General features: G+C 35.6%; 2 protein-coding genes across 2 annotated transcripts; one reads left to right on the top strand and one right to left on the bottom strand.

The window, feature by feature from the left end:
* Positions 1 to 5,497: 5,497 nt before the first annotated feature.
* Positions 5,498 to 65,087, bottom strand: LOC106881638 (kelch-like protein 18). The gene is made up of 7 exons (XM_014932102.3): positions 64,994 to 65,087; positions 40,539 to 40,982; positions 39,937 to 40,445; positions 38,438 to 38,666; positions 14,988 to 15,128; positions 10,711 to 10,903; positions 5,498 to 6,755 (listed from the first exon to the last, which is right to left on the bottom strand). Exons 2-7 carry the CDS (start codon positions 40,936 to 40,938, stop codon positions 6,533 to 6,535), a joined length of 1,695 nt encoding a protein of 564 aa, XP_014787588.1. The 5' UTR covers positions 40,939 to 40,982; positions 64,994 to 65,087; the 3' UTR covers positions 5,498 to 6,532.
* Positions 65,088 to 91,954: 26,867 nt separating this feature from the next.
* LOC106881639 (protein ABHD13) lies at positions 91,955 to 115,807 on the top strand. The gene is made up of 7 exons (XM_014932103.3): positions 91,955 to 92,891; positions 102,690 to 102,921; positions 105,103 to 105,203; positions 106,990 to 107,243; positions 108,840 to 108,944; positions 112,927 to 113,037; positions 115,508 to 115,807. The coding sequence occupies exons 1-7, from the start codon at positions 92,567 to 92,569 to the stop codon at positions 115,571 to 115,573; spliced, it is 1,194 nt and encodes a 397-aa protein (XP_014787589.1). The 5' UTR covers positions 91,955 to 92,566; the 3' UTR covers positions 115,574 to 115,807.
* Positions 115,808 to 117,500: the final 1,693 nt, after the last annotated feature.

Here is a 117,500-nt window from a genome sequence, read left to right as displayed (position 1 = left end):
TTTTTCAACTTGCAAGAAATAACAGACAAACTTTCCTCAAATCACACACCGTCATCTTGAAACTGGAAGCATACATTAAATAAAATAGTCCTATGGACACTACTGGAAATAAAATGCAAAAAAGTCAGCTCATTCAGGCCTCACCTAGCACAAAACAACAACATTAGCATCACTGACATATTTAACAGGATGTCTACCATTGCATGTGTTACAAATCCAAGTCATAAAACACCAGCCAATCTGTCATATAGTGCCTGTGTTACCTACTGTACATCTAAGGCAATGTTGATTGTGTCATTTCATCATTTAATGTCTTTGTTCCACACTGGCACAGCTTAGACAGTTTGATAAGATCAGATGAGCTGGAGGACTGTGCTGAGCTCCAATGTCTGCTTTAGTAGGGTTTCTATAGCTAGATGTCCTTAGAATACACTGGATGCTTTTTTTGTGACACTGGCACTAGTGAGATCAAGAAACTTGCAAGACAAGGCTCCTCAGCTGAGTGGGAGAGCAGGTGGCTTTGTGTCAGGTATTCAGAGGCGAAAGCATGAGAGAGAACAGGAACAGGTATCTTGCTGTGGAGTAGATACATGGCTAGAACAGCTGAAAAGGGAGAAAGGATGATGGAGATGAGGTGTCAGGGCATACTCTTAATGTACAAGAAAGTAAATATAAGATCAATAAGGACAAAAAAAGAAAATGAAGATAGCTGGAGAGTAGGTTTGCGAGGTAGAAGATAGTTAGAGATGGGGACAGAGATGAGTGTAGTGAATGGTGAACACAGGTGGAGAAATGGTCAATGATTAATCTCATTTGTGGGGGGGGGGGGGGCAGGTAATAAGTGGCAATACATAGGGGTGGGTGAGGGCAGTGGAAAGCAACAGTATAATGAGAAATAGGGAAATGATGTGAAGTGGTGGGGAGAGAGAGAGAGAAGGATACAGTGGCAGAGGTTAGAGGTACATAGGGGTCAATATAGTAAGTGACAAACAAGTGGTTGGGATTGGAGATAAATATAAAGGGCATTTAATGGAAAATAAAGTGATAAGAGATGATATCAGGAATACAGGGTGGGTAACAAGTATAATGGTTCCAAGGAGAAAGAGAACTGGTTGCACAAAAGATGGGAATGAAATATATGCAGTTCTACTCTCATGTAAATAGTGCCACTGCTGGAATGGAGAGATGGGTGTGATGGAGATGGGTTGTGAAGAAAGCTTGACAAGTACACATTGGCTGTAGGGCCATAAACATTTATGATATGCATTTAGGACCTCATTTTTGCTGAGGTGGACAGATCTTTCACATTTCCAATGACAACATATAAACTATAGTCAGCAAGATGGCATTTTATCAATTTATCCTGTAGCAACTTTCACAACAGATGAAATGAAAGATATTAAATATTAGAATTAAGACAACTGAAAAGAACATAACTTATTTGACACTTAAAACATGGAAGTCTGAAAGTAGTGATTGTGGACCTCATAGAAGCAGCTCAGAATTATCTTTTGACAGTATGGTAAAAAAGAAACATCTTAACAATCAGTTGTTTCAAATGGTGTATGTGCAAACATACCAAAGAAAAACTAATGCAAATATTGTTGTCCTTGCTAAAGACTCAATATTTTAACTAGTATAATGGAACTGCATTCTATCTCCAATGAAACGTTTATAAGATTTATTGGTTGTATATTCTTTGAATGATATTAATACTTGCTTATTCATGATCCAAGAATGCTGGCAGAAGGTAAAAAAAAGGGTCGTTGTACTGTGTGTATGTGTATGTTTCAAAGATATGTACATAGCTTAATACTACTTCCCTCTGATTAAAACTGATTATGATCAATCTTTAATCTTCCCATTTTGGACTCTAGAGTTCCAAGAGTATCACATACGAAAAATTTTTATAATTAATCATTTTTTTATAAACTCATTTTTAGATAATAGCCACATAGGGCATTTTAGGGCAAAGTAATGTCGAATTACTCTGTGGAAAAAACCAGAGACAGATGTTCACACAATTTCTACAGTAGTTTGAAGAAGATTGTTTGATATTTTGAATGCAATATATGTCTTGGGGTCAAATATGAGAGAGCAAATACAGTCATTTTTTATATATCCATTTTCAAAACATTTTTGTTTTACCTTTGTAATATACAACATTGACCCTTGGAGTAGCCATACATAGAACAATAATTTACTAATGTTTATTTTTGTTCATGCATACACGCATATATTGTCCTCACTTACTTTAAGCCTCTTTCTTTGAAACATAATACTGAAATCAGAAATATTAAGGGAAACACACAGTGACCAGTACTTTACCTGTTCAATAATTTCAAGCTTGACATTTAAGAAACTATAGCAAAATATTACATAGAAAATACATGATAACTTCCAACAAGAAAAAGCATCCTGAGTGTACCATTCTAACTGCTAACTACATCAGAAAATCAATTTTCTGAGCAGTGTACTAAAGGGATCTGCACTCTTGCCCATTCTTTTAATTTATACCTACATGACTTATACTGCATCTCCACACACTGACAGCCTCATATGCAGATAGCATTACTTTCACATCCTCTTACTATTCCACAGACATTGCTGCACAACTATTTCAACACTATTTAAATCAAGAAACTCAGTGCTACAACAACAGACTTAAAGTAGCATCGACTACATCCATTGTCTTGTTTCTTACCAGCAGCACCAGAGGAGAAATACAACCAACCATCATACTCAAGAACAGAAACATACCACACACACAGAAAACAGAACTACTAGGAGTTACAGACATCCCTTCACTACATTCACAACACATAGAAGACATAACAAAGAAAGCAAAACAATGTACAAACATAGGGCAATCACAAGTATCACATTTAGTCAACACCAATGGAGTATACATAATATAAATAATACAATTATCCATCATGAACAAAGCTAGTTTTGCCTGGGCCTCAGTCTTTTTACAATAAACTACAAACAATACTAAACAGCACACTTCACACCATAACAGGTTTTATACACACACACATAAATAATGGCAACATCTATGGTCTCACTGACCCTAAACTATGCCAGGATGCTCATCAACAATACATACAGAGGAGTTTGCTTTCAATGTAACTACTACTAGAATTTATGGTGTGCAGATATAAACTGACTAGTGAAGACAATATGTCTATATTATCATATTTCTCTCTATCAAATTTATCACAACATGCGATAGTATGTTGTATAGTCTTCAGTTAGATAGAGACATGGTATAACTAGACTTGTGGGTTGCATTTTGTCATTCAATTGATTACCTGCACAGCACAGGACTGCTCAATCAAGGATAGCCAGGGACAACAACAACTAGAGATAATTTCAATAATTATGTTTGTTTTAAAGAGTAAAGAACAGGTAAACTCTTAATGTGAAGCATCTATGGTTGAGCTCTTACTCAGACCCAATCCTTTCACTCATATTAACACCCTGAAAATAATGAATATCAAATTTAATTATAGTTTTAGTTCTAAAAATTTGTATTTGTGTAAGCAGAAGCAAGGTAGCTAAGTGGATAAAATATTGGACTTTATCTGCTCAAAGAATCTGGGTTCAAATTTCCTACAGGTTTTTGGTTGTTTCTTAGCAAAACACATTCGTTGCTGTTTCATTACATTTACCTTTTATCTTCTTTCAGTCATTAGACTGTGGCCATGTTGGACAATACTTTGAAGAATTTTAGTCAAATGAATTGACCCCAGTACTTATTTTTTTAAGCCTAATACTTTTGGTTGCTTTTGCCAAGCTGCTGCATTATGGGTACATATTCACACCAATACCAGTTGTCCAGCAGTGTTTGGGGACAAACACAGACAAAGAAACACACACACACATATATATATATATATATATATATATATACATAACAGTTTGTTGGGAATATCACCAAATACTTGGAAATATAACCTCCAGTAGACTGGTATCTTTTGCACAGAGAGAAAAAGATTTATCTTTCATTCATTAGCATTTTGAAGCATACATTAATGCTACAAAACTGTAAATAAGTTTTATGTCTCCTATACATATCCTTCTATAGACCATCATCATTTTAATGTTTAATTTTCCATGCTTGCATAGGTCAGATGGGACTATATTGGGATAGAGGTTTATATGGCCAAATACTCTTCTTGCTGCCAACCCTCACTTGCTTTCAAGCAAGATAATAATACTCCAATCAATCGAACAATGAACAACCTGGACACGGGCACACAGAGAATTCAAAACAAATAACACCATTTGAATGAGTCTTTTGTTTCCAAAGATCATGCAATATGTCAAGAAGCCCCAATTTGCTTTTGCAGTGAACTGCAAACAAACAGCAAGTGAACCCTGAGGCTTTTGTTTACAATCAGTGAAGACACACATTGAAATATATGGAACTGAAATAATCACAAAAAAACAAATTATTGATATTCTAAGACCTTCATTTTGATTGTTTCAATGATTTTATTAAAATCATATATTTTTACAAAATTATTTCATCAGACATAGTTTCCAAAATATTTTGAAAATGTTTTCTGAGGAAATGGTTTTGTATAATTTTCAAAAAATAACCAAAACGATCATAATAAAGGGCATGAAATATCGATAATTTATTTTCTGTGATTATTTCAATTTACTGAGGCTCTTCTACATTATAGCCAAATTCCAAATATAAATGAGCTGATTTACTGTTCTTGAGAAGACTCATCAAGTCAAGTGAAACCATAGTTGTGATCAGTGCCAGTGACACATAAAAGCACCAGTGCTGGTGGCACAAAGAGCACCCACTATCCCTTGGAGTGGTTGGTGTTAGGAAGGGCATCCAGCTGTAGAAACCAAGCTAAAGTCAGACTGGATCCTGGTGCAGCTCACCGGCTTGCCAGTTCCAATGAAACTGTCTAATCCATGCCAGCATGGAAAGCAGACATTAAATGATGATATGATGATGCAGCTTTATATACTGTTAAATGTGCAATAGTGGAGTATGGGAACTTAATGTGATTTGAATATTGAGCCCAAATCCTTATGGTAATGTGTTGTATATTAAAGCACATCATCAAGCATGTATGCATGCATGGCATACATACATATGTATCACTCACAAGGTATTAGTCAACTTTCAACTATAGTACAGGACACTAGAGAACAACCACCACACACTAAGACTAAACCTTCAATAGTAGTATAGATCATGGTTCTGTGACCCTCCTGTCATATTACCCTAAAATTAACAGTGAAACATAACCCAATCACTTCCATTTACTTATTCTATATGAATTACTATAAATGATGTATTTTCAGCTTCTGAACATCACTAATATTCAGAAATTAGAAGAGATCTGAAAATGGAATCATGTTATGTAAAGAGTTTGTAATGGAGGGGAAAAATGAAATACAGGAAAATGAAAACAAATTTTTAAAATTCAATTGAATAATTGATGTCATAGGGCGGAACATATTAGCTTTACATGTTGTAACAAGTTATGCTAGAAAACATAATTTAATGTGGCACATGATAATGAATGAGGTACATAGATATGATGTCATGGGCTGGAATACTCTACATTATTAAAATAACATGCAATGCAGTAAATGACATAAAATGCTGCATGAGACAATGTGACATATGTAATATGGTGTATGAGATATTCAAATGATTTTGATGATAGAAGATAGTAAATGATGCTGATGTAATGTGATACATGATATAAGTTATCAAAAGTAGTGATATATATTTTGCTGTTGTGTGATGCATAAAATGAGAAGTGGTACAGAGTATGATAAGATACATGATAAAATGGGATGTATTGAATAAATTTGGCATGTGAAGTAATGTTGCATGTAACATGGCAGTGAATATGAAGTCTTTTGAAACAGAGTTCTCTTTTTTTCTTTTGGGGCTTTATTAAGAATACTATAGAAAAAGCTAACATGAAGAGTTTACAGCATGAAAGAGCTTTTCCAGTCTAATACAGTTTTCAGAAGGGAATTACTAGTTATAAAAATAAAAGAACATACAGATGTATTGATATAAACATAATACAAAGAATTAATATTTTTAGCAACAAGCTGACAAAAGCAGGCACAAAATTAGCATGAATTAAACCTTTAAAAAATTTATGAATAAAAAAACAATTCAAGAAGAGACAAATTTTGCTTTGAAAGACTGCTGGTGGGTGAATTTTTAAACACAGCAACTATATCATTGAAAATAATATGAAATGTTATACCAAAGTTCAGGAATAAATGGAATTTCCTTTTCTTTGCATGATATGTTGAAGTGCTAAGATTGTTCCATTTCAAAAAGAAAAAGAATTTCATGTTTTGTGGGTTTTTTTTTTAAAATTTCACTAATGAAAAGGCTTTTATTTATACAACTGCAGACCTACATTCTGCTCCAAGTCACTTTTGTCCATGATTCAACCAACAGAAAATTTTAATTTATACAACTGACCATTGTCATATGTCCAAATGTGGTTGAAATGGATCTTTTTATTTATACAACAGCAGCACTGCACCCAGCACGAGGAATAATCATGCTGCTAATATATGTCCATTGATCTGTGTCAGGATCATACATCTCAGCAGTTCGTAGGCGACAAGATCCATCAAAACCTCCTAATACATATATTCGTCCATCAAATACTGTGACCCCAGGCCAAGCTCTTGACGTATTCATTGATGCAATGTTGTTCCACTGTCGAGTAACAGTATTGTACCTTCAAAAATAAAATAACAAATAAATAAAACTGTGAAGGATATTTTAATTGAATTTTAAAATATGGGAAACAGAATACAGGCATATTGGGAAACTTAACGATTCTGAAAATCTATTCTGCAGTCATATAAATATTAGTTATTTTGCATAGATTAAAAATCCTTTCTTCTCATAGTTTCTTGCAGTAGAGTTTATGATATACGAAAGATAGCGGCTAATCTTATAACTACATTATAATGTGTTACTTGATGTTACTGACAGATGAGTTGCTATCAAAATACTGTTTCATGATAAATAAATTAAAAATTACAGACCATTTTTTTACAACTAACTCTACTTACTTTCTTGGGACCTCCTAGCAAAATCGCTCATCTACAGTCTAAATCCTTTTCTTTCTCTTGGAAGTTCCTTGTTAGACTGCTCTGTTGCAATGTGTGAGGTACAACGTTGTTGTTGTTGTTGGCACTCCGTTGCTTATGACGTTGAGGGTTCCAGTTGGTCCGATCAACGGAACAGCCTACTCGTGAAATTAATGTGCAAGTGGCTGAGCACTCCACAGACACGTGTATGCTTAACGTAGTTCTTGAGGATATTCAATGTGACACAGTGTGACAAGGCTGGCCCTTTGAATTACAGGCACACCAGAAACAGGAAGTAAGAGCGAGAGAAAGTTGTGGTGAAAGAGTACAGCAGGGTTTACCACCATGCTCTGCCGGAGCCTCGTGGAGCTTTATGTGCTTTCGCTCAATAAACACTCAACGCCAGGTCTGGGGATCGAAACCGCGATCTTATGACCGCGAGTCCACTGCCCTAACCACTGGGCCATTGTGCCTCCATGTGAGGTACAACACTCAAGTAAAAAATGAGCAGAAATGGTAAAAGCTGATCTCAAAAGGCTGCACCTCACAAAAGATGACAAAGGACTGACTGCAATAAGCAGACGGATGCCATATGCTGGAGGAAACCAGCCAAACTACGCAAGCATTGAAAAAATGTAAAATGACAATGATGATGATGAACCAGAAAACAATTTAAATATAATGCCAGTGGCATTGATAGGATATCAGTTGTGGGTTTTTCATGAACAGAAAGCAGATGGAAATTATACTTCATGTAAATATATAAGATATACTGATTTTCAACCCACCAGTCAGTCTGACAGTCTGTCTCTGTACATATAACCTCTATAGTAGACATAATAATTCTACTTATCATTGCGTTAGTAAGGTTTTCACATGATTAGAGAAAGAGAGGGAGGGAGAAACAGAGGAAGAGAGAAGTGTCCATGACGAGAGGTAGAAGGAATATAATTGTAATGCTTTCACGTGATTAGTTGAAGAGAAAGAGAGGAGAGAGAAAAAGAGAATAAGGCAAAGAGTGAGACAGAAAGAGGGAGAAAGAAAAAGAAAGAGAGAAAAAGAGGGAGAGAGAAGCGTCCATGATGTAAGGTAGAGGGAACATAATAATTTTAGCAGAGGGGTTATGTTTTGATGGTGAGGTTAATGCTTATAGGAAAAATGAAAAAATAAGAGTAAATATTTATTTTTTGAGTCTGTGTATTAAGTCTATAAAATTGTACATAACGTATATAAAGTGTATATATAGAGTGCGTTAAGTAATCATTATATTCCAATTTCTTTCACTTTTCAATGAGTAGCAGATGGGCGGCTATCTTTCCATACAGACACAACACAGATTACGCTTTCAGGTATTTTGGACAAAGTTTTCAGAAATAAATAACCCAATAAGTTTACCATTAATTTTGTAAAAATTTTCACGGGTCCTGCTAGTATAATATAAACAGGGCTAATTTAGCTATTTTCTGTAGATTGAAAAAATGATGAACAACCTCAATTGATTTTCAAATCTTATTGGATTCTCATCAGAGGCATTTACATCAATTTGACTGATCCCGGCTATTAATTTGCATACTGTAAATGTTTGTGGTTCTGATTTGTCTATATTAATAGAATATTAAAAGGCAGAAAATACTGATCTATACTATAAATTGCAGTGTTCTTGATTGCTTGATTGATTGATTGAGTGTCAGCAGATTCACTCGAGAACGGTGCAGTGGAATCGCGTGAAATTCAGCACAGAGCGGCAGCATGGTCTGCTCATGTTCAGGAGATTTTTATTGCCCTCCAACTCCCATGGTTACCGAGATAATCGATTATTACTTTTTAAGATAGGTATACCCCATTCAAAGTGGAGAGGGGCGATTTTGTTGCCTTTCCCATGCTCGAAATTTTACGAAAAACCAGCACAATAAAGATTATTTTTTTCCAAGTAATGTGGTTGGGTTTGTTTTTCGAAAATTTTAATCAGAGGCACAGAAAAAAAATTTCAATTTTTTGTGCATTAAAAAGCCAAAGCTGTTAGACGCTGGCGTACAGCGATCGATATATATGCAGTGAATGTTTTCTCCATTTGCGTGCAATAAGGCTTAGGGCAAGCGAGTGTACCATCGAAATAACTTGAAAAGAATGCATGTGGGAATGCCGTTATAATGAATGCTCATTTAAATGTATTTTGCATGGAGTTGATGTACTTTTTAACAGGAGAGGAGTGCCTGCAGGCTGGTTCTTCTCAAGTTTATGCATTTTCAGGTTCAATGTGTTTCAAATAAGTACTGACAATTGAAGGTGATTGCAAAGACAAAGAACTACCTGTTTTTTTTTAAACAATTTTAACAGTGAGAACATTGGACAAAATATGTTATTGACATTAATAGTTTGTACCTCAGCTAATTACTGTTGAGAACTGCATAATCCATGTGTCATGTTAGAGATCTAAAAGGCATTTTCGAATTTCATTATTTTCTTTAATCCAGGCAACGCTGGATATTTCTGCTAGTTATCTATATATTAATAGACTAAGACTGAGTGCATTATGCTGTCACATGGTCAGTTGAAGGGAGAGGTGACAAGCAAAAGAAAAAGAGAGAGAGAAAAGTGTTGAGTGATATAGGGAGAAAGTAAGAGTTATGCTAAGATCAAATCTGTGATGCTGTCACATGGTTAGCTCAAGGGAGAAGTGTAAAGGGAGAGAGAAAGAGAGAAGAGTGTTAGTGCTGAGAGGCAAAAGAAAGGTATTACTATTATGTTGTGTGTTTAGTTAGTTGAAGAAAGAAGTAGAAAAAGAGAAATATAAACATGTTAAGTGCAGGGGCATTTGGTATAGATGAGGTGAGAGGCAAAGAGAATGAGTGAGTGAGTGAATGAATGTTGATTAAAAGGAACAGATGAGTGGAAAGTAGTTACATGATTTCAATGTTGTGTAATTGAATATTGTGACAGACAATAAAAATAAAAGTTTATTTGTTCTTACAAATTTTAATGTTCAACTGTTTGTGTACCTTCAATCTGGCAATGTATCAATGTGGATAGATAGACTCATTGACAGATAGAAAATAGAAAAACAAGATATATCAACACATAGCTAAATCATGGTGAAATAACATTAGCAGATAGCTGCGGATGTTACTTTTACCTTTTTATGTGTAGCAGCCCAAAGGCTGAGGCCATGTTGGGGCATCACGATTATTTAAGTCTTTTTATTAATCATCTGGTTTAAATGGTAATCCTTATAGTTAGAGTAGACAAATACTTACATCGACAGAAATGTAAGTAGAATATGACAGACAGATTGACTGACTGATTGATTGATTGCCGCTTCAATACCAACTGTGTGGATTTTTACATCTTCTGAAGAATCAAATGTTTCAGAAAAATATACAATTTCATCATACAATTTTTTAAATAACTGTAGAATGTCCATGGGTGCAGCTAATAGTAATTAATAGCATAACAGAAAATACCCACCAAAATAGATTTTCTTCATTAAGCTTCCAATGTAACTTCAAGTAAAAATCCTACATCTCACTTTTTGGAGATAGATATATAGAAAATTCTTTAAGCTTAAACTTTGTTAAAAAACCTGTAAAAATTCCATACCTTTCAACAATATCAAAATAACGATCTGTATGCCGACAGCGTCCCCCAAAAGCATAAATATAATGGTCTATTGCCATGAGCACTAGTCCTGAACGTGGTTTCTCCATTTCTGCAACTAATGTCCACTCTTCAGTTTCAGGATCAAAACATTCAACACTTGCCCTATCCATGTGCAAAGATTTGTCATAACCTCCTGTAAACAGAAAACAAGAAATCTCAATGGCAGTATTAGTAAAAAATTCATCTTTTAACCCTTTACCATTCAGATTATTCTGTCAAATATAATGCATATTTATTTACTGGCGCAAAATTCAGAGAGCTCCTACTTCTGCTGGCAACAAAGGGCCTCTCTCACAGAATGAAAGGCAGATTGTTTGATGTCTGTGTGCGAACAGCTATGCTGCATGGCAGTGAAACATGGGATGTGACAGCTGAAGACATGTGTAGGCTTGTAAGAAATGAAGCCGGTACGCTCCTCTGGATATGCAATGTCAGTGTGCATGTACAACAGAGTGTAAGCATCTTGAGAGAAAAGTAGGGCATAAGAGGCATCAGATGTGTGCCAAAGAGACAATTGTGCTGGTACAGTCATGTGATGCGTATGGGCGAGGACAACTGTGTAAAGAAGTGCCAATCTCTAACTGTGGAAGGAACTTGTGGTAGATGTAGATCCAGGAAGACATGGAATGAGGTGGTGAAGCATGATCTTCAAACTTTGAGCCTCACAGAAGTAATGACTAGTGACTGAAATCTTTGGCGGTGTGCTGTGTTTGAGAGGAGCTGTCAAGCCAAGTGCACCGGTGATGGTGGCATGTAAAGAACACCTTTCAAGCGTTGGGCCTCACGGAGGCAAAGTGGTTGAGTTCCTTTCAAGTGTTGGGTCTCACAGATTGCTTTCACTCTCTACCAGACAGTGGGATGCATGGTTGCTTTTACATACAAAGACCCTCCCTGGTGAAGAATGAACCCCACCCCATAGGCTAGTTATTGGTGACTTTAGACTCGGGGCCAGAAGGATGCCAAAAAGCAGACCAATCTGGAAAAGAAGGACTTGCAAGCTTAAGAACCCTTCACATGGTCAGAAGTTTAGGGATATCCTTACTGAGAAATTTGATAATAGGGAGGAGGAGCTACAGTCCTGTGACATAGAAGGCAGCTGGGGATTCCTGCGACACAGCTTGCTGAGTGTCACAGACCAAATCTGTGGATGGTACAAAGTCCCTTCCAGACCTAGGGTAACATGGTAGTGGAACAATACTGTAGACAGGGTCATAAGAGCAAAGAAACAGGCCGGGAAGAGTGGGAGTAGTAGGAGACTATATCAGATAGACAAAAGGGAAGCTAGGAGACAGGTATATATAGCCAAATGAGTAGCAGAAAAGAAGAAGTTTGCCTATGTTCAGCAACATGAGGACCAAAGAACTGAAGAATTTCGGATTGCAAGACAGTGCATGAGAGAAAACTGTGATGTCATAGGAGAGAAATGTGTCCGCATGGATGATGATGCTCTTGTGTTTAATGATTCTGCAAAGAAAGAGGCTTGGAGATGCCATTATGAAAGACTGCTGAATGTGGAGAATGAATGAGAGGAGGAGAGTCTGGCAAAGGTTGACCCAATTGAGGGACCAGCTATTCCAATTGACTGTCAATTGCTTTATCTACCAGGGTACTGGTAGATAAAGCAAGACAGGGAAAGTACCTGGCCCATCAGGAATCACAGCTGAGATGCTTAAAATATCGGGCAGTGTGGGTTATGGTCTTGTCACCCACATGGCTCCCGTGCTGGTGGCATGTAAAAAACATCATTCAAACGTGGTTGATGCCAGGTCCGCCTGACTGGCTCCCATGCCGGTGGCACGCAAAACGTACCATCTGAATGTGATTGACGCCAGGACCGCCTGACTGGCTCCCATGCTGGTGGTACATAGGTACATAAAAAGCAGTATCTGAATGTGGCTGATGCCAGTACCGCATCACTGGCTCTTGTGCCAGTGGCACGTAAAAAGCACTATCCAAACATGATTGATGCCAGGTCTGCCTAAACTGGCTCCTGTGCTGGTAGCACATAAAAAGCACCCACTACACTCTCGGAGTGGTTGGCATTAGGAAGGGCATCCAGCTGTTGAAACATTGCCAGATCAAATTGGAGCCTAGTGCAGCTGCTGGCTCTCCAGACCTCAGTCAAACCATCCAGCCCATGCCAGCATGGAAAATGGACATGCAACAATGATGATGATAATGATGATGGATACGTAACTGCTAGTGGGGGGGAGGGCAGGGTAGATAAAGTTTTGCTTTTATTATTAAGCCACTGCGTAGTTTTGGGAAAATGCAAAAGGAGACAAGCACAATGTGATAATATATACTTATAAATTATTATCATCATTGTAGTGGCTGAGTTCCTCTTGAGCGTTGGGCCTGATGGAGGCAAAGTGGCTGAGTTCCTTTTGTGTGTTGGGCCTCATGGAGGCAATAACCAAAACCTTTGGTATTATGTTGTGCTTGAGAAGTAGACCCATCAAGCCAAGTAAAATCGCAGTTGTGACAGATACTGGTACCTTTTGATCAGAACAACATTGAGATGGATTGTTTTAATATCTACTTTCCTTCGCTTGCATCGGTCAGAGGGAATTTGTTGAGGCAGACTTTCTATGGCCAGATACCCTCCCTACTGTCAACCCACATGTTTCCAAGTAAGATAATATTTCACTATTGCCAGATATGTTTTTCATTTGATGTGATTTATGCCTGCTGGAAAAATATATTTTATTCTAGGACAATAACTCTTTAAATCAAAGACGCGAACTCTTGAATTCCTGCAAACACGCAACTAAATTTAAAATGTTGGCTAACAATATACCATATGGATAGTATATATTTTTTGATTCTTGGACTAGTTTTTAATCACACTGTTAGATTTGTTTCTTATAATACATGATTTATCTTGCATCACAAAGATATTGTATATATTTCTTTGATTTAAGGTTTTCCTTGATTTTTATAAGAATTTATATTGAATTTATCTTGTTTATTTTGTTCATTGCATGCTTAAGACCGTTAATTGAAAGGACCAATGAAACAAATCCATTTTTAAAGGGTATCCTTTAACTAGTTTTGATCATATCATTATTTTTGTTTTATTTTAACAAAACTGTCCGACGAACGGGAACATGAAACTCTTAGTTACAGCTTTAGTTATATTTCTGCTGCTTTTAAATAAAGTATATATATATATATATATATATATATATAAAGTCACAAGGTATGAGAGGTGAATATATTTATTTAATAACTTGTCATTCTTAGGATTACAGCCATTTCACAGACTTCTTCATGTAGTAATAATTTCATCATCATCATCATCATTTAACGTCCACTTTCCATGCTGGCATGTATTGGACGGTTCAACTGAGGACTGGCATGCTAGGAGGCTGCACCAGGCTTCAATTTGATCTGGCAAGGTTTCTACAGCTGGATACCCTTATTAACACCAACCACTCTGAGAGTAGTGGGTGCTTTTTATGTGCCACCAGCATGGGGGCCAGTTAGGCGGCGCTGGCATTGACCATGCTTGGATGGTGCTTTTTATGTGTCACTTGGCACTGGCATGAGTCATGCTCGAATGGTGCTTTTACATGCTACTGGCATGTGTGCCAGTCAGGCAGCACTGGCATCGGACATGACAATGATTTCAATTGACTCAACAGGTCTTCTCAAGCATGTTTGCATTAATATGCAAGCTTGACATTATACAATACAATTGTATATTCACAAATCAATGCAAATAAAGAAAAGCTAGCCCATCCGATCATCGTGGTTACATCAAAAATTCAATTCTAATTGTGTGTGTGTGTGTGTGTGTGTTTATATATATATATATATATATATATATATATATATATATATATATACACACACACAGACACTTACACATACAACTGATACATCATAAGGACTCTTCTGTTAATTTATAGAGGTGTGTTGCGATTGAGATGTATGAAAAGCAAAAGAAATCCAATAAACACAATTAAACTGATAGTGATTGCCCTGTCTTCTGCTGACAATAAAAGTAAACGTTATCTTTCAGTCCAGTTGTATTTTCTGTTATCACTGTGATAGCTGGTGACCAAAAAATATTGAATAGCAAAATATGTCTTGTTAAACGTGAGTCTTAAAAATTTTAAGCTTGTACCAGCTGTAATGTTTTAGTCACCAGGACTTCTTTCTACTACCATATAATACTAAAATAAACTGAATAATTAAAAAATGAAGCTCACCAGCAACAAATATCTTTCCATCACATTCAGTTACTCCAGCACCTGCCCGTCTACGTTTTAAGCTTGGTGCAAATGTCCACTGATCTTTTCGAGGATTATATTTCTCTACTATGTTGTAACTACATGATCGGTCTTCTCCACCTAGCAAAAATAAAAGTATATAAAAAATAAATTAACAGTAAAAAAAAAAATCAAATGAAATATTACAACAATCAATAAAAGTATTTAATTCAGATGCACTTTTTATATCTAATTGAAGAATTGAAATTTAATAATAATTCTTTTCATATTTTAGAAATGTATAGACATTGTTTGAAAGCGTAAATATGCATTCTATAGAAATGACTACTGCTTTTTGACATGATTTTTGGTATGCTACTTTAAACAAGCTTAAAATAATTATATTTTTGAGAAAAAAAATATAACTTTTAGACTTTTCAAAGATAAGCTATCCTTTATGAAAGCTAACCAAAGAATGTAACATTTAAAGAAATATCTAAAATTATCAATGGGGATAAATTTATTACATCTACATTTTGAATTGATGATAGTCAAGAATAGAAGACATGGCAGCACTGTATAAGTATTAGATATACAAATGAAAGAAAAATAAGCATGCCATTATGCTCAGATGTAGAATACTTGAATTAAATTAATTAAAGAGAATAACTGTTCAAATGAAAACATAATAATCTCATAAATGCTGAGAATAAGAATGAGGAATTTTAGGCACAAGTTGAATAAGTTAGAATGATTTAGATTCAAAACAAAAAATAAGCAAGAGAATATGTAAAACACAAAAATCTTGTATAAAGTTGCATTAGGAAAGGAGTTTTTACTGAACATGAAAAAACACAAGATATTTGAAATTAAATAAGGTATTCTAATAGAAGTTTCAAATGATGATTATATGCATTAAAAAGTGACAGGTTGGCAAGGGTGTAATTAGGGTGGGGCAGGTAAAGCAATATCCTAGGTGCCAAATTTTGGAGGGCACCATTTTATAAATTAAATACTAATTTTTAATTAAACTACAATCTTTTGGAAATGTACTGATAGCATACTTCTATATATTTTATAAAATATACACATTCATTTTCTAAAACTAGTACTGAAATAGCAACTTTAGAAAAAAGGGCTAACACCAATGCCACAAATGACAAAACCAGCATAAATTTTGTTCTATACTATCACAAGCACTTCATAAAGTTACAAATTTCTTTTAGTGAACCATACTACAAATAAATCTAAATAGGAAATGTTTTTGATATGTATATATCATCATAAGGCAGCGAGCTGGCAGAATCATTAGAATGCTAAGCAAAATGTTCAGTGGCATTTCATCTGTGTTCACATTCTGAGTTCAAATTCTGCTGAGGGAGACTTTGCCTTTCACCTTTTCAGGGCCGATAAAATAAATACCAGTTGAACACTGGGGTCAACATAATTGACTTACCCTCCACCCTCAAAATTAATGACTTTGTGTCAAAACTTGAAATCCATATTTATATCATCATTATCATCGTTAATGTCCATTTTCCATGTTGGCAACAGTTGGACAATATAATAAACTCAAATTATATAAACTAATTAAATAACCAGGTAATACACATTCAAGCAGCCAACTTGAACAAGGAAACAATATCAAATAAGGAAAGTAAAACACATTCCTATCCACTTTTCCATGTTCACATGGCAAATGACCAGATATGTTTTCACTGAAGATTGGAAACCAAAGGCACTGCTTGTATGATGGAACTGTCTCTTTACAACTTTCACACAATGTAATAAGGAAACACAAATGCACACACAGATATATATACATGACAGGCTTCTTTCAGTTTCCATCTACCAAATCCACTGACAAGGCTTTGGTCAGACCAGAAATGTTGTAGAAGAGACTTACTATGCAGTGGTACTGAACCCAAACCTGAAGCCATGTGGTTGGGGAGTAAACTCCTTAATCACACAGCTATGCCTGTAGTTATATATATATATAGTTATATATATATATATATATATAGTTATATATATATATATATATATAGTTATATATATATATATATAGTTATATATATATATATATATATATATAGTTATATATATATATATATATATATATAGTTATATATATATATATATATATATAGTTATATATATATATATATATATATATATATATATATATATATATATATATATATATATATATATATAGTTATATATATATATATATATAGTTATATATATATATATATATATAGTTATATATATATATATATATATATAGTTATATATATATATATATATATAGTTATATATATATATATATATATATATATATATATATGTATACACACACATATATATTAAGTATACACACACATATATATTAAGTATACACACATACACACACACACACGCTCATTATCATCATCATCATTTGATAGGCCAATTGTTGAGTGGATAAAGTATGATATAGAGGCAGGAATAGGTATCTTGCTGTAGAGGAGATACATGGCAAGCCCAGTTGGAAAGAGAGAGAGGATAATGGTAATGAGGTGTCAGGGTGTATCCTCGAGGTACAATTATATGAGAGAATAGGGAGAGAGAATTGGGAAGGGTGGGTAATTGGTGAGTGTGAAAGGGGAGTGGCAGATAGTTAGAGAAGAGGACAGAGGGTATTACTGTGAATAGTCAATGATGAACATCAGTTTGGGAGAGAAGGTGAAAGAAATGGAAGTGTATCAGGGAGGTGATAAGTAGCAGTACAAAAGATGGTGGGGTACAGAGCAACATTATAATAAAACTATAAATAGATGAGAAATAGGGAGATTTGAAGTGTGGGTAGTGTGAAAAGGGGAGGCACCGAAACAATTAAGGTCAGAATTATGTGGGGATAAACATAGTGACAAATCATGATGGAGGGAAGGGGGATTCAATGGTAGATATGAGAGGATATTCAGAAGAGAGTAGTAAGAATGTGGAATGGGTGACAACAGAAAGTGATTCTAAGGATACAGTGATAGTACAAAAGGGGCATGAAAAAGTGCAGTAGTTAGAAGAGCAATGGAGGGATGGGTGTATTGTGGGTGGGCTGAACAGGGACAGACTGGGTGCAAGGGCAAAAACATAAATGATATGCTTTTAGGACCTCATTTTTTTGCTGAGAAGAACAGATCTTCTAAAGTGATTTCTAGAGAACAGTGAATCACCAATCATCTTGGACCTTTGTCATCTCCTCTGGGAGGCTCACCATCCTGAGGTTGGTCTTCACTAGAGTTATCACACAGCTGATATTACATCGATACTGTCATTAGTGAATACTAAAGATTAAAAACAAAAAACATTAATTTATTGATATTTCTTAAATGTAGGGCTTCTGCATACTAGTGAGTTTACAAGAAAAATGTAATTATTATAATAAGAATAAATTTATTGGACCTTACAAAACCTTTCAATAGAGGAAATAAATGTATTCTTTTATTCTTTTATTTGTTTCAGTCATTTGACTGTGGCCATGCTGGAGCACTGCCTTTAGTCAAGCAAATCGGCCCCAAGACTTATTTTTTGTAAGCCAAGTACTTATTCTAGTGGTCTCTTTTGCTGAACTGCTAAGTCACAGGGACATAAACACACCAGCATCAGTTGTCAAGCGATGTTGAGAGGACAAACACAGACACATAAACATATACACACACATACATATATACGACAGGCTTCTTCCAGTTTCCGTCTACCAAATTCACTCACAAGGCTTTTGTTGGCCTAAGGCTATAGTAGAAGACCCTTGCCCAAGGTGCCACACTGTGGGACTGAACCCGGAACCATGTGGTTGGTAAGCAAACTACTTACCACACAGTCACTCTTTGCATGAGAATTGTGTAGCTTCCAGGTTAGAGAGAGTAAATGAAGCACAAATTCAACTTTTGAGCAGGAAACTGATGCCCAGAAGTTGATAACTCATAAATATATGTGAAAACATCTACATGAAATCAACTTACCTGCATTCAACTTAAGTGAAAGTGAAATGACAACAGGTGCAAGTAACATTCATAGTATACTACAACAATCATTATATCCTATCAGCAAATTTCATCCAAATCCAAGCTCTAGTTATATTTTTATGACTTTTTTTATACTGGATTGGCTGCATTTCATCAAAGTCACCAGTTTTTAATTGGGAGATTTATATCGAGGACGTTTAAGAGTTAAATAATTCAAGTAGTATTTTCAATAAAAATATTAATATTACATCCTGGCTTTCTCTACTGAAAGTTGGACAATAAATGTAATTTTGATCATGCTATTCTGAATATGCTGAGACAGTTGACTGGGAAAACTGTTTGTGTATAGAATGGGCATCTCTAAAATTTAGATGTGAAAATAAAGAAAAAAGTATATATTATACAAGTATAGTAATGATGTGATGTTTGTATGCTTTGTAGTAGGTCTTAAAGGATTATGGGAGTACTGTTACAACTTACTTCATACCAGATTTAAAAATTAAGATCTGGTAGATTTTATAATTAATTTTGTGTGTGTACATATATACATACACACGCACACACATCTGTAACACTGTTATTGTTATATATATTTATATATATATATATATATATATATATATATATACACACATATATATATATATTTTGCGCGGGTGGCACATGAAATGCACCATTTTGAGCGTGGATGTTGCCAGTACCGCCTGACTGGCCTTTGTGCGGGTGACACGTAAAAGCACCCACTACACTCTCTGAGTGGTTGGCGTTAGGAAGGGCATCCAGCTGTAGAAACTCTGCCAAATCAGATTGGAGCCTGGTGTAGCCATCTGGTTTCACCAGTCCTCAGTCAAATCGTCCAACCCATGCTAGCATGGAAAGCGGACGTTAAACGACGACGATGACGATATATACATATATATACATACATACATACATAATATATATATACACATATACATACATATATATACATACACACACACATGCACACACACACTATATATATATATATATATATATATATATACATACACACACACACACATACACATACACATATACATACATATACACATACACACCTATATATATATTTATTTAAAGGACACAAATTATTCGAGTGAGTTCGTTGCCAGTGCCCCTGAACTGGCTCTTGTGTGGAACCGTCGTAGGATTTTCGAGCGAGACCGTTGCCAGTGCCAGTACCGCCTGACTGGCCTTCGTGCGGGTGACACGTAAAAGCACCCACTACACTCTCTGAGTGGTTGGCGTTAGGAATGGCATCCAGTTGTAGAAACTCTGCCAAATCAGATTGGAGCCTGGTGTAGCCATCTGGTTTCACCAGTCCTCAGTCAAATCGTCCAACCCATGCTAGCATGGAAAGCGGACGTTAAACGACGACAACGACGACATACATATATATATATATATATACATATATATATATATATATATATACATATATTTTGTAAGTCCTGTATGAATGTGACTGGTAGAATGGTTATTAACCATACTGCTTAGAAGTTGAATCTATGCATTGATTTTTAATTTGAATTTCGTTATTAATAAGAATTTCAGTTATTCTCTCTCTCTCTTTTATTTTTTGGACAATTCTATACAAAATTGTAGTCCAGTCAACAGATGATTTTTATCAGTTTTATGTACAAATTGCAATATTACTCTCAGTTTTATGTACAAGTTGCTATGAGTTGGTGCTGCTGAGAGACACTCTAGACATTCTACACCACATCCAGAAAAGAGCCACTTTTAAGTCAGTCACAGACATAATCCAGTCTCTGGCCCACAAACATTCCATCTCCTTTCTCAACCTTTTCTATCATTATTATACTGACCTCTGCTCTTTAGAGCTTACTAGGTACATGCTTCACTCTACTCAGGTAACCAGACTTACTGCCCTCTCCTCCTCTCATCACTATTATACTGTTCAACACTCCAGAGCCTACATTAACAACTACACCCAGTCCTTCCATTAAATCCCATTTTATTAATATCTTTAGGTGTTGTCTTACAGTTTAAGAGAAAAAGAAATGGTATCAATCTCATAGGTCAAGGAGGAATTGCAAGGGCCATGGACACTGCTAATCCCTTCAGACCCAGCAAGGTAAAAAGAAAAAAAGAGAATATATTAATGTATACATACATATACATATTTTCACACACACATACAAAAACAAATATATACAGTAACAAAAACTACCTACAACCTTTAGGGAGCCTCCTGGGCATTTGAGAAAATCTAGTTACTGTGTGTCCCGAGTGTTTATTGTTTCTGTGCATCTTTCACAAACAACTTTCTGTTAACCTACCTGTGATTCCATTGCACCTCTTATGTGACCATAGCTTGCACTGAGTGCATCAGATGGAATTCTTTCCAACACTTTTCCTACATATTGAGCAGGGCCATTTATTTACTTGATGGAAAAATAGTCTTAACTGCTTTCTTGCTAACAACTTTGGTCTTCACTAGGTTAAATTTAAGGCCCACTTTTTTAATTCTGTTGTAGATTTTGTTAGAAGAGTGAGGTTATCAACATATAAAAGCATCCATGCAAGCCAGTCTTAAATTCCTCTGTTGTAGCCTCGAGGACTACGATGAATAAGAGGGAATCAAGAACTGAGCCCTGGTGAACTCCTATTTGTACACTTAATTCATCACTGTACTCATAGCTGACTTTTCTCTATTGACAGCACCCTTTTACATGGCTTGTTTGACAAACCATTTCTCTACTCCTAACTTTGTTAGAGGCCACCAGATAACAGAATGAGTGACTCTATTGAAGGTGTTCCCCAGGTTGATGTATGTCAAGTACAATGATATATTTTTTGCTAGATACTTCTCTTACAACTGCCTCATTAGGAAGATGGCATCTGTAGTACTTCTCCTTGGCACAAAATCAAACTGCATCTCATCTATTCTAACCAATTAGACTATAACTCTCTCTGTAACTTTCATGGCTTGATCCAGCAGTTTGATACATTTGTAATTGTTTCTTAAGTATCACCTTTACTCATGTAGCAGCTAACTATAATGCTGCTACACCAGTTATTGGATATGTAACACATGATTGACTATAAGAGTGACTAGGGCATATCCTACTCCAGATATTTTAAGCATTTCAGTAGGGGTTCTTGATAACACATGCATGTATACACACACATGCACATTTATACACACACACACACAGAAATCCTAACTATTTCATGAAAATTCTAATCATCCAAAATCTATAACAGGTAATCTTGTAAAGAATATCTCTTATAATTTCCATTCTATCCTCTAACATAGAAATATTTAATAATCACTCTGAATATTATAATGAGGCTCCGTTGAAAAGTGGTTTTGAGGATAAGATCCAATTTATTACAACACTCGATTAACACAACTTTAAATTTAGCATACATTCAATGCAAAACATTAATAACCCCATGACACCTTAATTCAACCTTCCAAATGTCAGAAAAATTTATTAAAACAAACAAAATGAATCTAAAGTATGCAACTAAAAACAGAGTTAAAAACTTTATTAAAATAAAATGTATAAAAAATTTAATAATAACGTTGAATCAAAAAGCTACAACACACTTAACACAACTATCAAAAATTCTAAGAAGATAGGATAAAAATAACATATTTCGTTAGGACCAAGATACCTGGTACCTTGCTGTACTGAAGAAGACCCGTCTTACACTGCACAAGTGTTAAGACTGCATCCCCTGGTGAAGAGGATTGTGTTAGTACAACATAAAAGCACTCATGCTGGTGGCACATTAAAAGCACCCATCACACACTGTAAAGTGGTTGGCATTAGGAAGGGCGCCCAGCTAGAGAAACCAAGCCAAATCAGACTGGAATCTGGTGCAGCTTCCCAGTTCTGGTCAAACCGTCCAACTCATGCCAGCATGGAAAACAGACAGATGATGTTGATGAATACTCACACAGCATACTTTCAAATAGACCCATGAAACAACTATAATATACCTCCCATAAAAAGTACTCTCATACAAGGTATAAAATAGAAATATTAAAATGTGGAAGAGGAATTCAAATTATTTTAATGGATTTTACACAAAAAAGTTACAACAAATATACCTAAAGTTTTCTTTATCATATTAAGTGCAAAAGTGTTGAGAAAAAAGTTGGGTATATGAGGAATCAAATACAACATGCAAGAAGACTACTTTGGTTTGGTCATGTGAAACATATGAATAAAAACCGCTGTATAAAGAAGTGCCAATCATTGAGAGTGAATGGTACCTGAGAAAGAGGGAGACCCAGGAAGATATGGGATGAAATAGTGAGGACCACTCTCAGGATATTGTCATCTCACAGAGGAGATGACAATGGACTGAGATGTCTGACGATATGAGGTTCTTGAGAAGACATGCCCACTTCAGCGAAATTGAGTTCTAGAAGCACTGAGTTCCACCCACATGTAATAAAAAAACTTTTTCCACACCCTACCTCAACAAACAGAACTACATCTCTCCTCTTCCTTGAACTTCCTCTTAATGTACTATGTTTATCTCATGCTCCCCAATCCTGCCCTCACTGCCTTGCTCACTGTATCATTACTATCTTGTTGTCCCCCACCTACTCTATATGCTGAGGTTTTACCAGTCACTGCAACCCCACCCCGACACTCTTTGCATTCCTATGAAATCACTACTCCTTACTCATGCACCTTGACAATACCTTACCATTTATATTCTGACCCAGTATCTTGAGGGCATGCCCTTCCACTTTGCTGCCACTTATCTCCCCTCGTCTCTTCTCTAACATCCCATTTATATTCTGATCCTTGTGAACATGCCTTGGTGCATCGCCACCATCTCTCTCCTAATCTCTTTCTTTTGCGCTCTCCTTTGAACTGGTTAACCATGTATCTCCTCTACAGCAACACACCTTTTACTGGCCTCAATTTTGATCACTCCTTCTTTCTTTCTCTCTCTCTGACCAGGTAACCATGTATCTCCTCTACAACAAGATACCTGTTTCTGTCTCTCTGTCACATTCTAGCCTTTCATCATCTGTCACAAGATCACCTCCAATGCCACACCCCCTCTCAAAGGATCTTTGTCTTGTAAGTTACTTGGTGACCCTGCCAGTGCTGGTGCCATATAAAAAGCATCCAGTCCACACTATTAAGTGGTTGGCATTTGGAAGGGCATCTAACTAAAAAGCCATGCTAAAACTGACCTCACCTGTGCTGGTGCCATGTAAAAAGCACTCAGTACACTCTGCGGAGTGGTTGGTGTTAGGAAGGGAATCCAACTGTAAAAACCATGCCAAAACAGACAGCGAAGCATGGTGCAGTCTTCTGTCTAGCCAGCTCCTGTCAAATTGCCCAACCCATGCCAGCATGGAAAGCGGATGTTAAATGATGATGATGATGATGATGATAATGATCAAGTAGGAACGTTTCTCCAAAACACAAGTATCAATTTATTTTTAGTAAGTACACTGTTAAATTCTCTTACTATACCACACCATAATCTTGTGGAGATTACAGAATAGTACAGTAAATAGTCTTTCAGTTTACTATATGTAACTATAGTTAGCAAGATATAATTCTATAGAAACTTTTCAAATAGCATTTATATAAAATTATCTTTATCCTCACTACATAAAAAATCATACTTATACCTGTGAATTTCTTTATTGTTATTGTATCATATTATTATTGTATTATTATTGCTTGGAAACAGGCTTCTGAAAATATATTACATAGAAAAATGCGAGCAAGAGAAATAATATTCTTGAGATAGTAAACCTGGAAAATTACAGGACAAGTTATGACACTTGGAAAAGTTCAGGACAACTTATTACATTTGGTAAAGTACAAAACAAGAAATTTTTTACTTAAAATATTGCAGCTAAGAATAAAATTTCAAATAAAACATTTAGATTTAGAAAATATTAGCTTTTATTAAAACTAAAATTTTATTACAAGTTATTATTTCTATTTGTTATAACTTGTTACTTTTATTAAAAATAAAAAATAAGTCAAAATATTTTTTGCAATATTTTTTTAATCATTAATTAGAAATTTGAAAATAGATTATAAAAAATAATAGTAGTACATAATTAGTTAGTACAATAAATAGAATAATACAAAAATTAGTTAGAATAGGTGCAGGAGTGGCTGTGTGGTAAGTAGCTTATTTACCAACCGTCATGGTTCCGGGTTCAGTCCCACTGTGTGACACCTTGGGCAAGTGTCTTCTACTATAGCCTCGGGTCGACCAAAGCCTTGTGAGTAGATTTGGTAGATGGAAACTGAAAGAAGCCCGTCATATATATATATATATATATATATATATATATATATATATGTATGTGTATATATGTTTGTGTGTCTGTGTTTGTCCCCGCAACATCACTTGACAACTGATGCTGGTGTGTTTACATCCCTGTAACTTAGCGGTTTTGCAAAAGAGACCGATAGAATTTGTACTAGACTTACAAAGACTAAGTCCTGGGGTCGATTTGCTCGACTAAAGTCGGTGCTCCAGCATAGCCACAGTCAAATGACTGAAACAAGTAAAAGAATTACAGTAAAATCTATCTATAGCAACAAATTTACAGTAAAATTTGCTCGAGTTATTGCCAAGTCCCCACATTTTTAATCTTGACCCAATGCCTATTTTTTACATAATGAATTTGCCTACCATATATACTGTTCCACTTTGCATAGAACTTCAGTTATATTGGCACTTCTGGCTCTCATTTCTTAAGTATTCTAGTGTGTCAATATTCTAACAAAATGATGGTACTTTTTTTCATTATAATGTTACTTTGTAAATTAAAATCAAATAATTTTTAATATTCAAGTTTTATCCTTAGCTGCAATATTTTAAGTAAAAATTTTCTTGTTCTGTACTTTACCAGATGTAATAAGTTGTTCCAAACTTTTTCAAGTGTAATAAATTGTCCAGTGATTTTCCACGTTTATAATCTTAAGAATATTATTTCTCTTGCTCACATTTTTCCAGGCTATGCTATTATACTAATTAATGTGTCAAATGTGTCAATTAGCAGTGTCGTTGATAATTTTTTCCTTACCTCAATGATACCGGTGACATATATTAGAAGTCCCCTTCATAAAAAAGTATAGAACTATATTATCACCCTCAAATTTGAGAAACAAACACTCATAATTTTTTCTTTAAAAACTTCAATGCATGAGATTGATACCATGAAATTCCTTGAATTGAGCTCTATCATTTAAACTTCATTAAAATATAGTTTGTTTTTAAAATAAAAAAGTCAATTATACTTAAATCCAATTTTTGCCTTATATTTTTTTCATGATATTTTACCTCACAACTTTTTTGATACAAATTTTCGTTGCATGAGAACAAAACTATGAAATTTTTCATGCCTTCTTCTATCATTGAAATTAAGATAAATATATTTTGCTTTTAAAATAAAAAAAAAGTTATTTAGATCTAAACTTGATTGGTGGCGTTACTTACTCTCCTATAACGTTGCTACAAATTTTGATGTAAACTTTTTTCTACCAGATCAAATCTCAATTTTTTAATGCCAAAATGTAACTAGGGACCAGTCCTCTTCAAAAATGTTAACAGCTTTCAATTTGGTTAAGAACTGAATTAGCAACAAGCTCTGAAAAATGCTGTGTGTGAGTAAATTGTGGCCTTAAGAATATTATTCAACTACTACCATAGTTGAATAAGATATATATATATATATATATATATATATATATATATATATATATATATATATATATATATGCATACATATATATACCAGTTGCAGACTATGCTGACAGAGATGGACACTTAGGGCTTAGCAACAGGTCTTAAAATGAACTGCATGAAAACAAAGTATATGCAGTTGGAAGACATAGTACAAGGTAGGAAGTAATGAAATTGATGAGGTAAAGGAGTAGGTCAACTAAGGGCAAATAGTTAATATGCGCTGAGATACGGATGCTGAAATCTTAAAGAGAATAAGGGTAGGATGGAAGGTATTTAACTTGGGAAAGGATGTGTTCAAAACAAAGTGAAACAATATAATACATTGCAGACTTTTCAATAGCACTGTCCTACATGTGCTCTTATACGCAAGTGAAACGTGGGCTACCACAAAGAGGATAGAACATTGACTAGGTATGACACAAAGGGTCTTGGAAAGATCCATTCTAGGAATATGATTGTGAGAGCATATTTGAAATGAGATAATTCAAGAATGGAACACAGTGAACGATGAAGTTACAGAATACCAAAAGCAGAACTTCTACCAGGCTAGACATGTTGCAAAGTTTACAGACAACAGGTGGACCTGTGCAGTTGCCGAGTGGTATCCAAGAGATCAGAAAAGGGCTACTTAGAAGGCCTTCACACAGATAAGAAGAGAATTTAGTTAAGTAATTTAGGTCAAGATTGAAAAGAATGGTGCAATCAAGACAGAATTGGAAGCACATTGTCACCAGTGGTGTATAACAGCATCTGATAATCTGGTTAATACTGTGAGAGGGCATCCTGACGTTAGGAAAGGCATCCAGCTGTAGAAACTCTGCCAGATCAGATTGGAGCCTGGTGCAGCCATCTGGTTAGCCAGTCCTCAGTCAAATCGTCCAATCCATGCTAGCATGGAAGGCAGACGTTAAACAATGATGATGATGATGATATATATGTGTATATATATATATATATATATATATATCATCATCATCGTTTAACGTCCGCTTTCCATGCTAGCATGGGTTGGACGATTTGACTGAGGACTGGTGAAACCGGATGGCAACACCAGGCTCCAGTCTGATTTGGCAGAGTTTCTACAGCTGGATGCCCTTCCTAACGCCAACCACTCAGAGAGTATATATATATATATATATACACAGACAGATACACACATTTTTCTATAAACAAAACCAATATATGAGTATAAATACATATCAATTTGAAATACATGAATTAATGACGAAATCATTTAATTTTATTTCATCCTTTCATTACTATATTTCTCACCAAAGTACACCTCTTTTGTGTTTCAATTAAATTCTATTATGAATTTAGACTGGGTTCATAAAACAACTCTTTTTTATTTATCAATATATCAATGTGATTTTTGGAACAATTTAGCAAAAGGTTCTTAACCAAATCTGTTACATATTTAAAATTGTTTTTTTTTTACAATACAGGTAAATTCAACAAAATATAAAATTATTAAGCATAGAAAATGAGTTATTAGCTAATATTCAATGAGTATAAAACAAAATTTTAATACAGAGCAATTGTGCAAATTATTGGATTATCTATCAGTCCAAATTAATGCACATATGACAGGTGTACTATAAAGGTAAAACAGAATGACAGTGATGTACTATAAAGGAAAAATAGAACAAAATACTAGACTTTGTCTTTGAAAAAAACTAGGAAATGAAATGCATGCTATGAACTAAATGAAATAAACTTACACATATACATAAATACACAGAAACACATATGATGATTCACAATCCAAATTAATCAAACTCTGTTGTGCATCTTACAGGTAAATAAAAATAAAAATGAGATAAATTTTTCTAAAAATATTCATAAATTAAATTTTTACACACACACACACAATATTCTAAAATTGCTTGGATTTCTAACTTTCTTCTAAGTACGTGGAAAACCTCAAACTATTCAACTCTTTGAAATGATTCGTTTTCGCAGTAATCACTCCAAAAGAAAAAAAAATGTTTAATAATCTAACAGGGATCTTTCTGATTTGACGGGCAACACTTTTCATTAATGTTTTATGTAGTGTTTTTGGTACCGAAACACTTTCAAACTTCGTATACTTGTATATTTTGTGTTATAGAACAGATAAAAATTTTTGTATTCGAAGTTATTTCATGTAAAAAATTGTCGTATTTCGGTAATTTCAACCAATCACTGACGTCTATTGAGGTGAAAACAATTATTGCCATGGGATCTTTTCCCTTGAATAAAATTAGTGCAGTTGTTTGTCAACAACAACTATCCGTTATCAACAACAACTATCAGCGGTATATATTTCGTTTGTCACTGTTATTTATGACATCGTTCATGCATTTGTACTGGTTTTAGCTCTAGGGTTAGGGTTTGGGTTTTAGAGTTAGGGTTAGTTTTAGGATTACGGTTAGGGTTATGATTATTTTTGCCATAACCTCACTCATAACCTTAACCCTAACCCTAACTCTAAAACCCGAACCCTAACCCTAAAACCCTTACTAGGGAATAATGATATAATTAAACAGGGAATAACACTCTTAACACCGGCAAAAATTATTGTTTATAAAAAGAGCAGTAACTGTATTCAGCTGATTGGTTGAAATTACAGAAATATGACAACTTTAACATGAAATAACTTGCAATATATAAATTTTTGTTAAGAAAGCTAAGAGAAAAAGATGTTTATATGACACAGTCTACCAGTATCCCAAGTTTGAAAGTGTTTCGTTAAGAAAACAAGTGTTGCCCATCAAATCAGAAAGATCCTCTAACAGTTTTGTTTCCTTAGAAAGACTGTGGCTAAGTCTAATATCTTCCTAAAAATAACTAAGAAAAACAGTTTTTAAATCCTTACTTATAATCAGGTACAAATTCATTTTTTCTCATCACTATTGGAACTGTTGTCAGAATCATTTAACTTTAGGAAAAGTAATATCCAATTCATAATTACATACATGGTCTTTATGTTTGCCATATATTTTCTTACAATTTTCTATGTCTCCTTTCACTGCATGGCAACATGAAACTGGTATCCATCTTTCATCCATAGTGAAACATCAAAAAATCTAAAAATTCACAATGTACAGTATAAGTCAACTGTTTACATAGTGAAACTACATATCTTCACAAATGTACTGAGATTTGCACTGAAATTCTCATTAAAATATGAATAGGTCTTTTGGCTGGTTTAGTAATATTAACAAACATTTTTTTCAGGCAGTTAAGGGCAGGTTAGTAACAAAAGGGTTAAACCAGAGTTGATAGCTATCTCAGAAGTAGCAGTTACATTTTCTTCACCACTCACTGCATTACCCTCCTTTCTATCTCCTACTCTCCCTTTGCAGTATCACAAATCCACTTGCACACAATATGTCCCTAACATCCCATCCCACTATTCACCATCTTGTTCCTTTGTCATTCCCTCTGTGAGGTTCAGTAATCTTCCACAGGTACCCACCCTACCCACCTCATCCATTTGGATTTACCCTGTCCAATCTCCATTTTACCACAAATGTGTGTGTGAATATATATCCACGTATATATGTGGGTGTATATATGTATATACATGTAAATATATATGTATACATATTTATAGGTACATGCACATGTGTGTGAATATGTTTATTTATGTATGTACGTGTATATGTGTATGTATTTCTGTGTGTAGGTACATGTATGTGTCTTTGTGTGTATATGTAGATACATTTATGTATATCTGTGTGTATGTGTATATGTCTTCCTGTGTGTATTTGTAGGTACATGTATATATACCTTTATATGTGTGTGTGTGTGTGTGAGCGTGTGTTTGGATATATATATGTTTATTTGTAAAGGTGTATGAACATGTGTATGTATATATGCATCGATGCATATATTTATGTGTGTATGTATCTTTGTATGTATTCATGTACATATAGATGTTTTTGTATAGATGTACTAACATAACAATACAATCGTGTGGGTGTCTCTCTATATCTGTGCATCTATGGATTTTACATAAATATGTGTGTGTGGATGAAAGTATACATGCATGTATATATATGTGTGGGTGTGGGTGTGCATGTCTGTGCATATGCGAGTGTGTCTGTGGGTGTGTGTTGTGTGTGTATCTCTGTCCCCCTGGTTATATATACATGTGTGTGTGTATCTATGCGTACATTTATGTATGTATGTTGTCTTTTATTCTTAGTACTTGCACTTCTCTCCCAGTGCCAATTCACTCTAACGTCATAAATTTTAGGTCCCCCCACAGCATACATCTTTAACATCCTAACCCTTTGACTCTGAAAAGAATCTAGTTATCTCTTTAATAAATCTTTCACTTTAAGTTGTCACAATCTAATGTCCTTCAGAGGAATCTTGGTAACATTGGCCCTGCCAGTACTGGCTTTTTCTTCTTTCCCTTCTTCTTCTACTTCCCTTCTTTCTACATCTTCAGTTTCTTCTCTTTTGCCTTCCTCTGTTTGTTTACCACCACCCCCTTCCCTTTCTCCCTCCTATTCTTATACATATCCACCCTCTAGATTCCCCCATCTCCACATAATTTCTTCCCCAACCCATCCTGCATACACACTTTTTAATTTTTCCCTTTTTAGTTCCTCTGGATACTTTCAGAACAACAAGGTCTGATAGACGCACAATGTAATAGCATGACTTTGATACAAGTCTGAAGATGTGCCTCTCCAATGCCTAAAACCCACATATATTATGTAAATTTTTCTTTTAGAAGTTTCGCGTTAGCTGCCGTGGAGATGCTACAGAAACATGTGTAACTTATGAAAGAAAGATGTGCTAAAGAATTTTCTTTGTCTTTTTCATTGGTATATACATACATACATATATATATATATATATATATATATATATATATATATATATATATATATATATATATATATACACACCTCTTCCTGTTTATTTCTGTGATTCCTTTCTGTCGAAGAGCATAGGCTCAAAACGTAAAAGACTTTCTCACTTCCTGAGTGTTAAACTAATACATCTGTTTGTTGTTTACACACCTGTCTTCGTCTTTTATAAATTCTCATTATATATATACATACATACACACACACACATATATATATATACACATATACACACACATATATATGCACACTTGCACACACACACACACACACACACACATATATATATATGGATCTAGTTTTTTTTCATTTGCAAAATATGCATTTTTTAAAAGACAGTAACAAATATGAAAATTGGCTATAATAATGTAGCCTTCCAATCTCATTGCTTCGAAGGTATGATGTGGAGAAAAAAAAATTGGAGAAAAAAGTTACAGAGGTTTAAAAATTTTTTAAACTGCATATTTTTAGCCAATAGCAAGACAGAAATTTTTTGTGTTTAGTAGAGTGGTGTCAACTTTCAAGTTGTACCCTGTGAAATTTAGAGTTTAGCATCTGACCTGTTCATTGTAGGTTTCTAAATAAACAGAAACACCTAATAAAATCATGTATCATCTTATTGTTTCTTTTATCTCTTCATTGATCTATGGTTTTATTATTTTTTTTAATTTGTTATATTAATATATTTGTCTGCATGTGTTTACTTTATGCATGTTTCAGTATTATGTATACCTGTCATGTATTTGTGTACATCATTAATATATAAGTGCATGTGGACATATGTATTCATATATAAGTTTATATGTACATTATGCATTTATGTGTGTGTGTGAAGGGGCGTCTATCTCCAAACCTCTGAAGTTGAGTAATGTTTTCATGCTTGGATTTGTAAACTACAATAAGAATAACACTGGTCAACAAAGAATTTGTCTCAAAGAAAACAATGCCTGTATCATACATTTTTGCATGCAGAATTCAGAAATAATGTCAAATTATCTGTAAAACCCAGTTTCTCTGTTCCACAATATCCCTCTCAGTTCTTGTTACATGGGCTAAATTTCAGTTAAGCTGTTGAAATTTGAGGCTAACGGTTTAAGAAATACTCCTAATTAAAATTTTTATGACCAGGATTAACCGAGAGAAATCATAAAGCCAGTTATCTGAGTCAAAGAGTTCCAAAAATATATGAAATAAAAAATATGTAAAAATACTAACACACAGAAAAAAGCACAGAAAAATATGTAATATACACAGAAAAATTAAAACAAAACACGCAGGTGAAAAGAATCTTGTGGTGTGAAGAATTAAGTGTGAAAAATCAACAGACAACAGTGAACCACAACACAGTGTTTGGTTGTCATGGTAACAAGCTGCTAATGCCACGCTGTGTGTTGATTGGCTAAGATTACCCAAATTTCCCAACTTTAATGCCAAATAACATCAGATTCTTAAATTTATGGGATAAAGTAATTGGTTAATTGTAGTCAAAATTCAGAGTTGCATCGATACACCAAAATTGAAAGCAATCTGAACAAAATTAAGGTGGGGCTTATTTTGCAAATGAGAATGACTAGATCTCATACATATATATGTGTGTGTGTGCCATTGACAGGGTCCCCCGATCCCTCATCTGGTGGTCAATGAGGAAACAAGGGATAGATGAATGGTTAGTGAGAGCTGTGCGAGCCATGTACAGAGACGCTGTCAGTAAGGTGAGGGTTGGCAACGAGTACAGTGAAGAATTCCGGGTAGAGGTAGGGGTCCACCAAGGTTCAGTCCTCAGCTCCCTCCTATTTATCATAGTCCTCCAGGCGATAACAGAGGAATTCAAGACAGGATGCCCCTGGGAGCTCCTCTATGCTGATGACCTTGCACTAATTGCTGAGTCACTATCAGAACTAGAGAAGTTTCAGGTGTGGAAGCAAGGACTAGAATTGAAGGGCCTTAGAGTCAACCTAGCTAAAACCAAAGTCCTAATAAGTAGAAAGGTAGACAAAACACAAACCCCTTCAGGAAGATAGCCCTGCTTGATTTGTAGAAAAGGCGTAGGTAGAAACTCTATAAGATGCACCCAGTGCAAGCTATGGACACATAAAAGGTGCAGCAATATCAAAGGAAGGTTAACTAGGAAGTTAGTTTTTGTATGGAGCAGATGTTCAGGAGCAATAAACACTGTAAATGTGCAGAAAACAACTTCTGCCACATTCCAGGGAGAAAAACTACAAGTAGTTGATAGCTTCCGCTATCTAGGTGACCAAGTTAGTAGTGGGGGAGGGTACGCTGAAAGTGTAGCTGCTAGAATAAGAATAGTCTGGGCAAAGTTCAGAGAGCTCTTACCTCTGCTGGTGACAAAGGGCCTCTCGCTCAGAGTAAAAGGCAGACTGTATGACACATGTGTATGAATAGCCATGCTACATGGCAGTGAAACATGGGCCGTGACTGCTGAGGACATGCGTAGGCTCGCAAGGAATGAAGCCAGTATGCTCCGTTGGATGTGTAATATCAGTGTGCATACTAGACAGAGTGTAAGTACCTTGAGAGAAAAGTTGAACCTAAGAAGCATCAGTTGTGGTGTGCAAGAGAGACGATTGCGCTGGTATGGTCATGTGGTGAGAATAGATGAGGGTAGCTGTGTGAAAAAGTGCCACACCCTAGTAGTTGAGGGAACCTGTGGAACAGGTAGGCCCAGGAAGACCTGGGATAAGGTGGTGAGGCACGACCTTCGAACATTAGGCCTCACTGAGGCGATGACTACTGACCAAGACCTTTGGAAATATGCTGTGCGTGAGAAGACCTGGCAAGCCAAGTGAGACCTAAATCCAAGACCTCTGCCAGCCCACTTATGCATACCTTCCTTCATTGGACACTAAACTCCGCTTGCAAAGACCTGTTGAGGCAAGTGAAATCGAAATCGAACTAAATTCGATGACCCATGCCAACATTGTCTCCTTCATTGGACATGAAACTCAGCTTGCGAAGACCTGTTGGGGCAAGCGAAATCAAAATCGTGATGGCACCTGTGCCCAGCATCGCCTTCCTGGCACTTGTGCCGGTGACACATGTAAAGACATTCGAGCGAGATCGTTGCCAGTACCGTTGGACTGGCTCCTGTGCAGGTGGCACATAAAATACACCGTTTTGAGCGTGGGCGTTGCCAGTACCGCCTGACTGGCCTTCGTGCCGGTGGCACATAAAAGCACCCACTACACTCTCGGAGTGGTTGGCATTAGGAAGGGCATCCAGCTGTAGAAACTCTGCCAAATCAGATTGGAGCCTGGTGTAGCCATCTGGTTCACCAGTCCTCAGTCAAATCGTCCCACCCATGCTAGCATGGAAAGCGGGCGTTAAACGATGATGATGATGATGATACATACATACATACATATGTACACACACATACATACATAGATATATATATAGTTATATATAGTCATATTTAGTGACAATTATGGTTTCCCTTTTTGGTAAACATTGGAAATCATTGTCTATATATATATATATATATACACACACACACACACACACACATATATAGAAAGAGAGAGTATAAAAGGGTCTTTAACCTACATGGATTTACACAGGATTCCACCTAAGGAGTTACAGACTTACTTCTACATGATTGGAAAACTGAATTGTGAACTTTTATGCTTCTTTTTTCTACTCTTTCTTCATTTCCTTATTCCTTTTCTCCTGTCCTCTGTGTCATTTCATTAATCTATACCCTTCTCATTTTCCCTATTTGTCTCCGATGATGGAATATCCCATACTCTGGGATATCCCAGAAACAGCTGTAAGACTTTGAATTTTTCCAGTAATAATAACGTATACGACTTGAGATGTTTGTCTTGCCTTAATGTTTGTTGTCCTCATTAACAATTATATATCTATTTATTTATATATATATATACTAGCAGAGATACTCAGCATTGCTCAGGATTAAAATGGCATAGTTTGTATATATATATTACAGTTAAGTTGAAATAAGTGATACGAGAAAGTACAGCATTGACGACAAAACATTTGTGGAGTAAATTTTAAAGCTTTGCAGGAATGACAATTTGAGTTTAGCACACCAATTTGGAAAGAATTATAATTTTTATAAGAATGAGATGGATCATATCTGAAAGCAGCTCCAGGTGTTGTGAAGAGCAAATTTGTATGTGGTCTGTTTGTGAGAGCTATTCTATTGGGCCTCTGTGTAATCTAGTATGCTAAACATTGTTTTAATGATTCAGCATTAAATGCTGCAGCATGCCTTTACTGATCTTGGGAAAGTCTCATCTCCCATCTCTCTTGAGACTCCATCCAACGTGCTGCAGCATGCCCTTGCTGATCATGGGAAAGTCTCATCACTCTTCTCTCTTGAGACGCCATCTGATGTGCTGCAGCATGCCTTCACTGATTTTGAGAAAGTCTCATGTCCTTTATCTCTTGAGACTCTCGCCTTCAGTTTTCTGCAATCCTCCTTGCTTAATAGGTGCTTTTGGAGAGATTACGTTTTTTTCTTTGGTGGCATATTTCTTTTTCAATATTGTAATCAAAAAATTATGAACATAGAAAAAAATATACATTAATCTCTATTTTTGTAAGCAGTTGTAGTTATGTAGTATGTCTGTATTTTATATTATTTTTTTTGCAGTGTAAATTAACCAAATATAAGCAAATAGTAAATACCTTGCAACTGCTGTGCTAATTATGAACTGGTAATTCAAAGGTAGATAGATTAGATTAGTCCTTCACCATGAGTTAGTAACCATTATCTCGGCCTATGCCCCTCAGCCCGGGCTACCTGATGGACAGAAAGACTGATTTTATGACACCCTCTTGCAGACTACCTCGTCGACGAATGACAGGGACCTTCTCTTTGTGGCTGGTGACTTCAATGGTCATGTTGGACAACATTCAGGGGGCTTCCATGGCGTACATGGAGGCTATGGTCTTGGTTCCCGCAATGAGGAGGGAACCAGGCTGCTGGAGTTCTGTGATGCAAATGACCTTATGGTTTGCAATACTAACTTCAGGAAACCTGCCAGTCACCTAGTCACCTACCGTTCTGGCAGACACACTAGTCAAATTGACTACATCCTCGCCAGGAAAAAGGAAAGATGGCTGCTTATAAATGCCAAAACCTTCCCAGGCGAAGAATGTACCCCCACAACATAGACTAGTAGTTAGTGACTTCAGGATCAGGGCTAAGTGGTTGTCCAGAAGATGATGACCAGCATGTAGGAGAAGAGTCTGGAAGCTTAAAGATCCTGCGAATGGATAGAGATTTAGAGACATATTACTCAAAACCTTTGACAAAATAGAAGGGGATATAGCTTCACACTATGTAGAAGACAACTGGAGGTTTCTACGGGACGACCTGCTGAGGGCCACTGACCAGATCTGTGGGTGGTGCAAAGTCCCCTCTTGACCCAAAATAATGTGATGGTGGAACGATGTTGTTGACAGGGTTATTAGACAATGTAATGAACATTTTAAAAAATAAGCCTACCTTCAGGATGAAATATGAAGGCAGTTAATACATACCCCAATATCAATTGATTTCATGCTGTTGCTGTGCATGAGAAATAGGCCTATTTTTTAGAGTGCTCATTACATTGTTTGTGTGTGTATTTATCATAGAATTGGGCTTTTTTTTAATCTTTTGCTTTGATTTTTAGCAAGCAATATCTTTACCCTTCTTCAAATATATATATATATATAATAAAAATATTAGGGATAAAAATCCAAAATTACAGATAAAAACTCAATTAAAATCAATTTATTAAAAATTAAAATTAAGTTTCACAGTATGTGACAGTGGATTTTCATCGATGAGTTCATGAACCTTGGTTCTTTTCCCTAAAACTATATATATATATATATATATATCTATATATATATATATATATACATACACACACACACACATTGTCTATGCCTGGCTAGGTCAGACAAAACTTGTAGAGGAAACTTTTCTAGAGATCATTGCTCTAACTGTCACTAATTCTGTTTCTGATCCCAAAGTAAGATGTTAGTAATTCCACTGGTTCTCATATGTTTGCTAAACAACAGAACATTGGTTCACTGGTGAAAATAAACACAATGCTTTCATTCAGACAGTGCTAATGATAATATGCAGGATTGACATTCATGTACACAAGTTCACACACACAACTGGCTTCCTTGTAGTTTGTCTACCAATTCCACTCACAAAGTATTGGTCAGTTCAAGGCTATATGCTTGTGAAGCAAACTTTGTAACTACACTGCCATACCTGTGTCTACACATACACATACACACATTTAATGGAAGGCATTTCTGAAGTTGTAAAACTGAACTCATTCATGTCTCTTTTAAGAAAACATTGGATTTTTTTTTTACATATTTGTTAAATAAAATTGCTAATTAAATTATTAAATGTGGAGATTTAATATTAGAGGATAGACACTTCTGGTGGAGTCTGTCTAAGAAAAAGAAGGTATTTTTTGAGGGTGGTACCATTTGATGAGGCGCAATAGATTACATCAAGATCTAATTTATAGGGTCTCAATTTATATTGCCATTGTAAATATATATATAGATACAAGCCTTCCACTGATTTAATTTACAACAATTTTTCTTAAATATGTAAAGTGCATATATATATATATATATATATATATATATATATATATATATATATATATATATATACATATATATAAGATTACTAAAATGAGTGAGACTGTTTGAAATATATACTCGCAAATATTTGACAGTATTTTTTGGAAAAATATGATTGGTGATAAATGCTTAATATGTTAAAAATATTGAACATTTAAACTTTTCCCATGAAGCTTACCTATAGCATAGAGAAATCCACCAACTGACGCCACAGCAATAAATGACCGAGCAATTTTGAGTTCAGGTTTTAGTTCCCATTGTTTAAGAACTGGATCATAGCACTCAACACAACGCAAATATAATGTGTCATCAGGAGTATCTGCCAAAGCACACTCTCCACCAACAGCATAAAGCAAACCATTATAGCTGGTTGCACTAACTGCTGTCCGTGCAATATTCATGCTAGGCTGAAATATAGATGTAAAATATTAGACATATAATCATTTTAACCAGAAACTGCACCATCTTCCCAGATTTAGTCATCAGAATGAACCCTTAAAAAGTTTTCCAAATACTTCAGGAAAGCATGTTTTAACCTTTTAGCATTTAAACAGGCCATATCTTGCCAAAATTTCTACCTATTTTATGTTCAGATTGGCCAGGTCCAGCCTTTCACACCTACTCTACAATATCATTCTAAAAATAAATAAATTCAAAACAATGTGAATAAATAAGCATTACATTTGACAGAGTAATCTGAATACTAAAGAGTTAAACATATTTTCTCCTTTTACATCAACCCTTCAGCTCATTTGTAAGCAATGAATCAATAATTAGACATACAGACCAATGATTATTGAGTTTCAACACAAACAAGTTACACACAGTAAACTGTTTTGCTATCTCAAACCCTTAATATACAGCATCACATATGATGGTATATCTCAGATAGGTTTCTTTAATGTATTACAATCAAAATAGGATTAGATTAGGCATCTTCATTTCTTTTTACTATTAAGGCATTTTTGTTCACAAAACATAGAACCAAAAGTAATTTCTAGATTTACCAGAATTATTAGCATGGCATCAGTTCAAAGTTGGAAAGTGAGATTATACTAGATAATTAACACGTAGTTTGGGCATTTACAATTTCAAGTTTAAACTTTGTCCTGTTCAGTGTAAAACTTTCATTTCTCAAATTTGTAAAATCATACTGGTCAAACTGAGGCCCTAGCTAATATGTTAAAGGTGAATATTTAAATTACCTTTTATCCTAATCTTGGCTAAAATTTACATATACTGCCTTTTAATGCAATTGAACTTTTAAAGAGGGGGATGGGCAAGGAATATGTGGAAATAAGTCATGAGGATAGTTCAAAGAACACAGAATGCCATGCAATAAAGACATATAGAGAGACATTAAAAAGAAGTGCACTTGACTTTTAGAAATTAATATTAGACAAAAGAAAGGTTATGAATTGTTATGGGAATGTGTTGGACGAAATACCTTATAATATTTAGTTTTCTTAACTTACTTTATGGATTAAAAGTTCCAAAGATGACATCATTCAAATGTCATTAAAAATAATACAAAAATCCAAGATTAAATTAGTCATAGCTTGAATATTTAATTGAATTTTTCTGTTTTAAAGTAAAATATTTTATTGGCTAGCAATATTAGGGTTTATTGTTTATAGACATAACTGATAAATGTATATTGGTACAAAGAAAACTTACCACTGTTGACCACTGGTCTAATAAGAAGTCATATCGTTCAACACTTTTCAACTGTGAGTCAATACTGTTGCGTCCTCCTATTACATAAATACTAGGTGGCTGGGCACGAGGAGTGATCAGTTCAAGTGCTTTACTGTTTTGTTTCATCATCAGTGCCTTGTTGACTCGAACTTGGCACTTCCGGCAATTTCGAACCCAATCAGACTGACTTACAATATTTTGCAAGTATTCCATATCCAGCAGAACAAGTTTGATAGCTTGTAGAAAGCGACATGCAACATGTGAACGATGAATTAGATCACACTGCAGCCAGTGACATGCGGCTTCAAACACTTGATGTTCACTTGTTACTTGCAGTTTATCACTGTTGAGCAAATCTAATAACCGTTCTTCAGATAATTGCAAGTATTCCTCAGTACGAATGACATCTAGAAAATTCTGGTAAATGTAGTGACGTGCTGTAGCTTCAAGTTCAATACAGGTGTACATGTCAGCAAAATAGTGGATACCTGTAGATTAAAAATACTCATTTAAAAGTTATTTATGAAAGAGAATTATGAGTATGTATAGAATATTAAAGAATATGGCAAAAGAAATATTACCTAAGCAATTGGAAGCTGTCAGTTGCGATTGTAAGAAATGAGCACACAGATTTCTCAGGGAATGCAAACCAAGGAGACTGGATCCTTGCAGCAAACTCTGAACATTGTCAACTGTGATTTCAATAGAACCACGGTACATGAACTCCAATAAATATGCCATGGTATTTTGGTCTGTACCATGGATTTCTACCCAGTTTTTGTCAGATTCTAACATGCCATTTGTAAACATGGCACGTAAATATGGACTACATCCTGCCAAAACGATCTTGTGTGCATGAAACTGGTGTCCTTCTACAGAGATAATGACATCACAGAGCTGCTGCTGCCGCCATAAATCATACATAACATGAAATGCAACTTTACTATGACTTTCCACATTGAAGGTGCGCGACTCAATCATGCCAGGCAGATGGTCTGGATGCTACACGTCAAACAACAGGATTTCTGCAAATGACAAAAAAATACATATTTTTCATTAAAAAAATTTAGTCATATTTTTACAATCATTCAGTAAGTCATTTTTAATAGTAACATTTAATGATAGTTTTATAGGTGCAGGGCATGGCTGTGTGGTAAGAAGCTTGTTTCCCAACCACATAGTTTTGAGTTTAGTCCTACTGTGTGGAAGCTTGAGTAAATGTCTTCTATTATAGCCTCAGGCCAACCAAAGCCTTACAAGTGGATTTGGTAAACAGAAACTAAAAGAATTCTCTAGTATGTCTGGATGTGTGTGTGTGTTACTATCTATCCCCTTAACATCATATGATGTTTGTAAGCAAGTGTGACATCATGTAAATGGTGTCCCTTTCCAATCTTGCATGAAAACATACCTGGTCATAGAGAAATATTACCTTACTTGAAAATAAGAGAGGTTTGTGACAAGAAGGGCATCCAGCTGTAGAAAATCTGCCCAAACAAATTCCATCCAACCCAGGCATAAATCGAAAAGTGGACGTTAAAACAATGATGATGATAATGATTTTCCCTTCTATTAAGGAAGATAAAATGTGGGTATTTCAATAACCAATGGATTATAGATTCCTTATACAAAACACCCAATCAAGAAGTTCAAGCTATCTATTTTATGTATCATGTTATGCTGATTAGTTGATGCTGCTATGTGCAGTTTTTTGTGGGTGGAACAGTAGTTGGCACTCCATCGCTTACAACGTCGAGGGTTCCAGTTGATCCGACCAGTGGAACAGCCTGCTCGTGAAATTAACGTGCAAGTGGCTGAGCACTCCACATACACGTGTACCCTTAACGTAGTTCTCGGGGATATTCAGTGTGGCACAGTGTGACAAGGCTGTCCCTTTGAATTACAGGGACAACAGAAACAGGAAGTAAGAGTGAGAGAAAGTTGTGGTGAAAGAGTACAGCAGGGTTCACCACCTGCCGGAGCCTCATGGAGCTTTAGGTGTTTTCGCTCAATAAACACTCACAACGCCCGGTCTGGGGATCGAAACCACAAGTCCACTGCCCTAACCACTGGGCCATTGCGCCTCCACAGGGTGGAACAGTACATCTTGTGTAAATGTAGTAATTACTCTATTGTGATCATATAACATTAGCTTTTGTTCACATTTAGCTAGTTTCTTTAAAAATGACAATTCTTTGTATCAGAATGTCTTCAATTGCATTTTTTTTAAAAACTATACATCAAATCATCTCAAAAGTAATGTCTCTTTATGAAGCTATATTTTTCAGTTTTGTATTACTTTGTTTCAACATTTCATTTAACACTACAAACAGAGAATGCCTCATTCTAAAGATAGTCACCATGCCAGATGTCTACATTGGTTATTACTTGAACAACCCCAAAATTCTGATACAAGAACTTCATTCAGCTTGAACCATTCTCCTTGTTGTGAACACCTTGTTACTTTTTATGAGGAACAACATACAGCAGCACTCAAGAGAAATGACAATGTAACAGATGAAGATATAACAAAAGAGCTTAATTTCATTATCATTATCAACCATCAATTGCTATTTTCAAAAACTTGGAATGGTGTCTAAGTTCAATGATTGGATTCTTCACAAACTGAGAGATCACAAAGTTTATGTGTCAGTTCTGCATTGTTCTTCATTTATGAGTTCATTCACCATTTTTGGATCACCTTGTTACCACTTTGAAATCCTTTAACTGTACCAAACAAACATAACTAAAGCTTACTATGAACAACTTGATCAATCGGATGAAAAATTGAAGAAGAGGTGCTCTTTACTCAATATAAAGTGAGTTATTCATGATAATATGTGCCCCATACTCTAAGAATCACCTGTTCCAATATTAAAGAGTTTGGCTGAGAAAAGCTTGCATATACCCTGTATTCTCCTGACCTCACAGCTTTAGGCTGTTACTCATTTCAAAGCTTGGAATATTTCATTGGAAGCAAATGCTTTGATTCATTGGACACACTAAAATTTCAAATAACATTATTTTGAAAAAGTTTGGCAAAACATTGTTGGTTCAAATGTAAAATATGTGATTAAATTAACAATTTACATGATCTTTTAAATTTTATAACAAAAACAATGTATGTTCCAATTTATTTAGTCATTTACTCTACAAGTCACTTTGTAAGCAGTTACATTATAAAACAGCTGGAATGCTCATTATAGAAACTAACAAAGAAACTATTTACGTTTAGTGTATACACACACACACATTTCTTTCTGTGTTCCTTTCTGTGGAAGAGCATTAAACTAATACATCTGTTTGTTGTCTACACTACCTGTCTTCGTCTTTTGTTTTTTTGTGAATTCTCCCCCTATATATACATATATTCTTTTATTGATTTCAGTCATTGGTCTGTTGCCATATTGAGATACTGTCATCAATGATTTTATCAGTCATATCAATTCAGTCCCAGTAAATATTTTATCAATTCCATTTATCAAATTGCTTAATTCATCATCATTTAACATCTGTTTTCCATGCTGGCATGGGTTGGACAGTTTGACTGAAAACTAGTAAACCGGAAGGCTGCACCAGGTTCCAATCCAATTTGGCAAGGTCTCTACAGCTTCTTAATGCCAACCACTCCTAGAGTGTAGTGGGTGTTTTTTACGTGCCACTCAGTACATGCTGTAAAGGAGATGGCATTAGAAAGGGCATCCAGTTATATAAATAATAACAAAGCAGACATTGGAGCATGATAGTCCTCAAACCCATTGAATCTTGTGAAAGCACACAACCCATGCCAACATGGAAGATGGACATTCATCAATAATTATGACAATATATATATATATATATTTGAGTGCATATGTATGTGTATGTATATATGTATGCATGCATACATACATAAGTTGATTAATTCCTGTTCCCTTGTCATTGCTTTAATTTCTTTTTATGTGCTGTACATGCTTAATGCTTTTTTCTGAAGCATTTGTATATTGAGTTCTGACAGCATGTTATTAGTATCACTGTCCCTAAGTGAAATCTTTATATATACATGTATACACAAGGTCTGATCAAAAAGTATCAAGAGTGTTGCTATGGTCATGGCACTCGACTGAACTTTGTTGCACATACACACTAAGTTATAACATTCTTGCTCACTTTCGTTGTTTATAGAAGTCCTTGGAAGTAAAGTGTGTAGAGTGAGAGAGTCTTGAAAAGAAGATTGGGTTTCAGCTGCACAGGATCTCCTTGATTGTGTCAAGACAAAAACTTTTTGAAAACAGTCATAACAGGTGACAAATCATGGGCCTATAGCTATAATCCCAAAAAGATTTCAAGTAAATCCAAGAGAATGTGACAAGGCAGCTGCTCATTATCCCAAAAACAGGAGTTCCAGGATAAAGAATTGAGTGGGCAAGTGAATTTGCAAGAGAGTGAAAGGAGATAGATGGCGAAGAGTGGAATGCAGAGAGTTAATACAGATGGAAGGTGGGGGTAAGGTTAAGAAGATGAGTTGCAAGGAAAGGACTTGTCAGGGACAAATTGTGTGCAGGCAAATTTGTGAGAGTGCGAAAGGAGGGTAGGAGATAGAAGGGAGGAGTGTTAAGGAAGATGGGTTATGGAGGAGGGAGTCATAAATATGAACAATTTGCCTTTAGGGCCTCATTTTTACTTAGATGGATCTTCTTAAGCACAAGCAAATTGCCCATTATCTTGGTTATCATCATGTCGTCTCTGAGACTCAACATCTGAAGGTCAATTTTCATCTTGGGTCTACCTCCTCTTGCAGCTATTCTCATCCACATGCATCACATGATCATACCAGTGCAGTCTTCTCTCTTGCACACTATATCTGATGCCTCTTATGCCCAAATTTCTCTCAACACATTTGCACTTTAGGGGTGTAACCAGCCCACTTATGTGTACCTTTCCTTCACTGGACACTAAACTCTGCTTGCTAAGACCTGTTGAGACAAGTGAAATCGAAATCAAATTCGATGACTGGCATCCATGCTAGTGGAGCGCTAAGAGCACCATCCGAGCGTGATCATTGCCAGAGCAGCTGACTGGCTTCTGTGCCAGTGGCACGTAAAAAGTACCATTTGAACGTGATCGTTACCAGCGTCATCTTATTGGCACTTGTGCCGGTGGAACATGAAAAAATATTCAAACGAGGTCATTGCCAGTGCTGCTGGACTGGCTCCTGTGCAGGTGGCACATAAAAAACACCATTTGAGCGTGGCTATTGCCAGTACCACCTGACTGGCTCTCGTGCCAGTGGCACGTATAAACACCCACTACACTCTCGGAGTGGTTGGCGTTAGGAAGGGCATCCAGCTGTAGAAACTCTGCCAGATCAGATTGGAGCTTGGTGCAGCCATCTGGTTTGCCAGTCCTCAGTCAAATCGTCCAACCTATGCCAGCATGGAAAGCCAACATTAAATGATGATGATGATGCACACTAACATTGCATATACAGCAGAGCATATACAAACCTTCACATGTCCTCTACAGTCACAGCCCATGTCTCGCTACCATGCAGCACTGCTGTTCCTACACAAGAATCATACTATCTACCTTTCAATGAGAGAGAAGCCCTTTGTTAGAGTAAGGTTAGGAAGTTAAGTTGTAAGTGAACTTTCCTCAGCTAATTCCGATTCTAGTCTCAACTACATCTAAGGGTCTCCTAGGTATCTGAGGGAATCTATTTCCTAGTGTTCTTAGTATCTATTGTTCCTGCCCATCTTCCACACACACAAAGACTATTTTCTTTGTTAACCTTCCTGTGATTTCACTGCATCTCTTATGTGCCCATAGTTTGCACTGCACAGCAGGCTAAAAAGACGTTTTCGTGAACTTTTTGTAAACAATTTTGCTTTCTTAGGAAAAGTAGACATGCAAAGAGCATGGGTAAAAGTTTTCAGGATTAAAGTTGTGTCAGAAATCCTTTTTTTTTACCTCTAAATTGGTCTACGTTGAAGACTTGAGTAGATATTTTGATATTCTGATACCTGAATGAAGGTCACAATTTAGCAATTAAGGGGAAATTGAACTGCCAAATATAACCATGATTTCACACTGATGAAACATGTTGTTCAGCAGTTTAGTCCAAAAGCACACACAGCTTCGTAATAGGTGTATGTCTATTTTTTTGTAATGTAATAGCATAAACTGGCCCATACAGGAAAACAGAAAATGACAAATTCTGGTGTCTATATCAATCTTTGTGAGAGAAAAATGCATTTCTTTAGTAATTTTGAAAGAAGAATGTTGCAATGATACCATTAAACAGCAAATAGAATGTTGAAATGGAATGCTTACTGTAATTTTTGCAGAACAGGGCTTTTGAAATAAACTGAGTTTATATTTTGTTTGTACAGATTCAGGTGGTGATGGTTATTCACTTAATATTGGTAAAATGGCTCAATTTGTTATAATTCCAGGGCAAAACCTGAGTTGGTTTCCCATGAATAATACACCCACATGTACAGAATATAAGAAATTAATCTACATCTCAATTATTAAACTAATATAATTATAGATATAATCTTAAATGAGCATATCATTTTTTAATCATAACTTGGTTGAAAATATAGCTATGATAGTGTTTAAGGGCTCATTGGAGGTGTCATTGTAGTGCATTGTGATGTCAATGTACAGCAGTGTTGTACATACTAAATACAATTTAAAAACTGAAAGAATGAAAGAAACTGATCTGAAGAAATTCAACTGTTTTGACACTCATTTAGCTAGTATTTTGAGCACTCTTAATACCACAGACCACATCAGTGTTAAACATTGATGTGCACTGGGTAGACCAAATGAAATTTCTACTTACACCATTTATACACATCAAACATGGCCATTTCCCTGAAGAGATATAAACAGAAACTGAGAACTGAGCCTTGGTGAATGGACAGTTCTCACCAGCCATTCATCTACCTCTAGCTTCTGCAGTGATCATTAGATGAAGGAGTAAAGGACACAGTCAAAGGTTTTTTTCCATGTTGACAAATGCCAAGTACAGCAGTTTATTTTTGGTTAAATGTTTCTCCAAAGAAGATAGCATTAATAATGTTTCTCCCTGGCACAAAATCCAAATTGCATCTAGGTTAACTCCCTTCTAAATTAGTTATGCAATATCCCTTCCTGTAACTTCCATGATCTGGTCCAGCAATTTGATACCTCTGTAATTACTTCTGTATGATACCTTCCTGGACAACCTGATTAATTATACAGTGATTAGGCTGTATCCCACTCCACCAGATAGTATCTCAGTGTAATTCCTAATGAACCAAAGGCTTTCCCTGTTTTCATATTCTTAATTCCTTTATCCATCATACTGCTGTCAACATAGATAGCTGGTCCCACTGTTGGATCTACATTAGGAAGACTCTCCTTCTCCTATGCATTCTTCACATTTAGAAGCCTTTCATAGTGACACTTCTATACCTCTTTCTTTGCAGAATCACTAAATGTAAGTGTACCATCATCTATCCTTACACACTTTAGTCCTACAACATCATAATTTTCTCTGACACACTGTCTTGCAATCTAGAATACCTCATGCCACTGAACATTGGCAAACCTCTTCCATTCTGCCTCTCCCTAGCTAAATATACTTATTACCTAGTTTTTCTTTTCTTCTAGCTAACTGGTATAATTCTCTACTACTGCCACACTTCCAGTCCTGTTTCTTTGCGTTTATGGCTCCGTCTATTTTACTGTTCCAACACCATGTCACCTTTGGTCTGGTTGGAACTTTGCACTAGCTACAGATTAGGTCTGTAGCCTTCAGTAGACTGTCTATTTGCAACTTCCAGTTATCCTTTATGTTATATCTCCTCCTCCTTGTCTAATGCTTCAATTAAGATGTCTCTAAAGCTCTAGCTCTTCAATGGACCCTTAAGTTTCCATATCTTCCTTTTCCAGACTGGTTTGCTTCTCTAAGCCCTTCTCATCCATTGTCTAAAACTGCTAACAACTAACCTATGTTAGGGAGTACATTCTTTACTGAAGAAGGTCTTTGTATTTCTGAGCATCCATCTTTCTGGTGAGAACATAGTCAATTTGGCTTGTATAGCTGACAGGTTGATAGCTGATCATGTGACTGGCTGGTTTCCTGAGATAAGACTTGAATTACAAAACTCCAATAGCCTTTTTTCTTCCTCATTTCAGAAACCCATAGCCTCCATGAACATTATAGAAGCCACCAGGACGCTACTCAATATGCATGTTGAAGTCACCAGCCACAAAGATAAAGCCACTATCATTTTTCACTGAAGTAGTTTGCAAAAGGACATCATAAAATCAATCCTTTTATTCATTCCAGCAGCCCTCGTTGAGGGGCATAGGCAGAGATAACTGAGAATGTGTCTGTCTGACTGTATGTGTGAATCCCTAAAACTCAAGTACTACCCAACTGATTTCATTCAAATTTTACACATGCATTACATAGAGTCCATGGAGTGTCATGGGCAAAAGATTTTTTAACTTCTTGCCTAATGCAGGCCCAGAGAAATCTTTTACACTGGTTTGGTATTACATGTCAAAAGTGAATATTGTTTCATTTTTAATTCTAATGTGATAACACTAAGTCAAAGGCATATAAAAATACATATTTACCTTTCGATTACCAGTTAACAATTATCGCAGTGGTTGCAAGGTATTTACAGTTATTAACCCTTAAATTAACATCTAATACATGTGGTTCATCATCATCATCATCATCATCATCGTTTAACGTCCGCTTTCCATGCTAGCATGGGTTGGACGATTTGACTGAGGACTGGTGAAACCGGATGGCAACACCAGGCTCCAATCTAATTTGGCAGAGTTTCTACAGCTGGATGCCCTTCCTAACGCCAACCACTCAGAGAGTGTAGTGGGTGCTTTTACGTGTCACCTGCACGAAAACGGCCACGCTCGAAATGGTATCTTTTATGTGCCACCCGCACAAGCCAGTCCAGGGGCACTGGCAACGATCTCGCTCGAAAATCCTACGGGAGCCAGTCAGGCGGTACTGGCAACGGCCACGCTCAAAATGGTGCATCTCATGTGCCACCCGCACAAGAACCAGTCCAGGGGCACTGGCAACGATCTTACTTGGCTTGCCGGGTCTTCTCACGCACAGCACATTTCCAAAGGTCTCGGTCAGTAGTCATCGCCTCGGTGAGGCCCAATGTACGAAGGTCTTGCCTCACCACCTCAGCCCAGGTCTTCCTGGGACTACCTCTTCCACGGGTTCCCTCAACTGTTAGGGTGTGGCACTTTTTCACGCAGCTATCCTCATCCATTCTCACCACATGTCCATACCAGCGCAATCGTCTCTCTTGCACACCACAACTGATGCTTCTAATGTTCAGCTTTTCTCTCAAGATACTTACACTCTGACGGGTATTCACATTGACATTACACATCCAACGGAGCATACTGGCTTCATTCCTTGCGAGCTTACATATGTCCTCAGCAGTTACAGCCCATGTTTCACTGCCATGTAGCATGGCTGTTCGTGCGCATGCGTCATACTGTCTGCCTTTTACTCTGAGTGAGAGTCCCTTTGTCGCCAGCAGGGGTAAGAGCTCTCTAAACTTTGCCCAGGCTATTCTTATTCTAGCAGCTACACTTTCAGCGCACCCACCCCCACTACTAACTTGGTCGCCCAGATAGCGGAAGCTATCGACTACCTCTAGTTTTTCACCCTGGAATGAGATAGAAGTTGTTTCCTGTTTGTTTACAGTCTTTATTGCACCTGAACATCTGCCACAAACAAAAACTAACTTGCTAGTTAACCTGCCTTTGATGTTGCTGCACCTCTTATGTGTCCATAGCTTGCACCGGGTACATCTTATAGAGTTACTACCTACTCCTTTTCTACATACTGAGCAGGGCCATCTACCTGAAGGGGTTTGTGTTTTATCTACCTTCCTACTTATTAGGATTAAGACATTTATCTATAATAATTATTGTACATGTGCTTCTATTTGGTTAATCTATATATATCAAACAGCTCCACCAAATCAAATCAAATTTTACAAGGTAATAGTATCACACCCCATGAGTGTCAACATGTTAATTCTTATAAAACTGAGAATGCGTGTCTGTATGTGTGAATCCCTAAAACTTGAGAACTACTCAACCGATTTCATTCAAATTTTACACATGCATTACTTAGGGTCCATGGAGTGTCGTGGGCCCAAAAAATGTTCAACTTCTTGCTTCATGTGGGTCCAGAGCAATCTTTTAGACTGACTCGGTATTACATGTCAAAAGATAATATTGTTTCATTTCTATTCTTTTACTTTTAATTCATGTCAGTATACAAGTGTTGACTGACATAATGAACAGCTGGAGGTGAAACTCTTGACAAAAAAACAATGAGAAGGCAGACCCAAGGTATATAAAAATACAAATTTATCATTTAATTACCAGCTAATAATTATCGCAGCAGTTGCAAGGTATTAAACAGTTACTATTAACCCTTAAATTAACATTTAATACATACATCGCTTATATATTTATTAACCCATTACCTCCCATAATTCTATTAACTGGAATTTTTTTACGAAACTTTGATATCTAGCATAAAACAGCCTTAGAGACACGTTGAGACACGCTGGAATGATCAAAATAACATTTTAAATAGAAATAAGCGAGGTATTGGGTGAAAAATTAGCAAACCTCATTTGAATATCAGATAAATACTGTTGTTGTTGGCACTCCGTCGCTTACGACGAGGGTTCCAGTTGATCCGATCAACGGAACAGCCTGCTCGTGAAATTAATGTGCAAGTGGCTGAGTACTCCACAGACACGTGTACCCTTAACGTAGTTCTCGAGGATATTCAGTGTGACACAGTGTGACAAGGTTGTCCCTTTGAATTACAGGCACAACAGAAACAGGGAGTAAGAGTACAGCAGGGTTTTCCACCATACTCTGCCGGAGCCTCGTGGAGCTTTAGGTGTTTTCGCTCAATAAACACTCACGACGCTCAGTCTGGGAATCGAAACCGCGATCCTATGACCGCGAGTCCGCTGCCCTAACCACTGGGCCATTGCACACCTGACTACTGACCGAGACCTTTGGAAATGTGCTGTGCGTGAGAAGACCCGGCAAGCCAAGTGAGATCGTTGCCAGTGCCCCTGGACTGGCTCTTGTGTGGGTGGCACATAAGATGTACCATCCTGAGCGTGACCGTTGCCAGTATCGCCTGACTGACCTTGTAGGGTTTTCGAGTGAGATCGTTGCCAGTGCCCCTGGACTGGCTCTTGTGCGGGTGGCACATAAAAGACACCATTTCGAGCGTGGCCGTTTTCGTGCGGGTAACACGTAAAAGCACCCACTACACTCTCTGAGTGGTTGGCGTTAGGAAGGGCATCCAGCTGTAGAAACTCTGCCAAATTAGATTGGAGCCTGGTGTAGCCATCCGGTTGCACCAGTCCTCAATCAAATCGTCCAACCCATGCTAGCATGGAAAGCGGACGTTAAACGATGATGATGATGATATATCAATGTACATACATATATAAGCAACATACCTAGTTGTGTGTACACACACATATATACATTTATCTACATGGGTGTGTGTATATATACATACACACACACACATACAAACATATATGTATGTATATATACGCATATATTTCGTTTTTATATTTGGTTTCCAAGATCCTTTATGTGAATTCATGTGTTGAAGCATGTTTTATTGTGTCTGGGGAGAGTCATTCTGATTTAATGCCTTATTAATTAACACACTCACAGGTTTGATTTCCACTCATTTACTTAGTTACTTTTTCTAAAATTTTTGTTGCTTCTTACAACCTCTTTAATAGTCATTAACTCTGTCCATTATCGGAGCTATGTTCTTTTTGTTTGTTTGTTTGTGCACGTGTGTGCATGTGTATACACATGTATTCATGTTTGTGTTTGTATGTGTGTGTGTGTGTGTATGTATTTGTCTCCTTGTGTGTGCATGTACATGCGTCTGTTATGTATGGATGTGTATCTCTATATGTGTCCTTGTGTGTGTATATGGTCATATTTCAGTTTTTTGTGTATGCATGTGTGTATATGTGTGCTTGTCTATCCGTATTACCCATGTACCTATCTATCTACTTATGTATCTGTTTACTTACATATGCATTTACCTACTTATATATATGTGTGTGTGTGTGTGTGTGTGTGTGTGTGTGTGTGTGTGTGTGTGTACATCTACGTAACAGCCTACTAACAAATCTACCTGTGTTAGTATAAACTCTGGATATTGGAGTATCACTACCTTCTACGTATATCTCCTAATTAGTATTGGGGGATGTTTCATTTAGGAGGACATACTCCTGTATTTCTCTGAGTGTTGGGTCCTTTGAGTGCTTGGATAAAATGCAGATGTCAAGTTGACCCAGTGTGCCTCTATGTTGGTAGAGTATAGAGGACTATTTTTTATTGTCATATAGTCTCAAATGTTCATTTAGTTTCTCCACAACACTTCTAGATGTCTCACCAATGTAAGTCATGTTCTTGTCTTTACAAGCACCCTCTATGCACCTTATACTGAAGACTACATTTCTAGTTCTACAGTTAATGCCAGGGTTAATCTTACATACCATGCAGTTCTCATGGCTGCATGTGGTATTCTCAAAGGGGTACGTTCTACATAATTGTAATCTAATGGTGGATGGAGTTAGCTACGTGCTGGCTACTCTCCATTATGCTCCTCTCAGTTTCTACACTACAGTTACTAGAGTTTGTCCTAACTAGAATATTAATGTCATCTGCATACCTACAGTTGTGGATTGATCAGCAAAGGATTGTTTAAATTTTCTATCCCACCAGGTCATGAGGAGACCAGCCACATCTCCAGCCACACTGACACCAATGGCTGCACCTTGAGCCTGCATGTATAGTTTCTTGTTAAACTTTACTATGTGATTTATCAAGGTGGTTCTTATGCTATCCCCTATTGCATGTGCAATCATTCTTTTCACCTGACTGTTGTTCTCAGGGTCCTGGGTGGGTATGGTCCAGCCACTCCAATGCTCGGTGGTGCTTTTCTTCATTGCCGAGGTGATGGCGGGTGGTCTTCCCCTCTGTAACCTGATGGGGCAGAATCTACTAAGGTCATAATTGTCTAGGTACTTATATGATTGTCTAGGTAGTTACATAAGTAGACAAATGGATATGTAAGTAAACAGATAGACAAGTCAATAGATAGGTACATAGATAATATGGACAGACAAGCACACATATAAACACAAAAGACTAAAATACATAACCATATACACATGCACACTTCATACACACACACAAGGGCACATGGAGACACACATCCATACCTAACAGATGCACATACATAGTCACACAAACCCATACACATACACACTCAAACATGCACACACAAGGAGACAGAGGTACTCACACAAATACACACACACAAACACATATGCAGAATATATACATACAAACATACACACATACATATGTGCATACACACATGCATACATACATACGTGTATACACATGCATACAAACAAACAAAAAGAATACATTTCCAATAATGGACAGAGTCAACAATTATTGAAGAGGTTGTAAGAAGCAACAAAAATTTTAGAAAAAATAAATAAGTAAATGAGTGGAAATTGAATTGGTGTGTTAATATATATGTATATATATGTGTATATATATATATATATTTCGGTGTGAATGGTTTTGTTAAGAGGTGTCGAGTTTTACAATTCTGTAAATAATAACAATATCTGTTAGGTATGGATGTGTCTCCATGTGTCCTTGTGTGTGTGTATGAAGTGTGCATGTGTATATGGTTATGTATTTTAGTCTTTTGTGTTTGTATGTGTGCTTGTCTGTCCGTATTATCTATGTACCTATCTATTGACTTGTCTATTAAAGCTTATAAAAAAATACCATTAATATATATATATATATACATACATACATGCACACACACATATGTATATACACACATATATAGGTAAAGAGTAAAGATCCTCTTCGGTCATGAATGGCTATGGGATTGCATCTAGAAAGTTCCCCTCTGAGGCACATGTCTGAGCAAGTTTGTTTATGGAAGACTAGCAATCACCCATGCATACCAGCCGTCCTTCTCCATACCACCAATGTTATGCAAGGGAAAATCAAAGGTCAATACAGTTTAGCACCAGTGACGATGCAACTCATTTCTACAGTTGAGTGAACTGGAGAAACATTAAATAAAGTGTCTTGCTCAAGAACACAACACACAGCCCAGTCTGAGTATTGAACTCACTACCTCATGATTGTGAGCCTGATGCTCTAATCACTGAGCTATGCACTTTCTCATATGATAATGATCACACACACATGCACGAGTGTGTCATCATCATCATCATCATCATCATTGTTTTAACGTTCACTCGCATGGGTCAAACAGAATTTATTGAGGCAGATTTTCTTCCACAGGATGCCTTTCTCACCACTAACCTTCACCTGTTTCCAAGCCAGATAATATTTTCCCTTAGCTACAGGAGACTGGAAACAAACTTTGTATGACAGTGATGCTCATTTGCAACCAAAACATGATGTCAAAAGAAGAGCAGCCACACAAGTATGTGTGTATATATTACAAACAGACAGATAGATATACACAAACACACACACAGAGGCATGGCTGTGAGGTTAAGAGACTTACTTCCCAACAATGTAGTCTCAGGTTCTGTCTCACTGTGCAGTATCTAGGACCTAGTGTAAGTGTAGCCCCAGGTTAACAAGAGCCTTGTGAGTGGATTTGGTAAACAGAAACTGAAAGGAACAGCTCTCCCCCACCATACTAGCAATTTTGTTCATTCCAGACCTGCCATCACCACCACCACCTCACCTCCCCAAAAAACATGTCTAGCCTTTCTTGGAAATAGGTGAGTGCTGGCAACAAGAAGTGCATCTGACCATAGAAAATTTGCTTCAACAAATTCCATTTGATCCATGCAAGCATGGAAACATGGACACTAAAAAATGATGGTATTAGGAAAGGCATCTAGCTATAGAAACAATGCCAAAACAGACACTGGAATTCGCCACAATCCTCTAGCTCATCAGCTCCTGTCAAGTCATGCAACACATGCCAACATAGAAATAATCAATGGTGACAATTTATATATCTATCTATATATATATATATGGTTTCAACCAGTGACTGTGGTAATGCAGAAGCACTGCTATTACTATTATTGTTTGTTTATTTTTAACTCATTCCCAGTCCTGTCTCCAGAATTAGTCTGGATGAAATAGTGTGTTGAATAAAACTGCCCTTCTTCGCAATTCTTGCCATGATATAGCATAGTTGGTGAGAGTGGCTGATGGTATGACAGAGAGCAACCACAAACAGTAGTGGTTCCCAGGGGAACTTAGAATTGATGTCTCCTCAGAGAGTGCACCACTGGCTGTGTCTAACTCTTTTCTTTTACAAAGTTATGCAGCCATTCTCCTAAGCTTCCAACAATACCAGGTTCACAATTTGTGACAAATCATTTCATGATCAACTTTGTTCAAGACTTTGGCAAAGTTGAGATATATCACATCCATATTTAAATAGTTAAGCTGTTGATTCAGAACCCAGTCAAAATACTGTAGTAGCTGTATAATGCAGTTCCTTCCTGGATGAAAGCCATGTTGTGTGTTAGCAAGAAAGCTATTTACTTCTACGAATGTGATCAGCTTCATTCTGACAATGCATTCTATGATTTTGCTAATATGTGAGATCAGAGAGATAAGCCTGTTATTATCTGCTCTGCTTATGGATAGAGCATATGATAACTTTTTTTAACATTTTGGGAAATTTGCCACATACAAGGAAAATCTGGAAAAGTATCTGCAATGAATTTTACAAGAGATTTCTTGCATGTCTTTAAAAGAATAACTGGAAAACCATCAGGGCTTATCACTGAGTTCAAATTCATCTCATCAATGGCTGATATTACAACTTTTTTATGTCAATGTAACTGATGGCTGCCTCTTCCTTGTGTGAATCTGTGGTGTTGATGAATTCATCAGGCTTGCTTATTTGCATATTTTCCAAGGGAGAAGCGAAAACACTTTGCAATTACATACTTAATGATTTGCTTATCTTCGTGAGGTCTGCAATCAGTGAACTCTTTTCCTCAAACAGTAATCCTATCTTGGAACACACCAAGGTAGATTGTAAATCTGTAGAAGGCCTTAGGGTTCATTTTTATTATTTTCACCAGCCCTGGTTTCTCTTTCTTCTCTTTCAAAGGAGAGTCTGAGTTTTCATGTGTGTGTGTGTACATTCATGAAGTGGTGCTGTAAAGTTCCTGGCTTTGGGTAAAAGAAAATACAGGAGGATCAGTTAATTATGATTTTATCCAACAATCTCAGATTCACACACTTAGTGCAGCAGTCCTTCAGTTTTTCTAAGCCCTGTAAAAGAACTTGGAAGGTTGTGCCTCTAGCCAGACCTTTCATGATACCCTTAAAGCTAGGAACTTTACAGCACCCCCTTGTATATACACATATCATTAGCACCATTCTAACATTCACTTTTTTCATGTTTGCATCAGTCAGACAGATATTGTTGAAGCAAATTTTCAAGGCAGGATGTTTTCCTGTTGCCAACCCTAACCTGTTTCCAAGCAAATCATATTTCACCATGGCTTAACATGTTTTCACAGATTGGAAATAAATGACACCACTTGTATGACAGTGATGCTCATTTACAACTATCATGTGCCCTCAAGACAAAGAGATGCAAAACACATACATACACACACATATGTATGATGGTCTTCTGCTTCCATCTACCAAATCTATTATCAAGGCTTTGGTCAACCTAGTGATATGCAATAATAGAATATTGCCCAAGATGCCATATAGTAATAGTGATTCTGGAACCATGTGGTTAACTGAACCCAAAACTATATAAAGTGGACCTACATTACATCAAACTCTGTTAAGTCAGATATAAGATAAACTAGACAAAATCTAACTATCTGTACTTTAAGATCATATATTGTGCTATTTGAGTACCTCACATCCACCAAAGATGGTAAATTCATAAAAAATGTTAAGGTCAGTTTGAGAAATTAATTTTTCTGTCCTCTGTTATGAAATATCCAGGCAATTGTTCTGAGGTAGCCCTAAAGAGATAAAAAATAATGGGTGACAAAAACAAGGACTGAATGTGAATGATATTTTACTAATGCATCATCATATGTATCATTTTACACTAATCTCAGAAATAAACACCTTCTTTTTATTTCCTCCTAACTAATTACCTTTTAATTTCCTATTACATGAATACATTCACCCCTCTTTTCTCTATGTCTGCCTATTAAATATAAATGGCTTACTCTTTCTTTTTCACTTTCACCCCTTCCTCTCTAATAAAAAAAAAACTACATCACTATTCTGAGGTCAGTGCAGATTAATGAAACATTTTGTCTTCATAATTACTCTGTTTATGTAACTCAATGACTATCAGAGAGATTTTTGTTTTGAAATCTAAACATTCACATTCCAGACAAAAATAAGTCAGATCAAATGAGATTCTTTCAGTTTCCTTCTACCAAATCCACTCACAAGGCTTTGACTGCACACATAAGATGTGCAGTGGAATCACAGGTAGACTGACAGAAAAAGTTGTCTTCATATATGGCAGATGTGTAAGAACAATAAGTACTAAGGAGACACAAGAATTGGACTCTCTCAAATGCCCAAGAGACTCTGTTGAGGTTGTAGACAGTTTCTGTTACCTAGCTGACCAAATTAGCAATAGTGGAGCATGTTCTGAAAGTATTGTTTCTAGAATAAGTATAGGATGAAGGAAGTTCAGTGAGTTATTACCTCGGTTGGCGACAAAATAACTGCCTCTCTCAGAGAGAAAGGCAGATTGCATGATGCTTGTGTATGGATGGCTATACTCCATGGTAGTTTGACATGGGCTCTGAATACAGAAGACATGCTTAGACTACAGAGGAATGAAGCTAGCATGCTGTGTTGGATATGCAACATCAGTGTGTATGTATGACAAAATGCAAATGTAGTGAAGTTGGGCATAAGAGGAATCAGATGAAGCATGCAAGAGAGGACTATGTTGGTTTGAACATGTGATGCATATGAATGAAGACAGCAGTATAAAGAAATGCTGATCACTTAAAGTGAATGGCATCTGTGGAAGAGGGAGACATGGGATGAAGGAGTGAGGACTGATCTCAAGATGTTGAGTCTCACAGAGGAGATAACAATGGACCAAGATGTGTGGTGATATGAGGTTCTTGAGAAGACCTACCCACTTCAGCAAAACAGTCCTAGAAGTGTCCTGCCCACTGTATCATTGCTATCCTGTTGTCCCCTACCTCATCTATATACCCAGGCTTCACCAGTCACTCCATTCCTGCCCACTCTTTGCATTCATGAGAACTCCCTACTCATGCACCGTTGGCAATACTCTACTATTCCATTTATATGACCACCATCTCACTTTCACTTCTTTCTCTATCTCTCTCTCTGACTGGGTAACCATGTAGCTCCTCCTCTACAGCAACACCTGACACAAGCCAACCGCCTACATTACCCCCACCCCCGCTTCAAAATATCTTTGTTTTGCAAGTTGGTTACCTTGCCAGGGCTGGTGCCATATAAAATGCATCCAACCACATTTTAAAGTGGTTGACATTTAGAAGGGCATCCAGCCGTAAAAACCATGCTAAAACAGCCTGGTGTCACATAAAAAGCACTGTTCACTCTATAAGGTGGTTGGGTGTTAGGTATGGCATCCAGCCATAAAAACCCTGCTAAAACAGGCAGTAAAGCCTGGTGCAGTCTTCTACCTAACCAGCTCCTGTTAAACCATCCAACCCATGCCAGCATGGAAAACAGCTGTTGATTGATGATGATGATGATATATATATACATCCAACTTAACATGGATGTTTCATTTCAATGCCCAAAACTGTAATATTCACCTTTAGAGGCCCTTTCTTTTAGATGCATGGTGCATAAAAGCACACATGTATATATACTGTTAGCAGACGATACTCATCTGCTATTGGTACCAGAACTGCCAAATCATGTGATTTCAATATACTGCATCTCTTCAGTGACAGATGCCCACTCACTGCATACAAGTCAAATCTCACGACCACCAATACATAGAATTACAGTGACTTTTCAGGTAGTGACATTGCAAATAGCCAGCAGGCTTATTAAAAAATAATTATTAGTGTTAGAAGCAGTATTAAGACCAAAAGGCAACCTTTCTATCCAGCTTAACATGGATGTTTTGTTAGAATGCCAACTACTGCAGTATTCACCTTGAGGTCTCCTCATATAGATGTATGGTGCATAAAAGCACACACACACACACACACACACACATATATATATACCGGAGTAAGCACATAAATGTGAAACAAGGTGGAAAAATGAGTACTCCATCTAATACCAGAGGTAGAGTAATATACTTTATTTAAAAGCAACAGAAAACAAAAGCTGTTACTCAGAGTAACAGCTTTGTTATATTTTCTGCTGCTTTTAAATAAAGTATACATATATATATATATATACATATATATATATATATATATATCATCAGCAGACAAGAATTGTCTGCTATGGACACTAGAACTGCCCTATCATGTGATTTCAATATACTGCATCTCTTTAGTGACAGGGGCCTGTTTGCCACATACCAGCCAACGATAGGCAGCAAGCATGTACCTGTCACTGAAGAGACAATGTTGAAATCAAGTGTCCTGTCAGTTGTGTTGACCATAACAGTATTCTAACAAAGCATATATGCTAACTTGGATAGAAAGATTGCCTTTGGTATTAATACTGTTTCTCTCGCATGTGTGTGTGTGTGTGTGTGTGTGTGTGTGTATATATATATATATATATATATATACACATATATATATATATATATATGCATATGCAGAATATAAAGAAACAAATGCAGGTATAGATGGTTAGCTCATCAGATCATCAGAATATCATGGTTACATCCCATTTTTTCAACTCCAGTATAATGGATAAATACTGTAAAATGTACAACAGTATGTGCAATTTATAAAATGTAGACATGTAAAAAAATTTATTATACACTAAAATAACATCATTTTCCCATGATATTGGCTGCGAAACAATCATCATCTTATGGATGTCAACTGATGAAATAAATATATTCATCTTATACCTCCTGACTTCCTTCATATTTTATATAATCATGAAATAATTTCCCCTGATTGGATTTACTGGATTTCAACTGCATAGGACTATACATTACATTTTTATGTATTGGTTTACTAAATGGTTTGTAGCCTGATTCACTAAAGGAGCTATTTTTGTGATTAACACTGGATTATATAAATCCATATATTGTGCATTAAATTTATGTATACGAGAAGTCAAAAATTATCTGCACTTTTGTCCTATTATTGTCACACAGCCTTCTGTACATGTGTGCTTATAGTTGGTATATTGTGGTCACATGATCGAAGTTTGAGCCTTTTCACACCATTTTTCTTTCTAGCTTTACAGTGTAAGCATGGCCGCTCTACTAGCAATGCACACCAAAGAACAAAGAGCAGTGATCTGAGAGATGGTAATGGTGAACCAGTTCACCATTACCATCTCTTGAGCTTGCTGAATCTTCTTGTCAGTAGTGGAGGTTAATGGATGTCCTGCTCCCTCTTCATATGTCATGCTTGTCCAACTACTTTTAAACTTCTCGATCCACTCATACACACTTCTATTGAGCAACAAAAACATGGCCATTGGGTTGGTGTTAGGAAGGGAATCCAGTTGTAGAAACCATGCCAAATCAGACTGGAGCCAGGTGCAGCTCTCCAGCTTGGGTCAAACTGTTCAACCCATGCCAGCATGGACAACGGCTATTAAATGATGATGATGATATATATATATATATATATAGCTTTACAGTGTAAGCATGGCTGCTCTACTAGCGGTGAGGAGGGTTGCTAGACACCCAGTAGGATTAAAAGCAAGACCTGTTGAAAGCTCGGATGGACCTAGTGCAGGCTCAACAGCTATCTAGCAATAGCACGGGTACGCAGAAATTCCAGGGTGTCCAGCGTGCTGAAAAACCACTGGGAGTGAGGCGCCCCTCAGCTTTTGTTGAAGCATGTCTCTAGGAGAAGGTCACTCTGATATAAAACCAAATATGCAGGGAATGGCATTGGACATTTTGGGGATCTTTGGTTTGTGCTAGAGATCACGCGCTCCCACATCCCTGAGCCTGCGACTCATATTGGCACCAGACATCTTGCTTCGGCTTGTCTCTGGATAATGTCAATAAAGTGGAGAGGGTCTATGAAATGTTGTGCAAGCCTTATTGGACCTACAACTCAGCAGAGGCATTGCCGACCTCTGCTCGACATGTGCTTTTTTTTTTCCTATATATATATTTATCTTATTTTTTTTAGTATATATATATATATATATGGGCCGTGACTGCTGAGGACATGTGTAAGCTTGCAAGAAACGAAGCCTGTATGCTCCGATGGATGTGTAATGTCAGTGTGCATACTCGACAGAGTGTCAGTACCTTGAGAGAAAAGTTAGACCTAAGAAGCATCAGTTGTGGTGTGCAGGAGAGATGATTGCGCTGGTATGGGTATGTGGCAAGAATGGATGAGGATAGCTGTGTGAAAACGTGCCACACCCTAGCGGTTGAGGGAGCCTGTGGAAGAGGTAGACCCAGGAAGACCTGGGTTGAGGTGGTGAAGCACGACCTTCGAACATTAGGCCTCACCGAGGCAATGACCAGTGACCGGAACCTTTGGAAATATGCAGTACGTGAGAAGACCCGGCAAGGCAAGTGAGAGTATAATCTGTGACCTCTACTAGAAGTGTAGCCAGCTCACTTATTCGTATCTTTACTTCATTGGACACTAAAAACTCTGCTTGCGAAGACCTGTTGAGGCAAGTGAATTTGGAATTTGAAATCTGAAATCGAAATCGAACCGAATCCGACGACTGGCACCCATGCCAACCTCTCCTTCATTGGACACTAAACTCTACTTGCGAAGACCTGTTGGGGTGAGTGAAAGTGAAATTGTAATTGAACCATACTTGATGACTGGCACCTGCGCCAGTGGAGCACTAACAGCATTGTCCGAGTGTGTTCATTGTCAGAGCAGCTGTCTGGCTTCCGTGCTAGTGGCCCGTAAATAGCACCATTTGAGCCGAATTGTTACCAGTGTCGCCTTCTAGCACTTGTGCTGGTAGCACATTAGAAAATCATTTGAGTGAGGTCGTTGCCAGTGCCGCTGGACTGGCTCCCGTGGCCATCGCCAGTACCATGTGACTGACCCTCGTGCCGGTGGCACGTAAAAGCACCCACTACACTCTTGGAGTGGTTAGCATTAGGAAGGGCATCCAGCTGTAGAAACTCTGCTAGATCAGATTGGAGCCTGGTGTTGCCTGCTGGCTTGCCAGTCCTCAGTCAAATCGCCCAATCCATGCTAACATGGAAAGCAGATGTTAAACGACGACGACACACACATATACACATAAATACACACATACATATATATATGAAGGCATTCTTTCAGTTTCTGTTTACCAAATCCACTCACAAGGCTTTGGTTGACCCAAGTCTGTAGTGTCTGATACTTGCTCAAGGTGGCATGCTATGGGGTTCAAACTGAAACCATATGTTGACAAACTGAACTTCACAACTACACAGCCATGCCTGCACACATATTTGATTATCATCGATTATATTTATATATATATATATAAGCATGTGTGCAACTATTTCAGTATTAACAAAACCCTTTCTAATCAAATCACATGCCAAATAAATGCAATTCAGCTGATTGCCCTATTGATTGGTGTATGGCTATTCTGAGGGCCAACAATCTAGAAACCAAACTGAAACAGTCAACCCAGAGACTCTCCCCATTCATTTTTCCCTCAGATCAATAGCATAGACATAGTGTATTTACATTCTTAATTCATCCACAGCAGAGCTTTGTAATATGTAATTTATTTAATTTCTTCTTATACATGATGTGTATAAAATACTGTTTAATTAGACAAGCCATCAAATGCACAGATATGAAACTTAGGCTATCCACCACAGTGCGAGTCTAACTTATGATACTTTATATAGCAGTTAAATGTCTGTGCTACCGTCTGGGGAAGGTACTAGGATACATCTCTGAAGAACAGTCAACAAACACGAAACTGCTCGTCAGGAGACTCGCCCACTCTTTTCCACAAATCAATAGCATAGAAGGAATGTGTTTACACACAAACGCACATGTATGTACGTATGTATGTTTGTGTATATATGTATATGCATACATTTAGGTGAATATGTATGTACGTATGCATGTATATGTATGTAGGGTGGGGGTGAAAGGCAATGTTATGAAGTTTATAACCAGAAGCTTTACATTTACTTCAAAGAATGAGAAATTCTAATATACTATCGCTTCGAGATATATATGCTCACTAGCAACCCAAAACGATGTTATGGATTTTCGTTACGTCTGAGAGTTTCCGCCGTGAATGTGAAGGGAAATATTTTTATCAATATATAAATTAAAAGACAAGATAATAGAGCAAAATATAGTTTTCACAGTAAAATGAAAAATGTTCTCGATATCTCAAAAGTCAAAACGTCAGAGTAAGATATAAAAATACACAATTCACCTGTTCCCCAATCACAGTAAATAGAATTAAGTATTCTAGCGATAATTTGTCTTTTCTTTAAAAAATTGAACTAAGGGAGAAAAAAACTTCAACATATTTTACCCTCCTAAAAAAATATAACAAACCTGCATTAAACCAACGATAATTATAATTCACAGATTTTATTTGTAGATTTTTCTTTAATCAGTTACGAAATGAGTGATTTTCGCACACATCGATATATCATCTTCAGCAATGAAATTTACCTAAATTCTTTGAATATGAGAATACATTAACAAAATATAACCGTGTTCGTCCTCTAGACTGATCGTATCAACCAAAATATAATTAGATAGGTTGAAAAAAGCTAAATTCATAGAAATTAAATCGTATTTTTTTCTCATAATTTTGTCAATAATAGATGCATCATTTATTCGCTAATTCTCAATCATATTGTAGGTATCCACATGAATACGTTCAATTATTTATAATGCTTATGCAGACACATTACTGTAAAAAGCAAAAGTAAAATCATTCAATCTTGGAGAAAAGTTAATAAGAAAAACCTTAAAAGTCTGCAGCCATCTTAAAAGTTAGGTTTGTCTTGAGACAACAGTAATTCTTAAGTAATGCCACTGACGAAAATAGAATGAACGTAATTTTCTGTAGCGAACCTATAATATAAGTACTTGTGTAAGTATTAAGTTATCTTTCACACCTACTTGCTCCAGATTCAATCAAAAAACTTAGACACTTTTAACGAGAATCTTTTTCTTTCTTTTTCAATTTTAAATCAACAATCGAATGAATATGTAATCAACAGGCCCGAGAAAGGTGGCATATGTCAATTAAATATATCAAAACACACACTGCAATAACTCAATTTCAATATAATTTAGCAAAGAACTACTAAAAAATTTAGATATTAAAATCAAATTATTATTGACAGCTGATTTACTAGTAGTGTGACTTCATGGCAACAGTACTGGGTGGTACCTACCTACTAAATGTAGTCAGTTTATTTAATTTAAAATACATGTAACATTCAAAACATACACGGGTAGATTATCTCTATTCGCTAAACATGGACATAACTCTTATTCATAAATACATTTTATTTATATTTCCAATAGCCAGATTAATAATCATTAGATCTTTTCTATCCAGGACCCTACTGTCAAATCAAAACATCATTCACACACGTTTTACAAATAAAAACCATGTGCAATCTATCAGTTGAGGTACTTGAAGCCTAAGGGCAAAATTGACTGACATACAGGAATAACTTGTTTTTAATAGTAATAGCAAAGTAGGAATAATATAGTAGTTTCGATATAGACAGTAGCGAAAACTTAAAAATGTAGCATCAGCTTACCTAAAGAGTGTTGCGAAGCGACAGAGTAAGAATGATTTTTCAACCATCCACCTTGTTGCTTGGGTGCTAGCAAACTAAACAGGAAGTTTACAACAGGCCCCAAACGAAAAGTAAATGAAACATTGAAGAGTTCTAAAGAAAAAATTTCTGCAGATTCGCAATGTCTATCTAACAAGTGCGTAATTATCTTTGCTGCTTTACTTCAAATTCTCCCTCATTACAATTACTGGCTCAGATGCTTCTCTTAAAAAACATCATTATACACCCCTAAAAAAAATGCGGTTAATGTTGACATTATTACCCGGAAACGAAATTGAAAAAAAAAAAATAGTGCAACGGGTGTGAAAAAAAAGGTGTAGGAAACAAATATGAAAACAAAAATGCCCGGAAAGCAACAGGGGTGGAGTGAGAGGCCTTCGGAAAATTCACAAGATCCGATGTTTTTCCCTCAACTTTCAGGAAAATGTTGTTTTTTTTTTAATGAAATTTTATATAAATACCTTTCAAACGGTATACATTACAATTATAAAGAAATTTGTGGGGAAAATCTTTTCCGAAAGAGTAGGGGAGAGGACGTCGGAAAATCCACAAGATCTGATGTTTTTCCCTCGTAACTTTGAGAAAAAGGGATATCTTTCTACTTCACACCTACGTAGGAAACGAATCTGAAAACAAAAATGCGCGGAAAGCAACGGAGGTGGGGACTTCAGAAAATTCACAAGATCCGAGTTTTTCCCTCGTAACTTTGAGGAGAATATAATCCTTTTGAAATTGCAAATTTAATCGACCCCAGTACGCAACTAGTACTTAATTTATCGACCCCAAAAGAATGAAAGGCAATGTCGACCTCGGCAAAATTTGAACTCGGAACGTAAAGACAGACGAAATACTGCTAAGCATTATTGATAAAGTTATGCACTATTTATGTTGATATGAGATCACCATGTCGAGCACATATGGTTGTGATGCATGTGCCTGGTTTACTCTTGTCAGATGGGTAGTCATGGTGGGTATGCTGAGCTTCATATACTTCACCCCAGTGTCACTTTGATGGCATGCACTGCTCTCTCACTCAATAATTATAATAATCCTTTCTACCATAGGCTTAAGGCCTGAAATTTGGGGGGAGGGGTAAACTAAGTGCTCAACTGGTACTCGTTTTATTAATCCTAAAAGGATGAAAGGCGAAGTTGACCATGGCGGAATTTGAACTCAGAACATAAAGATGGACAAAATGCCACTAAGCATTTTGCCTAGCAGGCTAACGATTCAGCCAGCTTGCCTCCTTATTATTATTATCATTATTATTATTATTAATAATAAGAAGAAGAAGAAAAAGAAGAAGAGGCGCAAAGGGCCCAGTCGTTAGGGCAGCGGACTCGCGGTTTCGATTCCCAGACCGGGTGTTGTGAGTGTTTATTGAGCGAAAACACCTTAGCTCCACGAGGCTCCGGCAGGGGGTGGTGGCAATCCCTGTTGTACTCTTTCGCCCCAACTTTCTTTCACTCTTTCTTCCTGTTTCTTGAGTAATGCTGTGATGGACTGCCGTCCCGTCCAGCTGGGGGGAACACATACGCCATAGAAACCGGGAAACCGGGCCCATGAGCCTGGCTAGGCTTTGAAAGGGCGACGAATAATAATAATAATCCTTTCTACTATAGGCACTAGGCCTGAAATTTGGTGGAAGAGGACTGGTTGATTACATTGATCCCAGTGTTTCACTGGTCCTTAATTTATCAACTCTGAAAGGATGAAAGGCAAGGTTGACCTCAGCAGAATTTGAATTCAGAATGTTGCGATGGGTGAAATACTGCTGAATATTTTGTTCAACATAATAACGATTCTGCCAGCTTGCCACCTTAATAATAATAATGATAATAATAATAATAATAATAATAATAATAATAATAATAATAATAATAAATGCTCAGATGCAGTACAAGGCAGTGGCTCTCATGGCTTCTCATCTTAACTGATTGGAAGTGTTATCATGTGCTTTGTTTTGTCTTGGTATAAAAGATGGGCCACAGGAAATATTCTGCTCAATACCACAGATTTGCTTGTCAGTTGATTGACCTTAACCAGTCAAGCATGTCCCTTAATGGCTGACAGTATGTGCATCTCTGATCATGAGTAGAAGTAGTGGTGGAGCATCATAGCCATGTGTTGAGAGAAATTCTTTGGGGTTTGGATAATTAATCTCTGGAAACATGGGTGTTTTATTCAACATCCTTAAACAACCCTTATTCAGAGACCTGGGCCTCACCTGCATGATCAAGCACTGTTAATCTTGATATGAGTTCACTTGTCGTGCACATATGGTTGTGATGCACATGCTTGGTGTACCCTTATCAGACAGGTAGTCATGATGGGTACACTGGGCTTCATATATGTCACTTTCATGGCATGCATTGCTCTCTCACTCAATAATAATAATAATGATAGAACCTTGTTAATAGTAATCTTTTGAGTCTGAGAAAGACAGTTCAGCAATTTCTTGCTGAACAACCTGCATAGATGATTTGTTAATAGTGATCAAATGTATGTGCTGCACATTAGCACACTCCCTCCATCAAATTGACATTACCTGGACAGGTGCACAGTGTCACGTGTAGCATGTCAAAGTGATTACTGAGTGACATGTGGTGAAGTGTTTTGCTCAAGAACACAATACACTGTCTGGTCTGGGAATTGAACCCATGATCTCATGATTGTGAGTGCAACACCCTAACCATTAAGCCATGCTCCATAATAATAATAATAATAATAATAATAACAATTTCAAATTTTGCCACAAGGACAGCAATTTGGGGGGAGGGGATGAGTTGACATCAACCCCAGTGTTCAACTGGTACTTATTTTATGGATTCCCAAAGGATGAAAGGGAAAGTCAAATTCTGCAGAATTTGAACTCAATAATAATAATGTTTTCAAATTTCGGCACAGGGGAGGAGGTTAGTTGTTATCATTGAGCCTAATATTTGACTCATACTTTATTTTATCAACCACAAGACAATGATATAAAGATAAGTACAGTGTTTTTATTATTGTTGTTGTTGTTAAGACTGTCACCTGGCAAAATCATTAGCATGCCAGACAAAATACTTAGCAGCATTTCATCCATCTTTACATTCTGAGTTCAAATCCCACTGAGGTCAACTTTGCTGATCATCTTTTCAGGGTCAATAAAATAAGTACCAGTTGAGTACTAGAGTCAATGTAATTGACTAACATTTTCCTCCAAAATTTCAAATGTTGTGCTTATAGTAGAAAGGATTATTGTTGTTGTTGATTATATTGTTATTATTATTGAGTGAGAGGACAGTGCATGTCATCAAAGCGACCCTGGGGTAAAAATATACAAAGCCCAGTATACCCATCATGACTACTCATCATCAAACCATAGTAGTGTGACAAGGTGACCTCATATCAAGATAAACTGTGGAGGACATTGCAGGTGGAACCCAGTTAGAATACTAGTTACACACTGGGGTCAATGTAATCAACTTACCCCTTCCCTTGTGCCAAAATTAGAAATCATTCTTCTTGTTATTATTATTATCATTATCTTCTTTCAATTTTGTTTCCATTTCTTGCTGAGTGTCATCCCAACACCTAGGGCAAAGAAACTCACTGTATACATTGGTAAGCCATTAAAATAAAGACACCAGATTGTTCATTTACAAAGTTACATGAAAGAAGGAAAAAAAATAAAACAAAGAAAATAGGAGTGGAATTCACAGTGACAAAGCTCTTCCCAGTATGTGTGACATACCAGTTAAGACAATTTTTTGCACTTCCTGCATGGATAGTAAGCCAGGAATTATCCTCAAATAATTTTCTGTTCCTTTTTTGATCATTCCAAGTGCTCCTACAATCACTGGTATTGTAACCATCTTGAGATGACACATTATTATTTTGGTCTTTCACAACAATATCTAGTTTATTTGCTTTGATGGTCCAGTCTGTATGTACTAGAAAGTCCCAAAGAATCGTTACATTTTCTCCCTCAGTTACAGCCTCAGGATGGTGTTTGTACCATTTGTCAGCAGTTTTGATTTTATAATGCCGACATATTATCCAGTGTAGATATTGGCAAACTCTGTCATATCTAGATTTATAGTCTACTGGTGCTAAACCTTACACCCAGAGATTAGGTGGTCTACTGTTTCAATTTCATCATTGCAATATTGACACTTTAGGTCTACTCCATTTTTCCTCACATTGGAATGGTAGTTTCAGATCAGTAAACTCTGATCTTGAGCAGCTAGGATAAAGCCTTCACTCTTTGTCTTTGGCCCTGAGCTCCCTAGCCACTGATGGGTGTGCTTTTGGCCTACATCAGCTTGTTTGCTACAGGCCACATTATTTGCCATGCAGAGGTTTTTGTTCTCACCTATCAGCCAATTGTTCAAACACTTTTTTGCTTTGCAATCGATTTCACCGTCTTTGCAACAGCAGTTGTTGCACTTCCATTATGCTGTTCAATCTGGATATTATACATGAACTCATTAGTAAATTTTTTACTCTCCTTCATGACAGAATGAAGCTTTTTATGTCTTTCGTGGTTTCTAATGAGTTTTAGCATCCAGTCATTAGATGCTTCAAGAGATTTGGCCAGTCCAGTTGTGATGGTTTTGTAAGAGATTTCAAATTGGATCAACCCTCAACCTCCTTGGGCTGTGGGGAGGTAAAGACGATTTGGGTTTGCCTTTGGGTGGTGCATTTTGCAAATCAGCAGCTTACAGATTTTCCTGTCGATCTTCCTTATTTCACTCATATTCCCGTTCAACACATTGAAACTGTAAATAACAACTGGAACTGCTAAGGAATTTATGGCTAACACCTTGTTATGTGTATTTAACTTGAATTTTAAGACTGCTTGAACTCTCCTGATCTCTTTCATACTTGTGTGCTGAATGCCAGAGCCCTCATTTCACTTCTGTTTCCATTTCTTGCCTAGTGTCTTCCTGACACCTAGGTAGAGAAACGTACTGTATACATTGGTAGGCCATTAAAATAAAGACACCAGATTGTTCGTTTACAAAGTCATGTGATAAAGAAAAAAAAAGGGAAGAAAGACAGAGAGAAAAAGGAAAAAATAAAAATAAAAATATAAACAAAGTAAATAAAAGGGAAAAAAAGGAAAGAAAATTCACAGCAACAATGCTCTTCTCAATACCTCTGATGTACCAGTTAAGACAATCTTTTGCACTTCCTGCATGGATGGTAAGCCAAGGATCATTCTTAAATAATTTTCAGTTCCTTTTTTGATCATTCCAAGTGCTCCTATAATTACTAGTATTGTAACTGTCTTGAGATGTCACATCTTTTCAATTTCAATCAGCAAATCTTTATATTTTCTGAGCTTATCAAATTCTTTTGCCAAGATATTATAGTCATAGGGTATGCTCTTGTCAATAAATAGACAATGGAGATAAATTATTATTATTGTTATTGACTGAAAGAGCATGCATGCCATCAAAGTGATACTGGGGTAAAATATACGAAGCCCAATATACCCATCATGACTACTTGTCTGATAAGGGTACACCAGACACATGCATCACAACCATATGTGTGCGACATGGTGATCTCATATCAAGATAAATAGCACATGATCTTGCAGGTGGCGCCCAGTTTGAATTTTCTTCATGTTGAGTAGACCATCCCACTCAAACAGTTCTCCTACTCTGCTTAGTCCATTCTGTCCTTCTATGATGTGTATCCTTGTTAGCGGCAACCACAACTGGCTGGATAGAAAATGTCACTGAAGAGGTCACAGACGTGTGATGAAAGATTTTTCAGACAATGGACATAAGATAAAATAAGAACACTAATAAATGAGTGAAAAACAAATATATAGTGCATTGGGTTCGTGCCAGGGAAAAGCACCATTGATACTATATTTCTGGTAAGACATGCAGGAGAAATACCTAGCCAAGGATAAACCTCTGTACCAAGGATAAACCTCTGTTGACACAGAGAAAGCCTTTGACAGTATCCCCCGATCTCTTATCTGGTGATCAATGAGGAAACTTGGGATAGATGAATGATTAATGAGTGCTGTGCAAGCCATCTACAAGGATGCTGTCAGTAAGGTGAGGGTTGGCAACGAGTACAGTGAGGTATTTCAGGTAGAGGTAGGAATCCACCAAGGTTCAGTCCTCAGCCCCCTCCTATTTATCATAGTCCTCCAGGCAATAACACAGGAATTCAAGACAGGACACTCCTGGGAACTCCTCTATGCTGATGACCTTGCCCTAATTGCTGAGTCACTATCAGAACTAGAGGAGAAGTTTCAGGTGTGGAAGCAAGGACTAGAATCGAAGGGCCTTAGAGTCAACCTAGCTAAAACCAAAATCCTAATAAGTAGGAAGGTAGACAAAATACAAACCCCTTCAGGTAGATGACCCTGCTCAATCTGTAGAAAAGGCGTAGGTAAAAACTCTATAAGATGTACCCAGTGTAAGCTATGGACACATAAGAGGTGCAGCAATATCAAAGGAAGGTTAACTAGGAATTTAGTTTTTGTATGTGGCAGATGTTCAGGAGCAATAAACACTGAAAATGTGCAGAAAACAACTTCTGCCACATTAGAGGGAGAAAAACTAGAAGCAGTTGATAGCTTCCGTTACCTAGGTGACTAAGTCAGTAGCGGGGGAGAGTGCACTGAAAGTGCAGTTGCTAGAATAAGAATAGCCTGGGCAAAGTTTAGAGAGCTATTATCTCTGCTGGTGACAAAGGGCCTCTCACTCAGAGTAAAACAAACTGGCCAAAATTAGTATTGAGTTAGGTGAAATAATTCATAAATTTTCAATATTCTTTTTCACCAAAAAGGCATCTCCTATTATTTTTAAGTGTGTAGTGCAAAAAAAGGTCAGACAAAATTGGTCCAGAAAGTGGTGGGAGGATTCATAAATATTCAAAAATTCCTTTTTGATAAAAAGATCCCCCGTCATTTGCAAGGGTATGGTGAAAAAAAATTGACAAACCCTGACAAAATGAAGAAAAGCCAGCTTAAGTAGGTGTGCTATTCTGAAAGTCTGCCAAGGCATTCTATTGTGAAAATTGTCTGGCAAGGGTGGGATACTCAGCTAGTGTAAACTATATAAATATCTCATAGAAAGTTATAAAGAGTAGGAAGTCCATAATACAAATTAGTGCCCCAGCATGACCTGCCCGCTGGCTGGATTCAGTTAAAAGTTATATAAGAAATTGTTTTTATATTGTTTTCCAGACAGAGGGTGGTCATCTAATTGGAAGACAAGGTTTGTTTGTTTGTTTTTGTTGAGGTGTGTATGCACATAGGAGTGATTGTGTTGTTGGTTTTATTTTCTGTAATACCAGTTTAGTATCTACCCCTATAGTTAAGTCAGCAATCATATTAGTGAAAAGAAAGATATAAGACAACAAAATCAGTTAAACAAAATATTTTTCAAGTATTAACATATGTGGCTGGGTTAATATTTGAGTGATTAAAACTGATCATTTCAATGAATCAATTAAGACATTACAGATTTTGCCAAAAAGTATTAATCATTATCACTCTGTTCTTTGGTCTAAATTTGGCAAGCAGTTGTAGTTTCTAGTTCATTTCATGCAGTCACACTATCTTTCCCTTATTTCTTTGGAGTTACCATATCAATAGAATATATTTTATCATTAATACATACTTCTACTCCTCTATAACTAAAAACGTTCAGTCTTGATATCTGCTTGTTTTCTTTTTTATTCAAAAAATCAATAGTTCTATATCTTGGTAACTCATTTTGACCAGTCTAAGAAAATTTATCTTCCTCAGTTGCCATGTAACAACAAGTCAATGGGGAAAGTATTTGAATTTTTGGCTTTTATTTCTATGTTGAGGAAATTTTTATTTTCATTTTATATATAAGGCTTGTCAGTATGATATTAATTGTTATTTATAAGATTGAGATGATACAGATATAGACATCATTTAAAAATGGAAAACAAGAAATGGGTGATTAAACTTTTGAAAATAGAACATAGAAATTTGCTGCTTTAACAATTGAGCAAATATATTAGATGATTGTAATGTAAGTTGAAAATGCAAATCTGTTGTATGTCATTGTTAAAAGATACTAGGTTATCATGCCCTTATTGAAAAATGTTTTCCATGGAAGAAATACATGTCTGGGTATAGTGTTTAGGTTTGAAAGTTAAGTATTAGTTAAATTAGTCTCATCTATACAAAAATGCACTCTTAGAAGTAACAGTAAGCAAGTCTTTAATATACAGAAAAGTATGTGATATAATGAAACTTTTAGGATCACTTCTGCAGATGGAGTGGCAATTGGAAAGAGTTTTGTTGGCACATGCTGAAATATCTTGTGTTCTATTATAATTACAGTCACATCTGGAATGCTTCATAGGAATATGAATTAACCCCAATACTAGAATGGTATTTATTTTATTGACTTCAAATGATCAATAAAATAAGCACCAATCAAGTTGACCTTGATGGTGTATGAACTCAGAACAAAATAGGTTGTAACTAGATATCAGGCATTTTCTGTGGTGTTCTAAAGATTTTGTCAATCCACTATCAATGTGATGCTGTTTGACAATAAACTTCCAGCTCAAGAAATAAGAGAAGGATGTAGACATGGGGTGCTCAAATGAGTTGATAGTTCTTGTGCCAGACATAACCAAAAGCTTTGTTGATGTTAAATGCAACAACATTGCTTTCACTGAAGTTCTGAGGAATGGAGAGTAAATATCAAGTGGATTTGGTTCTGTAGAAGCCATAGCGATGAGGAAGAAAGAAGTCTAAGAGTAGGTAAGTAGGTAGGTAGAGGGTAGATAAGTAGATAGATAAATAAATTGCCTGTGTTTATAGCAAGTGTCATAAAAGTCATATAGCCAATGATATTATCCTTGAAGATGTATCCTATGCAAAACTTCATATACCTAGCTGCAGGAATGCACATGCACACACACACATACACACACACTCACACATACACAATAATTCCCTATAAATTTGTTGAAAAAGATGCTGACAGTCTGCTGTTAGGTAAAAAAATATTGCTTCACTGGAAATTGTTGCATTGTAGCAATTCAGAAAATTTTAAAGCTGAGCTTCAGTGAAGTATGTAAAAAAACTACATACAAACAAAATAACTCTGAAAAGGGCTTTTGTGTGTTCCCAGAGAATTTTACCCTCAGGAGCACTAGTGTTGGTATATTTGTGAATAAATCACTAACCGAAATAAGTGGATCTATTGTTTAGGAAAATACTGTTTACTTGTTTAAGGGTTGTATTGGATAAATTGCAAAAATAACTCTAACAGTTCAAATACTAAGAAATAAGGATACTCAATTTCATTTTTACCAAATAATTTAGGAAAATGAATGGGTTATTTTCCCTTGGCTATATATAAGGAACCCTTCCAGAGGTGAATGGGTTATTTGCCTTGGTTTATAAAATAAAATATGTTATATATATATATATATATATATATATATATATATATATATATATATATATAGGATCCCTTCCAGGGGCCTTATTATCGATTTTTTTTTCAACAATCTGAGTATGCCATGAGGTTTGCAGATGTGAGTTCTACTCAGGTGTCAAATTTCGATAAAATGATGTAGAAGTTAGCTAACAACTCCACAAACACACCCACAGACAGAATTTCCAACATATGTAGTAGATATGTATATGTATACAGTTCTATATTTAAGGGATGAGGATTTATGTACGTTATTTACAATTGACAGATATTTGTCCTTATCTTGTTTGTTGCTAACACAACGTTTCGGCTGATATACCCTCCAGCCTTCACCAGGTGTCTTGGGGAAATTTCGGGTTGTTTTTTTGTGAATTCTCCCTATATATATATATATATATATATATATATATATATATATATACATACACACACACACACATACACACACACATACACACACACACACACACACACACACACACACATATATATATATATATATATATGAAGGTTTCAAGGTGATGTACAGGAATTATATATTGGAAAAAATAATAAGGTACTCAGATATCTGGATAGTTGTACATTTACAGATTTTTATTAATATGTCACATGTTTTATAAATATTAGCGCTTGCACCTATTCTTGTAGGTTCTTCAAAATATGATTTCACTTCAGAGAATATCTCTTCTAATAGTATTATTGAATGTGTAGGGACAGAGAGAGATATATAGGATAGTAAAGGAGGGTGAGGAATGGAGGAAAAAGTGAGAGAGTGTGTGTGTGTGAGTGTTTTGTGTTGGTGTGTGTGTGTGTGTGCGCGTGCGTGTGCGTGTGTGTGTGTGTGCCTGTATATCTGAAGAGAACACATTCTCATTTAACAACAAGTCATACCGACAGTAAAGGGCATGGCTATGGGTACGAAATTTGCACCTTCATATGCCAACCTAGTGATAGGTTTCCCTGAGAACAAACTATACAATGAAATAGGTAACATCTTCGAACACAACTTCAAAGAAGACATCAAGAAAAAAGTGGAAATGCTACCTCAATGACTGTTTCATCTTTTGGAACAGATCAGACGATCTATGAACATTCCACAATGTCCTCAACACACTGCACCCATCTATCCACTTCACAATAGATACCAACTACAACAAACTTCCCTTACTAGATATCAACATCAAGATACACAACTCCATTGTCACAACAGACATCTACTACAAAAAAACCGACACACACCAATATTTAAATTTCTACTCCTGCCACCCATCCCACATAAAAAGAAATATTCCATATAGTATGGCAAGACGCATATGCAGCTTAGTGACCGACTCACAGACATGCCAAATAAGACTAGATGAACTTAAAAACTTCCAACTAGAACAAAAATACCCACTCACCTTAATAAAAGACGCAATCTCAAGAGCAATGAAACTGGACATCACACAACTCAGAACTCCAAAAAAGAAAAACAAAGCAAACATCATCCCTTTCATAAACACACACAACCCTGGAGTTACCAACATGTTTCAAATTATACATTCAAACTTACCAATAGTCCTATAAAGCCCCAAAATGGGAAACCTATTAAACAATTATTGCATAAAAAACAGTAAACGCCAAGAGAAAAACCTGAAAAAACAACTGACAAGAGCAAAATTCTCATCAGAGAATAAAACCGAATTCTTCGTAAAAGAGTGTGGAGATGGTAGATGTGGAACCTGCAGTAACCCCATCTACAAATATATAGAAGGGAACAAACAAATAAAATTTAAGAGTGGTCACACATTCAAAGTAAATGCAGACATGAATTGCAAGACGTGGAATGTAATATACTGCATAACCTGCTCCACATGCAAGTAGAATTATATAGGCAAAACTGGAAATTCTTTATGCCAACGAGCCAGAATTCACCAACAACATGTCCGATAGGAGGAACTACAAAAGATTCTACTGAGTAAACACTTAGAAGCATGTGGAGAAGGAAAATTTAAGATCTTTCCCTTCTATAAACGCCCAAGGAACGACACCTCCTTCAGGAAAAATATGGAGAAATACTTCATAACAAAATTCTCACCCAAACTGAATGGCTGAAAACATGAAAATCACAACCTATCTAGAACTATTGACTTAGTCTGTAAAATAATGTCCTCACAATGTACAAGAAATTGTATGCATATCTGTTTCATTGAGCTCCTCCACAAGACATTTTCCCTTGTACATTATTGCCCATCCTAATATCTTCATTTTTGTAAAGAATTGTTCCTTATCTTTATTCCTCTTGAAAAAATATATATATATGTGTGTGTATGCATATATATATATGTGTGTGTATGTATGTATGTGTATATGTGCGTGTGTGAGTATGTATGTATTTATATATATGTATATATATATGTATGTATGTATTTGTATATGTGTGTGTGTGTGTATAGCTGTGACTGGTGAAATATCACTATTTCTGTAATGATTTGTATTGGATGAAGAACCAAATTTGTGAAGTAAACTGTAATTTTTTTTATATTTCACCAACAATTTTCAGCCTTTCACATACTTCACTATTTTTGTATTTTCATACCTTTACATATACTTTCTCTATCTTTGTAATTATATTTATTTGTATTTTTTCCATAACGGATTTGATCCTAAAAGTGAATCCAAAACTATTTTAGAACTTGTTATTTCAGTATCTAAAACAATGGTACCATTTGCCAATTTATATTGGTAAATGACTACAGAAATGCTATATTTTATATTTATTTTTGATTCATGCCTATGACAAAATGAACTTACCAATATTTAGATACCTCACTCATTGATTCATCACAATATTTCATTATTCTTGATCATTATTCAACTTTGGAACAACAGAACCTAAGAACAGCAAGAAACCCATATATAGTGGGACATTTTTGTGCCAACTAGAATTGAACCCAATTAACTTGGTTTTCATAATTGTCTCCTACCTTTTTTTAACTAACCAGTTGTATAGATGTAAACACAATTCCTTCTTCCTTTCTTCCTTCTTTCTTTCCTTCTCTTTTCCATTGACACTCCTTTCAGATACACAGGCACACACACACACACGCGCGCACACACACACACACACACACACATACACACACACACACACACCAACACAAAAACACTCACACACATAAAAACACTCACACACACACACACTCTCTCACCTTTTCCTCCATTCCTCACCCTCCTTTACTATCCTATATATCTCTCTCTGTCCCTACACATTCAATAATACTATTAGAAGAGATATTCTCTGAAATGAAATCATATTTTGAAGAACCTACAAGAATAGGTGCAAGCGCTATTATTCATAAAACATGTGACATATTAATAAAAATCTGTAAATGTACAACCATCCAGATATCTGAGTACCTTATTATTTTTTTCCAATATATATATATATATATAGATAGATAGATAGATAGATAGATAAGGTGTTGATCTCTAATTGTAGAGGGAACATGTGGAAGGGGTAGACCCTGGAAAACATGCTCTTACCTCAAGTTTCAATCAGTAACAATCCCTCCAGGTGTCAGACCATGGGAAAATCAGCCAGACCTCACAGTAGTAACCACATGTTGCATGACTACTTATGCATTGTTCATATGCAAAATGCTAAATAGTTTCTCCCAAATCAGTTAGAGGTATTGTAGCTGATTTTAATCCAGCTGTGTTGGTCCTTCTCCAGCAATGACCATAATGACTAAGTCCTTTTTCTGGCTTTTATATCTAACGGCTACCTTAACAGTTCTGAGTGAAGTTGTAACTACTTACCAACAAGGACTACTACACTATGACCACTCCTAGCACATGACTTGACTTCACCACAGACTCCATAAAAAGAGGCCGTTTTCCTGAAAGATGTTATCTTCTTGTCACTTCGTGATGTGACATCACGTCAACCCCCTTCTGGTTCCTTTATGACATAACTCCCTCTCCCTTCCAGTCACTCATCCTTTCTCCACAGTATAATTTTATAGGCTGAGATCAGCTATAACATTTATTTCTTTGAGATGTTCATGAATTAGAGACATGTGACTGCATGAACAATAATTGCATCAAAATTTACAACTGTGTTCAAGGAATGTGTCACATGTCCGTATGAACAAAAACTGCATGCCATGTCTGTGTTAGGTCATGTGACAGCAGGAATAATAATTGTGCTAAAAGTCAAGTCTGTGTTAACCCAGTGAACATGTCTTGTGACAGTATTAAAAACAGCTTGTCAAAATAGTTGTAAATAGAGAAATGGATTGCTTGCTTGCAAGAGGTAGTAAGTTAATTATTTGTTGTATGATTGTTCTTGTATTTCTGTCTGAGTGATATCAACAAGTGTATAATGTCTTGGTGATTTAGATCAGTGACTCCCAACCTTTTTCAGTCCAGGGACCATTTTTTACTTGAAAAAATTTCTAGGGACCACTTCTACTTTTACTTTATGCTATTCTATTTTCACACTAAAATACTTAATGAAAAGACAAAATAGTCTATTTACACTTTAAAATTTATTTTAGCAATCAAAAGATAAAATTTAAAATTTATTTTAGTAAACAAAGATAAACACAAGATATCAAAATCATTTTTCTTAAAGTCATTCATTTTTAGTTCATTCAGCTAGTGACTAGCTTGATATTAGTGTTTCTGACAGAAGATATCATAATCAATTTTAATGAACTCATTTAGTCTGATAGTTCCTCTGCTGTTGACATCTAATTTATTTCTTTTTCTACTTAAAATATCTACAACAGCTGAAAATGCAGATTCCACCATCCATGTTGTGGGAAAGAAATGGTGCTTGCTTCTGCATGTCGAAAAATATTTGGGTGTGATTCCTTTATCGATATGTAGGCAAAGACACTTTCTTTTTCAACTCTTCTTCTCAGATTCATATTCTCTTTCAAATCCAACAACATTTCAGTCAACTCAAAATTTTCATCTCCTGGCTCATAATTTTCTAGGTCTACAAACCAGAGTGGATAATCCATCTTTAATAAATCATTGTATCTTCTCTCAAAGTCTACATGAAGATCTTCAAGATGGACAATGCACACAGCAATGCATTCTGATGTAGGAACAGTAGTGTTAAAATTTTGAAATGATGCCAAATTTTTTTTTCAAACTGTTTTTTTCCAAAAATTTTAATTTCCCCATATACCCTTTTATCTTCTGAGAACAGGTGACCAAAACTGATTTTCTACCTTGCAGCTCTACGTTAAGCAGATTCACTGTTTTAAAAATATCACTCAAGTAGAATATTTTTGATTTAAACTCAGAAAGTCTTACTAAAATTTTCTTAGCTGTATCAGCTTGCTTCTTGAACATGAGAAAGTTGATTAATGGTTCCCACAAATTCACTAGTCTTTCAAGGCTCAAGCCTTTTGACAACCATCTTCTGTGTGAAGCAATAGGGTTTTAAAATCTTCATTTTCACAGGATTGCATAAAATATCTATTATTCACTGAGTTTGATTGGATAAAGTTGATTGCATGTATGGCAGTGTTGAGTACTTCTTCCATGTGTCCTCCAATATTCTTAGCAACCAAATGCTGTCTGTGGATAATGCAATGTATATAAAAAATGTGATGAGCAACTGATTTCATTCTAGAAACAAAGCCTTTCACTTTTCCAGTCATGGCTGCAGCTCCATCTGATGCAATGTTGATCAAATTAGTCAATGGAATATTTTTATCATTAAAATACTGCATTACTTCATTGAATATATCTTCTCCATTAGTTGTTTCAGATAAACTTTTATGAATAACATTTCTTTCCTTATATCATCTTCATGGATGAATCTGACATAGACCAGAAGGATAGCTTGGTTATGAATTGTGCTATCATCAACCTGGATAGAAAAATTTGTCTTTTAGAGAGTTTCCACAATCTTCTCCTCAACAAAATTAGACATTTCATCCTGTCTTCTTGTAATTGTGTTATTTGAGAGTAGATGCAGCATCTTTTCCCAGAACTTCATTTGCACAAGCTATCATAGCAGGCTTGACAAGTTTCTCGCCATAAATCTGAGATGCTGCAACCTTGGCAATAATTTTCAGAGACCAAATAACTTGGTTTGAGTATCTTTGCTTTTTCAGTATTTATCTTCTTTACAAAGTCAGGTAGTTTGATTCGCTGTATTTTCTTTTTAGTCTACCTTTGCCTTAATTTCTGGTGCTGTTCCAGCTTAACTTTCTTCATGGAATGATTTGTCATGATAGTTTCACATTCAAGACACATAGGTTTTGAGTCTACAGATACAAAACCAAACATGATAAAATCTTCTTTGTAGTTCCTCAGTTTTGCCTTTTTAGCAGTTGGTTCAGACATTATTACAACTGATCTTAAAAAAAGATAAAAATAATAAATACTTTATTTCTATAAATTAAAAGTATCAAATTTATTATTAAACAATATTGTGTAGTGATCTATTAAAAATATCAAATTTATTATGAAACTGTTGTGAGTGTAAAATTTAAATTATGTAATTATTGATTGTAATATATTATTGATTATATATTATACATTATTGATTCTTATGGAATAATTATTAAATTTTGTTTTCTTATTATTATTCTGTCTTCTTATAAATTATTATTATTAACAGTATCTTTATTATCAAACAATACTGTGTAGATCTGAAATGGCTTCAATTTTTTATGGCTACAAATGCCCCAGGGAGCACATTGAGAATCATTGATTTAAATGTTGGTGAATGCATCTTTGCAATATGTTGTTGTAGTTTATCCAATCTTCCGTTGTACTTTTTGAAACATGTTTTCCTTTTGTCTGCATTAGATCTGTAGTTTTGACAGAAAGGAGGAAGACTCTGAATTTTGGGGATTTGTCTATTGCACATAAGTGTACATGTTCACTTAGTAGGATCTGTCCCATATTTGTTGATGATAAATAGTCTTTCTATTTCTCAACCATAGTTTGATTTGTTCCATGTAATCTTTGTAACATCAATTACATTTAACTGCATAAATTAAATTTTTTGACAAACTGGTATTGTTTTAATCTAAATTTATATGATGTGTTTTCTATTAGATTAATGCAGGTTTCAGCTAGGATGACCATACTTTTTGACTTTGGCAGCTGTGTTTTACGTGTGTATTTTGGTGATGGCAATCAATTTTTTTAGGGATTATTGTGATCTTTTGCCTTTAATTATTTTGTGTATTCTGAGTGCCTTTTAATTCTAGGATTTTGCCTCAGTAATGGAATGTTTTATTGGCTTATGATGTATGTATCCGTATTTCTTGGGTTGTATGTTATAATATAAGGCAGATTGTTGGGAATATCTGAATTGTGCTTTGTTGTTTGTAATTCTTGAATATGCATTTGTTTGGCATGTTCTATTCTGTTACAAATCAATATTGTTGGGTATTGTCTTTTAAGCAATATATTTTTAATTCTTAGAGTCTATTATTCTGAGTTTCAAAATTCAAAATAATTGAACACATTCTTCATGCAAGATTAAATGGCATATTTGTTTTGGCATGTTTTAGGAGGCATAAAGTAAATTTTAAGTTTTGTTTAGAGTCATAGTATTTATTGGTTTCATAGTAATTATTGGTTTCAATGTTTGTGTCTCTTTCGATTATTAAAATATCCAGGAAATGTAGCAGATTTTAACTAGATTCCAGAATGAAATGAAATGTTATGTTATTGATTAGGGTTTTGAAATCATTTAGTTGGTCAAGACCACAAGTTGAGCCAGTTATCTAAATAACATTTCCAAAGTCCCACAGATATTTATGGAAATTAATGCCATACTTTAGTCTAGATTATTCTTATATTTAAGCTTTTAGGAAGGCCAGGGCCAAATTTGTGTAAGTTTGTACATTCCCATTGTATTGATATTTGTTTGTAAATGCCATATTAATGTCATATTTTGTCAGATGAATTTTATTCTCTGTAATTAATCATTTATATTATCCATTTTGAAATGTCATTGGGGAAATTTTTGCCCATAACCATATAGATGCCCTGTGATGGTTGATGAATTGTAGTTTCACCACTGAAGGCTTTAAAGCTAAGTCAGTCTGTCAGAGCTTGTCTTTTTCAAAACTATGGCTGAAAATTTCATTTACAAAATGTCATGTATAACCAGTAAATCTTGGTCAAAGAAACTAATTTTTAGCCATAGTCCTGAATGTTATTCCGAATGGCCGTTCTCTCTCTTCCTCTTCCTGCCAAATGCGCATGCTCTTTATATCAACGTTATTTGCATAACATTCACTCCCTCCTAGAAAAAGAAGGAAAAACAAAAAATCATAAATCAAACCTTTCCGGGGCTTTCCAAATCCTTTGTGATCGACGCAGCTGAGGGGATTCTTCTTTTTGTTCTTGACAGTTATCTCTAGAAGGAGGAGAAATTTCAGTTGGCTCTCTGTCTGGCTCTTGAGGGACAAATGTTTGGGTTAGGTTATCAGTTGGGTTAATCTTCCCTGGTGATGCCAATTGTTTTGTAGATACTGTGGTTTCGTGATCATCTGGGTAACGGACGTGAGTGTATTGGGGGTTGGCTTCGATTAAATTAACTTGGTCCTCGATAGGGTCATACTTGTTAGTACAATTGTTCCTTTGAACAAGCGCAGGTCCTGGGTTAAGAAGCCATGTTGGCATAGATGTTCCTGTTGCTGAACGTCTTTGATAGTTAAAAAGACGTTCATGAGGAGTGGCATTAGTGGATGTACAAAGTAGAGATCTGATTGAATGCAATGCATCTGAAAGAACTGTTTCCCATGAAGATACTAGAAGGGCATGGGTTTTCAAAGAGAGTAGTACTGACTTCCAAATAATACCTTTATATCTTTCTACTTGACTGTTCCCAGTGGGATTGTATGGTGTCGTCCTTCTCATTGCAATGCCCTTACTGAGGAGCCATTCTCTCAATCTTGTAGACATAAAGGCAGTTCCATGATCTGAATGTACATAACTGGGCATACCAAAAACTGAGAACAAGTCTGTAATACACTTTATTACAGTCTGAGCTGATGTGTCAGATACTGGATAACCAAACAGAAACCGAGAATATTCGTCAACCATTGTTAGGAGATAAGGATGCTTCGTGGAAGGAATCAGACCTCTGAAATCGATGGAAATTCACTTGAAGGGCTGTGTGGCCTTAATTAAGTTAACTGAGTTTGGTTTATAATATTGTGGTTTCACTTCTTGACATATAGAGCAATTCCTATATATTTGTTTCACATTCTCTAACGAATATGGAAGATTTCTACTGTGGACGAAATGATGAAGGCGTACTACACCAAGATGGCACAGTGCTGCATGTAACTCACAAAGTGAATGTGAACTAATTGCTGAACAGCATACCTTTGTGAATGCATCTGGAGCATTTTTAATTTTGCTCGTCACTTTATAATTATACATGAATGCAACAGAACGTTGATCAGTAATTAATGTAAAATGTCTACCTAAAAGAAAGTGTCTCCAATGATGAATTGATTTGATAATTGCTTTTCTTCCTTTTCAACTGAGGAGTGGTACTATTCACTACCTTACAGTGTGCGAGAATGGAATGCGGCTGGTCTTCCATCTTGATTTAGTGTCGCAGATATGGCAAAATCTGAAACATCTGTCTCAACAGTAAACGGAATGTTCTCCTCTATTACTTGAATGGCAGCATTGGCTAGTTCTACCTTTAATGACTCAAACGCTTTTACTTGTTGGCTGTTTAGAGGAAATTTTAATATGTTATTTAGAGGATATATTTTGTCTATATATTTTAATGATTTCTGGTTAGATGGTGTAGGAAGATTGAGGAGTGGAGCAAGCCTTTCTGGGTCAGGGCTGAGGGTATTGTGTGAGATACGGTATCCAAGAAAGTCAAGAGTTGTTGTTGAGTAAACGCATTTGTCTTCATTCATGGTAAGCCCTTCACTTTTTGCTGCCACTTCAAATTTTTCTAAATTTTTATCATGGTCATTTTGATCTTTCCTACATATGATTAAATTGTCTATGAATGGGAACGTATCTTGCAGCTTGTATTTACTCATGAAGTCGTCCATTATACATTGGAAACATGCGCTGCTATTAGTTATTCCAAATGACATCCTAGTATAATGCCATAATTTATCATCAGCTTCAAAGGCAGTGAATTGATGGTCTTTCTCTGATAGAGGAATCTGATGGTATGCTGAATGTAAGTCTATAGTATTATAGACTTTATACTTGGCAATAGTGTTCACTAACTCATCAATTTTAGGAAGTGGGTAGGCATCAAGCTGTGTATATTTGTTAATCGTCTCTGAGTAGTCAATCACCATTCTTCGACTTTTTTTTTTCTTGAACAACTAACTCCTGCAATCTCCAAGGGAAGTTACTAGGTTCAATAATCACATCTGCTAAGCAGTGTACTTCTGTCCTGATGAACTCTTGATCACATTCCAAGTATTTTCACGATTTGGCTGTGATAGGTTTACAGTCCTCTCTGAGATGAGCGAATAGCTTTGAAGGATCAGTTTTCATAGTAAATGTTAATGGTGGTCTCTGTCCTCCGTATTGTTTGGTAATAATTTCATGCCGTTCTTGGAAGTCAGTACCCAGAATTAAGTCAGTGCACAAGTTTCTGAGCACGTACAGTTTCACATGGTTGTATTTCTGATTATTCAGGGTTAGTGAAACAGTGCAATATCCCTTGGATTCCGCAGAAAGAGATGCAAAAGCCATACCAATGACGTTCTTCAATTTGACCGTCTTAATGTTGAGTGTGTTCACTAGCTTCTCACTGATGAAGCTCTTGTCAGTGCTACCACTATGCTTCGGCTTTATAGCTATTGTTCAGTATAACCATGGAGGTTACTCGGAAGAGTGAACCTGCTGATGCTGATACTGCCAATGGCAAATCATATTTACCATCCTCCTGTGTTACAGTTGCTGCGTTGCCCCTACATAGTTTTCCAAAATGCCTTATTTTTTGGTATTTGTGACAGACTGCTTTCTGCGCAGGGCAGTGAGTCCGTGGGTGTTTGGAATAGCCACAAAACTAACATTGCAAGGGGTCTCCTTTTTGGGTCACGGCAGAGTATTTTCCTTCCTGCTTTTGAGAATCTATTGGCTTAGCTACAATGGGTGAAGTTGGACTGAAGTTAGCACCCTCAGAGTTTAGAAAGACACTGGAACTCTGTTGCACCACATCTAGTGAACTTGCTTGATCATAAGCTGTACTGAGGTCGAAGCTTTTGTTTTCTAATAGTCTTTATCATATTTGATTCGAAGTGAGCCCATTTATAAATGCATCTCAAATCATTTCAGACTGGTACTGTTCAGCACTCACTGCAACAAAGTCACAGTCTTTCACTAATATTTTGAATTCGTTTAAGAACTGGTCTAGAGATTCACCTGGTTTCTGTTTTCTTGTGGCTAAAAGATGGCGTGCCATTACGATGTTCTTTGGTTTAATCTACACACTCTTTAGTGTATTCACAGCTTGTTCATAGTTCTTAGCTTCACTGATGAATTTGTGTACGTTCGATTCCACATAGTTAATCCTACCTTCCTGCCCTGGTAGTGAATCTATAAAGTTGTTTAAAGTTCTATACCAGTGATTAAAAGTTTTATCAGCATTTGTAGAATTTGGGTCTACATTCAATCTGTCAGGTTTCAAGTATCTTTCCATATCATTCACGTCTTTTCACAAATTTCTTTCTGTATAGACTGCTCTGCAACTTTTCCCAATTGTGTATTTTCAGAAATTAGTTTCTTTGATTGTCATCCAGTAAATTCTGGTTCAAAGAAACTAATTTTTAGTCATAGTCCTGTACGTTATTCCGAATGGCCATTCTCTCTCTTTCTCTTCTTGTCAAATGTGCATGCTCTTTATATCAACGTTATTTGCATAACACAAAAATTAATTAAAATTGGCTTAACCAAGAACCCAATCTTCGTCATAGACAGATTGTATCCCAACATTCTATGTTGAGCTTTAAAGTGAAAATTGGTGACCAATGAATATTAACAGTCTATTGACTGCACTATCAAATACTTTTGTTTTAGTGTACTAAAGAACTTAGTCAATGTAAGAAAACTGTTGAATGATTAAAGAGAATTTTCATATATTTTGTTTTTCAAAATTATATTTTTTATTATATCTCTGTTGAATTGTACTTTGTTTTTATAGAAATTGTTCATGAATTTAATCTCTTTGAATGTATTATACTGAAGCAAGATGCTTATTATGTTTAAATGTTTTGATTAAGAATATCATTGTTCTGAGTATCACAGGATATCTTTTAAATAATGTTTTTAATAAAACTGTTTCACATACCAAAGTTTATTGCTAATTCATGTAGCTGTCATCCAGAAATTACCTGTTGGAGGACTTTACCTGAAATAATTTTTCTAATTATTTTTCTTTTGAACTCTTATTGACAAACTGTTATGCTAGCTCTTCACTGATTTAAGGAATAAACTCATTTACATCACCAAGACCTGAGAAGCTTAGTTTAACTCTTATTTTAGGTTCTATGTACCTATCATAGTAATCTCTATTAAATGATGATACAGCAATCTCTTGCCATATCGTGGTTTATCATTTAAGCTTGTGTCAATTCCTCCATGGTGTTGATTTGCATTTATAATAAAATAAATATATACAAATTATAAAAATAATTAAAATATACCATACAGTACTGTTTCTACTTCACGGATTTTCACCTATCGCAGGGGCTTTTGGAGAGTAACACCCACGATAGTCAAGGGATTACTATATAACTTAGTTGGATAGACTGATATTTTTTCTGCAAATATTACTCTCTCTCTCTCTCTCTTTGCGTGTGCATATGTGTGTGTAATAATTTAGAAGGACAAATTAATGAAATGATAAAATCTATTTATTATTATTAACAGGAAAATAGTTACCAAAATAACATCAAGTGATTTGGTTTGTCTCACATCATTTTTTCTGGCTTTGCCAAGTTTTCTTTCAGGTCATTAAGCATATTTCTTTAGTTCTCAGTCTTTCCAAATAATTGAGAACCTTCAATCCTAGCTGAGAGATATTGGTGTCAGTTGTATTAAAATTATTGATTATATATCATCACTTTTTTGTATGTTTATGAACTCCTAATTTTAAACAGAATATCTGTCCATTGAAAACTGGTCACACAAAATCATTACTTAAAAACCTGTAGTAATAATAATAATGTTTTTTTTTCTCAATAAGTTATCTTTGTCAGCTAATTAACTTTGAGGCACATACACATAAATAGATTCATACCTTAATACTCAGGTATATTGATTTGAGCCGTCTCAATGTTGTCATTAGCTCAGAATTATATCTATAGCCAAGGTTTTCAATGACTAAGTATACAGCACTAAATATCATGGCTAATACATTCCTCTCACACAATAAAACATGTGATGTTGACTCAGCATCTTATCTAGAAGATTTAGCTTTCCTCAATTTAAAGAGTTTAGCTCCAGCTCTATGGATTCTTGTAATCTTGTTCTCAACTTAAAATAAAGTCTTAGTCTTCTACTTTAATTATTTCACATTCAAGATCTTTTATAAGAAGAGAAAATTGTCAAAGTTGGTTTCAACAGGAATTGAACTGTGAGTGTAAAGAGACATATCTATAAACTGTAGGCATTTTGTCTGACACTGATAATTCTAGCAATTCCCACTAACCTATTTAAAAACATAAAGCAATGTGATGATCAACATATTCCCAGTATTTGTGCTTTCTGAGATAAGGAATGTTTTTAATATAAAAACACAGGGCTCATTGCTCAAAACCTAAACATAACTAGTCCTTCATGTATAAAGTAGGGGAGCACCATATTGATCCTATGATAACTAATGTCTGTGTTAATAGATTTACTATGACGATTGAAGTTGATATTGGAGCATCTCTGACAGTAATTAGTAAAATTATCCCTCAACTAACAGCAATGGCCCATCAGAGCATTACAAATCCAGTCAAATACCACCAATCTTTGCACTTATACTAGTGAAACTGTCACTTCACTCAGAACTGTTGAGGTAGCCATTAGATATAAAAGCCAGGAAAAGGACTTAGTGCTTATGATCATCCCTGGAGAAGGATTGACACTGCTGGATTAAAATCAGCTACAATATCTCTAACTGAAGTGGGAGAAACTATTCAGCATTTTGCATATGAGCAATGCAGATGTAGTCATGTAACAAAAATTGACTGCTCTAACAAACAAGTTTTGTGAGATATTTAGTAAAGGTATATTAAAGGATATCGTCCTGAAAGAAGGAATTGAGCTTGACAGATTAGCACAAGGAGATATTTATTAGCCTGTAAATTTCTAAGTGAACTTCTCTGATATTACCAGTTGTAAGGGATGATAAGGACAAGAAGACTAAAATAAATGCCAATATGTTGTCAATAATCCATTACATCCCTGAGTTTAGCCTTCTTGACAATAAATCTGTTTACATATAGAGAATGTGGGGTCATTTTGGGGAAAATGCTTTTGATGGGTGTAAATGCTATCCCTCTAGGCATTTCAACCTCTCTAGAAACCATTGAAGAACTTAGATCTTTCTTTTGCAGCTCACTCTGTGGTTCTGCTTTTACAAGTCATGGATTTTAGAAGCTTATGTCATTAAATAGCAAACAATATGTAATCACTGCACCCTATCATCTGTCATCTAAAACTTTCAAAGCAGTTCTCAAAAAATTGTCAATTTAAAGTCATGAAACTACTGAGACTCAAGTAAATCCTTTTCTATTTCTTCATTAAGTTACACTCCACTCTACTACTGATGAGTTTCTTATGGAACTATTAATAAATCATAAATTACAGAGTGCTTCAGACTTAGTTAAACCTGGCTTTACTCAATCTAATCACCATATCCTGGAGATCATGAATGCTCAAAAGGGGTTAAGGTATGTGAGAGACTTAACCATTAGTATTGGTGACAGTTAGGAAATATGGCTGATAAGGAAAATGCATTCTTGGTAAACGGCCTAGTTTCATTTTCCATGCCTGTAACTGAGGGGATGACCTAGACATGTTGACCAGGTACATCCTTGTGTTAAACAACAGAGAAAGCTTCTTAGGTCTGTAGACCATAGATTTTCAAAAGATTGTGAATCCTCTTATATACAACACTCACATGTGCATGGCTCTGTACTTTCACTTCTGCCACATGACATACATCTCCATGTAACTGAACCTGTGGTAGTATCTACTCTGCTGCATGAAGCAATTTTGAATGCCACCACTTTATCTAAACAGTAGTACCTGATATCACTGTACAACCAGGTTGAAATTGGAAGCCTGCATCTTATCTCAGTGATTATAAAGTTGGATAGTTACATAAGCCAAAGGAAGAATAGTGTTGTATCATTACATAGAGAATCACGAAAAACTAAGTTAATTAGTTAAACCCATTTTCATGGGGCTACCCACAAAGTTTTGATTTATCACAAGGTGCCATTTTGGAGTAGTCTATTTACTAAACTGAGTTCAAAGTTTATTATTTTACTTAAAATTACAACATTCACTGGACACCACAAGTGTTCCTTTTGACTGGTGTAAAATTAACATCAATCATACTTACGGAAACAAAAATCAGTCTGATACCCAAAACTGATTACATCAATCATCTTTAAAACAGCTAAATATATAGCTATAAGGAGCATCAGAAACCATATGGATTTTAATAAAATGATTGACGGTTGTCAGTATAGGTTGAGAGCATGACATAGCCTGCAACTCCACCTTTTAAAAAACAGTATAAGGTCTACAAGAAAGGTGGGACAAGGATATTCGTATTTGCAAAAACTTTTGGGGCAGTATATTTTAGTAAGCTAATATACAAATGTAATTCCTATCAGATCAACAAGATGACAGCATAGATAGAAGCCTTGTTAGTAAATGCTAGAATGCTACAGATATTGGTGAAAGGTTTTAAATCAGTTGTACCTGAAGGTTCTATTCTAGGACCTTTCTATTATACATGACTTCTCTAAAGTTATCTCTTCACTAAGACATTTTGCAGATGATGCTAATGAATAAACTTATAAATACCAGCACCAATTCCTATTCTCTATAGTGTTAAAAGTTTGATTCAATATTTGGTAAATGAAATTCCTCTAAATGTGCAGTATCCATAATTAGTTTCCAAGAGCATATCTACCCATAAAGCTTCGTTGTATAAACCTAAACAGAGTTAATCAGCGTAAATGTTTTGGCGTCATCTTACTTCCATAATACTTTAATAGTAAACAAAATGCTATAAATTTTTTAATATTATTATGAGGTTCCTCATTAAAAACAAGTAAAACTAAAACTTATTCTCAAAATTTGTAGAGTATGCTGGCCATGTTTAGAAAGAAAGAAAAACACCATAGCAATCTGAAAGGAAGGCATCCAGATGGGCACACCGCACACTTGAGTATGAGCATACCAATGACAGAATGGAAGTAGAAGGGTTTATGACCTTAGAAATAAAGAGAAAAAGTTTAATACTCTGAACAAAATCTTGTAGAATGCTCATCAGCAATACTGGAATCATAGTGGAATGTATAGCACCAGAACTGGTCTATTTCAAGACGTACAATCAATATTGGGGGGAAAAGCATCCATTCTTAATCACATATTTAAGCAATACACAATATTCTCAACGAATCACTGGGAGCTTATAGCTAAAACATTTTTCTTTACATAGTGAACTCCTGACTTACGCCTAAGCATGACCCCGCAACCCTCAAAACGAGTCAAAATGATACAGGCAGGAGTGTGAGTTTGCGTGGAGGTGCCAAAAGTGTCTTTGCCTCACGGGTATTGAGAATTCTTGGTTAAAAATGAGCAGTGGACAGGTGTACACTTTGGTCTAGTATATTTCGGGAAAGAAAATCATCCGAGAGGAAAATGAAATTATAACAGCGGAAGAAGTTCAGGTCTGACCTGGGGGAGTAAACAACAATGCTGACGACTACAACTCCGTCGGTTACGATCAACGGAACAGCCTGCTCGTGAAATTAACGTGTAAGTGGCTGAGCACTACACAGACACGTGTACCCTCAACGCAGTTCTCGGGGAGATTCAGAGTAACACAAAGTGTGACAAGGCTGACCCTTTGAAATACAGGTACATCAGAAATAGGAAGAAAGAGTGAGAGAAAGTTGTGGGAAAAAAATACAGCAGGGTTCGCCCACCCCCTGCCAGAGCCTCGTGAGACTTTAGGCGTTTTCGTTCAATAAACACTCACAACGCCTGGTGTAGGAATCGAAACCGCGATCCTACGACCACAAGTCTACTGCCCTAACCACTGGACCCATTGCGCCTCCACACAACTGCATCATAAATGACAACAATAAACAACATGAAATGGAAAAAACATTCATTGACTATCAATTGTCAGCGCCCCTAGCGTGAACATATTTTATAACTACTGTCAACGGGAGGTAACTCACATTACATGGCTCTAAAACGCTGCCACGATTCAAGCAGATTTTATTTCGTTAGTGTACAGACTGCACACAAAAATGACGTGCGTTTCGATTGTATATTTTCTGGATAATATACCGCGTTATATTTAAAATAGAGCAATAACAATTTTTTTGTCATATTTAATATTTATGGTGTAAAAATTTCATAAAAACCAAAGAAAACCTAAAAGGAAAAGAACAAGAAGACCTGTATGGTTTGGGATATCAATATTTCAGATTTTATTTGTGATTGAACATTGTGGATAATCTATACTGCTGCTTATCTGGTCAAACAATGTCGAAGGTTCGCCTCCAATGCAGGCAATACCAGCGTTACTTTTACCATCATAAAGAGGGGCCTCACAAAAATTACATCCCGAAGCAGCAGCTTTACCAACAACACAAAAATCGTTACCAACTACAACAGACTTCATTAAACATTGTCAACGAAAATTTTTTGGCTATAGTCAATCTGATAACTTCCAGTGGATTCCCTCTGTGCACATTTCCTGTTTGAAAAACAGTTGAAAATTATTTCCGAGACCTTATCACCTACTGTGATTCTACTCTGATCTATATCACCATTAGCTGTCCATTTCAGGACGTGACCCTCACAACATTGTGAGGGGAAGATGAGTGTAAAACTAAAAATAAGAGAGATAAAACCCTCAAGTTCTTCAGCATCATCGTCAACCACATCAGGATGCAATCCGAATTTGGACAGTCTTGGGAGTGCCTGCTCAGATGGCAGTTCTAGTTCTGGGTTAACATCGCGGACAAATAATTTAGGAGTACGGGCGGGTCGTTTCGGCCACATGAAACTTATACTCCTGTTTCTCTTCAAACTGGTTGTTAAATTCTGGAGTATCTGTACTACAGCTTTGTTCATAATATTCTTAATATTCTGGTTCTACGGTGGACTTATTACTTTGCTTCTCGTAATCATAGCTTCTCTTGGTAAGTAAATCAATTATCAAATTTTATATCTGATTTTAAAATTTAACACGTATTAAGTCGACCATGCGCTTTATATAATCACTTAATTTTTCTGTCCTAATTAGGAAAAAAAACCCTACTATTTTACTGTTTTGGAAAACTGAAGATGACATAACGAGAAATATTTCCTGTGTATGTGTCTGCACACACGTGTGTATGCACGCACACTTAATTCGGGTGTTGTTTACTTCTTCTATAGTAGTAATGGTATTTGCTACCTAAACGCAACTTCCGTTATTTGACAGTTCAGTGTTTCACAGACCTTAAGTAGCGATTCCGTTTATTCCCTCTCAGATACTTCGATTTACATTTCGAACTTATGTCTGGATATTGATTACACTATATTCTCTCTCTCTCTGTCACTTACACACACACACACACATGTTACTCAAGAAGGAAACAAGCAAAATCCGTTACCACCTTATAAAAGCAAAGAATAGTGATTATCTCATCTAATTCCTTTCTTGTCTAAGATGAGTCCAACCTTTCCCCTTCAGAATATCCTCCGAAAATCAACTCTTTCTGTTTTGATCAAGAAACATCGCCAACTGTTTTAATAATTAGTTTCATTTTGAAATTACTAATTATTTATTGCAGCACTTGATAAACTTTACAGTTTATGCTTTCATATAATAATGTTTTACCATGATAAATCCTTTTACTTTCACATTAGTATGGCTGCCTACTTGCATAATATCCCCCAAAACAACAGATCAAATCACAGATTTAGATCACCAGTTTGCTTAATCACTTAAAGTACGTATCCAAATCTCCGTTTGTCGTTACATCTACTATTATAGTCGGAAGGGCACTATCAATTATATCAATTATTTAATATAAATCCTTCGGTGATTTATGGTAGGGTTCTTATTTGTAAGATTATTGAGCCCCAACCTACTTTTAACTATGTAACATAATTGCATATAAAAATGATTTCGTTGATCTCTGTTAGCAGTAAGTCACACATCTGAACAGCTGCCATTTATTGATTTTTGCATATAAATAGCTTAAAATCATTATCAAGCTTAGAAAGAAAAAGAAAAAAATCTCATTTTGTTTTGTATTTATTTTCACGAGATTTGTGTCACTCGCTTAATTTCATAACTTTTAAGGTTACTTCTTTATTTTCTGAAAGTTGTTACTCTGTAACTAATACATATTTCCAACTTTCAACGACTGAATTGCACTTGTATATAACAATTACGGTCAGGCAGATTGATTGATTCTCGCAAGTAAAGTAGAAATTGCCGAGTTTCGATATATCTACCGAGATACATTACACAACGCGAATGACATCCCAGTATTTGCAGGAAAACTCGAATTTTTCGCGTGGAATCAAGTACCCTGACTTAAAGTTTAAATTATTAGTTTGACGTGGGTGTAGTTGTTTCTGATGTTCATATTATATAGATACTTTTGATTTCATTGTGAAACACGAGGAAAGACTTTAACATGTTTTCTTAAGAGATAATTTGTTTCTCGTATTATTTTAAAATCTATATATATGGTTTGCCGTTTTAGCCTTTAATGCAAATTATTAATTTCTAGCTTAAAATAAATTAATTATTTTGATTATATATATATATATATATATATATACATACATACATACATAACTCTAACATTAAAGGTGGAATCTTTTTAAAAAATTTTTTTGCAAAGGTACAGACAAGGAAGAAAAACCAAGTTCATTTCTTTTAAGGTTAATAAGCATAGATTTCACTTTAATAAGATGAACTAATCATTAAAAAAATGGAAAGGCCACCAACAGATTTTGATAATGACCTATCTAATGTTACAAGCAACAAAAAAGAATTTAAAACAAGCTAATAAAGTGTATCTAAAGAGTCTATATTAAACTACTCAAAAGTAAATCAAGAATCATTACAAGATCACAATAATGATAGTCTCAGATTCCTCAGAAGTTGCTTTTTTTGCAGAAACATTTTGTTTTGGCCAATTTTTCTTAGCAAATATTAAAAACAAAATAATTGCTTCTTTCAATCTTTACATAGACTCATTCCACCTTATAATTAAACATGAATATTAGCAACTAATGAGGAATTACATGAGGAATCTGCTACAGGATCAGACAAAACATGGGATGTAATACAAGAAAGAGTACTTAACTTATTTAATCATATAATTATATTTTAACATTTCCCAGATATGGAAATTTTTTTTCTTAATAATACCAAAATCTGATAATGATAACTACAATTCAATCAGATTATATTGATCATATCTTGATCTGTACTAATCTATGTAAAATGTTGGTAAAAATTATGACTAACTGATTATCTTACTTGAAACAGAATATTTTCTGAAAATTCACTTTGATCTCCCTAGCTTTAAAAGGAGCTTACGTCATGGTCCATGACATTCTACTTAAAAAGGGATATCAGTTTAAAATCTTCAACAATCTTTGCAATTTGGTTATTAGTTTTCTTATCCATTAGAACATGACTTATTTTCGATGATATTAAACCCAAATTATATATCTTCTTCAGGATCTCCAGTAAGGTTCTCTAATTTCACCCATTATATTTTTATTCTATGCAACAGATCTATATAGTTCTTTAAACAGAATTATGAAAATGCCAAATTTTGTTGATGATCTCAATTTATCACCATCGTTTTGCATCAACCTTCCATTCTGGTTTAAGTTGATAAGACCCAATGCAACAGTGGGCAGCATTGTTCTTTGATATTTCCATTTTGGCAGGGTTTCTATAGCTGGATGCCATATGGAAAAGATAATGGGGAACAGAGAAGAAGGACGGTGGGGGTTATGTAGAAGAGGATTCAATGTTATCCTACATTATGGGAGTGGGAAATGTAGGAAGAAGTTGACATGAGATGGAGAAAGAGATGAGAGTGATGAGAATCCAGAGAGGTCATTGCAAGTTAAGAGATGAGTGTGGAATCTAGTATTATTAATAACCATGTTAGGTCTAACAACTGCAATAAAATGGGCAAATGGAAATGGTCAACAGTCTGATTCAGCCAAAACAAAGTACTATAGCCCAGACTTTATCAATTATCAGTGTGATGAAATATATCTAATAAATCAACTATTAACATTACAAAATTCTCAGTATCTGATTACATTCAAATTTGAAACTGGAAATACATCTTATGTATTTGGTAGGGGGAAAAATGGGATCTTTTTGGCTTACCAGATACTTTTTTTTTTCTACTGAGATGAAGAAATGCTAATTACAAAAACCACAGCCATCTTTGAGAGAAATTAATAATAAAAAAAAAATAGCAGCTAAATTTCCCTCAAATTACAGCCTGCTGTCTTAAAAATGAAAGCTGTTTGATCAACTTGCTAGAATAGTAGAGGAACATCTCTCAAATCACTACTGGATGAGAAATGATATGGAGTTAGACAATAACAAAAAGCATCTATCTTCCTCCTCCTCCTACTACTACTACTATGTAGTGGCTGTGATGATGATTAAGAGGTGGTAGTGGTGGTGGTATGTTACACACACACACACACAATACTCCCAACACCTCTAAACTATTAATACAGCCATCAACATATCTAGCTACCATGTAGAGATCTTGTTGGCTCATACATACACATGGCAGTAGGGAGAGGGATTTGAGGGAGGTTTGGCTACTGTTTCTCTGATGCCTAGCTATCATTGGCTCATACATACATAAGACAGTAAGGTGAAATTTAGGGAAGTCTCCTCTTGATTGCTTATGCTGGTTTAAAATTGTATAGTTTTAATATGGTGCTCTGGGAACATAGAGGAATTCCAATTTCTTTCATGTTCAGATTGGACGTGTTGGATTTGTAAAGTGCAAAATTTCAGTCTTGAAAGGTTTGTAACTGTCTTATTGATTTTTCAAAATAAATAAAAATAGAAAAAGGGGATATGATTTTTCTAATTAGTATGAAAGACTATATTTGTATTGAAATTTTCTAAAAAATCAGATTGAGTTTGTTAAACCAAAATGGTCCAAAATATGATCTCAACATGGCACACTAATTATCTCAGAAATTCTGCTGTTGAACATATAAATATTTGAGATTGTATAAGGGAGTTTATTGATGCTCAGTTTTTGTATGGCAGCTGGATAAGAGGGATACAAGTGCAATCCATCCTCAAGCTATTGAAAAATTCTCCATTCAAACGGAGAAATATATTGAGTTGCTTAAGATAGATCAAGAAACAAGATTAACCCCTACTCAATGTTGATAGATGCATCTAGGAAGTGCTGAGCAGTTTAAACAGAAGAGTAAGCTGTATGAAACTTGGTTCACTTCTCAGACAGAACAGTTAAAATCTTTCAAAATAACATTAAAAAATATCAAAACAATACCATAATATTGCTCAGTTAGACTATTTTGATAAGTGGGTCAACTACACACATTGGTCACATCAGACAGTGGAGTAGGTGTGGTGCTACTTCAAATTTTCAAAGCAATAATAAAAACATTTGCATAAAACTATATCACAATTTTACAATTATATGAGGCAGTTGGTGCGACATGATCACTTAAAGATTTTGCTAAAGAATTACTATTGGAAACTGTATTTCTTTTCATTGCCATTTAACAAACTTAGAATTATTTCAATAACGAAAAAGAGGTCAGATTAAAATGTAGGAGTGTATTCTGTTAAAAGGGATAATTATTTATAAGAAAATAACAAACCATTAACTATGATTTGGATACCAGCCCATACAGATATTAATGGAAACAATAAAGCAGATGAAATAGCAAACAAAGAGAATACAAAAAAGTAATCAATATAGATTACATGCAAAATCTATCACAAGTTAAATCAGTAAAAACATAGTCAAGGATGAAAAAATATATTGGGAAGAATCAATAAACTATCAAACTTAAGTCTTTCATTATGTCAGATTTAGCAACTGTAAATTATCAGATATTAAATAATACTAAATAACAAACATTCTGTTGGGTACTAATGAACTATATTCCTAACACTATTTTATCACAAACAGATTGTATGGCATAATTTTTATGTTCTTGTGGAGGCTATACAGAAACTTGACGACACTGTTTGTTCCAATATAAATAATTATCAATCTGAGAGACTGATAGTCTTTTGAAATTGGTCTTCAGAAAGTTACCAAGGATGGAAGTATAATTTGTTGTCAAGGATATATCTACTATAAATATGCTTTTTGAATTCAGGGATGCTACAAAAAGCTCTAAAAATAGAAGCATTTAGCTGTACTTGTCTTTTCCCCTTTCTTTTCTATTATTCATTATATATATATGTATGTATATAGGTGCAGGTATGGCTGTGTGGTTGAGAAGTTTGCTTTGCAACAATGTGGTTTTAGGTCAGTTCTTCTGCCAGCACCTTAGCCAATCATCTTCAATTCTTACTCTGGACTTATGAATGCCTTGTGAGTGAAATTGGTAGACAGAAACACTATGGAGATTTGTCATATATATATATATATATATATATATATACATATACATATACATACATAGCTTTGTGTGTGTTTATCCTCCTACCACATTACAACAGGTGTTGGTTTGTTTATGTCCCTGTAATTTAGAGGTTTGGCAGAAGAGAACAATAGAATAAGTACCAGACTTTAAAAAAATTACTGCAGAAGTTGATATGTTTGACTAAACCCTTCAAAGCTGTGCCCCAGCATGGCCGCATTCCGATGACTGAAACAAGCAAAAAATAAAAGATAAAGATATGCATGCATGTATACATACATAAATTACTAGATACATTTTTTTTTTAACCTGTTGTGGCTTTCTGGCTTCACATGGATTAAGGATTACATTTTTTCCATTTTTTACTTGTTTCAGTCATTAGACTGCAGCCATGCTGGGGCACTGCCTTGAAGAATTTTCTAGTACTTATAGTTTAAGCCTGGTACCTACTCTATCAGTCTCCTTTGCTGAACTGTCAAGTTACAGGGACGTAAACACATCAACACCAGTTGTCAAGTGGCAGTGGAAAAACAAACACAGACACACATACACATATATGATAGTCTTCTTTCAGTTTCCATTTACTAAATGTACTCAGAAAGACTTGTATGCTGGAGCATTGTTCTGATGAAACAAACCCCCTTTCGTCAGTTTTCCTGGGTGTTTAGTCTTGATAGCTTTTTGTAACTGCCTCAGCAGCAAGTTGGCATACTACTCTCCATTAATGGTGTGGCCCTTCTGAAGATAGTCACTGAACACGTTGCCTTTTGCATCTCAAAAAGTTGAGGTCATGACCTTCCTTGCAGATGAAATGACCTTAGCCTTCTTTGGAGCAAGTGTGGAGGGCTGTTTCCACTGCATGGATTGTTTCTTTGTCTGTAGCTCAAGATGATGAAGCCAACATCCACTCTGGGTTAGGAAATATTTAAGGAAACCAGCTGGATCTGCCTCAAACAATATCAAATTTTCCTGTGATATAATCAGCCTGGTGTACTTTTAATCAGGTGTCGGAAGACATGGCACCCACCGAACAGAAAACTTTGTCATGTCAAGTTCATTGTGCAGAATATTCTCAACTTTCTCAAGGAATATGCTAATAGCATTGGCTATTTGATTTATAGTCAATCATCTCATCCACCTCCATGTGGTGAACATGATCAATGTTTTCTTCAGTCATGGTAGTTGCAGGATGTCCAGACCTTGGGTTGTCTTCAAGACTCTCTGTTCCCACTTTTGCACTGTTGATAGAGCTGGAGTGTCATCCCCTGATGTAGCAACCATGTCAGCATGAATGTCCTTAGAGGCTAAACTCTTTTACTGCAGGTACTTGATAACATTGCAATACCAAATTTTGTTGATTTTTAAGAGAAGTCAGTATTAGTTACTTTTGAAGTTTTCTTTGAACATTCAGATGTCAGTTTACCTGAAAAGATGCAGTTCTTAATAAGGGGAGTTGAAATTAATGCATACAAGATTTCACAGCTATAGCATCACTCCTTCATAGCCAACCTATGAAATTTACAGTCTGTCCTTGTACTACTGTTTTTATATGAATTTTGTCAAGTAGAATTAATCTCATGTTTTGGTTATCTATTATTAATCATATAATTGAAAATAGGACCTTTCATGTGTAATTGTTTAATTAACAATTATAATTAAACAAAATGGTTACTGATTGATCATTTGAATCTTATTTCTCAATAGAATTCAGTTCAGCTTTGACAGAAATATACTGATATTAATACACTAATATTACTGTTAAATTATTACTTTTGTAACAACTAATTTCAAATGATTTCATTGACCTTTGAAGGTAATTGTAAAGACAATAGAAATATTGTTAATATATGGAATTTATAGCTAGGTTGAGTTGATCCAAAATTATTATTGAACTACATATGTACTACATAGGTTTTGTTGTTTTCAGTTTGCTGGTAATTGTGAAGCCAGGTAATGCCATTAATCAGCTTCTTATAAATTTTCACTGGTGATTGATTGATGTTTTAAAACCAGCCAAAGATTAGTTATTATCTACTTGATTGTAAATGATCGATGAAGCTTTCCTTTTAATTGCTCCTATATTTGGATGTCTATATATAGTTTGTATATCAAATTAAGTTGGAAATTCAGGCAAATCAGCTTGACAGGAGGAGTACTGAGAGCTTTAATCTTGTGTCATGTTTTAAGACCAACATTTTTCATGTGTGAATGAGTTCAGATATCTCATTCTAGTTCTCTGTACATTATCCTTTCTCAGATTCAAGTGACTCTAAACTGAACTAAGATTGTCAAAAAAATATTCCATCTGTTAATTCAATTGCTTATTTGAATACAAAACAAACTGAATTTGCAAGTATGGTATATTCTAATTGTCTCTGATATTGTTCACTTTTACAACCATAAAATCTTAACATTTCAGTGGATGTTGATAATCTCTATAATTCTGATAATCTCTAACATTGTTTACTTTTAATAATGATAAAATCTTCAAATTTTAGTGAATGCATCTGCCTTATCCATTTTAGCTCATCTACTAACATGAATGAAAAACAGTTATGAGCAAGTTTAATATTCCTTTGCTGGTTGATTCAGGCTACCTGCCATACAGTTATCACATTGAAAGTCTCAAAGGCTGTTGTAGTAGCATAAGATGTTGAGAGAACATAGATCGTTGGTGAAAAAGTGGTTAGTAGAATGTTGGTAACTGGAAATTTACTTGTCTAGTAGATGGATTTTTTTTTTTTTTTTTAATGTGGTCAAAAATAACATCTGAATGTTCATGCTAGATGTTCACTATTTAATATAATAGATTGGGGACAGATGAAAGAAAGAGGCAGGTTGACAGGTAAGTAGTGGGTAGGTAAGTTAAAAGAGTGTGTGGGGAAACAGAGAAAAATATGGTGAAAGAGAAAAAACATGGTCATAGACATATAGGGGTGAGTCAACAGGAAAGTGTTTCAGAGGAGAGGAAACAGTAACAGGTAGCACAGAAGAGTGATCAAGGGAAAAATGTGTGGGAGGCAACTTGTACCTGCCTAAAACACATCATTATTTATCTGTTTCGCTCTGTTCAAAGACAAGTTCTAAAGCTTATATGTAAGAGGTTCTGGCATTAAAATGCACAAAATATGGTTTAAGTTAAGTATGATCTGTTGGATATGTATTGTTAAAGTGAAATGGCAAGGAGTAAAAAAGTAGTGAGGCATAAAAGGTAACAAGTGATATAAGTAGGAGAGCTGGCTTTATTGGTATTGATGGATAATGTGAACAGATGAAATCTGCTCAGCAAAATAAAAAATAAATATAAAGTAAAGATATTGTGTGCTAAGATATATATGGCAGAAGAAAAGATACATGAGGTAAAGAAAAAGCCAGACAAACAGGAGGTAGTGAGGCCAGATCTGAAGAGGTTGGATCTTTAGGATGAGATAATATAGGATCAACAAGAGTGGAGATAAGACATATTACCATATTGAACCCATTCCAGCATGGAAAGTAACAATATACCAGTGATAATAATGATATTTATTAGTTCATTTCCATTTATCTAATAATGTATATACCATGTATGTTTGTGTTTTCATAATCATAGATTTCAAGAGATGATTAAAAGCTGGACTGACTACATCTTTCTAATAAGTCAGTATTTAGATTTTGCTTAGGCTGATTTGAATTTTTTATCACACCAGATTCAACAAAACAAGTTCATGTTAATCACTTGGTTGATTTACTAAACAATTAGACATGTATGTTTGAAAGAAGTTATTAGGTTTCTATGTGCAAAAACATTATTGTCTGCTGAAATTTTTCCTTTGCATTAAGAAGAGAATATTTTTATTTAAGTGGTGGTATCTGTAGGGTTATTAGATTGCATATGGGTACTTCATTTATTAGATATCTCTCTATTCATTTATTAGATTCCTTTTAGATGTTTCATGGGGTGTATGTATAATTAGTAATCACATGGAAGCAGAAATACTGTTTAAGAAGATCTTCAACCATAATTTGATATCTTTTTGGATTTAAACACACTGAGAGCATGAAATTATCACTTTTTTACTTCATATATGGTTATATTATAAAAAAGTTGTTTTGAGATATTAATTCAAACAAAAACTTAATGGAAGAGATGCCAAGCCTTCATGAAGAGGTTTATTTATTTATTTTAGAATGGTAGACTTATGATGCCTACAATACACAGTAAGTGGGAATGTGAGAAATGCTGTGTGAACACATTAAATTATTTTCAAAAATCTTTTCAATAATAAATCATTTTTATAAAAATTCAATTTTTTCTTTTTTTTTTTCAGGCTTGTTGTATCATGGGCAGGACATGTTAATTTATTATCCTCAACAACCACGAAATGCCAGAATCTATGTTGATATGCCGAGCTTGCTTAAACTGCCATTTGAAAGCAGCTATCTTCAGACCAAAGATGGTACCAGTATACATGTAGTACTTATCAAACAACCCAGCTATTCTTCTGTGACTGCCCCTACTGTGATATTTTTCCATGGAAATGCTGGAAACATTGGTCACCGGTATATAAATATTTTTATTAATTCATTACAATATTACACACGTATCTAAGCTAGTTAGATTTTTGAATTGTTGTTTGTTTCATTTTTATTATCTCAGTTAAGACTTTCAAAAAGGCAGTAGACTTACTTGGATTCTTTTCAAGTATTTAGTGAATGTAAAAAGTGGTTAGAAATCACTTTTTCAATAAAATTATTACTATTTAAAATAATTTTCAAAATATTAGCAAATATTAATATTATGCAAATCATATAGATAGTCATTATATGTATTTTTTGTGCATTACACAAGAAATTTAAAAGAAAATACTTGGGTCAAAACTGGTGGGCAGTAAAAAAAAAAAAGAATAAATGCAACTACAAACCTTTGAATATGAAGAAACTATAAGCAGTATTCCCCCACCACCTCTAATAATTAATGTAACATTTCATTGCTGAAGGCAGTGAAGTGTATTCACTGGATGTCTTTATAGTAAATACATAGCAATTATTCAGCCTATTAGTACACAGGTGGTGTATGGTTATACACTATATTATCTAAAAGAGATTATTTAATGTAAAATATTACAGTTCAGAGTTACATTACCAATGTATGCTAGCAGTATAAAAAAATAAATCTTCAGTATACAATCATTTGATTAGTATGGATGTGAAGAAACACTATTTATGGTACACAGTTTAAATTTAGTAAGAGAATGTAGTAAAAATTTAAATTTTTAATTTAATATCATTAAATATTTAAGAAGATAAATTATATTTCTAATTTTCAGCTATAAAAGTGGGTATTATATTATAATTGACATTGAATTTAGCTTGAGCAAAATGCAATAAATTAGGTGTTACAGATAAGTAAATTTTCCATTTTTTAATTTTTAGCTAGCATAATTGAAAATAATTGTTTAGAATAATGATTCTTTGCAAATAATCAAAAGACACGAGAGATGAATAGGGGTAATCTGGATTTTATATTCCTTCATTCTTTTTTTTGTATTCTTTTCCTGTTTTCAATTATTTGACTGTGACCATGATGAGTCACTGTCTTCAAGAGTTTTCTAGCCTATCATATCTTCCCCAGTACTTATTTTCGGTGTAAAAAGGTAAAGACTCCCTTTGGTCATAAATGACCATGGGATTGCACCTAGAAAGTTCCCCCAAGGCACAAGTTTAGGTAAGGTTGTTTATGGAAGACCAGCAGTTACCCATGCATACCAGCTTCCCTTCTCCATGTCACTGATGTTATCCAAAGGAAAGGCAAAGGCCAATACAGCTTGGCACCAGTGACATTGTGACTCATTACTACAGATGAGTGAAGCTTTAACCACTGAGCCAAGCACTTTCACTGTCTTTTCAGTGTGGTACATATTTTATTGATCTATATTTATTTGAGAAAGGATCTTCAGACATTGGGCCTCACAGAAGAAAAGTTTAACATAGGAAGCATCAAATGTGGTGTACAAGAGAGATGACTGCGCTGGTATGGTCATGTGTTAAGTATGGATGAGGACAGCTGTGTGAGGAAGTGCCACACCCTAACTGTTGAAGGAACCTGTGGAAGAGGTGGTGATGCATGACTTTCGAACATTGGGCCTCACAGAGGCAATGACAAGAGACAGAGACCTTTGGAGATATGTTGTGATTGAGAAGACCCAGCAACTAAAGTGAGATCGCATCCATGGCCGATGCCAGTGTTGCATGTCCAGTGATATGATTTGCTTGAGAAGACCTGTTGAGTCAAGAAAACCCAAAATCATAGCTTTAGACAGTGCCCCCTGACTGGCTCTCGTTCCGGTGGCATGTAAAATGCGTCATCTTAATGTGGTCGATGCCAGTGTCCCCTGACTGGCTCCCGTGCCTGTGGCACAAAAAGCTCCATCTGAACGTGATCAATTCCAGGCTCACCTGACTGACTCCTGTGCTGGTGGTACATAAAAAGCACCCACTACACTCTTGGAGTGGCTGGCATTAGGAAATGCATCCAGCTGTAGAAACTTTGCCAGATTAGATTGGAGCCTGGTGCAGCTCCTTGCTCTCCAGACCTCAGTCAAACCGTCCAACCCATGCCAGCATGGAAAACAGACGTTAAACGATAATGATGATGATGATATATATATATATGTGTGTGTGTGTGTGTATTTATCTAGTATTTATTAAAATATATAATATATAATGTAATTTTTCTTTCAGTTTGATGAATGCATATGGGTTATATACTAGTCTTGGTTGTAATGTTCTCATGGTTGAATATAGGGGTTATGGAAAGAGTCAAGGATCACCATCAGAAATGGGTAAGTTTTCTTAAATGTATGTGTATGCATGGGCATTTTGGTGTGTATGTTCCTGAGAAAGATTAACTGGAAACTACTTGGTATATGGAGTAATTTAGTGTTTCCTTCAATATCAAAAATTTTTCCTGTTGCTTTTGAATGTCTTTGCCAATTGACCAATACATACTTACATACATGTATATGTATATAAGTACATCACATACAAACATACACTTGCTCTGATCTTATCTCTCTACCTATCAATATAACTCTATAGTAGCCTCTAGTCTTTCACTGCTCTCACCCACTGCCCCTCCATCTTTTGTCTTGTTTTTGTTTTTTTGTTTTTCTCTGTCTGCTGCTCACAGCTTCTCCTCCTCAACATCCTCAACATGCACCCCTCTACTCATCTCCTACCTTCTGGTCTAACCCGATGAATCTTACTTCTATCTTTCTTTCAATGACTCTCTCAAGATTTCTCTCTTCCTTTTTTTTTTCCTCACATCTCCCATCTATATGCATCATTATAAGATAACCCTAGACTCCTGCCACGGAACCCACCTTGTCACTTTTCCATTCTGTACCTCCCTTTCTCAAATGCCCTTGATACCAATCCTCTTCTTTACTTCTGTTCATTTTCATACTCCCTCCCTCTATAGTGTCTGCTCTGTTACTCTCTTTACTACCACCTTTTCACATATATAAATCTGTTCATCTCTTCTTACTTTATCCTCCTTTATTATCTTGCTACAAAGTTTGATGAGAAATTTTCAGTAATGTGATTCTGTGACCTGAACCTAATGATGGTTGTAATGTTGTAAATGTAGTGCCATGTATTGCATCATACTTTCAATTGGGGAAATAGGTTTTCACCTCATCAATTGCACTTGGGAGCAAATTTGAAGTGCACAACTATGTAGGCCACACCAACCTGTTGCCACCTGCTTCAACACAAACTGGCCATTAGATTACCCATTTATCAGTGTGAAGCATCTCTGCACATCATGGATCCACACACTCAAGGAAATGGAAGGAAAAATGTTCCATATTCGAACTTGGTACCATGTCACTAACAGGTTTAAAACATTATTTTGCTTTCTATTTCTACACTTCTTAGTTCAGTAATCCCATTTTTATCTTTCAGTTCCCATCTTACTTCAATTATCCCATCCACCTCACAATCATACACTTCCTTTTTCCACCTCTCTGTTTCTCCTTCTCTTATCCAGCTTCCCTCTCCTACTATGCAAGCTCACATCTTGTGTTCACTATCAGTTGCTGCCAGTCTCTCAAATACTGAGGATGTAAAACACTGTTATCTTTATTTCTCTCCAGTTAGCTTAGGCTGAAGAAGAGGCCTATAAAACATTGCATGCTCAGTTCTGCAAGTCATTTTCTAATGTACTTTTTCTGACACTTTCACCAAATAATACAACACATTACAATAATGCCAACATGTCACAAATCACTTGTGTGTGTGTATAGATGTATGTATTACTGTCTGCTTGACTTGACATCACATGATAGTTGTAAATGAGTGTCACTGCCATGTAAGCGGTGGTCCTCATTTTCAGTCTTCAGTGAAAACATGCCTGGTGATAGGATAATATAATCTTACTTGGAAAAGGCAAGGATTGACATTGAGGTAGGTAGCCTGTTATTCAAAATCTACTTTAAAAAATTCTGTCTAACCCATGCAAGCATGGAAAATCGAATGTTAAATGATGATGATAATGTATATATGTATAGTCATATGCATGCATATGTTGAAAGTTCATTTAAAATTTTTTTTTTTTTTTTTTTGAAGGTTTATATCAAGATGCTGAAGTTGCTATGGACTTTCTTTTAAGACATTCACAGATATCACGAGATAAAATTGTAGTTTTTGGACGTTCACTTGGAGGTGCCGTAGCTATATATCTTGCTTCTCATCCTTACTACAGCCAACATATACACTCAGTATTTATAGAGAATACTTTTACATCACTGCCAGAAATTGGAGCTGTTGTTATTGGCATACCTATAATTGGGCTTTTACCATATTGGTGCTTTAAAAATCAAGTAAGTTTTTTTTTTTTATATATGCTGTTGCCATTAATCCTCCTTAATGCAAATCACTTTTTTGTTCATAACAAACACACTTCATTAATAAAAGAAATTTTACAATATTGAATATAAAATGTGGAAAGTTGAAAATCCCTGTTCTAAAATACCTGATTCTATGCATGTTATGTTGAAAGTTCATTTAAAATTACTTTTAATTTTTTTTGTTTTTTGAAAGATTCACCATCTTTAGTGTTATGAAATTAAAATTTTTTGGTTCATGAAATAAGTTTTTGTTATATTAAAAATAATCTGTTTTGTGTTAGTTGATATTAACAGTTTGCGATATTTTACTTTACTAGTTTGAAAGATCACCAACACTATGATCAAAGCATCACTTTTTTTACTTTCATTTTTGATATGGATTGAAAGAATCTTCAATATACAATGTCTTTTCACCTTGACCCTACTGTTTTTATTCAAGTTTTCCTTGATCTACCTCTATTATAAGTATTTTCCATCTCTAGCTTATTACACCTTTTCCCTCCAACATGTAACATCCTTTCATATTACATCAGCAAAACAGTGTAATTAATTTTTCTTGCACACATTTTCCAGTACTTTTGATGACCAGCTACTTGTTTCAACTCACTCAGACTCAAGTGCAATGTTCAACAACTGTCATGACTTGCTTGTGCTTATGTGAAATGTTGAACAATCAACATATCATATTCAACTCATTCCCTTGCATTCACTGATGTACACTATTATACTACTTATACATCTCAAGTAGTCTGCTTTCTGCAGAAAGACAGTGAAAACAAGGAATACTTTTGTTTCCAACAAAGTTTTGTAACCTTCCAACACTACCCTCTAAAGGGTATGCACTATATTTTAGCAATATAGTGCATATGAAATGTGTATGTTAGTAGAATGGACATTACAGTTATAGTGTAGTGTAGTAGCTAGTATAGTCATTTTAGCTATTTTATAGGGAGATCTAGCCCTTTTCACCTACATTTAAATACTACATTATGTTTACATTTATGAAAATTAGATTTTTTTAATTAAAATTTATTTTAAAATTGGCATTTTTTACTACTCAGATGTAATCATTCTTGCACTCGGCAGTCACAAGCAGTAAAATACATTAAATATCACTGAAATATTCTTCCCTCCAAAATTAACTTTGAACTGCCTTGAACATTTAGAAAAACAAAGTTGTTGCAAACCAGTGTAATTTTTTAAATAGAGAGCTTTTCAATTCAATATATATGTATATATGATTGAAAAATATGTGCAAGTTATTATTGATTTTAGTTTTTGATTGTAAACAGTTCTAATTAAAGAATTCACATTTCACACTCCATAACAATGTAAATATTTCTTTCATCTATACAGATCATGACTAATTTCCTTGGATTCTAATATTTACCTTTCTTTTTGTGAACAAATTGTGGAGTACCAGTTCAAAATTATTCTGTAGCAATTTGGACTGTAGCTTCAGTTAATATTTTGACAATATACAGAATATATGACTTCCTCTACCACCACTTTTGTAATTAGATAAGTTTGTAAAAGTTTATATTACTGTCTTTTTGCTTATATTCACAGTTTCCCTCCATAAAACGTGTACCAAAGATCACGGTTCCAGTCATGTATTTATCAGGACTAACTGATAATCTTATTCCGCCACGAATGATGAAGATGTTGTTTGAGGTAAGATTTTTGCTGGAAATGTTTGCAATCCATTGTTTAGTTGGTTTTTGAGATAAACAAACACCATGCTTCTTTGGAAAGCCATTGAATACTTTATTTTTAATTTGGTCTATTTCCTGCTCAATTCCGAAATCTACTGAAAACTTTCGTTTGATCAGTTGTTCTTGGGTTGGATTAATTTCACAGCTTTTTCATCAGTTTAAAAGTATTATTGATGTAATATTAGGATAAATTCTGAGTGGCTGTGTGGTAAGTAGCTTGCTTACCAACCACATGGTTCCGGGTTCAGTTCCACTGCATGGCACCTTGGGCAAGTGTCTTCTACTATAGCCTCGGGCCGACCAAAGCCTTGTGAGTGGATTTGGTAAATGGAAACTGAAAGAAGCCCGTCATATATATATATATATATATGTATATATATATATGTGTGTGTGGGTGCTTGTGTGTCTATGTTTGTCCCCCCAACATCGCTTGACAACCGATGCTGGTGTGTTTACGTCCCCGTAACTTAACGGTTTGGCAAAAGAGATCGATAGAATAAGTACTAGGCTTCCAAAGAATAAGTCCTAGGGTCGATTTGCTCGACTAAAGGCGGTGCTCCAGCATGGCCGCAGTCAAATGACTGAAGCAATTAAAAGAGTAAAAGAGAGAGAGAGTAAAGAGTATTCATTAGCATTACAGACTTGGTAGGATAAAATAATCTTTTACTTGTTTCAGTCATTAGACTACAGCCTTGAAGAGTTTTAGTTGAGTGAATCAACCCCAGTTTTTTTTTTTAAGCCTGGTATTTATTCTATCAGCTTCTTTTGCTGAGATAAACAAACCAACACCAGTTGCCAAGAGGTGTTGGAGGACAAACATAGGCACAAAGACACACACACACACACACACACACACACACACAGTGGGCTTCTTTCAGTTTCCGTCTACCAAATCTACTCACAAGACTGAACCCAGAGCCATGTAATTGGGAAGCAAACTTCTTACCATGCAGCCATTTTTTATATAGGCAAGAAATTCAAGATTTATTAGGAGATGGGAAGTTGCAATGCCTAAATTTTCTAGATGAGTTCTGAGAGAAAAATTTTCTGATTATGAATTTTATTAATTTTTATTAAGATAAAATATTTCAAAGAGTTTAATCTCTCCTTGTCATCATGTGTCATGTACATCTGCTTAGCACTCGGCTTATTAAATTTTCAGCTAACACTACTCTACTAATTCTTTAATTTATTGACTTCATTCTTTTTGTCTTATAATGGGAATTTGTTGGAGGTCAGGTGTTTTCACCCTGACCCCACCCCCATTTTCATTTTTTATTTCAAAAATCTCTTCAGATTTCTGTTTTCAGTATCAGAGATTATGATTTTGCCAAAAAGGCATGTTTTCAGAATTTTCATTTCCTCCTTCCTCACCCCATTTGTTATTTCATTTTTCACCACTTTTGAATTGCTTTTTTAAATACACATAGAAAAATATGGAGATTACAAATCTGGAAAAATTTGTTTTTTTAAATTTCAAATTTTCTTACAAAACATCCTATGTCATCCCTCCCCAACCCTTCCCGTTTTCCAAAGGCAGAAAACTCCAAACATTTTACGTATTGGATATATTCATTTGCTCATGCATAGATTTCTGCATGAAACAACAGACAAAAAAATATCAAGTCCTCATCAGAAAACTTCATATGCTGGAAATAACAGCTAAATCTCTGGAAAATATTTTTTCCTTGCATCATTTTCATTTTATAATTCTGTTGTAGGATTTATGAAAGATAAACGATATAATAGCCCACTATAATCTTCAAACTTTGAGGGGCTTTATTTATTTTGTACAATTTCTGAAAAAAAATTAATTTTAATTTTAGTAAAAGCCTCAAATTTTGAGAGATTCTATTTATTTATTGTGTCATCCCATAAGTAATGCAGTTTTTTTCAGTTGCATGAACTAAAAGTCAGAGGGGGATAGGATGAACTACCAGCATCAACTTGCTTTATAAGCAGGTAGTAATTTTACCTTGTCCTTATTTTTAGTGCAAGTTTTCAAGAGTGCAATTCGATTTTAACAGTTATTTTTTCAAAGCTATAATGGAAGTGACAAAGGAGCATATTTGGCATATTTTGCTTTATGAGTTCAATAAAGGCAACAACACAACGCAAAGTGCGAGGAATCTTAATGCAGTATATAGGGATCAGACAATAAAGCATAAGCCAGTCTCAACTGTGATTCCAGAAACTCTGAGCCAGATCTACAGCCTAGAAGATGAGCCTTGTCCTGGAAGATCTGTAGAGCTCAACGAGGATGTCCTGCAAACCCTGGTGGAATAAAATCCCATCATAACTGTTGAGGAACTAGCAGAGAAGCTTGGATTTGATCATTCAACTAAATCCAATTGGATTTGGTCATTCAAGTCAGCACTAGAAGAAAAATGACCATCTTTGGTTTCAAGATAATGCTCAGCTACATACAGCGAGAATAACATTTCAAAGGGTGGAGCAGTTTGAATGGAAAACAATGCCCCACCCACCATATTCACCAGACATTGCCCCATCTGATTATCATTTATTCTGTAGTCTTCGAATTCTGTAGACAAAGTCAGAACAATAGTGGAAGAGAATATTTCATCACAGACTAACGAATTTTGAAAGAGGGTCCTTGCAAGTCTACCAGATAGATAGAAGGGCATTGTAGAAAATGAAGGAGAGTATATTTTAGATTAAAAATGAACTTTATCTAATTTTGAAAAATAAAAAGAAGTATAAAAAACCGCATTATTTATGGGATGACCCAATATTTTATCTAAGATCAGGATCTTTTAATCCACTTCCAAATGGAGCTTTCTGATGATTTTTTCTTTTCTCTTCCTAAATCTCAACTATTTCAATTTAATGCCAAGCCACAAATTATTTTCATGTTGTGTTTATATAGAACTAGCAAATAATTTGTACTAAAATTTTACGTTGTCACAATTGTATTGAACCATGTTGAGCCACAACAAACCTCTGTGTGTGTGTACATCTGAGAAAAAACACATAATTACCGACAGAAATGTACCTAGAAATTTGGTCTTGTTTTTCATTCATTAGATTAAACCCAACAAAGTACTCCAAGTTTAGTCATTATCCATATTCCATCCCAGCACAATTCTACATAAAATTTACACAGATTCCCCCCCCCACACACACACATGGTTAACATACAGTTTACCATTGTAAAATAGTAAAAGTAAATTGTTCCTTAGAAAATGAAATTTTTTGCAATACTAACCAGAGACATCCCATAATTTCATATAAACACTGTGACATTGTCACCATTGGCTGTCTGTTGTAGATCAACATTGACTGTTCTCTACAGAAATCATCTCTTTCATATTATCTCTACTATTCTCCTCAATGGCTGGAATTGTGTGCTTCAGCAATCAGTGTCATTCATTGTGCTGCAGGGCCTTCTCCTCCCAGGTGCCTAGGGAGATGCCAGGGTTCTTCATATGTCTCTTTAGCACATCCCTATATCATGCCCTCTGGCCACCATGGTTCGTCCTGCCCTGATGCAATTCAGCATAGAAAACTACCTTTGGGAGTTTTGTGCCTTTGGAAAGCAAGAATGGGTGGAGAGAAGGAAATAAAAATTTTGAAATCATGTTGTTTTAGCAAAATTTTAATCTCCAATATTGAAGACATAGAACCCGAAGAAATGAAAAAAAGGGAGGGTGTGTGCAAACACACAACCTCCACCAGAAACTTTATTCCATTGGGGCATATAGTTTCTTTTGGCGCTTACACTTTCCCCAATAGTAGTAATTAAGTGAAATCAGTTCCAGGCAGGAATTAAACCAGATTACAAACTTGTGTCTTTAAGATCTTAGCCCCACACAACAGTGACTGTTGTTGTCTTCCATAAAGATGATGATAAATTGTTTAAAAATCTTTCAGTTACTGATTATTCTTGAGTTAATGAAATATCATTATTTAATATTATACAGTCTACTGTGAATTCACCTTTGAAGAGGATGGCTCTGTTTGACAATGGAACCCACAATGAAACCTGGCTGTGTCCTGGCTATTATGAATGTATTTTAAATTTCATAGCAGAAGTAAGCAATTTCCTTCCTTTTAATAGATTTGATGCATTGTTGTTGTGTAACCACAGGTAAGCTCTGAGTGAAGAGATCTCTGATCAAACATTCCATCCAAGAACATACCGTTTTATTTTCTCTCGTTGTTTGCATATTGAACTCATTTGTTTTCGTATTTCATGTTGTTTACTGTTGGTGACATCCTGTACCCATATATGCACATGTCATCATCATCATCGTTTAACGTCCGCTTTCCATGCTAGCGTCCGCTTTCCATGCTAGCGTCCGCTTTCCATGCTAGCATGGGTTGGACGATTTGACTGAGAACTGGTGAACCAGATGGCTACACCAGGCTCCAATCTGATTTGGCAGAGTTTCTACAGCTGGATGCCCTTCCTAACGCCAACCACTCAGAGAGTGTAGTGGGTGCTTTTACGTGCCACTGGCATGAAGGCCAGTTAGGAGGTACTGGCAACGGCCACGCTCGAAATGGTCAACCAAATTGCGCAACATGCCCAAACCTTCTAGAAGGATCAGAATTCCTTTTCAAAGAGGGACAAAAATTCAAAATCAAATCTGACTTGTGCCTCAGAAAACCTTATTTATGTCATAAGATGCTCGGGCTGCCATGAAAACTACATAGGGTCCACGGGATTATCGCTCAGACGCAGATGCACTCTGCATCAACAGCAGATTGCATTCCCAGAATACAGAATGATACCCTTTAGTGAACATATTGAGAAATGCGCAAAACAAATGCTACCACAATTTATAATCTTTCCATTCTATCACTGTGCCATTGGAACACCAACACAAATTAGATTAAATAAGGAAACCTTCTTCATTGAAAAATATAAGCCAAAACTTAACCATTGCTAACACTTTTAAATAAGGAAATTCACCTTACTGAGAGAAAAAAATATAGAACAAAACCTAACATTCTATTCCTTCTAAACCAAATCATGTTAAATTAATCAAAATCTATCAGCTCCAACATTTCGATTATCTCCCTTATACCGGAAAAAATCCCTGATTACCTTCTCCTATCTAGAACTCGCTTTTATACACTGGAGCAAAGACATGTTACGATACAGGTAAAGAAATTTGTAAAGAAAACACGAAACCGGTTATTTCTCCAAATACAATGTTTATATACTCAAAATTTTATAACATTTTTCTGACATAACGATTTAAAAATATACTTTAACAATGTAACACAAGCCTTCTGTAGTTTTTTCACTCTTGTTTATCTTTTATGTATATATATATGCACATATGTGTTTATACATATATGTGTCTATGTGTGTAGGTATTTAAGGATAAATCCCAGCTGTTTCCTCTTGAAGCACATCTGCTTATTACTATCGAATATGTAGTTTCAGTTTCTAATCATTAATTTTAACCAAGTTGAGTACCTTTTCCCCGTTCATGAAGATGTTTTATGATTGAAGGGTTACTTGAATTGATCTCTTTTGCTAATTGTCATGCCGTTCGTTTGTCTTTCTAACTCAGAAAAAAAAAAGACATCTTTTCAATTAGTATACCATAAAAACCCATGTAATTTATGCATTTTTTTCCCCAGAAAACTAAAATAAACTTTAGGGATGCATAAATTACATGAGTAGATCGCTTCCAGAATTTTTTTAGAAATTTTTTTCTTGAAAATAGGCATACAAAACGTAAACATTTGTACTGGAAGTTGACTCATTTAATGTCAGAATCAGTTTTTACAGAAAAAATAGAGGCTTAAGTATAATGAAGTTGACTTTTATTTATGCTTACCTTTTCTGTGTAAATTTACTAAAACCATTAAATGGTTAACTACTTTTTAATATCTGACATTCATGCTGGTAATCAAGGTCCAGGCAATATTTTACTTATTTGACTTGGTTGAGTAAAGTGTCATCCAAGTGATGTTTATTGATAATTACACTTAATCTACAACACCTGTATGTATTTATTAGCTTTGTTTTTGTTGATAATTCTTATCAGCAACACTTCTTGTGATTGTGATTTGAGAAGACTTACAGTAGTATGCTAAAGATCGGACATAATCTCTTGTGGGCAAGAAATGTAAATTAGTTTATTATAAATAACACTTTGTAATTTAATAGCTCTTAATGTGATACCTATTAAACAGAAATTATTTTTATTTAATGAAAATCTAATAAAATCCAATCATAAGTAAGTATGCTAAATACAACTAAATTGAAAACCTTTTTCCTCTGGCCATATTGGCAATTGTGAAAACTTTTGGGTGCTAATTATACACGAGTAGAAGCTTTTTTTAACAATTTTTATCCTGAAAATCATCTATGCAAATTACATGGGTTTTAATGGTAAATTTTCTAAGGCTGGAAAACTTATAAATTTCTAGAGCCTGTGAAAAAAACACTAAATGAAATTGAAAGTGGTGAAACAAAACACAAATGTTTTAAATTTTACTCTTCCATTTCTAGAAATCTAACTTTTATTTTTTAATTTCCAGGTTTCTAAATGGCGGAGTACAAGTGCCTTGACAAATTATTCAGATGTCCTTACAAAAATTGTCTGACCAAGTTTTATCTAGGATTTCAATTTAATTTATCCTTAATTTGTCTTTAATCTCTGCATTCATTGCAGAATGCTGTCACATTGTTTTGTTTTATCACTCATCTATTTAATCAGTACAGATAAAAGAAAATCATCTCTCGAACAATGAAGATTCTACCTGAAATAATGAACAAATAAAATTTCATTTTACTCTTACATGTGATTTTTTTAAAAAATAAATTAGTCATGTAATTTTCTTATCTTTTTGTGTATATGTGTGTGAATATGTAGCATTGATTATTGACCTTTACGTTTTGGCATACAAATTTTCTTACAGTATCTTTGTATTGCAATAATATTTCATAGTTTTCAGCATGTTGTTACTGTTTTAATTTTAACCCTTTCGCTACCAATCTGGCTGAAACTGGCTCTGGCTCTGAGTACAATTGTCTTGTTTTTGTAAGTTTTGAATTAAAATCTTCCACCATACAAATATACAGTAAGCGGTAAAAACAAAAGTGAAATAGAAACAAAAACAAAAATAGGGTTAATATTAGAGATAAAATGTCGGAGCCCATTTCAATACAAAATGGAGTGAAGCAAGGGGATATTCTGGCACCGACTCTATTCGCCATATATTTTGCGATGGTTTTCTGTATTGCATTCAGAAACTGCAGATATGGTGTTTACATCTATTATCAAACCTCTGGCAGCATATTTAATATCAGACGCTTTGCTGCAAAAACAAAAGTATTTACCTCTATCATAAGAGACCTTTTGTATGCAGATGATTGTGATCTAGTAGTGCACACAGAGATTGATATGCAACACATTTTGAATGCATTCTCTGATGCTTGCACTGCCTTAGGAATGACAGTCAATCTCAAGAAAACTGTTGTCATGTACCAACCTGCCCCTGGTAAGCAGTATATTGAACCAAATATCTATGTGTATGGTAGAAGACTTGGTGTAGTCGATCAGTTTGTCTACCTGGGAAGCACTGTTAATAGATGTGACAATTTGGACAATGAAATTCCATATAGTATTAGGAAAGCAAGTGATGCTTTCGGAAGGCTAGAAAGACGTTTCTGGGGTCGGCAAGACATATGCAGGAAGACAAAGATAAAGGTGTACAAGGCGTGTGTACTCTCTTCTCTTCTTTCGGCCTGCAAGACCTGGGTCACATATCGATACCACCTTAAACAACTGGAACGTTTCCATCAGATGTGTCTCAGACGGATCTATCGCATTAAGTGGGAGGACCGCATCAGTGATCTTGAGATATTGGAAAGCTCTCGGTGTGAAAGCGTAGAAGCTTTTGCATTGAAGCAAAGGCTCAGATGGAGTGGTCATCTGGTCAAGATGAAAGATTCAAGGATGCCAAAACAACTCTTTTCTGGAGAGTTAGCTTAAGGAGAACGACCTCCACATAAACCAAAAAAGAGATATAAAGACTTGCTGAAGGTTTCCTTGAGAGATGCCAACATCTCTCCTAACACATGGGAAGGCATAGCTACTGACTGTGGCAGGTGGAGAAGGATTATGCATGAGGGGACAACTATTTTTGAGATATCACGAATTGCACATGAGAAATTAAGGAGGGATGTCAGGAAGGGCATTGTTGTTGCACTTCCAGATGGCAAGGGTCTTCCTATGACACTGACATGCAGTGTCTGTGCAAGACCGTGCCTCAGTAAAGTTGGGCTTATGAGTCATCTTTGTAGTCATAAAGCAAGACCGATGATTGACTACCAGGCTGCTGGTGATGATGCCACACACCATACTAATCATGTCTGTCGGGCATGTGGAAGGGAGTGTGATTCAGCAGGAGGACTTCAACGACACACAAAGGTACATGGAGCCCAATTACAACAACAGCCAGCTATTGCCAGTAAAGGTTTTGGATGCCAACTCTGTGCAAGACATTGTAGATCTTTCGCTGGGCTAAA

This window comes from Octopus bimaculoides, chromosome 4 (genome assembly GCF_046866305.1).
Source record: "Octopus bimaculoides isolate indiv1 chromosome 4, ASM4686630v1, whole genome shotgun sequence".
Classification (NCBI taxonomy): Eukaryota; Metazoa; Mollusca; class Cephalopoda; order Octopoda; family Octopodidae; genus Octopus; species Octopus bimaculoides.
The sequence above is the reverse complement of the archived record's forward strand: the minus strand, read 5'-3'. Positions and strand labels throughout refer to the sequence as shown.

Coding starts and splice junctions, on each gene's coding strand:
- LOC106881638 (XM_014932102.3), bottom strand. CDS start 40,938: ATGATTGAGTCGCGCACCTTCAATGTGGAAAGTCATAGTAAAGTTGCA. Junction 15,129..38,437: donor TGGATTTCTCTATGCTATAG/GTAAGCTTCATG, acceptor TATTTTTGCTAG/GTGGAGAAGACCGATCATGT. Junction 6,756..10,710: donor TATTTTGATATTGTTGAAAG/GTATGGAATTTT, acceptor TTATTTTTGAAG/GTACAATACTGTTACTCGAC.
- LOC106881639 (XM_014932103.3), top strand. CDS start 92,567: ATGAGTGTAAAACTAAAAATAAGAGAGATAAAACCCTCAAGTTCTTCA. Junction 92,892..102,689: donor CGTAATCATAGCTTCTCTTG/GTAAGTAAATCA, acceptor TTTTTTTTTCAG/GCTTGTTGTATCATGGGCAG. Junction 108,945..112,926: donor TGATGAAGATGTTGTTTGAG/GTAAGATTTTTG, acceptor AATATTATACAG/TCTACTGTGAATTCACCTTT.